This window comes from Pecten maximus, chromosome 7, assembly GCF_902652985.1.
Source record: "Pecten maximus chromosome 7, xPecMax1.1, whole genome shotgun sequence".
Taxonomy (NCBI): Eukaryota; Metazoa; Mollusca; class Bivalvia; order Pectinida; family Pectinidae; genus Pecten; species Pecten maximus.
The window spans coordinates 12,680,637-12,815,138 of record NC_047021.1 but is presented as its reverse complement, the minus strand read 5'-3'; the positions used below and the strand labels follow the sequence as shown (position 1 = coordinate 12,815,138).

Below are 134,502 nucleotides of genomic sequence, written 5' to 3'. Positions count from 1 at the left end.
GGTGTATATAATCCCCGGTGGTGGTCCATGGACATGGTGTATATAATCCCCGGTGGTGGTCCATGGACGTGGTGTATATAATCCCCTCATCCTATATGTCATTGAATGACTCTTCTCCCATCTGTGAAGCCAATTTTGTGCTACTCCTTGCACATCATTCATGAATCACAAGTTTGTACTTAGAAATCAGCTGATTGACCAAAACATTACCCATGACTACGTTAATATGAACACATACTTTATACCATGATTGTGAGGAAGTTAATGCATTTTTATTGTATATCAAAGAACTTTACTTACACTGACAGATTTTATGAAAAAAAGATTTAATAGCCAGGTCTAGATCTGGTGGGGACATGGAGACATGGAGACACATAACCTGTGATGAGTGTATTGTTTATTGTTTTGTTTGTTTGATAATAACAGACTGTTTCATACCAAAATCATTTATATATCTAAGGCTTTGCTTGATGGCCTGTCCTTTTGCATTTCTTTTTTTTCAGTAGAATTTGTTGAAATTAAAAAGCTAATTACATGTATATCCATTCAGTGCTGTGTGATTTCTTTTTGACCGACAGAAAAGATTCTAGGATCTTAATAAAACATTTTTCCCCATGTTATACATTGTATAATCAAAAAGTATTTGAATATTTTTGGCTCATCACATGACAGTTTTTGTATACATCTGAATAAAACAATCTCCTAGAACTGGAATTTTCCACGATTAATTTATTTTGCACATAGAAAGTGTTAATCAATAATATGGTTATTAGCCAATTATATACTGTACCTTACACAATCTGACTTATTTACCTGCAATTGTGAGCTTCTCAGCATTTGTACAATTGAATGTTTGCCTGTCTACCATCGAAATATCAGAAAAATGCACTGTTTTTATCATCACTCAAGTTTGACAGATCAGAATATATAGTGTTTTCTATTTATCGCATTGAAATCTGCTGATTTTTCAGTTCTATTAAGCATTGATGTTATTTTTTTTTAGTTTCATCGGGGTATGAAACAAATTTTGTTTGCAAACTGTATGAATCCGCGTAGCAAACAAAATTTGTTTCATACCCTGATGAAACTAAAAAATAATTGACATCAACGCTTCTAATTAATTTTTGAAAATGATTTTCTAATTTAAAACATGTTTTATGTACAATTTTACTGGTTTTAAATGGGATTCTTTTTCTCAAATCAATACGCAACGTCAATGTTCGTATTGTGACGTCGCATTTTTCGCGCCATTCTCGGAATTTCTTTCATAGAAGAATGAAAAGAATTTTTCGACCTATCGCATTTGAGTACTTACCATGAAAACAATGAAAAATTAATTATGTGCAAATAAATGGAAGGTAGATCTAAACCTATTGGCTATTTTGCTGCATCTCTTTAAAATTAATTTATAAGTGACTTTTGCATAGAAATGATAACAACATCAAATGACTTACAAAGTACGTGTACTCTTATTTTCAAAGACTCGTCACTTAATGTATCTTCCATATCAACAGACTTTTAATGATTGCATAGTACAAAGAGATGTACAAAACTCAAAATCAAATTAGCTTGCGTTGTGAAATTAAGTGAGAATATAAATTAAATTGGAAATTCTTTTCCAAAAAGATTTTTCGATTTGAAATCGGTAATGGAGGCAACTTCAAAGATTTAAATTGTTAATTGACATGTGTTAGGTGGATGGTGTTGGCTAATACTACACTTCATAGAATTATCAACAATTTATTAGCTTTCAAAAATATTTTCTTCAAAACATTTCATCTCCATCTGTAGATATGTATATCTGTCATTTAGGATACAATTGGAAGTGATGAGCAGTGTAATTGTCTGCGCATAACTTTATGGCTTGCAAGCAGATGTGGGCTGTAGATAATAATGGAATTGGATGTCAACCACAGCCCTGGTATCCCAATCTAAACCAGTGTAGACATGCATTCCAAGTAAAAACGTTATACAGTTAATTTCCTTATTTTGAAATTTTGCATGCGTATCGTATGATTTATTTTCTCTGTGACACATGTCTGGTCTATATGTTGGATATTGGACCAGCTTTGTCTGTTTGAGGGAGAGAAAGATGATGGAAAAATCTGTGAATCAAAATAGCCTAATGGAGATGAGGACAATACTTAAGATAAATCAGACTCATCATGAATCAATTTTGCACCTAACTGATACATCATAGATTAGAGCAGGCCCTGTGATGGCTAATTACAGGCAGCAGCATGGCCAATGTGATAGGGGTACCAGTAGCTCTGACTAGGACAGCAAATCAATGGCAAGTCACACCTCCCTTTTCCTCCATATCACGGATCTGTAACCTACCACACCTCTACGCAGATTCTCCAACTGTAAGACACATTTACAAAGAGCCTCTTATATACCAATCCTCTACACAGGATCTCCCACCTACCACACCTCTACATTGGATCTCCCACCTACAACACCTCTACACTGGATCTCCCACCTACCACACCTCTACACAAGATCTCCCACCTACCACCCCTCTACACTGGATCTCCCACCTACCACACCTCTACACTGGATCTCCCACCTACCGCACCTCTACACAGGATCTCCCACCTACCACACCTCTACACATGATCTCCCACCTACCACACCTCTACACTGGATCTCCCACCTACCACACCTCTACACAGGATCTCCCACCTACCACACCTCTACACAGGACCTAGCTCCCACCTACCACACCTCTACACAGGACCTAGCTCCCACCTACCACACCTCTACACAGGATCTCCCACCTACACCACACCTCTACACAGGATCTCCCACCTACCACACCTCTACACAGGATCTCCCTCCTACACCACACCTCTACACAGAATCTCCCACCTACCACACCTCAACACAGGATCTCCCACCTACCACACCTCTACACAGGATCTCCCACCTACCACACCTCTACACATGATCTCCCACCTACCACACCTCTACACTGGATCTCCCACCTACCACACCTCTACACAGGATCTCCCACCTACCACACCTCTACACTGGATCTCCCACCTACCACACCTCTACATTGGATCTCCCACCTACCACACCTCTACACAGGATCTCCCACCTACCACACCTCTACACAAGATCTCCCACCTACCACACCTCTACAATGGATCTCCCACCTACCACACCTCTACACTGGATCTCCCACCTACCACACCTCTACACTGGATCTCCCACCTACCACACTTCTACACAGGATCTCCCACCTACCACACCTCTACACAGAATCTCCAACCTACCACACCTCTACACAGATTCTCCCACCTACCAAACCTCTACACAGGATCTCCCACCTACATCACACCTCTACACAGGATCTCCCACCTACCACACCTCTACACAGGATCTCCCACCTACCACACCTCTACACAGGATCTCCCACCTACCACATCTCTACACAGGATCTCCCACCTACCACACCTCTACACAGGATCTCCCACCTACCACACCTCTACACAGGATCTCCCACCTACCATACCTCTACACAGGATCTCCCACCTACCACACCTCTACACAGGATCTCCCACCTACCACACCTCTACACAGGATCTCCCACCTACCACACCTCTACAAAGGATCTCCCACCTACCACACCTCTACACAGATTCTCCCACCTACCACACCTCTACACAAGATCTCCCACCTACACCAAACCTCTACACAGGATCTCCCACCTACACCAAACCTCTACACAGGATCTCCCACCTACACCAAACCTCTACACAGGATCTCCCACCTACACCAAACCTCTACACAGGATCTCCCACCTACCACACCTCTACATTAGATCTACCACCTACCACACCTCTACACAGGATCTCCCACCTACCACACCTCTACACAGGATCTCCCACCTACCACACCTCTACACAGGATCTCCCACCTACCACACCTCTACACTGGATCTCCCACCTACCACACCTCTACACAGGATCTCCCACCTACCACACCTCTACACAGGATCTCCCACCTACAACACCTCTACACAGGATCTCCCACCTACCACACCTCTACACTGGATCTCCCACCTACCATACCTCTACACAGGATCTCCCACCTACCACACCTCTACACAGGATCTCCCACCTACCAAACCTCTACACAAGATCTCCCACCTACCACACCTCTACATTAGATCTACCACCTACAACACCTCTACACAGGATCTCCCACCTACACAACACCTCTACACAGGATCTCCCACCTACCACACCTCTACATTGGATCTCCCACCTACAACACCTCTACACTGGATCTCCCACCTACCACACCTCTACACAGGATCTCCCACCTACCACACCTCTACATTGGATCTCCCACCTACCACACCTCTACACTGGATCTCCCACCTACCACACCTCTACATTGGATCTCCCACCTACCACACCTCTACACAGGATCTCCCACCTACAACACCTCTACACAGGATCTCTTACCTACCACACCTCTACACAGGATCTCCCACCTACCACACCTCTACACTGGATCTCCCACCTACCACACCTCTACACTGGATCTCCCACCTACCATACCTCCACACAGGATCTCCCACCTACACAACACCTCTACACTGGATCTCCCACCTACCATACCTCTACACTGGATCTCCCACCTACCACACCTCTACACAGGATCTTCCACCTACCACACCTCTACACAGGATCTCCCACCTACCATACCTCCACACAGGATCTCCCACCTACACAACACCTCTACACTGGATCTCCCACCTACCACACCTCTACACAGGATCTCCCACCCACCACACCTCTACATTAAATCTACCACCTACCACACCTCTACACAAGATCTCCCACCTACCACACCTCTACACAGAATCTCCCACCTACCACACCTCTACACATGATCTCCCACCTACCACACCTCTACACAGGATCTCCCACCTACCACACCTCTACACAGGATCTCCCACCTACCACACCTCTACACAGGATCTCCCACCTACACAACACCTCTACACAGGATCTCCCACCCACCACACCTCTACACAGGATCTCCCACCTACCACACCTCTACACAGAATCTCCCACCTACCACACCTCTACACTGGATCTCCCACCTACCACACCTCTACACAGGATCTCCCACCTACCACACCTCTACACAAGATCTCCCACCTACCGCACCTCTACATTGGATTTCCCACCTACCAATCCTCTACATAAAATTGATCATTTATAACACCTCTACACAGGATTGAATCATTTGTGTAAAAATATATCAATATCCCAGTGTTTTATATTGACAAGCATCTGAAATGGAAAGTAGTCAGATTTCGTGCTCTGCATTGCATCCCGAATTCAATCAACTTTGAAATTTGCATTAATTAATTAATCCAGCAAAGTCTTAATAAGAAGCAGAATAGCATGAGCAATACATGCCCATTGGGCCTGTTGTAAACTTTCACACAATGTTTGTCTTGGATATTTTTTTTTCAAATACATGTATTAATGTAAAGGAATGGCTTGTGAACACTACACCAAGCAGCTATTGACTGGTAGTAATGTAGTTTAAGATTCTGATTTTTTTCCCCAATGTTACCATATATTGAGTATACATGTATATGTAATATTGTTGGTATGGTATAGCCATCTTGAAAATATGTTTTCCTGGTATATATCCGGATTTCTGGATGAGTGGCTTCCTTTTTGTATATCCTGCTCATCTTTACATTAATTCTTATTATAAATCAATGAAACTTAAAGACCAGTAAATGGGTAACAGTCTGTCTTCTAGAGACAATGTTTTGGGACCCAAAGGGGACATCAAATATATAAAGTACAGTTAGTGCTTAGGCAGCACTGATTTGACCTGTGGATGTCTCATATAGTGCTCTTTATTTGTCCAGCATTTCTGGACATTAAAGTCCAGGGTCCTATGTGGGAATTATATGGAAGTACATTTTATGCCACTGCCATTCCACTGTCAAGTATTTGGCTACCCAGTTGGAAGTTTTGAGTGGCAGGATACTAGTGTTTGTTAACAGTGAAATTAGAATGTTGGATTAATTCATTTTTCAAATTATGATGTTTTTGACTAATGTAAATGTCAGAGCCACAATGTCAGAATTAAAGATTTTGGTTTGGTAATTTTGGGGAGGTGATTTATAGTCATATCTTGCCTTTTTCAAACCTTCCAAAACAAGATTATATGACTGATAACTGAATAATGATCTCATACTCCTTAACAGGTGTAACAGGTAGGAACACATCTCAAATAACCAAGGGGTCAAGATAGTAGAAGTATTTCAAATTTTTGTCGAGTTAAGATAACAAAGAAACAGGTGAGCTAATTGGCCTACAAATGAGGTAAATGGAAATTCACCTCATGTGATGCCCGATGACAAGTGTGATCTTTGTCTACAATTGCACCTGCAACATATCAACAACATATTCATATGTAAAATAACAGCAGTTAACATGTTCCTCAAGAAGGAATGAAGAAATATTTAACTACACTATGGTACATATAGTTACCAGTATTTAGTCATGACAATATTTTTACTCTGGTACCTACACTGTAGCTATATTGCTGTTCTTTTGGTTGTTTTTTTTATCTAAACTACTTGTACCTGTCAAGCTTTCTTTATTTTTCTGGATGCTTTATTTATATCACTTTTCTGTATATTTACTATATTTCTGACAGCTCTGACTTGTAGCTGGATTTTCTAAATCCATTGCTGTCTAATAATCTAATTGTACATGTAAAAGATGAACAACATGCCTGATTATGTTCCTGTGTCCCAGTATGGATGTGGCACTCTGATAATAATTTCATTCACACTGCTCTGTCAGTATGCTATAATTTCATTCTGCCAATACCAGCCATTTTCCCCATTGTTCTCTCAGATTGCCATCACATGGAACTCATTGTGCCACAACGAGGTCTATTAGTTATAATATATAATGATATAAAAATGCTAAACTAGTACTGTGTAGACTGCCTAACCCTTAACCCATACTGTGTAGACTACCTCACCCTTAACTAGTACTGTGTAGACTGCCTCACCCTTAACCAGAACTGTGTAGACTGCCTTGACCCTTAACTAGTACTGTGTAGACTACCTCACCCTTAACCCGTACTGTGTAGACTACCTCACCCTTAACCAGTACTGTGTAGACTGCCTCACCCTTAACCAGTACAGTGTAGACTGGCTCACCCTTAACCAGTACTGTGTAGACTGCCTCACCCTTAACCAGTACAGTGTAGACTGCCTCACCCTTAACTAGTACTGTGTAGACTGGCTCACCCTTAACCAGAACTGTGTAGACTGCCTTGACCCTTAACCAGAACAGTGTAGACTGCCTCACCCTTAACTAGTACTGTGTAGACTGCCTCACCCTTAACTAGTACTGTGTAGACTGCCTCACCCTTAACTAGTATTGTGTAGACTGCCTCACCCTTAACTAGTACTGTGTAGACTGCCTCACCCTTAACTAGTACTGTGTAGACTGCCTCACCCTTAACCAGTACAGTGTAGACTGCCTCACCCTTAACCCGTACTGTGTAGACTGGCTCACCCTTAACCAGAACTGTGTAGACTGCCTTGACCCTTAACCTGTACTGTGTAGACTACCTCACCCTTAACTAGTACTGTGTAGACTGCCTCACCCTTAACCAGTACTGTGTAGACTGCCTCACCCTTAGCTAGTACTGTGTAGACTGCATCACCCTTAACCAGTACAGTGTAGACTGCCTCACCCTTAACCCGTACTGTGTAGACTGGCTCACCCTTAACCAGTACTGTGTAGACTGCCTCACCCTTAACCCGTACTGTGTAGACTGCCTCACCCTTAACCAGTACAGTGTAGACTGCCTCACCCTTAACTAGTACTGTGTAGACTGCCTCACCCTTAACCAGTACAGTGTAGACTGCCTCACCCTTAACCCGTACTGTGTAGACTGCCTCACCCTTAACCAGTACTGTGTAGACTACCTCACCCTTAACTAGTACTGTGTAGACTACCTCACCCTTAACCCGTACTGTGTAGACTGCCTCACCCTTAACTAGTACTGTGTAGACTACCTCACCCTTAACCAGTACTGTGTAGACTGCCTCACCCTTAACCAGTACTGTGTAGACTACCTCACCCTTAACCCGTACTGTGTAGACTACCTCACCCTTAACCAGTACAGTGTAGACTGCCTCACCCTTAACCAGTACTGTGTAGACTGCCTCACCCTTAACTAGTACTGTGTAGACTGCCTCACCCTTAACCAGTACTGTGTAGACTGCCTCACCCTTAACCAGTACAGTGTAGACTGGCTCACCCTTAACCAGTACTGTGTAGACTGCCTCACCCTTAACCCGTACTGTGTAGACTACCTCACCCTTAACCAGTACTGTGTAGACTGCCTCACCCTTAACCAGTACAGTGTAGACTGGCTCACCCTTAACCCGTACTGTGTAGACTGCCTCACCCTTAACCCGTACTGTGTAGACTACCTCACCCTTAACTAGTACTGTGTAGACTGGCTCACCCTTAACTAGTACTGTGTAGACTGCCTCACCCTTAACCAGTACTGTGTAGACTGCCTCACCCTTAACTAGTACTGTGTAGACTGCCTCACCCTTAACCAGTACAGTGTAAACTGCCTCACCCTTAACCAGTACTGTGTAGACTGCCTCATGATGAGATTCTTTGCGATTGATTAAATTTGTCCTCCAGAAATTGTCCCACCCATGATATCCTCAGAGACCTGTCTTAATTCCAGACAATCCCATGCAGAGAAAGCCAGATATGGACCCCACCACTTAAAAACAAGTTTTATCATTTCCTTGTTTATCTGTTATGCTCATCAAGTGAATTTGTAAATATCAGATAGGTTAATGAATACATCACAGTAAAATATTGGGTAAGGAAAGCTTAAAAGGGAAAGGGAAATGTAACCATGAAAATAGTGTTGGCCCCTGGGTTTTAAGAGATTCATGTTGATGGAGATCACAAGAAAGTTTAATTATGGCTGACATTAAGACATTATTTTGGTTTTTCTATAAACAGCCAGGGTCATTTAAGAATGTGCAAGGTTTAATGGAGGAAAGCCAGAGTACCTGGAGAAAACCAATGACCTACGGTCAGTACAAGGCAACTGGTCCACATGGGCTTCGAATGCAAAGCAAGAGGTGGAGGGCTAGTGATATAACGACGGGACAACTTAAACACTTAATTAATTTGGCCACCGCGGCCCCTAGTAAACACCAACAGCAAGGTTCCTATGACAGGTGTTTAGAGGACACCAACAGCATGGTTCCTATGATCCTATGACAGGTGTCTAGAGGACACCAACAGCATGGTTCCTATGATCCTATGACAGGTGTCTAGAGGACACCAACAGCACAGTTCCTTTGATCCTATGACAGGTGTTTAGAGGACACCAACAGCATGGTTCCTATGATCCTATAACAGGTGTCTAGAGGACACCAACAGCATGGTTCCTTTGATCCTATAACAGGTGTCTAGAGGACACCCAACAGCATGGTTCCTATGATCCTATGACAGGTGTCTAGAGAACACCAACAGCATGGTTCCTTTGATCCTATGACAGGTGTCTAGAGGACACCAACAGCATGGTTCCTTTGATCCTGTGACAGGTGTCTAGAGGACACCAACAGCATGGTTCCTTTGATCCTGTGACAGGTGTCTAGAGGACACCAACAGCATGGTTCCTTTGATCCTATGACAGGTGTCTAGAGGACACTAACAGCATGGTTCCTATGATCCTAAGACAGGTGTCTAGAGGACACCAACAGCACGGTTCCTATGATCCCATGACAGGTGTCTAGAGGACACCAACAGCATGGTTCCTATGATCCCATGACAGGTGTCTAGAGGACACCAACAGCATGGTTCCTTTGATCCTGTGACAGGTGTCTAGAGGACACAAACAGCACGGTTCCTTTGATCCTATGACAGGTGTCTAGAGGTCACCAACAGCATGGTTCCTATGATCATATGACAGGTGTCTAGAGGACACTAACAGCATGGTTCCTATGATCCTATGACAGGTGTCTAGAGGACACCAACAGCATGGTTCCTTTGATCCTATGACAGGTGTCTAGAGGACACCAACAGCATGGTTCCTATGATCCTATGACAGGTGTCTAGAGGACACCAACAGCATGATTCCTTTGATCCTGTGACAGGTGTCTAGAGGACACCAACAACATGGTTCCTTTGATCCTGTGACAGGTTTCTAGAGGACACCCAACAGTATGGTTCCGCTGATCCTATGACAGGTGTTTAGAGGACACCAACAACATGGTTCCTATGATCCTATGACAGGTGTCTAGAGGACACCAACAGCATGGTTCCTATGATCCTATGACAGGTGTCTAGAGGACACCAACAGCACGGTTCCTTTGATCCTATGACAGGTGTCTAGAGGACACCAACAGCATGGTTCCTTTGATCCTGTGACAGGTGTCTAGAGGACACCAACAGCACGGTTCCTTTGATCCTATGACAGGTGTCTAGAGGACACCAACAGCACGGTTCCTTTGATCCTGTGACAGGTGTCTAGAGGACACCAACAGCACGGTTCCTTTGATCCTATGACAGGTGTCTAGAGGACACCAACAGCAGGGTTCCTTTGATCCTATGACAGGTGTCTAGAGGACACCAACAGCATGGTTCCTATGATCCTATGACAGGTGTCTAGAGGACACCAACAGCATGGTTCCTATGATCCTATGACAGGTGTCTAGAGGACACCAACAGCATGGTTCCTATGATCCTATGACAGGTGTCTAGAGAACACCAACAGCATGGTTCCTTTGATCCTATGACAGGTGTCTAGAGGACACCAACAGCATGGTTCCTTTGATCCTATGACAGGTGTCTAGAGGACACCAACAGCATGGTTCCTATGATCCTATGACAGGGGTTTAGAGGACACCAACAGCATAGTTCCTATGATCCTATGACAGGTGTCTAGAGGACACCAACAGCATGGTTCCTATGATCCTATGACAGGTGTCTAGAGGACACCAACAGCACGGTTCCTTTGATCCTATGACAGGTGTCTAGAGGACACCAACAGCACGGTTCCTTTGATCCTATGACAGGTGTCTAGAGGACACCAACAGCACGGTTCCTTTGATCCTATGACAGGTGTCTTGAGGACACTAACAGCATGGTTCCTATGATCCTATGACAGGTGTCTAGAGGACACCAACAGCACGGTTCCTTTGATCCTATGACAGGTGTCTTGAGGACACTAACAGCATGGTTCCTTTGATCCTATGACAGGTGTTTAGAGGACACCAACAGCACGGTTCCTTTGATCCTATGACAGGTGTCTAGAGGACACCAACAGCACGGTTCCTTTGATCCTATGACAGGTGTCTAGAGGACATCAACAGCACGGTTCCTTTGATCCTATGACAGGTGTCTTGAGGACACTAACAGCATGGTTCCTATGATCCTATGACAGGTGTCTAGAGGACACCAACAGCCAGGTTCCTATGACAGGTGTCTAGAGGACACCAACAGCACGGTTCCTTTGATCCTATGACAGGTGTCTAGATGACACCAACAGCACGGTTCCTTTGATCCTATGACAGGTGTCTAGAGAACACCAACAGCATGGTTCCTTTGATCCTATGACAGGTGTCTAGAGGACACCAACAGCATGGTTCCTATGATCCTATGACAGGTGTCTAGAGGACACCAACAACATGGTTCCTTTGATCCTATGACAGGTGTCTAGAGGACACCAACAGCATGGTTCCTATGATCCTATGACAGGTGTTCTAGAGGACACCAACAGCATGGTTCCTATGATCCTATGACAGGTGTCTAGAGGACACTAACAGCATGGTTCCTATGATCCTATGACAGGTGTCTAGAGGACACCAACAGCACGGTTCCTATGATCCTATGACAGGTGTCTAGAGGACACTAACAGCATGGTTCCTATGATCCTATGACAGGTGTCTAGAGGACACCAACAGCACGGTTCCTATGATCCTATGACAGGTGTCTAGAGGACACCAACAGCACGGTTCCTTTGATCCTATGACAGGTGTCTAGAGGACACCAACAGCATGGTTCCTTTGATCCTATGACAGGTGTCTAGAGGACACCAACAGCATGGTTCCTATGATCCTATGACAGGTGTGTAGAGGACACCAACAGCATGGTTCCTTTGATCCTATGACAGGTGTCTAGAGGACACCAACAGCATGGTTCCTTTGATCCTATGACAGGTGTCTAGAGGACACCAACAGCATGGTTCCTTTGATCCTATGACAGGTGTCTAGAGGACACCAACAGCATGGTTCCTTTGATCCTATGACAGGTGTCTAGAGGACACCAACAGCAGGGTTCCTTTGATCCTATGACAGGTGTCTAGAGGACACCAACAGCATGGTTCCTTTGATCATATGACAGGTGTCTGGGCTACAATAAAGTCAGTCCCTCTTCTTACATGCAGTGAACTACAGCAAGCATAAATTGTTTGTCTGTTCCTGCATGGTGAGATATTGGAATGCATGAACTTTCAAGATTACATAGATATGATATTTTATTTAGTTTAAATAACTTCCTCTGCAGGAATTTGCATGGAGGAACCTATAGTCTTGATATTATAAAACACTGGTAAAATCTACTCTTCTTATGAAAGTAATTATCTGACAATACACTCACAGTCTTGCCAGTATATTGTCAGATGTTTTTTTTTCAGAAAAGTTGAAGAAATAAAATCATACAAATACAATATTCTAGAATTGTATTGAAGAATAGACTGTCTACAAACTGACTTCTATCGGACTTAAACAGACACAATTTAGAAATTGTCACTGCTTGTTTTCATAAATTTAAACCTAGCCACAGTTATAACTTCTAAACCCAGAGAACTTAATCTTAATTGCTCAATTGGTTTAGTGTAAGACTAGTAAGCCTGCTGAGATCCTTGGTTTGATTCCTAGCACTGCCATTGAAATAATTAGAATCTATAATGACCTTTGTTACATTGGAGCCCATGTTGGGACAAGGAAATTGTCCGATGTCCAAGGTTCGGTCCCTAACAGAGGCATTGGGGTGATTATGATTTATAATGATGTGTGTCACAGTGACATGTTATATCCTGCTTGTGTGGAGAGATTTGCAAATAAAGGACATTTGCCCATCATCAGATGGCTTCTGTTGTAGATTGTCCCTCATTAATTATATCATTAGCTATAATAGGTTAAAGATTGAATGGGAAGATGTCCTATTCTGTTCACTTAAATCACCTTGAACTAAGCTCACGAAGGTCATATATAAACTAGGTATTATAAGCAGTTAAGGCTTATGAATTGTCTTTTGGTTATGTTTTTCTGCTAAAACCATGGTTAAAATTTTTTAAATGATTGGAGATGTCACAACATGATGATTGGGTAGGACCTTTTCCTCTCAGCTTCCCTTGGTGCCATACGTCATGTACATTCTGACATGTGGTCAATAGAGTTGTAAGTATAGAGACATAACAGTATTTAAATTGGCAATAACCATAATCTGACCATTGAAGGTTGTTGGACATTTGTCAGCTGGTTTCCTTATTTATCCAGCCTCTCTTCCTCATCAACTGATAATGCTGGATCTACAACAGTCAACCTGAAACATCTGCTGCTTGTCATGGAAATATCTTTTTTTTTTTTTCAAAATGTGTGACTTGTGACTGACACTAGACTACCCAGCCCACTGACTCTGCTATTGGCTATGTAGAGCAGCAGCTCTCAGACAAAAACAGCCGCTCACAGTCCCTGCCATAAAATCATCTCTGAAATAGTTGAGAATTTAAGTCTTTGATTGAATGTTACACTGAAAATTGGCTCTGATCTTTGAAATTCACGGCAGTGCTCACTCCCTCAGTAAGGTAAGTAATTTTTCTGTCTACTTGTGAGAGCTTTATTTGATTGACACTGCATTTAGGAGGCAACTAATTGTGGAGCGTAAACCATAAATATCTGTCATGCTGTAACATGAGTTATTGTTTCATAAGCAATCCAAATAGTTGTTTCAATCATACCCCCCTGGGGATAGCTTCGGTCAATCTTCATCTGCTGAGATAGCTGTGTTTCATCATAACATTATTGATGTAGATTTAAACTGTGTGCTTGATTTAAAAAAGGGTTTATGAAATCAATAATTTCTTATCATTCTCCCCAAAAAATTATTTCAACAGTCATGCCTGTATTTATATCATATTTATCTACCAGTAACTGTTGACTTATCAAGGCAACATATCCCACAGTGAGAAAACCCTAGGTTTATATACTAGTAATTGAAAGCATTCTATACACAACCAGCAGAAGAGAGTAAATAGGCCTGCTTTGAGCATAAACATGTTAAATTTTAAGCCATATTATTTCATATTAAAGATGAAATACATTAACACCTGTGCACTTGCCAGCTGCTAATGCCGTTGGTTAACAACTGCTTCACAATTTCAAAAAGTATATCTAAAGCCTGTTATGGAAAATTTTGAATGATGATAGAGCTATAGATTATCATTATATTTTATGCACATTTAATATGTATGACATTGCATTGTTCTTACAACAACAGTTATCTACAAGTTATTGTTATTAGTGTGATACTTTATCAAATACCCCATATTTTGAAATATCTGCAGAGATAATGTATTATCCATATTAATGTACAAGGAGTTTCAGTGCATTTCCAATCTAATAGATTGGGAAATTGAATTCTATTCTTTAAGATGAAATTTGAGTTCATGTATGAAGATCTTGTATATCCTATCACCGACCTTAACAGTTATATCTTATATACAATAATGTACCTATCACCGACCTTTACAGTAAGATCTTATATACCTATAACCTATCACTGACCTTTACAGTAAGGTTGTATATACCTATCTCCGACATTTACAGTAATATCTTATATACCTACCACTGACCTTTACAGTAATATCTTATATATTGAAATCGAAACTGAAAAGTTTACAAGATTGATGGTAAAACAAGATATAATTTACACTGTTTATGAGAGGCCCAATGTATTGTTACTAATTTCTATAGTGAGAAAGGCCTTTGCCTTGTAATCAATGTATATTTGTATTAGCATCAAAGACAAATGTCAGGGATCATATAGAATGTAAATACTAGGTCACAATGACATCTGACACTGCCCCTACCCTACACCTTGGCTATATCTGACAAGTGAACACATGTGCCATTTATTGTTACAAGCTCCCTATAGTAGTAGGCACATCAATCTGGATATATTTATACACGCTTCCTTTGCTTTATCACTGTTATGCACCAAACTTCTGTTGTTTGTCCGTCAGGAAATGTTTCTGATCAGAAACAAATCACTTGGGCTAAGAATGTACTGATCACAGATAGCATCAGTATTGAGTGTTTGATTAACTTTAGGAACATCTCCCTGCTCATGTTCACATCAAAGAGATCCCCTAATTACTGCTGTGTAAGTGATGACAGATAGTACATAGGATCACTTATCTACAACTACAGAGAAGTGTTGACCAACAGGTAATTTATTTCACTTTATCCAGCTCTTTTTATCTTCGATGATTTAATCTTAGTACAGAATTGGCCACTTGACTGTTGGTGAACATTTTTATTAACATTTTACCAGTAAAAGTGAACATTCTGATGTAACAAATCATACTTAGGGGAAATTACTTAGGTTCTTGACAAACAAGGTTTGCTGAATGTGTGTTAGCCTAAGAAGCTTACCCCTGGGGTTTAGATCCCTCTCTCTCTCACCTGAAGGTGGTGGCTAATTTTGTTTCTTACTTGCCCTAATTGGCTCTCATGTGTACTGACATTGAATCAATGTTAGACAATGTAAGACAATGTTGACATGAGTGTGATGTCGATGTAATGTCCTTAATGTATTGTTTCTTTGATCTCACATCACACAATATTGTTGCGAATGGGGAAGGCCCCTCCCTCCCTCCCACCTTTAAGTACACTACAGCTTACGTGGACTTTGCGGTTTCCACGCGCCCACGGTGGACTGCCCACGCAATGTCCACTAGTGGACATGCGTGGGCAAAGTGTCCACGTGATTCCGCGATTCGTGATGGATCGGCAGATACCGTGGGTGTCCACGCAACAGCGCGGCCCGTCGAGGAACACTGGATATCGTGGCCCGCCGGATGCCGTGTATGTCCACGGAACAGCGCGATCCGTCGTGGAACGCTAGATAGCATGGCTAGCTTATGTTTTGAAGTTATGCTTACTTTACCGCGTCTTCTAATCACGGCCGAAGGCAGGATGTCCTCCCGATATATAAGAGTTACTTCCCTTCGTTTCACTGGTAATGTAATATTTGAATAATGCTCTATTATAACGGGCCGTATACAACATGTAACATCTCATTAATTTTCTTTAGTAACGGGCCGTATATAACATGTAATATTTGAATAATGCTCTATTATAACGGGCCGTATACAACATGTAACATCTCATTAATTTTCTTTAGTAACGGGCCGTATAAAACATGTAATATTTGAATAATGCTCTATTATAACGGGCCGTATACAACATGTAACATCTCACTAATTTCCTTTAGTAACGGGCCGTATATAACATAATAATTTTAATTGTAAATAATCTAATAATCTCAGATTAACACTAGTAAATATCTTTTATGTAATTTGCGTGTACACCATTGTATTAATATATTTTATGTTACAGAAGTTAAAACGCAAAGTAAACGATGTGCTTATATCAGTTGATACTGTGTTATATGATAAATTCTTTTAATGCGTCATCTTTACGAGCCCATGTTTGTGTGAAGCACCTTCTATTTAAAAAATATATATATTTAAATTTCATTAAGTGTGAGCTATTTTACAGATATTCTTTCCGTTTATTACTTATGATCGATCAATAATAATCATATTTTGGTTACGTACATTATGTATGTTGGTTTATGGGTTCTCACGTACTAACTACGGAATAAAATTTGTTGATATCATAGTTATCATCTGCTTTAAGTTTGAAACAAAAGCAAGACCAGTCTATAATCATTAATTAATTCGCTGTATAGGAAAGCAAAATACCGTTACAAAAACTGAGTTGAACGGGTAAATGCCTGGGGCTAAGACCTCGCAGCGGTTGCTATGACGACTTGGTGTGACAAACGAGCTAGAGCTGTGAATCTGTCGACACGGGTGACTGACCCACAAGGTAAGAAAAATCGTCTGGATTACCGCGGCGGGGGGGGGGGGGGGGTCTCCTTTCTCCCACTTCTTACAAATAAGTTACGGGCAGGTATGTTGTGACAGTCATTATAGTCTTCACCTATACCTTACCTGGATTTTACCTGTGTTCTCCAAAGTTCTCCAAAATTACCTGTATCTTATCTGTATTCTCCGACATTACATGATCTTTACCTCTATTTTACACGAACTTTGAATTCATCTCATTTCATTCCTTATTAATAATTTTGCATACCATTTTCATAAACCAAATTTGCAGAAGACAGCTATAGTACAACAACGTAGATATTTTACTGTTTTAAATGATTGAAAATGCGAAACAAAATCACATCAGACCATTTACTACTATCCGATAACCCTTATCAACATGGCGAACTATCACTGATATTTTTCTTGATATTATTTAACTTAACTGATTACAAATCATATAGACATAAAAGTGTACTCGACTGTGAGTGGGTTAGTATACCATTTAACAATAATCAGGTGTGAAATTACGGTCGTCACGCCTGTCACAGCACCACAGGTATCTGTTCTGTCGGGTGTTCTAATCGGAACCCGCCTATAACTGCTGGTGAGTTGACACGTATGGTTTCCGTGCACGTCAAAAATGTTCCGAATATATGCTTTTACAGGTTGTACGTATATTTAGCTTGAGTTTTGTTAAAAATTTCTTTTTACTGTAGGAATTCATTTTTAAATTAAACACATTATTTACATTTAAAGTCCGTTGAGTTAAAACAATAAACATTCGTATCACAAATAAAATAATTAGCCTAAGTTTGAACATTCACATACCCACGATGTTGACACTTTACTTTAAGCATTTATTTCATGTACGAATTCCACTTTAAACTTATATTATTAGAAGTGTTGTAATCCAAATCGTTATTGGTATGCAACGAAACCCGTGTCCTCGTAATAAAGGCTATGAACAGGGTGATGTAAGTCGTTACACGTTATATATGTTGTATACGGCCCGTAATAAAAGAAAAGTAGTAAGTTACATGTTATATAGGCCCGTTGAAATAGAACATTATTCAAATGTTACATGTTGTATACGGCCCATTACACCAGTGAGATGTATCATGGTGTATACGGCCCGTTACAATAGCAAATTAGCATGTTATAAACGGTCCGTTCAAGCAGAAAAATAGAACATTATATAAATGTTACATGTTATATATGGCCCGTTATAATAGACATTCAGTGAGATGTTACATGTCGTATACGGCCCGTTATAAAAGAAAATTACAGTGACACCTCACTATTAAGAACACCTGGGGGTCCGGGTCAAAGTGCCGAGGTGGACCAATTTGAGCTAGACCATCAGGAACCGTAACTCTTAATTGACTGAACTCAGGTGCAAGTTGTATAGATATGGCTAAATACATGCCATAGTCTTAACTTTAAATAAAAACAAAGACAATTGTTTTTGTCTATCATTTCCTTTATTTTCTTCATCACCTTCTAAAATTTCTGTCTTTCTTTTCAAGATGCTCTGACCTGTGTTTTGCCGACCCCAAACTGTTCAGCAAGTTGTCGTTGGCTACGACCATTGCTACATTGAATCAGTTCAATTTTCTTTTTTAGTGTAACTCCTTACGTTTACGTGATGTGGCCATCATGAGCGAAAAAAGAAATGAAGTTAGAAAGAATAGCATAATTCTAGCGAAATATTTGAAACCAAACATGTTTTTTTCAAATTATAATAACACCTATCTACAGACCCTATTCGGCATTGATACAAAAACATCGAGATCGCTGAAAAAACTTGCGCTTGACCAGAAAAAAATCAAACGTTACTATGTTTATTTTACTCGCTTGTATGTAATCGGGTCTTAAAACGACCAACAGCCACAAATCAATTATTTGAATATCATAATTAATAAGCAAATGTACGGTTATTACAATTTTCAAGGCAAGATAGATAATCTGATAACTTGTGTATTTAATCCGTCACAGCGCCACCAAGGAAGGGCGATCACCCGTAACGGTAAACAAAGGACTACAAACTCAAACCCGGCACATGCTGGCTTGTTACGAACAATGAAAGACTGGATGTTTATTTTACCTTCCGGTCAGTGCGAAGATTTCAAAGAGATTAATAGCCATTCTACTCACCTGTCGATACACTGGTCAGTAAACAAAAGATCGATAATTACGTATACACCCGTCAATGGCCAGTTTGACACGCATTACCGTAAGCTGTTCACGGTTCGCTACACACCAGGTAATTTTTTAGACACGACCAACTGGTCGTGATTGTGGGGGTAATAAGCGTTAATTAGTATTCGTTGGGACTGCCCAAGGTGGTCGTAATACGGAATAGCAAAGTGGTCGTAATAGTGAAGCGACCAATACAAAGATATATAGAGAAAAAAATCGGGACTGAAAAAAAAGTGCCCGTAATAGCGGGGTGGTCGTAATTTTGAGGTGGTCGTAAGGTGAGGTTCGTAGTACATGTTACATGTTATAAACGGCCCGTTAAAATAGAATATCATATAATTGTGACATGTTATATACGGCCCGTTATAATAGAAAATTAGTGAAATGTTACAAGTTGTTTACGGCCCGTTATATTAGAAATTTAGTGAGATGTTACATATTGTATACGGCCCGTTATAATAGAATATTGCTCAAATTTTACATGTTATATACAGGCTGTTAAAACAGAACATAATATAATTGTGACATGTTGTATATGGCCCGTTATAATAGAAAATTAGTAAGAAGTTACTTGCTATATATGGCCCTTTAAAATAGAACATTATTCAAGTGTCATATGTCATATACGGCCCATTATGAAAGAAAATTAGTAAGAATATGTATGTTATATACGGCCCGTTAAAACAGAACATAATATAATTGTGACATGTTGTATACGGCCCGTATAATAGAAAATTAGTAAGAAGTTACATGTTATATACAGCCCGTTAACACAGAACATTATATAATTGTGACATGTTATATACGGTCCGTTATAACACTAAATAGAACGTTATATAAATGTTACATGTTATATATGGTCCGTTTTAATAGACATTTATTGAGATGTTACCTGTTTTATACGGCCCGTTATAATAGAATATTGCTCAAATGTTACATATGATTTACGGCCCGTTATAATACATATTTAGTGGGAAGTAACATGTTATATACGGTCCGTTAAAACAGAACATTATATAATTGTGACATGTTATATAGGGCCCGTTTTAATAGAAAATTAGTGAGATGTTACATGTTGTATACGGCCCGTTATGATAGAACATTATTCAAATGTTACATGCTGTATACTGCCCGATATATAGAAAATTAGTAAAAGGTTACATCAGCATCACATGTTATATACGGCCCGTTAAAACAGAATATTATATATTGTGACATGTTATATACGGCCCGTTATAATAGAAAATTAGTGAAATGTTACAAGTTGTTTACGGCCCGTTATATTAGAAATTTAGTGAGATGTTACATATTGTATACGGCCCGTTATAATAGAATATTGCTCAAATTTTACATGTTATATACAGGCTGTTAAAACAGAACATAATATAATTGTGACATGTTGTATATGGCCCGTTATAATAGAAAATTAGTAAGAAGTTACTTGCTATATATGGCCCGTTAAAATAGAACATTATTCAAGTGTCATATGTCATATACGGCCCATTATGAAAGAAAATTAGTAAGAATATGTATGTTATATACGGCCCGTTAAAACAGAACATAATATAATTGTGACATGTTATATACGGTCCGTTATAACACTAAATAGAACGTTATATAAATGTTACATGTTATATATGGTCCGTTTTAATAGACATTTATTGAGATGTTACCTGTTTTATACGGCCCGTTATAATAGAATATTGCTCAAATGTTACATATGATTTACGGCCCGTTATAATACATATTTAGTGGGAAGTAACATGTTATATACGGTCCGTTAAAACAGAACATTATATAATTGTGACATGTTATAAACGGCCCGTTAAAATAGAACATTATATAAATGTTCCATGTTATATAGGGCCCGTTTTAATAGAAAATTAGTGAGATGTTACATGTTGTATACGGCCCGTTATGATAGAACATTATTCAAATGTTACATGCTGTATACTGCCCGATATAATAGAAAATTAGTAAGAGGTTACATCAGCATCACATGCTATATACGGCCCGTTAAAACAGGATATTATATATTGTGACATGTTATATACGGCCCGTTATAATAGAAAATTAGTGAAATGTTACATGTTGTTTACGGCCCGTTATATTAGAAATTTAGTGAGATGTTACATATTGTATACGGCCCGTTATAATAGAATATTGCTCAAATTTTACATGTTATATACAGGCTGTTAAAACAGAACATAATATAATTGTGACATGTTGTATATGGCCCGTTATAATAGAAAATTAGTAAGAAGTTACTTGCTATATATGGCCCGTTAAAATAGAACATTATTCAAGTGTCATATGTCATATACGGCCCATTATGAAAGAAAATTAGTAAGAATATGTATGTTATATACGGCCCGTTAAAACAGAACATAATATAATTGTGACATGTTATATACGGTCCGTTATAACACTAAATAGAACGTTATATAAATGTTACATGTTATATATGGTCCGTTTTAATAGACATTTATTGAGATGTTACCTGTTTTATACGGCCCGTTATAATAGAATATTGCTCAAATGTTACATATGATTTACGGCCCGTTATAATACATATTTAGTGGGAAGTAACATGTTATATACGGTCCGTTAAAACAGAACATTATATAATTGTGACATGTTATAAACGGCCCGTTAAAATAGAACATTATATAAATGTTCCATGTTATATAGGGCCCGTTTTAATAGAAAATTAGTGAGATGTTACATGTTGTATACGGCCCGTTATGATAGAACATTATTCAAATGTTACATGCTGTATACTGCCCGATATAATAGAAAATTAGTAAGAGGTTACATCAGCATCACATGCTATATACGGCCCGTTAAAACAGGATATTATATATTGTGACATGTTATATACGGCCCGTTATAATAGAAAATTAGTGAAATGTTACATGTTGTTTACGGCCCGTTATATTAGAAATTTAGTGAGATGTTACATATTGTATACGGCCCGTTATAATAGAATATTGCTCAAATTTTACATGTTATATACAGGCTGTTAAAACAGAACATAATATAATTGTGACATGTTGTATACGGCCCGTTATAATAAAAAATTAGTAAGAAGTTACTTGCTATATATGGCCCGTTAAAATAGAACATTATTCAAGTGTCATATGTCATATACGGCCCATTATGAAAGAAAATTAGTAAGAATATGTATGTTATATACGGCCCGTTAAAACAGAACATAATATAATTGTGACATGTTGTATACGGCCCGTATAATAGAAAATTAATAAGAAGTTACATGTTATATACAGCCCGTTAACACAGAACATTATATAATTGTGACATGTTATATACGGTCCGTTATAACACTAAATAGAACGTTATATAAATGTTACATGTTATATATGGTCCGTTTTAATAGACATTTATTGAGATGTTACATGTTTTATACGGCCCGTTATAATAGAATATTGCTCAAATGTTACATATGATTTACGGCCCGTTATAATACATATTTAGTGGGAAGTTACATGTTATATCCGGTCCGTTAAAACAGAACATTATATAATTGTGACATGTTGTATACGGCCCGTTATAATAGAGCGTTATATAAATGTTCCATGTTATATATGGTCCGTTTCAATAGACATTTAGTGAGATGTTACATGTTTTATACGGCCCGTTATAATAGAATATTGCTCAAATGTTACATATGATTTACGGCCCGTTAATACACATTTAGTGGGAGGTTACATGTTATATACGGTCCGTTAAAACAGAACATTATATAATTGTGACATGTTGTATACGGCCCGTTATAATAGAACATTATACCAAATGTTACATTTGCATTATCGTTGTCTTATTCGCATTAATTGCAGGCACGTGTTTACATTTGTTTATATATATTTGCTAAATAGCGGTCTGATCCCGTTGAACCTGTGATATCACGATCTTGTATTGCTAATGTATATGTCTTTGTATATGTTGTAAAATTAGATTGGCTGAAACGCCAAAGGAATAAATGAATTAAATTTACCTACAGTTAAGGATCCACTTCTTGGCATTGGGAGTCCTTTTATATAATCATTATCAAAACAAACTGCCCTACAGGTAAATTCAACATGTTAGAGTTTAGAGATATACCTGTTAATTAAGATGTGGTATTTACCGGGCTATTATCTTAACACGCCTCTGTGACCGCGGCTTGCCGGTCCCTGGCCTTTGTGGTGTTGGCCACTCGTCGGTTATAAAACGGACTCGGATGTATCTCAGTTCGTGTTTCTACGTGTAGATATTCATATAACATTATCATGACCAGTCCTAGGACAGGACTTTTTTATTGTTTATTCCACAGATCAACCGATTCCCGTCTCTGATATCGAAGGTGCATTGAGACTTTCCTATCTCCAATAATTTAGCTCGAGCTCTCCAACAAATGAAATGTAACCCAAAACCGATGAGTGGATGAGTCGGAACAGAATATCACAAATCGTACAACATCGTTGCCTAAAATATTAGCATCTCTAGAATAAACTTTTAATAGACTATTAATGCAATGACTCAAATACGGTCTCTGGGCGAACCTCACACGTGAGGTCACTGTGCGGAACATATCCCTATATAGGCTATTAGAACCGGTAGATAATCAGTTTTGACGGTATGTATCGATACAGTTTTTGATAATGTTTCTCAATATTTATTTAACGGGTTTTACGTCTGCTATTACAGCTGACGACAAAACATGTGCACGTACGCTGACTTGTCGATCATTCTCACCAACCAATGGAATTAACGGACGCCTTTCTACAGTGTTTGATTGACAGAGTCAGAGATCACTGGAGTGTAACAAGCTTTAGTGTCTTGTCAATCATTCTCACTAACCAATGAAACTCACGGATGCCGTCAGATACCCCGTTTGATTGACAGACAGCTAAAATAGAATCATCTGCGTGTGACGAGCTGCCGAGAAAATCAGCGGTTATGGCTGCCATGTTTATGCAAAACACCGCATAAAAAGTGTTGCATTCAATGAGTAATTTATGACTTAAAATATGATTGAATACAAATCATTGAAATCACAGTGGTGATAGAAACAGAAACCATATTTGGACCTGAATGCAAAGCACTCAATATACATGATAAATATAAAGACATTAAATGGTTATCATAAATCGGTACATTTAGGGAATGTATATAAACATTGTACATGTAAATTATATTGCAGAAAGGGCCGTAGTAATGATTTAATTACATTCTGAATCCATTCTGCTTTTGATGCAATAATGTAATGTTTAATTCATTTTTGTGTTTTCCGTTTAGATACCACATTAACGATATTACATGTATACAAGATACCGAGATAGGCAGTTATTTACAGCTCTTTTGTGTGTACACTTTAGAATAGATATACGACTAGTTGTCACAACATTCGATATTCCGCATATTTTAATATGGTCGGAGTCTGATAACATGATAACACCGATGTTTAAAAGATAACGGAATAAGGATTCAAATGCCGAAGTTTAGATATTTTGATGAGATTTGGTAAAGCTGTTCTTATGTCGCAGTGGTATTTTCTATTTTCCCAATTCAATGTCGTGTAATGAATGCAATATTTCTAAAATAAATGAATATTTTTTAAAAACGTGAATACGTCAATGGAGAATGCTGGATGGATGAAACAGCTTATGTTAAGTTACATTAAATATTAACAGTGCTTAATATATTGCGATTGTTTTTTAATGTTTATAATATGGCCATAATAACGCTATTGATGGACCAAGGGTCTAAAGCTTTAAATAAACTTGAAATGTTCTTCAATTTCATCCGAATTATAAAGGCTTATCTACACCGCCAACATGGAACCATGCATAATTCTGATAAACGATACCGATACCACTACCGCTACCGAAAGACGAAGGGATATAACTCGTGTAGATCAGAAATGAACAGCAAACAACTTGTACCCACTGTATATCGCGGATCGACATGGACCACGGGCTTTAAAATGAAATGCATGTCCACCACGTATCGTGGATCGTCGTGCAACACGGTGTCTCGAGTTGAACTATGCCCACCACTAATCGCGGATCGTCACATACCGTGATGCCGAGTGGATACCGTATCAGTCAGCTGATGTCCACGATATATGACGGAACGTCGCGGAATGCCATATCCGGTGGGCGAGTGGGGTCCGCGCTGCCCACGTCCGTGACGGACGCGTGGAAACCGCAAAGTCCACGTAAGCTGTAGTGTACCTCATAAGGGAATTTCACACCTGTAAGGCTGTTGATATACCTGTCTAGGGTAAAAGAAGTCTTATCTCACCCTAGTTTTTGGCCTCCACCGTTTTAGCTCATTTGGTAGTCTGAATGTATTTGGATGAAATCTTTAGGTCACCTAAGTGACCTATTCTAATCGCCTTTTGTCCGTCATTGTGTGTCGTGCGTCCGTATACAATTTACATTTTCGACTTCTTCTCCAAAACTGCTGAACCAAATTCAATGAAATTTGACAGGAAGCTTCTATGGCTAAACGTCAACCAAAAATTTGAATTATATGGTCCCCACCCCCCAAAGGCCTGAGGGGCAGGGCCAAAAAATGGTCAAATTGACTAAAAAATTTTAAATCTTCTTCTCTTCTCTCAGATATGGTGGAATCAAACACTCTTAATTCATAGATGGAAGGGTCTTAAGGTGCTTTACCAAAATTGTGAATTTCATGACCCTAGGGTCTCACATTTGCCCCTGGGTAGGGGGAAAAACTTAACTATTGTTTATATAAGGAAATCACATTTTTGACTATTATTTGTTTGATTTCTATTGGAATTTATTCTAACTTTTTTAACATTATCAGCATTGGATGACAGTAAATGGTATAATGCACATGTTGGCCCTAACTAACCCCTTGGACTGATGAGTGAGGCCAAAAAGGTTTATTATATTAACTGAAATATTTTGAAACTCAGGTGACCCCTGAGGCCCATGGGCCTCTTGTTTCTCAGCATTCTTGGGCAGAAGAGATCCAATGTTGTATAAATGCACAAGAGAAGGAAAATGCAATGACCATACCAGGATTTGAACTCTTGAACTCAAGATTGACTCTATAACCATTTGAGCTACCTCAGGGCCCCCAACATTCAGCCCAGTCCAGTACGGCTACAGTACATTCCTCCACACGAGACCCTATTTAATTGGGCGCTAAATCTAATAGGAGAGGAAAAATGCAAAGAACAGACTGGGACTCCAACCCAAGAACCTCCAAACTCTAGATGAATGCTCTGACTGTTTGTGGTTCCTTGTGGCTAGAGGGTTGGGCGGCAATAGGGAAAATAGAAGTAAATCCTTTAGATTGTTACCATTTATAAACGCCCTGAATGGATTTTATGAAATTGGGTCTGGAGCATTTTTGCAGGGCAAAGAATATCCAATGTTATATTTTATATATAAACAGAGGGTGTTTCTCCCATGTTGAATAGAGCGGAATAGAGGAAATTGAGGTAATAGAGGTAAATCGTTCAAATTGTTACCATGCCCCAATGGATAGGGATGAAATCTGGCCTGATCATTATTTGGCAAAGAAGATCCAATGCTGTAAAAATGGAGGGTGTGGCTCCCCTGGGTCCAGAGGGACAGGGCCCAGTAGGGGAAGTAGAGGTTAATCCTTTCAATTGCTACTTATCCTGAATGACTAAATGGATTTTGATAAAATTTTGTTTGGAGCATTATTGGCCAAAGGCGATCCAATGTTGTAATATAAGGAGTATACAGTGTGGCTTCCCTGAAGCCTAGAGAGAATCGAGGCCAAATACCAGGAGAAATCTAGAAAATCCTTTAAAATGCTTCATCTTCTTTAAGAATGTCACGATTTGATCAACATTTGTTTTGAACTGTTGTTGGGAGAGGTACTCCTACTGACTCCTCCATTTTATTTAATTTTTAGAAGAATTTTCAGCAGGCTGGTTTATCATTAGCTTGCTACATTTAAAGTTTCAGTTGAAAAACTTCTGGAAATTCATGGTTAAAACACAATCAGCATGCATTTCAAGATATCATCCAATAGAGTCATTAAGTCAGTGACATTATGTAATGTACAGTCAAACTACAGCCCACATGGAAATCAGGATTTCAACCAACAAACAAGTCAATGACATTATACAATGTACAGTCACCCACACCTCACATGGATTTCAACCAACAATTATGACAGTTCCATCTGATTCTACACATTTTATTTCTTACTTGTTATTACTTAAAATCCCATGTGATGCTGTTTTACAAATCTGACAATGCTGGTTAAAACTTCATTCCGAACATTTCTAGTAATTTAATTCATGTGTGGTCATATCAAATACTCATAAAAGCATGACTAAATCAATATAGTGATATAACAACTGAATTCAGAAATGACATCCCCTGTGAAATGTAAAACAATCATTTCAATACAATACAAATGCAGTCAGTATCCCTAATTCGAGATATCGGAGCTTATCCTTCATTCTCTACATTTGGTATTAATTCGAGATATCGGAGCTTATCCTTCATTCTCTACATTTGGTATTAATTCGAGATATCGGAGCTTATCCTTCATCCTCTACATTTGGTATTAATTCGAGATATCGGAGCTTATCCTTCATCCTCTACATTTGGTATTAATTCGAGATATCGGAGCTTATCCTTCATCCTCTACATTTGGTATCTATAGACTGTTCATTTTTCTTTTAATTCATACATGTACATGCAACAATAGTAATTGTTTTATATTCCGAAAAAAATATGTAACACTCTCATCACATAATTATTTAGTATCTAACTTTCCTGCTTGTACTGGATATAACACAGATATTCTTTTAAACTGATGTTATATTATGAACTGCTGTTGGCATTCAGTTTTCCTCTAAACCAAAACGTTAAATCCAGCATGACCACAGCATGTATAATGTACTTGGGTGAATTGTAAGAAAGCCCTTCAGCTTAGAATCCGTAAGAGGTTAATGTCGCCCTTTATTGTCGGCCATTGTTTCTATTGTTACTGCTGAAGACATCAGTTGATTGTATATGCTATTGATTAAACATAACAATGGATGAAGCTTTAAAGCTGTCATCAAATCTATGAAATATCATTTATCAATATGATTTAAAATGTTTAGCATTGTTCAAATCTTATGTATTTGTTACAGGATTGATGGGTGTTTTTAGTGTGCATTTGTTCCAAATTTTATGTTCATTGAATGTACAGTGGGTGCTATTTACCTGGAAATTAGCCCAAGTTCAAATGGAGTTGTGTACATTGGAAGGTACATTATAATGTCAAGAATTATAGCTAGACTACATTAATTATGGAGGTTGTTAAGTTATCCTAAATTGATTGTAATTAACTATGGTACACAAATCATTATGAACTTCTGGCAATCTGATGTGATGGTTATCGTAACTGACCTATTGTAGGGACTCTGTGCAATTACCAAAAACATAGGAGGCCGGTCTGTATTATAATGAAAAACGTCACAAAGAATTATTCTGGAGACAGATATCAGTTGTAAAACTTGTTTCAAAAAAAAACTTAAACATTATTATTGCTGTATCTCGCAGAAATGAAATAAAGATTATATTAAAGAAATATTCCATGGGTGTTTAAAACGATTTGACAAAAAACAGTTCTCTTTTCCCCTATAGCTGTATTATTATCTGGTAAATTCTTGAAAATAATTGAAATATAATTAATTTTCTATTGTTTGTATGCAGAATGCGGCTTTCTGATTGGTTGAGATTTTTTTTCATACCACTATGAAAAAAATTCAGATAATGGCACGAAAAAATGTGACGTTACAATACGACAATTGACGTTGCGTATTGATTTGAGAAAAAGAATCCCATATAAAACCAGTAAAGTTGTACATAAAACATGTTTTAAATTAGAAAATTATTTTCAAAAATTAATTATAAGCGTTGAAAAAAAAATTGTTTGCAAACTTCTGTAAGAATCCGCTACACGGATTTATACTTTTTGCAAACTAATTTTTTTTCATACCCCGATGAAACTAAAAAAAAATGACATCAATGCTTAAATAAATGACAATGCTTGTATTGGCAGGAATCGGATCCCAACCAAGGCAAATAAAAAAAAAACTTACCATACAGAGATTTCACAGCTGTCTCTCAAATAAAAGAAATATTTTAAATGAGCTTAATCATGCCAAGACATGAAACTTCGGTAACATAATACACTCTTTTAATTTGAAATACATATCATAGCATGGTAAACTTCAACCATGACATAATTTGACTACATTATAGAGCTTACAATATTGGTATCATAGAAAAGTGGAGACTGAAGAATGATTTGAGGGTGAGCTCAGCAACATTTTTATGGCCTTTAAGCTATACCTGCTCTTTGCTAGAAACAAGAGGCCCAGAGAGCCTGCATCACTTGATCAACTTGATATTTCAGTAATCATGGCAAAATAATCTCATTTATGATATAAAACAAACGTTACAAATATTTTTACTTTTTGAGCTGAAAGTCAGCCTGAGAGATACAAATTTGTTGAAAAAAAATATGATAAAAAATCAGGAGGTCAGAAATGACACCAGTACTAACAGGAACCCTATGGATTTGAACCTGCGACGACTTTCACACTGGCTTGACCAATAACTGATCCATTGATTGAGCTTATGTTTATTAAACTGGCTTGCATATTAGTCAATTTGACTAATATGCCAAGTCACTCTTCTCTGGTTAAAATGTATGAAGCTACTACTATTAGTCAACCTTTTGTTTGAGCTACAGACATATTATCATTAATTCTGTTAAATCAGTTATAATATGTCCTAAAGTAATGTCTGCAAATAAGATTCATGAATATTTTTATTGAACAACATCCTGTAGTGTATCAGGTTCGAGTAAACATGGCTAAAGGTAATAAAATGTATCTCATTGTGATACATCAAACTCAAATACAGTTCTAAAAGGAGGAATTCTCTAAGATAGAAATCAGTGTTAGGTATCCTATGATGATATAAACACTTGATTCTGAGTTCATTCATCTGATGGATGTTGTCATGTATGTATTTTACCAGTCGGTAATTGTCGCTATTGTCCATACTGTAGATCACTTAGTATCACTACTAAACACCTGGCCATGAATCAACCCTCAAAAACCCATTAGTCTGTGCCGTTAATCCAACCCATTAAAACATGAAAAAATAAGGGGGTGTTTTAATGGGTAAAAGACCATTAAAAGACCATTAAAATCAGAGGTCTTGTTTAATGGGCATTACTTGATATTACTCAGTCGGGGGTAATGGGCATGAAAGGGATCTTGTAATGCCCATCAAAAACATTTGTAATGCCCATTAATGATGCAAAGGGTGTCATTTATGGCCATTATAAAACATGGAAAAATAATGGGGCCATTAGTTTTTTCCTAGTAGTAATGGGCAATTACCTGCCATTACTGCAGCTGCCATTTTGGAATAATGGGCATTAAACTTTTTAATAGACCTGTACAAGGTAGTCAATAATGGTCATTAAATGATTCAAAATCATGATCAACAGGAATAAATTAATGGCCATTACTGTAACTACTATGTTAGAAAATGGGCATTAAATTTCTGGTTTTTAATCCCCACATGTACAAATTCTATATATTGATGGCCATTAAGACACCAGAAGATGAAAACTTGTTTTTAATAATGTATATACATAATTCAATTCATTGTATTTTCTCTTACCCTAGACACATCCGATCTGTAATTTTACCAGTTATTGAGATTTTTAGCGACTGAGATACAATGTACCATGATAATTCAATAAATCAATGATTATAATGTTAAGTCAACTATTCTATGACCTGCATTGCATGAGCACTGTCTTAATTATATAACTTGTCAAACTAATAAATTATTACATATAATTACTGCATTGAAATATTCATGAACTTAAAACTATGATGAATTTTCATGAAAGAAATATTTCATGAACATTCATTAATCCTGAAATCAAGATTTTCATTCATAAAATCATCATAGTTCATGAATATTCATGAACTATTCTATTCATGATTAATTCATGAGTTATGATTTTATTTAGAAAATGAATTTGCATGCATTTTACCACTTAATTTCATCAAAGTTTGTCATGAACTGTATCACTTTGCATGTTTGACAATATCCTTGTAGTCCTTCCATTAAAAATTGCATTCAAATGGATCCATCACTTGTTTCAAAATTCATAACTGCTTGAAATGAGTATATGTACACAATCATTTGGACGCAAAATCCTTTTAATATTCTTCAGATAAGAGTGATTTATGTTCATTATTGCATTAATTCTCATTGTACATATGATGTGTGTTTGTACAATTTAGTTAAATGGGCAATGCAATTTAAGAAATGCCAAAGCTGTTTGAATATTATGTGCACTATGTAAATTTAGGTCACATGCATGGTGATTGATTTTAAGTTAATTCTTACCTATAAACAGGTTGACATATTTCCAGAGTTGAATATTTCATTTCCTGGTAGTCTTGTATTGATCATGAAGCAGGTATGAAAGATAGATACTTGCCTTCATTTGTAAAATAACATGTTATTTATCTCTGTGAGAAAAGCCTCATGGCTGCCATGTATTGGAACTCTCCTGCTAGAAGTTTTTGGGTGGGAAAAATTTGGTGGGAAAATTTGGCAGGAAATTTGAAGTTTTCTTATTGTAAAGGGGTTTAGTAAGCCTGTAGTTTCCTTATTCTTCTTTAAGCCAACAACAAAATTGTAATATATACATGGAATTAAATTTTAAAACTTTTTAGATATTAAGTTTTTTATTCAATTTAAAATGTAAGGTATTTTTTTATTCAAGAAAATGTTCAATTTTAAAGTCAAATTCTCATTCATTAAAATTCTTCAAAATTCATGACTATTTTATTCATTTTGATGAATTTTAATGAATATCATCAATGCATGAAAATTCATGAATAGTTCATAATCACATAAAATTCTCATTCATTAAAGTTCTTCAAAATTCATTATCAACTGTTCTTACTATTTCATTCATTTTGATGAAATTTGATGAATATCATCTATGCATGAAAGTTCATGAATAGTTCATAATCACATATGATGAACGATCATGAATCTTAATAAATTTGTAAAATTATTCATAAAAGTTCATGAAGAGTTCATGAGAGGTATTTGATAAATATTCATGAACATTTTTTCATGAATCAAAAACTTACAGTATTCTTGAAAGTTCATGAATGATTCATGAACATTCATGAACTCATGAATATCATCTCGCAGGGGTGTATTCATTATTAGCAAATACATTGTATTTGATGAAGAACAAACACTATTTGAGTGTTCTCCAGATGGCAATTAAATTTATTAACTAATTATATAAGGTTCAATGTTGTATATATATACCATTTAATGGCAATGAGAATTGTTTGTAAATAATATGGTAACAATTAAGGCTATATGAAAATATGAGACCATTAATTGTTTATAAACTAATGCCCATGACAAGTTTTGTGGGAATGTGATGCCCATTAAACCAAAGTGTGATTTATTTAATGGCCATGACATTTTTCATGGGCATTGAAACACATTGAATAATGCCCATTATTGACATTCAAACGAGAACTGATGGCCATTAGATATATATTTCTTAAGATTTAATTACCAAGCAAGTATTTTCATGGCTTTTTAATGGGATATCAAGCTACATTCTAAGAAAGTAATGGGCAGTTCTTAATGGTCATTACAAATTTCAAACGGGAATTAATGGTTCATTTTAATGTGTTTGATGTTTTTAATGGCTTTGTAATGGGTTTGTCATGGGTTTTTGATGGCTTGGTAGTTTAGTAGTGAGAAATCAAGATTTTACAGTTCCTAGATGATTGAGATATATATGCAAGGTGACATTTCATGATCAGGAAAACACTTCCATTTTATTGTTGTATTTTTATTGGAATTTCCTGTTTTCTTTTGTTATTTAACTGATGCAGGAAAAACAAACGTTTCTTCAAATGACTTTAGTTCCTGTGGGCTTACTATAATTATATTCCATCCATGCAGTCAAGATCTATCAACAGAAAGTGTTTGCTTTGAATATTTTATCAAATTTGATAAAAATGTGATAATGGACGTCTTGCGAGTCATAATGTTGAAATCTTTAAAACTCTTCTAATGAGCCTTTTTAAATGCCTTAATGAAACTGAACTTGTCAGGATTAAAGGGTATTTAAATAAAAGTTTGTTTAAAAATGACTGTATGGCTGTGACATTATCTCTTGATTTCCTGAGATTAGCTTGAAGTATATTTGTACACCTTCAATTTGTAATTAGATACAGCAATGGCTGTGGACATAGAGAATACAAATCTAAAGAACATGCCTCTTCATCTTATTTTATAAGCATTTACTGAATATCATTAACATGATTAGATTTATTTTTGCATTTGTTACAATTAATGAGGGGATGTGGAAATATAAAGCTATATAATGGATGCCCCACTAATTTACCCCAAACTAATACCTCATGAAATTAAAAAAGGACTTACACAAATCTCTCAAACATCCCTGTAGACCCATGCAGCTCACTAGACAAGCTTAAATGTTACATATATAACATGAAAAGTAGCATGATGAATTTAACAACGTAATTTGCTTTATGAGATAAATTGCAGTGGATATAATTATGCAATATGGCATAATTATGATGTGCATTAAATGTTTGTGAGAATTTACAAAACAAATAATTCAGATTGAAACTTCCAGACAAATAACGAGGAGTAAGATATCAGCTTACCTAAATGAACATGTAGCTTAGGTGAGATTACTATCTATCCTAACTACTATGTGTACCAAAGGATCCACAGAAAAACCACTGGGATATCGGGTGCAGAACTGAGCCTCTATACCTGTAAAGGATATCCATAGATATACCTGAATCTTTTATCTTTTTATTTAGAATTACAGGAGTCTGGACTTGACAAGTGTGGCCATTACTACTCAGTTAGTGGAGAAACACACTTTATATGTGGTTTGATGCCAACATGGGGCGCATGCATTTCTCAGATTATTTGTGTCCTGTGCTGTCATAGTTGTGGTCTTTGACAAAACCCTTTACCTCATTTCCTGTTCAAAGCGTGGCTTATGTCTCCAATTTGTTGTTTAATGAGGTAGCCACCAGCTACTTCAGTAATACTCTGCCGAAAAATCAACACTTGCTGTTACCAGAGTGATAAACCCAGCAATATAACAAGCAAAAATAAGACAATGATGTAGCTTGGATATATACATATATAAGTAATTTTTAATGTGAAAATGTCTCTTTGAATATAAAAAACTTATGTTTTACAATTAAATTATCAGATTTTCCAATTTATCATTGTTAACTGTGGTATGCGGTATTAAAAAAAAGTACATTATTTCCAGAAGAATCAATTGAATATTGATCACAATGCAGCTATGTAAATCCCCTAACATTTTGCACCTTCTATAGAATTTGCTTTTTTTTTGCAAGCTATATACAGCAGTATGTAATAGAATCTGTTAATCCTTATCTCAGAGCAGATGCTTTGATCATTGTTACTATTAAGTATAGGGAAACAAGAAGCATATAAACTCCCAAGGAGGTTGACCCTCTCAGCGAGGATGTTGAATCTGACATGTGTAATAGAGCGAGTAAGGTTATAATCCTCCGGTCCAATGAGCCTGCCACTATATAAAATAATTACTCCAATTCAAAGACACACTGACAGGGAATTCTCATCAGAGTCGACATCACATAGACATCCAATTTTGCTCTCTGTTCTGCTTTTTATGTTAATCAATTGTGTGCAAATTTTTAATGCAGCTCTTTTCAGGGCAAAACTATTGAACAGTTATGGATATCTTGATGGAACTTGAAACATATACACTTACATTTGTATATATATCTACAAACATGTGTTGTTCATTGTACTATTAATCGGGTCACTAAAACTTCATTCAGTATTAAATATCAATTTAGTACATTTTTTTCATTAGTCTTATTAAAGGCACATAACTTTAAAACAAGGACACACATATCTTGATGAGACTTCAAACATATCTTTATCATATCTGTGAGAAATAATTGTTTTTTTTTAAGAAAACAATATCTCCATACTTTATAGATACTATATGCTGCAGAACCAAGCTGAGTGACACAGGTCTACAGGGCCTCTTGTTATACATGTAGGTTTGTGACTAAATGTTGCTTTCTTTAGATTTAAGATTTTTTGGTTTCTTCTTTGAAAACATTGCTCTGATTTTAAAGCTTTCCTGGAAGCACTTTTTCATTTTGGTCACTTTTTTAAGAATTTGATAAACAGTCCATCAATCTGATTTTGTTACTAACTTGGGACTGAAGTATATAAAAACATCACAAGGTCTAAAGCTTTTTTGTTACTAACTTGGGACTGAAGTATATTAAAACATCAGGAGCTCTAAATTTTAAGCTATTTGTTTCCAGAAAACTGTATAACCTAGATGAACCGAAGATTTTGTATATTCAGTTCTTGAGAATTTTGTTATTCACTGAGGTATATTTCCTTAAAAAAGCATGCAATAATAAAGTATTTAAAGTGTACCATGACTGTCTGTGAACAGCTATAAGCAGCTTATAAGGTCCACGGAGACTTGGTTCTATGGCGAGTGTAACTGTCTGATGGATAGAGTTTGTAGGAGGGAGGTTCAGGGAAAATCTCCATCATTGTCACGCAATGCAGAATGTTGACTAAAGTAATTTTTAAATGCACTTTTCAGTTATTTTTTTGTTATGTTTATTGCTCCATTGGTGCGATACAATGTACTGTTGGATTTCGTTGTGTCATGCTACTATCTCCATATTTCTTTTGTACAACTTTGTCTCATTTAAATAATTGTTATTGATGTTTGTTCCAATGGGTGAAGCTAGCTAGGACATCCACTAGTTGGTCACATGGTCATTCTTATGTGGGGATTGTCATTCTGCCATAATTTGAGGCTATAATGAAAACCTCAATAGATTGTTCAGTCCGAATCTACCTTCACCAAGAAATAGAATTGATAAATGGCTTCCCTGCGTCCATATAATGTATGTATTACAGAAAGTTTGATAGTTTCTGACATACAGTATTAAGAATCAAACCCTTGATTGATGGAGATAAAGGAAATGAACTTTGCATTTGGTTAATTAAGAGAAAATGTATTGTTTAAACTGTATTCTCTTTAGAGACAATGGTAAGATTTGTACAGGTAAATACCTGTATTTTGGATTTTTTAAGCTGTCGGTTTCAGATCTGTATGTTGCATCACAAATTATTTAATTGGTGTGGCTTTCAGACAGAAAACACCCAATGTGTTCTTTATTTCCCGAGAGGTCTGAATCCTCACCCTTGTTGTTTTTCATTGCCATTGGTAATAAAGACATATACCACTCTGGACAGATATTGGGAATAGATGTCAGCTAGTTTAGAGATGTTGGCATTTAGGATGAGAAAAAGTGGCACAGAATAACGGCTGAGTGGCGTATCCTCATTGTTCCTAATGGCATGGTAGTAATTTCAGGTGTCAGGAAGGGCATCACAAACAAACACACCTAAATACAGCTCTATTATAGTCCCTCACCAACGATTTACTGTAAAAAAATAAAATATTATGATTGGCTCTGTAAAGGTCTGTAAATAGACTGTACACTAACAAGCCATGGAGTTCCCATCACACAACCCAGCTGGCAACTTGTTGGTCTACCAAGGCTGTTTGATGTTTTGGATTGTTAAAAACTCCATGTGGTTGCAAACATTGTAGAGGTCAAAGGTCAACTTAGACTCAACAATTGATTAGAGACTTTGAACAAGCATAGGGATACAGCTGGAAGGTCAGGTTATCAGTTTTTTGCTTTCTTAGTTGGGACCCCACAAACAGATGAACAAAATAAACTTTCAAAAATCAAGGAGGTTAGGAAGCTTATGCTCTATCCTGATCGAGTTATTACCGTACTGTATAGGCAATTGAACATTCTAAGTTGGAGAGAAATCTTTTAAGATATTTACTAAACCTGTATGCCTGTTTTTTCAAAATGTGCCTGATCAGTATATGTGATTTAATTTAATGAAAAAATTAAATTGATCAGCTATATTTAAAATAAATTGAGAAAAAAGAAATATTTCAAGGAAAGTACTTTCTAAATCAAATCATTAAAAATTTCAAATATGCTTCAGATGAGTTAAAGATCGAAGTATTGGGTAAGTATTTTTTTGTAGTAAGTTCATTAGAAATTTTTTTATTGTATAACTAGTGTAAGATGAAAATGTCTCATGTGAAGCAATTTGTGATTTTATTGAGCTTTATATTAAATGTGAAAAATGCCGTACACATGCATGTACCATGTACCATCCCCAAAGGAATTTATATGTTTAAAAAATAAATTTGAAAAACATCCTGAGCAGTTATTTGAAGTACTTAAGGATTGATATATTGGTGGAAAAGAGTATATTTTGAAAGTTTAATTGATCTTTTTAGCTGCAGAGACCTGGAGCACCTACATTGTATACCATGGAGGATTAAGATTTCAATACATGTACGTTCAAGATACATAATAATTTTTAAGTTCCTGTTGTGAAGGGTTCCAGATTCCAGGATTTCCAATAATGTTAATATATATGGATAGCGTCTTTCAGCTAATATCTGATATCTGCTTTTCCTACTTATCACATACTGTTTTGCATTGAATCACGATTCTGAAACTTAACTGTGGATGATAATAGAGAAAAATTATGAGTTTCCTGTGTAGAATGGTTGACCCCACACTTTCCTGGTATGTGAAATGGATATGTTACCAAAAAAATATCAGAGATTCATTTATGTCCGATACATGAGACATAGTTTTGGTATTATAATTACGTTAAGTCATAGCATGAAATTGTACCTCAGTAATATCATCTATTAACTCGACCTCCACTTAAACCAAATATGTGTACATGTCAGAAAGATCACAGATTCTTGGTTCTTCTGTTTTATATTATAATAGTGCTTTATACTTCCATCTTCACATCTAGTCCAGAATTAAAGATTATTTCTGTTTGAGGTTTCTTTACCTATAACACCTATCATCTTAATGTACAAACAGAAATCACACTTGGTGTAAAGATAGACTTTCTTTACATGGTTCAGTTTAGTAGAATGAAACTGGGTTTACTAAAATAAAAGAATATGGACCACTTGTGTGTTGGTCAATTCAGAATAGGAGCCTCATTAAGCCAGTCTGCTGGAGCCAAATCTGTGTGTTGGTATACTGACACAGGTATTAATGTTGTTATTTTTGTCATTTTTTAATTTTCATAAGCCCATAAACTTTCGTGAAAAAATTGTCCAGCTTATTTCAGCATGTAAAACTAGTTCAGAATAAAAACTTCTAGCTATAAAACTGTAATGTTAATTAAGCAGTCAACAAAAAGCTTTATTAGGAGTATGCAATTGATTTAAATTTCAGCTAGCATAAGCGACTACAATGTCTTTATTTAATGCTTAATGTCGATCTGTCAATACCGTAAATACTATTCTCAGATAACTATCAGACCTTAATTAGCAATAGCTTTCCATAGAAATGAATTATAATCATATTCACTAAAAACTAATCAACCGATACAAAGTTCATAGGTATTATCTATAATAAGAAACTGGCAAACTTTAAGATGTAAGGCAAAGAACATTTAGGATAAGATTTAAAACATTCCAAAGTCATCACTGTGCATCATCCTTGTAATGTTCCTATAAGGTACAAATATTGCCGGAGTTACTTCCCTTTAAGATGCACTTGTAGCAGTGTTTTCTGCAGAAATGTATCTAGTGTTGTATATATTGTTTGTTATCAGGTGCATTCAGATAAGATTCTAATTTAATCAGTATTATATCATAGGTGCAGCTTTACACCATACCAGCCAAATAAGTGGTTCAACATTCGATTCCCTAGCAGCATTAGTTATCAGGGCTGCCATACTATAGGGAACCACATCTGACAGGGCCTCGCCCACCCTTGATGTACAACAAATGTGCCTTCCACCCTTCCTGTCAGCTAGCCACCCACCCCCTCCCCCCTGTCTGACACAGACTCTGTCTGCTAGGGCTCATCTCTGTCTTCTCTTACACAAACAAAAACAGGAAGAATACTGTGCTTTATGACTTTAGATAAAGTAAGTGCAGATGTAAAGGGTTTGTAAAGCATCGCTAAAATCTAACAATTTCACATTTTTAAAGCAAACCATCAGTAGGTTGAGGGACATTATGCTTCTAAGCCATACAGTATTTTGTAAAGTACCCTAATAAATATGATATATTGTTGAACAGTAAAACTAATTACATATTACAAGAGGAGGTAGATTTATCTTTATATTAATTTACCAACATCTCTGTTTTCCATGTTGTTTTCCGTGTTGGAATCCATCATGGGAATCGCTGTGAAAAAACTGGATTCAGACATTATCGTAATAAAATGGATTAATTCCAATGTAGTTCATTGTTTAGAATTTTATTGTAGACTGGTCTGTATTACTAGAATATTGATTTGATGAAGTATAGATATTTCCTTAAATTTTGACTACTTTGATGTTCTTACATGGTAAAAGGAATATAATATCAATGCTTGGAAATTTACAAAGATCATGTGAGGAATGATACCCCGTCTGTTTTCATAGCAGCTGAAGTAATATTCTGTATCTATGATCATGAATGGATAACATGAGGTATTTGTATGGGTACTAAGAATGAGAAATGATTCTGGGTTGGTATAAACATAGACTTGGTGTGTTAATGAGAACGACAGTGCAGATTCTTTACACATTCCTTGTTTCTATAAATGATTTAGTTTTCAAAACCTTGCTAGCAAATGTGTTTAAAGGAAAAGTAGGGAAACATTGATGTGATTTTGTCATTTGCATTCTTTTGCTTGTGCTCCATTAACAGTGCCAACTACCACATAAATCCTAATTTTCTCCATACACACATTGGCCTGTCACCTCTGCTACATAATCACAATTTTTTATAAAGAGACTGGAGATCAACTAATGCCACTTTTCATATCTTTTGCTTGATTACTTCATTTGTGTTTGCAAAATTGTTTATTTCCTGACATTCCAAAAAAAAAAAGAAAAAAAAGGTCTCTAATTACAGAATTCATGATTACCTGAGGTATAAAGTTTTTCATCATTTTCATGGAATCATAAATGTATAAGAGAAGTATCTTGACTTTAAAAAAAGAACATTGCAAAAAACATGGTTTGATATAGAATCTGGAAAGTTCCATAAATTTTCTCTGGTCTGATATGTGAGTTTAATTGAACTGAAAAGTGCATTTTAATGTTTTATGTATGTTAATTCACCTAAGAACAATGCAATCCTGCTGAGTAAGTCAGTCATATGCATATTGTATTTGATAATGTATGGTAATCTGGCATGGACTTCATAGTATTTATAATTAACAATTTCATTAAGATAAGACGTCAAACTATATTGATTTTTGAACAGCCATGAATTATAATTGTATTGAAATAAATTTTCAGGGATCAGTTGATCCTGTAACAACCTAAGAAATATAGTTTTATTCAGTGTTAATATTAGTTGCCTGACTTTCAAGTGTGATATGCATTATTTATGTATAGTGAAGAAAACAAGGGTCCTCATATACAAAATGTACCTTACAAACTTGTACAAAGGGACATTATTTTAGTTGTCACAGGGACATTGTTTTAGTTGTCACAGGCAGGGACATTGTTTTAGTTGTCACAGGGGCATTGTTTTAGTTGTCACAGGGGCATTGTTTTAGTTGTCACAGGGGCATTGTTTTTAGTCTGTGATCACAGGGGCATTGTTTTTAGCCATTGATCACAGGGACATTGTATTTAGTCATTGATCACAGGGATATTGTTTTTCTAGTTATTGATCACAGGGACATTGCTTTTCTAGTTATTGATCACAGGGACATTGTTTTTCTAGTCATTGACCACAGGGACATTGTTTTTAGTCATTGATCACAGGGACATTGTTTTTAGTCATTGATGACAGGGATATTATTTTTAGTCATTGATCACAGGGATATTGTTTTTAGCCATTGTTCACAGGGACATTGTATTTAGTCATTGATCACAGGGATATTGTTTTTCTAGTCATTGATCACAGGGACATTGTTTTTAGTCGGTGATCACAGGGGCATTGTTTTAGACACGGTTTTTAGTCACTGATCACAGGGACATTGTTTTTAGCCATTGATCACAGGGACATTGTTATTCTAGTCATTGGTCACAGGGATATTGTTTTTAGCCATTGTTCACAGGGACATTGTATTTAGTCATTGATCACAGGGATATTGTTTTTCTAGTCATTAATCACAGGGATATTGTTTTTAGTCATTGATGACAGGGATATTGTTTTTAGTCGATGATCACAGGGACATTGTTTTTAGTCAATGATCACAGGGACATTGTTTTTCTAGTCATTGATCACAGGGATATTATTTTTAGTCATTGATCACAGGGACATTGTTTTTAGTCATTGATGACAGGGATATTATTTTTAAGAATTGATCACAGGGATATTGTTTTTAGGCATTGATCACAGGGATATTGTTTTTAGTCATTGATCACAGGGACATTATTTTTAAGAATTGATCACAGGGACATTGTTTTTAGTCAATGATCACAGGGACATTGTTTTTAGTCAATGACCACAGGGACATTGTTTTTCTAGTCATTGATCACAGGGATATTGTTTTTAGGCATTGATCACAGGGACATTATTTCTAGGCATTGATCACAGGGACATTGTTTTTAGTCATTGATCACAGAGACATTGTTTTAAGTCATTGATCACAGGGACATTGTTTTTAGTCATTGATCACAGGGACATTATTTCTAGTCATTGATCACAGGGACATTATTTTTAGTCATTGATCACAGGGATATTGTTTTTAGTCATTGATGACAGGGATATTGTTTTTAGTCACTGATCACAGGGACATTATTTTTAGTCATTGATCACAGGGACATTGTTTTTAAGTCATTGATCACAGGGACATTATTTTTAGTCATTGATCACAGGGACATTGTTTTTAGTCATTGATCACAGGGATATTGTTTTTAGTCCTTGATGACAGGGATATTGTTTTTAGTCATTGATCACAGGGACATTATTTTTAGTCATTGATCACAGGGACATTGTTTTTAGTCAATGATCACAGGGACATTGTTTTTCTAGTCATTGGTCACAGGGATATTGTTTTTAGTCATTGATCACAGGGACATCGTTTTTAGTCATTGATCACAGGGACATTGTTTTTAAGTCATTGATGACAGGGATATTGTTTTTCTAGTCATTTATGACAGGGATATTGTTTTTAGTCATTGATCACAGGGATATTGTTTTTAGTCATTGATCACAGGGACATTGTTTTTAGCCATTGATCACAGGGACATTGTTTTCAGTCATTGTTCACAGGGATATTGTTTTTAGGCATTGATCACAGGGATATTGTTTTTCTAGTCATTGATCACAGGGATATTGTTTTTCTAGTCATTGATCACAGGGATATTGTTTTTCTAGTCATTGATCACAGGGACATTGTTTTTCTAGTCATTGATCACAGGGACATTGTTTTAGGCATTGATCACAGGGATATTGTTTTAGGCATTGATCACAGGGACATTGTTTTTAGTCATTGATCACAGGGACATTGTTTTTAGCCATTGATCACAGGGACATTGTTTTTAGTCATTGATCAGAGGGACATTGTTTTTAGTCATTGATCACAGGGATATTGTTTTTAGTCCTTGATGACAGGGACATTGTTTTTAGCCATTGATCACAGGGACATTGTTTTTAGCCATTGATCACAGGGATATTGTTTTTAGTCAATGATCACAGGGACATTGTTTTTAGCCATTGATCACAGGGACATTGTTTTTAGCCATTGATCACAGGGATATTGTTTTTAGTCATTGATCACAGGGATATTGTTTTTAGCCATTGATCACAGGGACATTGTTTTTAGTCCTTGATTACAGGGACATTGTTTTTAGGCATTGATCATAGGGATATTGTTTTAGCCATGGTTTTCAGACATGTTGGTCATAGGGACATTAACTTTGAAAAAATTTGCTATGGTTTTTAATCATTGGTCACAGGGACATTGTTTTAAACTCACCTGGCCGGAAGTACTGGTGAGCTTAAATATGCATGGCATGTCCATTGTCCCTCATCATTTCCTTTAAATCACTACTTTTCATAAAGTACTGAATAGATTTTTTTCCAAATTTGGTCAGAAAACATTCATGGGGAAAGGGAAACTGATTTCACATAAATGATGACACTGACCCCTCCCCCTCAAATTTGACGTGAGTATTATGGTATGGCTCTATCCATCCATCCCGCATAATTTTTGTGTGTGTCCTGAGATCAACTTAACTACATTTAATGACCAATTTTTAAAACTTGGTAGGTATTATAATCATGATATATAGTTGTGTTTCCTTCAAAAGAGTTCTGATTCATCTATTTTTGCAAAAGTTATTGCCCTTTGTTAATTATTTCTGTATTATTGTTAATTATTTAGAGTTTTGTACAAAGATCTCCTACATTTTTCAACTGATTACTTTGAAACTGGGAATGCTTTACAACTATGATATAAAAATGTGTATGATTGAAAAGAATTTTGATTCAATTATTTTTAGTTATTGCCCTTTGTTTATTACAGTATTTGATATTTGTCCGACAATCTCCTCCTTCATTTTTTGACCTTCTGGTCTCTTTGAATCTTAAAAGATATTATGATCCTAATGTGAGGTTGTGTCTCCTTGAAAAGAATTTCAGTGATTTTGCAAAAGCTACAGGGCATCAATTAACCCGAGACCTGCTATTCCCCTTTTTTTTTTATTTCAGTTTCTTTGTTTAGTGCGGATCTCCGACATTTTCAACAAATTTCATAAAACTTTATGTAGGCTTTGCCTGAAAAGTATTATGATTCAATAATTTTTGCAAAAGTTGATACCCTTTCTTTATTTCAGTATTTGATTTTTATCTGGAGATTTCCTCCTATATTTTTTTACCAATAATTTCCTTAAAACTTAAGCATTAAGAGTCATATGGTATAAAGATATGGTTCCCCAAAGAAATTCTGATTCAACGTTTCCAAAAGTTATTGCTGTCAAATGTTGGAGACCTGCAGAGTCCTTGTTTTTCTTCAAACTGTCAGAAAGTTAAATACTGCCTCTCTTAAGGTTATGCAAATTATACTTTAATACAAGATAGCATATAAGAATAAGGCGTTTGCCCGGCTTATATTGTTCTGCCCTGCGTTACTCTTGTTACAAAAGTTACTGCCCTTTGTTTATTTTGGTATTTGATTTTTGTCTAGAGATCTTTCAACTGATTCCTTTGAAACTTGGCAGGCTTTATAACCATCATATATAGTTGTATTTAAGGAGTTGGAGACTACGTTAGTAAATCAAACTTAAATCTCAAATAGAAAAGTAAACATTGACTCTGTTGTGAAAGTAAAGATGAGGGTATTATACAGCCACCTATATAGCCACTCATAAAGTGATTCTAGTCTTATTTTAATGCCAGGTAGGATATATAGAGGATATCTAATTTTATCTTCAGTTACACCAAATATATTTCATGAATGTGGATGATATTTAAATATTATCCACACGAGTGAAATACATTTGGTACATTACTGAATTAAACTAACTAGTCCTAACTAGGCCTATTGCGAAGGTTTGCATAAGTTTACCTTTTTCATGCCTTGACAATCCTTACTGGCAATATATAGTCCAAGGTATAAAAAATATTCAAGTTTATGTTCTTTAGAAAAGTTGTCGTAAAATTCTCAAAATACAATTATTTGATAAAAGTTCCGTCAGTATAACCCAGATTATTAGGCGTTGAGCGCTCAATCCAAAATGGTGTGTCTAGTGGACCTTGTATAGGAAAGTCCTGACATGTACACGGCTTACTTTGTAGTTCTAATGATGGAATGTCATCCTGTACCAGTAAGTTCATTCTATTCACTGTCACTATCGGAGATTACTCTGATTCTTTCACACATATTTTCTTCCTTCTGACTTTTAACTTGGAGAACTGGACATGGCTGTGCTTGTTATTCAACAAAATGTGATATTTTTCACCAGTGATAAAAATATCAAAAATGGGTTATCTAATATAACTTTTATAGAATAATTTTTTATCTATATTTCACTGGTAAAAATGTATTAAAACACTTTCATTCAAGGGACATATATTAATCTGCCGCCCAGTATACTCCTTTAAGTAACAGATCACAGGGGCATGGCTTTTAGTCATGAATCAAAGGGACATTTAGTCATAGAAAACACTGCTATTGATTTTAGTCATAGATCACAGGGACATGGTTTTGAATTTCTTGACATGTATTAGCTAATGCATATCTTCATAATCATAATCAGACAAGGATCAAAAGGATAAATTGCTTTTAGTTATGGATAACAGGGATTTTGATTCAGTCCTAGATCACTGTAGGAACATTTCTTCAGTCTTGGATACAAAATGATACAAAGACATTGTTTTACACTCCGAAAGTAATTGTTCCAGGTGTGGATCATCATAGGGACATTGTTTCAGAGATGCTGGATCATGGGACATTGTTTAAGTCCTGGATGACAGGGAACATTGTTTCAGTCCTGGATCACAGGGACATTGTTTCAGTCCTGGATGACAGGGAACATTGTTTCAGTCCTGGATCACAGGGACATTGTTTAAGTCCTGGATGACAGGGAACATTGTTTCATTCCTGGATCATGGGAACATTGTTTCAGTCATGGATCACAGGGACATTGTTTCAGTCCTTGATCACAGGGACATTGTTTAAGTCCTGGATCATGGTGACATTGTTTCAGTCATGGATCATGGGGACATTGTTTCAGTCATGGATCACAGGGAACATTGTTTCAGTCATGGATCATGGTGACATTGTTTCAGTCATGGATCATGGTGACATTGTTTCAGTCATGGATCATGGGGACATTGTTTCAGTCATGGATCAAAGAAACATTGATTCAGTCCTGGATCATGGTGACATTGTTTCAGTCATGGATCACAGGGACATTGTTTCAGTCATGGATCAAAGAAACACTGTTTCAGTCCTGGATCATGGGGACATTGTTTCAGTCATGGATCAAAGAAACATTGTTTCAGTCCTGGATCATGGTGACATTGTTTCAGTCATGGATCAAATGACATTGTTTCAGTCATGGATCATGGTGACATTGTTTCAGTCCTGGATCATGGTGACATTGTTTCAGTCATGGATCAAATGACATTGTTTCAGTCATGGATCATGGTGACATTGTTTCAGTCCTGGATCATGGGACTTTGTTTCAGTCCTGGACCATGGGAACATCGTTTCAGTCATGGATCACCGTGAACATTGTTTCAGTCATGGATCATGGGAACATTATTTTAGTTATAACCTAGCTGATGTAAATTACAGGGAAGTCATTCATTCTTAAAGTAATCTTCCATGCTTACAATTATATCTTTTATTGTTTAAAATTTTAAGGAGAGAATTTAATTTGGCTAGAAGTGTTTTTACTATCACCACATATAAATATTTGTTGTCCGCTATATCACCTTATTTCTCTATCGTGTTTGATCTACTAATGATAAGGATAAAGGGATTTGGTATATTTCATTCATTATACACTACAGTGAAGGAAACAGACATGTATTTGTAGATATGTCCTGTATAATATGGCTATAATCCTGACATACACATTATATCAAGTATTTATGCTTAGATAACTGTATTTGAAACTGATAAGATGGCAATGTGCGAGACAGCATTATCAGCTGGGAACTGGCCCCACCCTTGAGTGCAGTAGGCCATGACTACAACAGGCTAAAAATGTAACCAAACATTTCAGTGCTACACAGCCCATCATTCTGCTGCCACCAGTAGCCCTGGGTTGGGCTGACCCTGCTGTCATTTATCATTACACCTGCTGGATCACTTACCTATCATAATGTATTCCAACCAAGGCCAAACATTCCTCACCATACCAAATATCATTTATGTTTACCAAAGCTTCAAAGACACAGTTAAAAATGTATACAAACAACTAAGATGGCTTAACTTGTGGTACACACAACCATTTATAAAAACTTATGTGTAAAAATATTTTACTTACTGTAGTAAAATCATCTTATTTAACAAATAATACTTTTTCTCTCAAACTAAGCTATGGATATCGCTCATATTCGCCTGGTAGCATCCCCTTGGGGTAGGGATTCAAAAATGTACAAATGATGGGGCTGAGGGGTGGGGCCAAAAGGGGCCAGTTTGGCTAAATTGATATAAACAACTTCTCCTCTGAAACTAAGCAATGGGTATCTCTCATATTTGACTGGTAGCATCCCCTTGGGGTAGGGATTCAAAATTGTACAAATGACCGGCTGACCCCCCTGGGGGCTGAGGAGCAGGGCCAGAAGAGGTCAATTTGGATTAATTGACATTAACAACTTCTTCTCTGAAACAAAGCAATGTATATATATATCACTCATATTCACCTGGTAACATCCCCTTGGGGTAGGGATTCAAAATTGTACAAATGGTGGGGCTGTTCTTGTTTCATATATCATGAAACAAAGTGAGCGATACAGGCCCTCTGGGCCTCTTGTTCATGTACCAGTAATTGTTTACATGCAGCATCAGTAATTGTTCATGTACAACGTCAGTAGTTGTTCATGTACAACATCAGTAATTGTTCATGTACAACATCAGTAATTGTTCATGTACAGCATCAGTAATTGTTCATGTACAACATCAGTAATTGTTCATGTACAACATCAGTAATTGTTCATGTACAACATCAGTAATTGTTCATGTACAACATCAGTAATTGTTCATGTACAGCATCAGTAATTGTTCATGTACAACATCAGTAATTGTTCATGTACAGCATCAGTAATTGTTCATGTACAGCATCAGTAATTGTTCATGTACAGCATCAGTAATTGTTCATGTACAACATCAGTAATTGTTCGTGTACAACATCAGTAATTGTTCATGTACAACATCAGTAATTGTTCGTGTACAACATCAGTAATTGTTCATGTACAACATCAGTAATTGTTCATGTACAACATCAGTAATTGTTCGTGTACAGCATGTTAATCCTCCATTACTCCTACATTAAAAATATGTTCTTCATATACTTTGATCTGTGTTTTACATAATGGGTTGGTACTCACCTACAATGATCAATTTAAGGCTCTTTCTACATGACCTTAATAAGAAAGTGTCTTGGTGGCTGTTTCTGCATGACCTTAATAAGAAAGTGTCTTGGTGGTTGAAATGTTGTTTGTTGACTTTATACAGGTTAACTAAGGTAAAAAACCACACCTAATCACTGTCTTATTGGTATTGATCAGTTCCACTATTCCCTGTGAAACTGATTGTTTTTACATTCTTTGTCAAATGGAACCATATCTCTATTACTCTCTTAAATGAATGAATGCAAAAATCCAAAAATTGATTTTCTTAATTCAGCATTTGTTACTCTGTTCATGCATAAAGGGGATTTAGTGAATAGGAAAATACATTATTCCTTCAATACAAGTCTTCCATCGTTTTTAAGAATCACATGGTTTTGAGATTATAACAAGGAGTAAGTAAATTAGGAGAGAACAGTAAAATCAAGACAGAGGTCAAGGTTATACAGAGAGAACAGTAAAATAAAGACAGAGGTCAAGGTTATACACAGAAAACAGTAAAATGAAGACAGGTCAAGGTTATACACAGAAAACAGTAAAATGAAGACAGGTCAAGGTTATACAGAGAGAACAGTGAATTAAAGGCAAGAGTTCAGGGTTATACAGAGAGAACAGTAAAATAAAGACAGAGGTCAAGGTTATACACAGAACACAGTAAAATGAAGACAGGTCAAGGTTATACAGAGAGAACAGTGAAATAAAGACAAGAGTTCAGGGTTATACAGAGAGAACAGTAAAATAAAGACAGAGGTCAAGGTTATACACAGAACACAGTAAAATGAAGACAGGTCAAGGTTATACAGAGAGAACAGTGAAATAAAGACAAGAGGTCAGGGTTATACAGAGAGAACAGTAAAATGAAGACAGAGGTCAAGGTTATACAGAGGGAACAGTAAAATGAAGACAGAGGTCAAGGTTATACAGAGAGAACAGTAAAATAAAGACAAGAGGTCAGGGTTATACAGAGAGAACAGTAAAATAAAGACAAGAGGTCAAGGTTATACAGAGAGAACAGTAAAATAAAGACAAGAGGTCAAGGTTATACAGAGAGACCAGTGAAATAAAGACAAGATGTCAGGGTTATACAGAGAGAACAGTAAAATAAAGACAGAGGTCAAGGTTATACAGAGAGAACAGTAAAATGAAGACAGAGGTCAAGGTTATACAGAGGGAACAGTAAAATAAAGACAGAGGTCAAGGTTATACACAGAACACAGTAAAATGAAGACAGAGGTCAAGGTTATACAGAGAGAACAGTAAAATGAAGACAGAGGTCAAGGTTATACAGAGAGAACAGTAAAATGAAGACAGAGGTCAAGGTTATACAGAGAACACAGTAAAATGAAGACAGAGGTCAAGGTTATAGAGAGAACAGTGAAATAAGACAAGAGGTCAGGGTTATATAGAGAGAACAGTAGAGGTCAAGGTTATACAGATAACACAGTAAAATAAAGACAGGTCAGGGTTATACAGAGAGAACAGTAAATTGAAGACAGGTCAAGGTTATACAAAGAACACAGTAAAATGAAGACAGAGGTCAGGGTTATACAGATAACACAGTAAAATGAAGACAGGTCAAGGTTATACAAAGAACACAGTAAAATGAAGACAAGAGGTCAAGGTTATACAGAGGGAACAGTAAAATAAAGACAGAGGTCAAGGTTATACACAGAACACAGTAAAATGAAGACAGAAGTCAAGGTTATACAGAGAGAACAGTCAAATGAAAACAGGGGTCAAGGTTATACAGATCATAGTCCATAACTGAAACAGGGATCAAGGTATTACAGAATGTAGTCCATAAATGGGTTGAGGTCAAGGATATAAAGAGGGTAGTCCATAATTGATCCCAAAGCAACACATCCATTGACAGCCTTTTACTGGTATTGAGTAAGTTACATAGAGGATAGACATAACAAAGATGCAGGTCAAGGGGTATATGCTTAAAGTTACAAGACCAATACATTGTTGTAGCTATATATATATATACTACAACTATCAGACTACTACATTGGTACTGTTATATACTCACGTCTGGGTTAGTATTTATCTTTTGGGATACACTATGATTGTCAACATGCCTGGTTGTGGAGACCTTAGTTTTGTGTGTAATGGTTTGGCCTACATGCAATGATCCTATCAGTGTAAGCAGCTAATTCCACTCTCAAGTCATGCTGTTTTCAGTTAACAAATGTGGTAATTATCTTCTAATAGATTGAGCGGCTTTTCATCTGAACCCATTTCACATTATTTACCCTGAGAGGGCACAGCATTCACCAGACAAAAAGTCATATGAGGAATTTCTGGGTGTTACATTATCAATTTTTACTAAGTTTTTTTAGGTGTAAATTGATTTATCAGAAGCAAATTATCTAATTTTAACTTAGGATGAATAGGTCATCCCAAAATAGCTATCACAAGCTAATTGTGATGATATGGAAGTTTATCGTAAAAGAAACTATTGCCAGCAGGAAAAGAAAAAAAAAAAAAAAAGAGCAGCACTGTTATCAGTTGATTCATAAGTTAAATAGACACAGACATTTTTTTAGGTTAAATCAGGTTGATATTCATTTTCTAGTATTTTCATTGTACTGCCCCAGCTTTGTTTCACTCTATCACCTGTCCTTTTCAAGGGGTGATGATCTGAAGGGCTTGACCAGAGGTCTTCAGGTTTCAAAACTTTCCTTACTGTAATGTTTACTTAAAATTTTCAATAAGAAAGCATTATGTTTAATAGAAATATCTTAGTTAAGGAACCATTCTTCAGTTCTGTAATGCTTTCCTATGGGAAATATTTAAGTTAAGAAATTACTTAGTTAAGGAATATTGAGAAAACTGGGACCTGGAACTATGATGTGGGAGGCCTGGTGTGGGAGGCCCATATCAGACATATGTTAGATGTATATCACAGGACAGCAGGCTCCCACAGACACTGCAGCTGTCATCAAACACAACTTGTAGGTATAAATAGTTTCTTTGTTTCCAGGAGAAATCTATCACATTACACTGGACGAGGAAGTAGGGCCTAATCTACATCAGACTTTCCTCCAGTTGTCAATGTGAGATTTATGATAAATGTCACTTGAATGTCTGACACACAAGTCTTACTATTTATTGTCAGTATGCCTTATGCTTAAATAGTTCAAAATGATATAGAACTACGAAATAGCCAACAGAAATGTATGTCAATGTCTGGATATAATTTGACTTCATCTATATTTAGAATGACCCTGAGAGTGATCAATGACCTTGACCTTGGTTGTTGACATTGTTGAACCTGCTCAAGGCCACCTGTTCATATAAGCTGTTCCTTTATTGACAGGTTTGATAATGTTGAACATATTTCACAAAGAAAATTTTAACGGAAAGAAATTATGTTCGAAATTGACAATATCTGCTTAAAAAGGAGGGAATTAGATAGCTTTCTTATATGTTAAGGCGATGGTACATTGAAATACATGATTAAAATGTTTTGGAAGTGATATATATACTGACAAAGGGCTGACAAAGATCAGCAGAACCACAAAAGAAACTGTTTCCCAGCCTATTATCTGCCCAATGCATCATTATTTTCTACTTATAATATTATTTCTAGTTTGATTTAGTACATCCAATGCTTGGATGCATTACCTAGAATAAAACTTTCAATTTGTTTCTATGAACAAGGAATGGTAATCATGGAGTTTGTTCAGTCAACATATGGAGGCATTTTGTTTTAATTCATTAATTAAGATAAGAAACACAACTACATTTTTAACTGGCTGATTATGAAATATTATCATTATTTGATTGTTTGGATTCCTACCCTCAGTAGAGTTGTTCAATTTTTTTTTTATAATTTTATAATTTTTTCTATTAATTTTTATTTTTAAGGCAATAGTTTGAAGATTTTATTTTATTTTAACAGTGAAAATAGAACCTTTTGAATAGTCTTACTGCCAACACACTGTTGGCCATTTGATGTCTGCATATTACAACAGAGAACATTTTATCTTATCTGCAGTGAACGTCCAAATTTACAATATACACAAGATAAAAGTACCCTTCTAAAACATGTGTAAATTCCCACACAAATAAAACTGGCCATTTTTATTGGGTAATACTGTAACGAAGCATCCTCCACACCCACCCCTGTGATAACGTAATTAGAGGGCGTACAGCACCCTACCAACAGACCAACTATTTTTAAACCATACAAAAAAAAGAGTTGAACGTAAAACCAGAGGAGATATGTGTGCAGGGTAACAGCAGTGTACATGTATCATTACCACAAACAGTCCTGACATCTCACCAGATTAAAGTTCTTCACTAATCCTTTTCCTCCTCAATGTTTTTCATTGAAAACTCGCCAAACTACTATTGCTCCTCTGATCTGTATGCAAACTTAAATGTTTACAACTGCCATATGTAGATAACAATGTTCCCTTTGGCGGACAACTTGCCATACCAGTGTAGCTGTTTTCCTCATCCATGGCAGCCTCCTCCTCCCTGGGGTGTATCCCTCCCTGGCATATCTCCCCCTCCCTGGGGTATCTCCATCTCCCTGGCATATCTCCCCCTCCCTGGGGTGTCTCCCTCCCTGGCATATCTCCCCCTCCCTGGGGTGTCTCCCTCCCTGGCATATCTCCCCCTCCCTGGGGGTCTCCATCCCTGGCATATCTCCCCCTCCCTGTTGTGTCTCACTCCTTGGAGTATTTCCATCTCCCTGGGACATCTCCAACTCGGGTGTGTGTGTGTGTGTGTGTGTGTCTCCCTCCCTGGCATATCCCCCCCCCCCCCCCCCCCCCCCTCCCTATTATGTCTCCCTCCCTGGGGTGTCTCTCTCCTTGGGACATCTCCAACTCGGGGGTGTATCCCCTCTTTAGGAAATATGTCTTCCTCCCTGTGTAAATGTCATCCAGGACATTCTCCCACAGTTTCCCTATGGCCTCCCTAAGCTGCTCCTCCTAAGAATGGTTTTTAACATATTCATCTCTCCTTGATTCCTGGTTCCTTCATTATAACTCCTGGCACAGGTTATTTTCTTTCTGATAAAGTTTTGTTTGTTTTTTTCTCCAGCAACCATAAGGTTTATTGTTCATAGGACATTATTTCAGCTACAAAAAAATGTGATTTTTTTAGGATAAAAACTTCTGTCTCTTTGTTATTATAACTGTATGGACAATGGATAATACATTGAAGTATTTTATGAACAATTTACAGGAATGAAAATGTTTTATAGAGAATGTATACATTTTGACCTACCATTAGTAAGATATATTGAAGCCCTAACCTTTTGCCTGTCAGATAACCATCATCAGCAGTCTGACCTGGGGAGATATGCCCACTCTTTAGTTGGCTTGATGGGAGTTAAGTTATAGGTTCCTGTACAATTTTATCTGCCTCTTTATCAGGTACAGGGATTTGTGAAGGAAGTTGCAAGAAACTTATCCATAGTCTGAAAGTTTTATATATGTGTAGATACATGGGGCTGGATTTATTACATCAGCCAGCTTGGGCAGTGTATTTTGGCTAAGAAAACTCATCTATAACACTGAATCCTTCACGTTGGAGGGATCCATGAGTTTGGGTTTCTTTGGGATCTGGTTGTTTTCTGAACACATTAAGACAACAGTGAATAAGATAGAGAATGTATACAGTTACAACTATGTCTAAACATTATCCTTAGTAATCAGCTGTTGTCTCAACCAAACACCAGACCCCTAGTGCTGGATTGTAGGGAGATTTAAACATGAAGTGAAGATCAGGGAGAGATTCCTTACCATATCTGCCAGAAAACAGTCTATGGTGCTGTCTGGACTGAACGCCTTGGCCCACAGGCAGGTGGAGAGGGCAAACTTACTTCTTGTCAAACCTTAGAAATGTCTTAAAATTAAGACATCTTATTGTGAATACTGTGGAAAGTAGACTCCAATTAATGTTTGTGTATATATGGACATAAAACTATACTATAAATGACGTGGTAGCCACTATTAGTGTGTGTATTGGTATACCTTATCTTTTGCACTCATAAATACTGACATCTATTCATGTATGTGGAAAGTCCTTTGGTGTTTGAAACCTAAGTATATGGATAATTTACGAATTAATCCTTACAGTATTAGGAGAGGAGGTAATGTTTTAAGTTATGCTGGGACACCTGGGGAGTACAAGCCTGTAAGATATATCAGCTGTAGAGAAGATCTCTTCCATTCATGTGTTGGTCGGGCTGTATGTAACAGGTCCCCCTGCCAAAAGGTGGTATAGACTTACTGCTGATGTATATATTATACACAGGTGACAGACATGGAAGCTGAAGGGAATACTATAGGATCAATGTTTACACTATGATTGGTACTTAATTGAAGGTATTTAATCTCCACCCCATCACTTGGTGCTCACTGTTAGTCTATGTACCTCTCACATCAGACATGTGAATCAACAGTTTCCTGGTGGATGTACTTACAAACCATGGAATATTTACTCCACAGGTCTCTGATGTGTCCAGCTAACTGACCAACACATTGGACTACATCAGCTATATCTACAGGTAAGTGTTTTTCTCAATGTTTGTCCTGTTTTTCTGAGTTTCTTGTAGAAGGTTTGGTAAGTAAGGTAGCTTGGAGATGACTGTGTTATGATGTGTTATTACTGTATTAAATGATATGATCATCAGGTCATGGTATCATGTGTGGGTACGAATGGGATGGTACATCAGAGGTTTAATTAATGTAGTGTACAGGTATGAATGGGATGGTACATCAGAGGTTTAATTAATGTAGTGTACAAGTATGAATGGGATGGTACGTCAGAGGTTTAATAAATGTAGTGTACAGGTATGAATGTGATGGTACATCAGAGGTTTACTAAATGTAGTGTACAGGTATGATGGTACATCAGAGGTTTAATTAATGTAGTGTACTGGTACGAATGGGATGGTACATCAGAGGTTTAATTAATGTAGTGTACAGGTATGATGGTACATCAGAGGTTTAATTAATGTAGTGTACAGGTATGAATGTGATGGTACATCAGAGGTTTAATTAATGTAGTGTACAGGTATGATGGTACATCAGAGGTTTACTAAATGTAGTGTACAGGTATGATGGTACATCAGAGGTTTAATTAATGTAGTGTACAGGTATGAATGTGATGGTACATCAGAGGTTTAATTAATGTAGTGTACAGGTATGAATGTGATGGTACATCAGAGGTTTAATTAATGTAGTGTACAGGTATAAATGGGACGGTACATCAGAGGTTTAATTAATCAAGGGTACAGGTATGAATGGGATGGTACATCAGAGGTTTAATTAATGTAGTGTACAGGTATAAATGGGACGGTACATCAGAGGTTTAATTAATCAAGGGTACAGGTATGAATGTGATGGTACATCAGAGGTTTAATTAATGTAGTGTACAGGTATGAATGTGATGGTACATCAGAGGTTTAATTAATCAAGGGTACAGGTATGAATGGGGGATCATGCATAACAAAAGTAAGAATGGGGTTAAACAAGATGTTTGTAACCATTACAACTGATATGTTCCCCTGTGGTCAGATCATGACTGATGAGGTTGTACTGATAGATTTTATACTTATTAAAACAGAAATGAAAAAGATATTGGTGTAGTACATTGTAAAGCTTCACTACTTATTAATGGTCATTGTGTTAGTGTATAAATCTTGAAAAATGAAATAAATCTAATTTTAACAATATTCAAAACTGATTTCTCACCCGTATTCTAGTGTTATATATACATTGATACAGATAAAAACTAAGATCTATCGATGCCAGCAGTTGGTGACTAATTGAAAAATGTTCATGTCAAACCAATCATTGAGCTCCACTCTATATATCATCCTGTAATGTATTGAAGAAACTGTGTGATTAATTAATAACTTAATCAAAGATTTAGTTCAAGGATATATTGAACTGTTTCCTTATCATCAATTAGCATTCACTTGTTAGTAGGACAGTGACGTTAGCTTATTAATATTGTTACTTATGTAAGCTGTGCTAGTACATATATATATATATAGCATGCTATTGAAATGTTAAGTATTAATCGACCTTTGCTGTAGTTTATTGAGATTTGATTCTATTTGGTGTTTTATGTGGCTTTGGTTGTCTGAATATCGCTGACAAATCTGACTGTCATTCAGTGACAAATCTCTCGCCAATCTGTATCAATCATTTATTTGTTGTAATAGTTAACATTGACGATCACATTGTTCACATGAAGTGTCACAGTATCACTCAGGATACGTAATCTTTATTTGTAGCATATATTATGTGGATGATTTTGTTAATTTTAACATAAAAAAAATTGAAATTTTCAGAATATCTAAAGGTGAAGTGACAGTGATTATACTAGGGCATGTAATGAAATCGAAGTAGGAATTAGAATGATTTTTTATGCTAAGACTTGGCGGCTTGTGTTGGCACATCTGACAGTAAATTATATCGATTATATAATTATATAATATAGATTGAATTATGTATCCTTAGCAATACTGTGACACTCCATGTGAACAATGTGATCGTCAATGTTAGCTATTACAACAAATTAATTTACACATCTGACATTAAATTATATCACTTAATGAGACAATGAGATATTGAGAGGCTGTTTAATTGAGTGTTAGATGTATAGTTGTGTATAATGTGAGACTGGATTGAAGTTCCTGCTCCACTCGCAGTCAACAACACCCTTTCCGCCTTTGTACATGTAAGGAAGCTTTTTGTATGTAAGTTAGCATCCACATTAACTTTTATATAAATATTTACATACTTTTTTTTGGTCAAGAATATGTATACCATATATGTGAAAGAGAAAATGTAAATGTGCTTTTAAAATACATGAAATTATTACTGGTACAGAGATTTATGTAACATTCTCAAATGAATTACAAAGTATTGTGATTCATGGCATTTATTATGCAAAGGATTTTTATAACTATAACTGTCAGAGTGTTCAAAAATTTAAACATATCTATACATGAATTAATATTATTCATATATAATTAAGTGACTACTTAGGTGTTACATAAGATGAATGAATATAGGTGTTTTTGAATTTAAAAAAGGAAATCTGCCAAACGGATCATTTTGGGTGTATCTGTTTTTATTGTTGTCTAGGTAATTAGTAATTAAGTGCTGTTAATTGTACATGCTGAAGGTGTCATAGGCAGGTTATAATAACCAGGACTTTTCCCCAATTAATGTCGACCTAACTCAGAACTCTGGTTATTTCTCCACCTACGTATACTTTACAATAGACTTAAAAGTAAGTGACAGGAATGGTTAGATACATTTCTTTGTTATATATGTGTATTCTTATGCACCTATGCATATATTACAATGGATTTAAAAGTCGGACAGGAATAGTTAAATACATTTCTTTGTTATACATGTATATATGTATATACTTACTAAACATTTTGTTGTAGTGGTAATTCAGCAGTTTCTGAAAGTCCATAATCTTCAGGTTCACCAGGAAATAATACAGAAAAGACTATATTTAACATAATAAAGATAAAAGCGTATTTAACAAAATAAAGATAAAAGTATATTTAACATAATAAAAGATAAAAGCATGTTTATAATGGCCATACATTCTGGTCATTCTGACCCTATAGATTCATCAGTATTCCTTAAATTAAGGATATTGCTTAACTTCAGATTTTCCATAGGTAAGCATTATAGAATTTAATGCAAGTTACATAATTAGGATTTTCTTGAATCCATTGATGCTTTTAAGTTCAAAGATTTCGTTAAGTTATTATAGGAACGTTAATTGTCACTGTTGCAAATTTCAAAATCCAGTAGTAAGCTTAAAACATGATGATTTTAAGCGATCTCTGTCACTGAATTGTGACATCCGTAACAATGACCTTTTAGGGTCAAGCTATATTGCTCATGATATCATTATTATGACGAGCTGGAATCAGGTTAAGATCATCAACATCATTGACAATCGACATCCCAGAGGATTCTGATGCAGATAAATAATTTTGGAAAGTATATCATGGTTATACTGTCATGGATTACTCTCCTCGGCATATGAAATGCTGAATTAAAATAAAACATTATAACTGTTATTATTGCCCGTGACCTCTCCTCTCTTGATCTATGCTCTTTTTGAATCCTGATGTTGGTATAAACAGAAGATTCTTAATATCAAAGAAGTTAGATGATTGTGTAGCGACCTTGATATGTTACATTTAACCCCCATACTCTGTGATGGTGCGTAGGTGAGGTCATTGATTTCTCTGTAATAAACATTCTATAACCAACATTAATCCTAAATTTTCATTTCCTATTTTAATAGCCTCCATGCTGCTCTTTAATTCATTTCTCTATCACCAGTTATACAATTCCTATCCTTTTAACTGACACTCAATATTTGTCTCTCTTTCACTCTTATCAGTAACATTAAGTACTCATTATACTAACTCTATCATGAAGTGTGATTGGTGTACTTCATGTATTTGACCCAATTAGCACACACAGTGCCTTAATTACTTAAGTGCTACATACTACCAAGTTTTATGTCAATATACATAACCCAGTCATGGCTACAGAGAATTTCTCTTATTTATTAGAGCACTTTAATGCAGTTGTCTTGAGCTTGATCCAAGTACTGTAATCATTGAAAAATTAATGTTCTTTGTTACATTTACCTGAAAAATGGTCTGTAATGGCCTTTTGTATAACTTTCTATAGGTATAGTAATTCATGGTTCTCCTAGGTTGACTACGGTAAATGATAAGAAATGACAATATCAACAAGCAGTACGTAGTCCATCAATCTAGTGCCAAAATCAACACTATATAAAGCATGATTGAATCTTTTGAACTTTGTGAATAAGTGCAAGATGTATTTCAATTTTATTTAGCTATTTTAAGTTGTATCCATACCCAGAAAAATTCATAGAGAATTTTAATTGGTGGAAAGGAATTAATAATCAAACTGGACAAGCATCACAGTTACCATCTGTCTCTTGGTTTCGAAGGTCTACCAAAATTAGACTGATGTAATGTGGAGGAGCAGAATAGTCTGACTTAAATGACATGCATATGTTGCTTTGACCTTTTAGTAGAATATGCAAAGTATTCTGTTGGTAGGTATAGGAGTTGTATAGGCCTATCATAAGGTGGAGTTGTCTTCATCACAGATAGATCTACAGGTATAGCTAGAGTTGTATAGGCCTATCATAAGGTGGAGTTGTCTTCATCACAGATAGATCTACAGGTATAGGAGTTGTATAGGCCTATCATAAGGTGGAGTTGTCTTGATCATCACAGATAGATCTACATGCAGGTATAGGAGTTGTATAGGCCTATCATAAGGTGGAGTTGTCTTCATCACAGATAGATCTAAAGGTATAGGAGTTGTATAGGCCTATCATAAGGTGGAGTTGTCTTCATCACAGATAGATCTACAGGTATAGGTAGCACACCACAGTAAGACAGCCTGGCCATGGGCAATTTTTTTGTTAAGCAAATAACTCCTGTATTATGATATGTATAAAAAATGAAAAAATAAATGTACACTATAATTGGTATATCCAGTATGAAGTAGTACATACAGGCTTCACATTTATTAAAACAAAAATCAATAAATTGGTTCCGGATTTTAAATATCCGGATTTTCCGAACGTGTGTTTACACAGGAAATTTAGTTTCGCCTACAGCGCAAAATGGAAGCCCACAGAAAAGGTAAGATAGCGGAAAAACTTAATTTACAACATATGTCCAAACAAGATTAATTCTGTCTTTGGGATAGAGATATTTAATTTTAAATAGGTTTCAGAAAAAAGATTGTGTAGAGAATTGTGCCATTTTGGGTCAAATATCATAATATTTTGCAATTTTTGAGAATTTTTTAAGCTGTTACCATGGTATTCACAGCTCTAAAAATCACAGAAAATATCAGTTTACTTATCCTTCAGAGCTCTATTAAAATTGCAAATGTTGTACAGATTTCAAATATATATACTTTATTAGAGGTTATATGTAAGGTTAACTGGCAATGTTTACATATCTAAAGCATGTGCCATATTTTTCAGAATTTGGCATTTTTACTGTACACTGCTACCTTATAAGGGCTGAAAAATGTTATTTTTTTGGAAATTGTGCTTAATTATGCTTGATTAAGCTTCATTTTAGTTCATTATTGCTCAAAAATGCATAAAAACAATTAAATACTTGTTTATTATCAGGCTTGTCATATTAGAGGAATCAAGGGAGGTAACTCGCATATTTACCCATTTTAAGGGTGGGTTAATTAAGCATAATGTTAATGAGTCAGTGTAAATTGAAAAGATATTCTATGTTTTATAACAAACCCAAAATAACTTATTGGGTATCTAACAAACCATATAGACTGAATTCTGGTTTGTTTTACCTGATTTATTACCCCGTATCCATGGAAACTATTACAGTAAGTGTTATTTTTTGAAATATTTGGTGTAACCATTATTTTCAATTTATTTATACATTGGTAAGCATGTAATTTCAATTGATGGAGTGTACGGTTGATACAATATTGTCAATTATTGTCACTTCCTTCGGACAAGCAGAAAAAATAGCATTTTCCGCATAAAATGGGATCAGCGGGCACTTTCATATGATCATTGGTACATATCTGAATTACCGGGGTGGAAACAGATGACTGTGATGTCATAGGCATGACATTTTGAAATCTTGGATGTCATGTCATGATTTATCAGTTAGAATATTGCATGTGTTGCTAAGCTGAGGTTTGGAAAGGAATTTGGTTATTTATTATGACACCATTGAGTATTTATGACGTCATAGATACCATCTGATGACGTCATAGTTACTGATGACGTCATGGTAACTATGACGTCATATTACAAGGCTAAATTTGATAGTTGTATAGTATTTTTTGCTTGATTACATGCACAGAGACTCAAAGTACCACATTCAACTCAAAACACAACTTTATTCAAGAGATATACAGAATTATGGGAGTTTTCATCTTTAAAATTACCTCCCCTTATTACTGGATTGAGAGAAAAAGTTGTCAAAATACACCTCTCAGGGAAATCAGCAATACTCGGTGACTATTAAAGATACACAGTAACCCGATATGTCATTTTGTTCGTCGGAACATATTCTAGACATTCATGGGGTTTTTAGTAAAATTAGAATTAACAAAAGTGATGTATAAGGTAGCACACCACAGTAAGACAGCCTGGCCATGGGCAATTTTTTTGTTAAGCAAATAACTCCTGTATTATGATATGTATAAAAAATGAAAAAATAAATGTACACTATAATTGGTATATCCAGTATGAAGTAGTACATACAGGCTTCACATTTATTAAAACAAAAATCAATAAATTGGTTCCGGATTTTAAATATCCGGATTTTCCGAACGTGTGTTTACACAGGAAATTTAGTTTCGCCTACAGCGCAAAATGGAAGCCCACAGAAAAGGTAAGATAGCGGAAAAACTTAATTTACAACATATGTCCAAACAAGATTAATTCTGTCTTTGGGATAGAGATATTTAATTTTAAATAGGTTTCAGAAAAAAGATTGTGTAGAGAATTGTGCCATTTTGGGTCAAATATCATAATATTTTGCAATTTTTGAGAATTTTTTAAGCTGTTACCATGGTATTCACAGCTCTAAAAATCACAGAAAATATCAGTTTACTTATCCTTCAGAGCTCTATTAAAATTGCAAATGTTGTACAGATTTCAAATATATATACTTTATTAGAGGTTATATGTAAGGTTAACTGGCAATGTTTACATATCTAAAGCATGTGCCATATTTTTCAGAATTTGGCATTTTTACTGTACACTGCTACCATAGGAGTTGTATAGGCCTATCATAAGGTGGAGTTGTCTTCATCACAGATAGATCTAAAGGTATAGGAGTTGTATAGGCCTGTCATAAGGTGGAGTTGTCTTCATCACAGATAGATCTACAGATATAGGAGTTGTATAGGCCTATCATAAGGTGGAGTTGTCTTCATCACAGATAGATGTAGATATAGGAGTTGTATAGGCCTGTCATAAGGTGGAGTTGTCTTCATCACAGATAGATCTACAGGTATAGGAGTTGTATAGGCCTATCATAAGGTGGAGTTGTCTTGATCATCACAGATAGATCTACAGAAGTTGTATAGGCCTATCATAAGGTGGAGTTATCTTCATCACAGATAGATCTACATGAATAGGAGTTGTATAGCCCTATCATAAGGTGGAGTTGTCTTCATCACAGATAGATCTACAGGAATAGGAGTTGTATAGGCCTATCATAAGGTGGAGATGTCTTCATCACAGATAGATCTACAGGTATAGGAGTTGTATAGGCCTATCATAAGGTGGAGTTGTCTTGATCATCACAGATAGATCTAAAGGTATAGGCGTTGTATAGGCCTATCATAAGGTGGAGTTATCTTCATCACAGATAGATCTACATGAATAGGAGTTGTATAGGCCTATCATAAGGTGGAGTTGTCTTCATCACAGATAGATCTACAGGAATAGGAGTTGTATAGGCCTATCATAAGGTGGAGTTGTCTTCATCACAGATAGATCTACAGGTATAGGAGTTGTATAGGCCTATCATAATGTGGAGTTGTCTTCACCACAGATAGATCTAAAGGTATAGGAGTTGTATAGGCCTGTCATAAGGTGGAGTTGTCTTCATCACAGATCTATCTACAGGTATAGGAGTTGTATAGGCCTATCATAAGGTGGAGTTGTCTTCATCACAGATAGATCTAAAGGTATAGGAGTTGTATAGGCCTATCATAAGGTGGAGTTGTCTTCATCACAGATAGATCTACAGGTATAGGAGTTGTATAGGCCTATCATAAGGTGGAGTTGTCTTGATCACAGATAGATCTACAGGTATAGGAGTTGTATAGGCCTATCATAAGGTGGAGTTGTCTTCATCACAGATCTATCTACAGGTATAGGAGTTGTATAGGCCTATCATAAGGTGGAGTTGTCTTGATCATCACAGATAGATCTGCAGGTATAGGAGTTGTATAGGCCTATCATAAGGTGGAGATGTCTTGATCATCACAGATAGATCTAAAGGAGTTGTATAGGCCTATCATAAGGTGGAGATGTCTTCATCACAGATAGATCTACAGGTATAGGAGTTGTATAGGCCTATCATAAGGTGGAGTTGTCTTCATCACAGATAGATCTACAGGTATAGGAGTTGTATAGGCCTATCATAAGGTGGAGTTGTCTTGATCATCACAGATAGATCTACAGGTATAGGAGTTGTATAGGCCTATCATAAGGTGGAGTTGTCTTCATTAAAAGATAGATATTAAGTGGTATAGGCTTGTCAGAGAAGAGTTTCTGTTTTGTGTGAAATAACAAGGAAAAATCTATTTCTGTTAATTTCTCTGACGAGAATTTAACCCAGTCTGAGGCGTGATAATCTCTGGCTCCAGTAAGTTAGCAAAAGAAGCATGCTCCAATAGCTTAGTGACAGATAACTATTTACACTATTAGTGCCACAACAACCCTGCTCTTTTTACATTAGGTAGCCAGTGTAGGAGTGGTCAATATAATTTTGCTGACCCTTCCACACAAGTGTATATAACAGAAGGATGACTGACCAAAATGACCAGTGTTGGGGATTAGTATGGTCCTCCACAGTAGAGAGAACAATATGTTAGGTGTTAACAAATTCCTAAAGATTACTGATGGGAAAAGCGTAAATAAAGGACCTAATAGTGTTTGATTGAAAACACTGTGCCTGGAGGTATTTATGGTAACCGCCTCATCATAGAAAAGGATAGTTTCAAGTTATGAGTGGGATGAGTACATTGTTTGGAAAAACAGAAATGTGAATTGGACAGTGCCTTTATCACAAAGATGTTTAAAAATACTCAATTCTGGAATGTACTATACATCCTGTGAAATAGTTAACTCCAATTTTAATTCAAGCCAAATATCACCATCTGGTCTGTACCAGAATCCAAGGCATGCAGGGATACAAGGTGGAAATGAAACATGAATTTGTATCCTCATTAAAATAGGTGTTATTTAAAAATGTTTGTTGATGTCTTATATTCTGCAAAAAAAATTGTTTAGGTACATGTGAACATTTTCACCTATCTAAATAAGTGTAGTAGAATAATAAGAGAATGTTAACCTTCCATACCAGTCACGAAGTACTACTGTATTGATCAGCTGTAAGCCTTGGTATGCCTAGTAATATGATGATTATAAACCCTGTCATATCTATGTTCCATTTTCCTATATTAGCATATATATGTCCCCCTGATTTGGAATCAATTCAATGTATATAGTGGGTGGTTGGGTGGCCTAGAGGTAATTAATGCACATGGATTTTCCAGGTACTCTGATTTCCCCCAACAGCAACCCCCTCATGCGCTTCCATCAGGACCAACAAAAACAGAGTGATAAATTCAAGCTGATATAAGTTGTTTTACATATGTTGTAAAATGAATAGATTTCACCATTTTTAGCTCACCTGCCCAAATGGCAAGTGAGCTTATGCTGTGGTGCGGCATCTGTCGTCCATCTGCCGATTGTCCAGCGTCAACTTTTTCCTTTAAAAAACGTCTTCTCAATAACCTTGAGGCACAGAGACCTGATATTAGACACGTAACATGCTGGGGAAAGGGCTTCCATGCTTGATTAAATGAATGACCTTGACCTACATTCACGATTACAGGGGTCAAATAGGCTAAAATCTTTATAACAACTTCTCAATAACCAAGAGGCTCAGGGAGTTGATATTCGGCTTTAAGTATGCTGGGATGAAGGGGTACCAAGTGTCTTCAAATAAATGACCTTGAGCTACATTTATGGTCACAGGGGTCAACTAGGCTTAAACATTTATAACGACTCTCCTCAATAACCAATAGGCTCAGGGAGTTGATATTGGGCCTGTTGCATGCTGAGATGAAGGGGTACCGAGTTTGTTGAAATAAATGACCTTGACCTATACTTTCAATGTCACAGGGTTCAAATAAGCAAAAATCTTAAAGGACTTCTTCTCAGAAGCAAAAAGGCTTAACCTTTGAAGAATGATTTCTGGATATCCATGAGACTCTGCGACCTGATATTAGGTCAATAGTATGCTGGAATAAAGGATTAGAAAATTTATTGACTTGAATAAATCTATCCTACTCTGATATTTGAATAAAATGTTTAACCAGCCTAGTATCTGAATGAAATGACCTAAATGAACTTCAAAGTTGCTGTAGAACCAGATGAGCGATGCCGGCCCATTGGGCCTCTTGTTTAAAATTCATTATATACTATGCAGCTTTAAATTCAATGACAAAATACTGGTTAGCTCATAGTCAGTAGAGCATGACTGGGTTGATGAACATTTCAGCATAAGCATTTGTCAGTGGCCTCATCATTCTTGGGCATCATCCTTATCATATCTTAATATCCTCATCATCCTTAGCTGATATGGGGATATAAAACAAACAATTACTGTCAAAACTTTTTGGGTACAAACTGGTCTGATCATTGAACTTTCTGTACTTCTTTTTTTTCCCTATTTTTTCATATTACTGAATTACATATAGTAAAGTATGCATGCTGTTGCAGCCAAAAAATGAAATAGCTAGATTAGTAAGAAATGTTAGATATTATCAATTATGTTTCCTCATGAGAAATATCATATGTTTAGCATTTGAATTATTAGTTCTGTGTTAAATTAGGACAACAGTCTTAATGATATAACTTGTTGTGTGTATTGGAGATAAAGTGATTAATCCTGGTGCAGTCCTCTGAGATAGAGCAGTAATTCTAGTGTCCTAAACAGGGGAGGTCACTCATGTCATATCAGACAGCTGCCTATAAATAACACAGGTTGGTTTATCACTTTAGACTCCTTTTGAAAATTTATCAGTAAAACTTCACGCAGGAAAGCATTTTATTGTAATGTCTGTGATGTATCTGTTGGCATGTTATTTGACTTGTGTGTAGAATAAAAATTCACTGACAATAAATATTGGTTGAATGTGAGTATTAACATCTATCATGAAAATTCATGAGTTTTCAATTAAAAGTTGTGGTTTTTGGTTGTGGTGATGAAGTATATATATAGTAGTTCAGGCAGTGCTTTTAGAGAGTGTAAACATTTTGTATGTAACAGTTATCATACTAAAAAGCCAATACCCTTGTAATCTACATATTTATCTTTTTATAAAAAATTATATCTTACTAAAAACAAAAATATGAGAAAAAACTGAAATCCAGAAAACAAATATACTATAAATGATAATAACAGGTGTCATTATCACTAAAAGGAAATAACCTATCATAAATCATTACAGTTTTTATCCTGGCAAAACCACACTTTGTCCAATCAAAATATAAATATTGATGGCCAGAAAAAAAAATCCCATATACAGTCTAACACAGTTAATGTATTTATACTTCTTAGTTGAGGTAAAGTTAATGACCGGCTGATGTCAGGTAAATTAGTGCAGGCAGAGCAGTGACACATTGCCAAGGGTGGAGGTCAATGGTTGACCCCTGTACTGTCTGACATGTATGTGGAGAAGACATAGCGGGCCAGACCTTTTTGTCCTTCACACAGTAGTAGTAGCAGCCAAATTAGCAGTCATATATGCAAAACCTCCATGAATAAGGATGTCGGTGTAAATAGCTGATGACAAATATACCATACCAAGGGACTTGAACTAGAAATCAGCCACCTATATGTGTCCCGTCCTTCACAGGTTCCCCTAACATTGAACTATGGAAATCAGCCACCTATGTGTGTCTTATCCTTCACAGGTTCCCCTAACATTGAACTTAGAAATCAGCCACCTATGTGTGTCCCGTCCTTCACAGGTTCCCCTAACATTGAACTAGAAATAAGCCACCTATGTATGTCTCATCCTTCACAGGTTCCCCTAACATTGAACTAGAAATCAGCCACCTATGTGTGTCCCGTCCTTCACAGGTTCCCCTAACATTGAACTAGAAATCAGTCACCTATGTGTGTCTTATCCTTCACAGGTTCCCCTAACATTGAACTAGAAATCAGCCACCTATGTATGTCTTATCCTTCACAGGTTCCCCTAACATTGAACTAGAAATCAGCCACCTGTGTATGTCCCGTCCTTCACAGGTTCCCCTAATATTGAACTAGAAATCAGTCACCTATGTGTGTCTCATCCTTCACAGGTTCCCCTAACATTGAACTAGAAATCAGCCACCTATGTGTGTCCCGTCCTTCACAGGTTCCTCTAATATTGAACTAGAAATCAGCCACCTATGTGTGTCCCATCCTTCTCAGGTTCCCCTAACATAGAACTTAGAAATCAGTCACCTATGTATGTCTCATCCTTCACAGGTTCCCCTAATATTGAACTAGAAATCAGTCACTATGTACGTCTTATCCTTCACAGGTTCCCCTAACATTGAACTAGAAATCAGTCACCTATGTGTGTCCCGTCCTTCACAGGTTCCCATTGTGAGGATTTATTAGCAGTTGGGTGTTTGAAAGCTACGGTCACTTGAGACATCATGATATAACAAGTTCATTGTAGGATGTTCATAACCAGAGGATATGGAACCATAGCTTATAAAGTGAAAGGAAATTTGGTCCACCTTGAATTTGAGCTTGTAAGGGTTTGAGAAGTTGATTTCATGGTAGAACCAACTGTTAGGGAAAAGATTCTAAAGATTCTGATTGATCTGTGTCACACAATTTGAAGAAGTATGTTTGATTTCCTGGTCAGATATGTATGTTGTAAATGGTCAATACATATGGTTTTGTTGTTACAACCAGTGTTCTCACTTTGAGAATATGACCAGTATTTTTAGGTCATCTAGTCCTGTCTCAAGGGTCACTGCATCTTCTATTCATATTTTGCCATTGTTTCATAAATTTTTTAGGTCACATGGGACATAGTTTCTAGTGGCAATTCCAATTTGTCCGTCCATAGACAATTTACATTTTTTACTTCTTCTTAATAACCAAGAGGCCAAGGGGTATGAAATTTGGCCAATAGCATGCAGGAATGAAGGCCAATAAGTTTGATCAAATGAATGAACTTTACCTACTTTCAAGGTCAAAGCGTTGAAAGGGGTTGAAGTGTGTTTAAACCTTTAAACAATGTTAATAACCAAGAAGCTCAGTATCATGTATCAAGTAACATGTTGGAATGATGGGGTATAAATTACTTTTAAATACATTAACATCACCTAACATCGAGGTCACTGGGGTCAAATGTGTTAAAATTTTGAAACATCTTCTCAATAATCAAGAGGCCCAGTGTCAGGATATATGGCCATGGAGTAGCATACTGGGATAAAGGGTTACCTAGCTTGTTCAAATTAATGACCTTGACCTACTTTCAAAGTCACAGGGGTTGAATGTGTTAAAATCTTTAAATGACTTACTCTCTATAATCAAGATTCTCAGGGTCATGATATGTTCAATTCACAAAAATACATGCTGAAATCAATGTCAAAGGTCAAGATTATAAGGCCCAAAAGGTCAAGGCCAAATTTTGTACATTTTATTGCTGAACATTTTGTTATTAATTCAAGAAGCAAAGTTGGTCAGAATTTAACAAGTAGTAACTGACCAACTCTTAATAGGTCAAAGGTCAAGGCCATTTGGGTTCAAAGTTCAATGACAAATTTGATCTCTGACTATAAACCTGGCTGTAATTGGGGTGTTTTTTTTTTAAGTTCAGATAAAACGAATTGAAATTAATGATTCAGTATTATACTAGTATTAAGAAACAAGAGTCACATCATATGATCATAGCACATGTAGAATATATACTTTTCTTGTGTAACAATATTGGCAGATGGCTTCCTGATGAGTATAGGGGGTATATAAGCAGACGATGGGGCCCTTGGTGACCTGTCAGTGTTCCAGTTCAAAATGTATAGGTATTATGATCACCTGACTGGTAACATGGGTTTCCTCCCGACTCATCTTGTACTTAATTCCATCAGGGCAACAAGAGTGATTCATGTAAGTTAATGTAATTTGCTCCTCAATTGTTGTTAGATAAATAAAGTTCACATTTAGATTCTAGGCCTGTTCAATTTGTTTTAAGTGGTGACACAATCTTGATTTTGACTTAGCAGGCAACGTTTCTCAATTGGATAAACCTTACCCCATTGAGAAATGTGCCTAGTCGAATGTTGAGTGTTTGTGAGAGCCTGGTGAGGTCTCTGCTATAAACCAAGGCAAAAAAAATATGTAACTTTATATGCCTGAATACTGAGAAATGCACATATTGCACAGATGATACATATATGATAGATCACACCAGATATATGTACATCCGGATGATTTCAAACCTGCCATGGAACTATTGGTAGTCCAAATGTCCTAACAAAAGTACATGTGTACATCCAGGATGACCTCTTTAAGGTGAGAAACACCTGAGTTCCCTGTACATGATGGATGGGTATTACAGGTGATAAAAACACATGGATAGGTTGCTGATAAAGTCAAGGATATAAACATGAGCTATTGTGCCATTATGTAATTTACAATTTCTATGATATAATGAAAGTAATATGTAAAGTTTTTACAAAATGTCTTCTCAAGTGAATCCTATTTGAATTTTTAACTCGATAGTTTATTGTTTTTTAGTGTAATTGATGGTGGTAAGCTTTTTCTGTTGTATTTTTATGATATATTATGACTAATGATTGTATGCATTAAACAGAAACATCACCTGTAGGCACTGCTGAATATAATGTCAAACATGGTAGGTTTCTGTCCTTCTGAGAGCCTCCCCCACCTGTGTTGTGGTGACTGACTGAGCTGTAATAGGAAGAGTGCTATGAAGTAGCAGAATACTCCCATCAATTGTTATAAGCTATTTATATATAATTAGGTTCCAGTGGATGTGAAATCACTTTTTAACGATGGCTTCAGACATCTAAAGCTGGGGGCACCTGTTAAAGGGGTGGTGTATTTATCAGACAGCTACCAATTTATTTGATGGAAATCCTTAGTGCAGCGTAATCTCTCTAAAATCATTTCTATTCAATAAGATAAGTATAGCTAAGATAAGTGCTGCTACAATGTGTTTCTATAATGGGGGGAGGGCATTGTCAACATTTTACAATGCACTTGTAAATTGATCATACTGTAATAGAAATGACTGCCCTGTACATTGATACAATATATTTCTGTGCAGTATAACAAATTTTTCGAAGAAGCTAATAATATATAGGTGAAGGTGAGATCATGAAGGGTTACCGGGGTATTTGTTTTTAAGTTGATTAGCTGTTAATAGGATGAAGAGATTTATGTTTTACTGTAGGAATACATTATAGCCCATAATGGTGGTGTAGGACATGTGTTCAGAAGACCTTGTTGAAGGAGGGATGAATGTAGCTGAACTAGACCACAGGCGCTTGCATAGAAAATGAGAATTAAAAAAAATTGTATCAGTGGTATGTGTACTGTGTAATACGGAAGGCCGGAAACTCCGTCACGAGTGGTATGTGTACTGTGTAATACGGAAGGCCGGAAACTCCGTCACGAGCGAAACGGCACCCCATCTCACTTCAATCGACTAAAAAACACATTTATTCAAAATGACACGGTGCACGCTATGTGCGACCGTCATCAAGAAACATTCAACTTTAACCTACCGTGTCACTCAATACGAATTGTTACATCCAAAACACAATAATCCGTGAAAACATCGCCGAATTCCTCGCTCAGAACGCCATTTTTCAAACTGCTCCCTCAGCCTGTCCAGATTCTTCATTTACATACGGGGTTGAAAGGTCATGCGATTATATAATCGTCTGTCTTCAGGTGCACTTTTTGGGGTCATCTCCGCGTGCATTTTGGCCGGAAAACGCTTCGGCTCGTTGAAGAGTTTCGTCTAATTTACGATTATTTGAAGAGTTTTGTCGATGAACGATGATTTATAATCATAAAGTATTTATTATTTTGAACGTGAGAGTACCATGTACCGTATATGACAGTACACAGGAAAAGCAAACGAGGCCGAGAATGTCTATTCTGCAATCACATTCACGTAGTAGGCCTAGACATTTTACACTTGAAAATTTAAAAAAAAATAAAAGGGAAATGGATTCGCATACTTTTGTCACAAAGGTAGAACAAAATGCTTATTTATTGATTAACTTTTGTCAGTTTACTAAAATCTGGACGAACAAAAAGAAAAGTGAATCACGAATAAGACTGTCATCAGGTTACTGGAACGTATGTATACATGTGCACCAACATTACTTACTTCAGACCTGTTCATTTATTTCTTCACATTTTACAAATAAAAACATGTCGTCGTCAAATACGAAGATCATACTTCAGACCTGCCAATTTATTTTCATTTCCCACAATGTTAGATTTAATGTTTGCCAGAAATTCTTCGAGTTCAATCAAAATTGTATGAGTACATACAAGACTCGGGACTTGCCTATAGATCTATCACTGTATGAATATCGAAATATTGAGGAGGAGTTTCATTTTATTTTAAACCCCTTTTTATTCAAATTTTCGAAACAGTTTTACTTGCTTACTTGATTTCGATTTTGATTAACTTGATATCGTTTTGCCGCTTAGTGTCAACAATCAGGGGCGGACACAGGATTTTCAATTAGGGGGTCGTGCGAAATTATAGGGGGGGGGGGGGGGGGGGGGGGGGTCTGGGGGTACTCTCCCTGGAAATTTTTAGCAGGTAAATGCAAAATTATGCATTCTAGTGTATTTCACGATAGATTCATACCTGGTGTGTTTTATAAAAACAAGTATATTTTTCAATGATTTTATACTATTATTACGCTGATTGATCATGATACGGGAATTCGTTCTTTAAGATACCCTTACTTTGAGAATTTTAGGGGGGGGGGGGCGTTAAATCCGCCAGTGACAATGTCAAAGAGTTTAACGCATTGTAAAGTATTCTTCTTAATACTGATTATCTATGTAATTCCACTTTACATCGCATATATAATATTTAAGTTATTGATGAATTACCTGATTAATTGAGTGTGTAAGCATCCAATGCTACTCTAATAATAATCAAGCTGGCTGAAGGGCTAAGTAAAGAATAAAGAAACTGAATTGAAATGAGAAAGAAAAGAGAATACTTGAGGGGTAGTAGTAGTTATTTTGTGTCAACGCCAGAATTTTATAGTATTTAGGGCTAACGCCAGAACACCCAGAACAACCTCTTATTCTTACCATATTGTGTGTGGTCTATATATTTTTAACTTGTCATGTAGTGGTCCATTTTTTTAAATTGAAGATAGGCATAACTCTAAATAGATGGCAAGTTCAATTTTAAACAAAATATCAAACAACTATCAGCTATTACCCCATCCAAATTTTACGAAAAATTTCAACTGATACTGGTAGTTCATGGTATATGTATAATGCCCCGGTCCTGTCTTGAACAAGTTATTGAACACCGTTACATGCAATCTTTCGATTTCAAAATGAAGTTCAACAACTACCGAAATGATGCAGTTGAAAAAAGGAAAGGATAATCTCATTACTGGCATTAAAACATGCTATCTTATTAGTCCGTGATCTCGCAAACGACGTCCTGTTCATGCACCTGTAAAATAAAGTATGCCGAGATGACCCCAAAAAGTGCACCTGGTGACAGTCGATTATATAATCGAATGACCTTTCAACCTCAAATGTAAATGAAGAATCTGGACAGGCTGAGGGAGCAGTTTGAAAAATGGTGTTTTGTTGGAGGAATTCGGCGATGTTTTCACGGATTATTGTGTTTTGGATGCAACAATTCGTATTGAGTGACACGGTAGGTTAAAGATGAATGTTTCTAGATGACGGTAGTATATAGTATGTGCTGTGTCAGTTTGAATAAATGTGTTTTTTAGTCAATTGAAGTGAGATGGGGTGCCGTTTCGCTCGTGGCGGAGTTGCCAACCTTGTACTTTACACGGAGTACACATATACCACTGTCATATAAAGAAAAAGATTTTTTTTTCTATGCAAGCGCCTGTGAACTAGACTGGGCTGAATGCCAGTGACCAGGTAGCTCAAATGGTTTGAATGTCCATCTAGTCTCAGTTCTGAAGTCCTGGAATGGAATTCTGGTCTGCATGCATTTTTATTCTCCTATTTCACATGTATGTACAAGTAAGGCAAATCAGGCCTTGAATACTACTTCTCTATTACCAAAATTTTGTTGTTCCTAATTCTTAATGAACAATTAAGTTGGTTGTATATAGGTTTACATCTGCAGTTGTCTGGTTCAAATTGAATTTTTTTGTTTTCATATAGACTGGTTAACAGCCCTTAAGATTACATGCCCAGCTGAATTCTAATACATAGACATCTCCCCCTGGTCTGAATAGGGGATAGGGGATATTGAATGGTTTCCCATTGAATATAACATATATTTCACGAGTATGACAGAATATCGATATTTTCACAAGTGCGAACCATTCAGTTTTCTTTTTATTGCAATTTATATGCTTAAAAACAAAATTAAAAACATAGAAAAATAACATGTGTCAAAAAGTTTGGGAATCGGTAAACATGATGTCATCTCTTTGTGACGTTTCTCCACGTCAACTTGTTGGCGGCATTTTGAAAGGATTGATCAATGTAATTTAAGCATGTTCTGCTGATATCGGAGAATCTGTGCTTGAAAAGCTAACGTCAAGTGAGTATTTCGTCAAAAACTAGTCGAGTATTTCAGAAATACAGCAAAATAACCCATTTATATATCTTCACTTCAATTGGAAAAATCTGCAAGTTTCAATGATGTGAATAAAATGGTTCGCTCTTATTGGACAAAAATGAAAAAAAACTTATATTTTCACTCCAAAATCTTATATTTTCACTCCAAAATCTTATATATTCACTTCAGTGAAAACATAAATTTTATTAGTTTGATAAATTTCTATATTTCACTAGCAAAAATGCAATAATTCAATTTATTGCAAAATCACATTTTTCACACTCTCTGATTGGCCAAAATGGTATCACACGATTCTAGATAAAAGTCATATTGACGGGCTGTGCAAAAAAGCTGGTAAAAGGGCTGGTTGACTGGGTGTTTCTAAAAATAAATTGATTATGAATTACCTCCATTTAGTAATGTCCATCAGTGTGAAATATCTTGGCCGATTTTGAAATATGACTAACAATATCTGATTGTTAGAATATCAAATAATCGTCAAAAATTGTGTATTTAATTATGTATTTTAATGTATTTGTTTACTTTTGATTGTGTAGCATTTAAAAAATACATGAAATATTTACAATTGCATCACAAAGCAGTTTTTATCATTTCATGTAGAAGTGTTTCTTGCATTTCATTGTGTAATTATTAAACATCAAAGCAGTCATTTTATAATAAAACTATATAAACATATAAACCTAGCTATGTGAGTTGTGTAATGTATCAATATGTATAAAACAACAAAAACTAGGTGGGTTGTGTAATGTATCAATATGTATATAAACATCAAAAACTAGGTGGGTTGTGTAATGTATCAATATGTATATAAACATCAAAAACTAGGTGGGTTGTGTAATGTATCAATATGTATATAAACATCAAAACCTAGGTGGGTTGTGTAATGTATCAATATGTATATAAACATCAAAACCTAGGTGGGTTGTGTAATGTATCAATATGTATATAAACATCAAAAACTAGGTGGGTTGTGAAATGTATCAATATGTATATAAACATCAAAACCTAGGTGGGTTGTGAAATGTATCAAAATGTATATCAACAACAAAAACTAGGTGGGTTGCGCGCTATATTGAATTGCAGATGTCTTCCTGTTAACTATAAAATCCTATTCAATATTTTTTGGTTTAATACCCAACCTTTACCATATCTTGATCATTTAAGATAAGAATGCACCTAAAAATAAGTATTTTTAATTTTTTTTAGTATAATGTTGATGTTTGTAGTAAACATCAAACATTTTTAATGGCCAAGTATTATCTTTTCTGTTATCAAAATGCACGTGGCTTCAACAGACCACTGATTATAACCGCAGAGGCTGAGAGGACCAGGAGGATCTAGGAAGGAAAGGGATGTTCACTTACTTATCACAAAGGAGGGGGTAAGGGAAGGACCTGTGGTAAGGTTAGACAAAATCTCTATCACAGGAGGTTATACTTAGGTAGGGGTAAAAGGGGCTGATAGATGATGTATCACAAAAAAATGGCTAGGGAAGGGATGAGGCATGATGTATCACTTGGGAAGGGGTAAAGGGGACTGGGGAATGATGAATCAGAGAGGGACGAATTAAGATGGAGGGGTATCACTTGGGAGGGGGTTAGAATGGAGGGGTATCACTGGGGAGGGGTTAGGATGGAGGGGTATCACTTGGGAGGGGTTAGGATGGAGGGGTATCACTGGGGATGGGATTAGAATGGAGGGGTATCACTTGGGAGGGGTAAGGATGGAGGGGTATCACTGGGGATGGGATTAGGATGGAGGGAGGGGTATCACTGGGGAGGGGGTTAGAATGGAGGGGTATCACTGGGGATGGGATTAGAATGGAGGGGTATCACTTGGGAGGGGTTAGGATGGAGGGGTATCACTGGGGATGGGATTAGGATGGAGGGAGGGGTATCACTGGGGAGGGGGTTAGGATGGAGGGGTATCACTTGGGAGGGGTTAGGATGGAGGGGTATCACTGGGGATGGGATTAGAATGGAGGGGTATCACTGGGGAGGGGTTAGGATGGAGGGGTATCACTTGGGAGGGGGTTAGGGGTATACAATGGGAGGGGTTAGGATGGGGGTATCATGGGAGGGTTAGGATGGAGGGAGGGGTATCACTGGGGAGGGGTTAGGATGGAGGGGTATCACTTGGGAGGGGTTAGGATGGAGGGGTATCACTGGGGAGGGTTAGATGGAGGGGTATCACGGGAGATGGGGTTATTGGAGGGTAAGGGGTATCACTTGGGAGGGGTTAGATGGAGGGGTATTACACTGGGGAGGGGTTAGGATGGAGGGTTATCACTGGGGGGGTTAGATGGAGGGGTATCACTGGGGTTAGAGGGGGTTATGGAGGGGTTAAGGGGTATCACTGGGGAGGGGTTAGGATGGAGGGGTATCACTGGGGAGGGGGTTTAAGATGGAGGGGTATCACTGGGGAGGGGTTAGGATGGAGGGGTATCACTGGGGAGGGGGTTAGGATGGAGGGGTATCACTGGGGAGGGGTTAAGATGGAGGGGTATCACTGGGGAGGGGTTAAGATGGAGGGGTATCACTGGGGAGGGGTTAAGGGAGGGCTATCACTGGGGAGGGGGTTAAGATGGAGGGGTATCACTGGGGAGGGGGTTAAGATGGAGGGGTATCACTGGGGAGGGGTTAGGATGGATGGAGGGGTATCTATGGGGAGGGGTTAGGATGGAGGGGTATCACTGGGGAGGGGTTAAGGTGGAGGGGTATCACTGGGGAGGGGATAAGGATGGAGGAGTATCACTGGGGAGGGGTTAAGGTGGAGGAGTGTCATTTGGGAGGGGTTAAGATGGAGGGGTATCTATGGGGAGGGAGTTAAGATGGAGGAGTATCACTGGGGAGGGGGTAAGGATGGATGGGTATCACTGGGAAGGGGTTAAGGTGGAGGGGTGTCTTTGGGGAGGGGGTTAGGATGGATGGAAGGGTATCTATGGGGAGGGGTTAAGATGGAGGGAGGGGTATCACTGGGTAGGGGGTTAGGATGGAGGAGTATCACTGGGAGGGGTTAAGATGGAGGGAGGTGTATCACTGGGGAGGGGATAAGATGGAGGGAGGGGTATGACTGGGGAGGGGATAAGATGGAGGGAGGGGTATAACTGGAGGGGGTTAGGATGGAAGGGTATCAATGGGGAGGGTTAAGATGGAGGGGTATCAAAAGGGAGGGGGTTAGGATGGATGGAGAGGTATCTATGGGGAGGGGTTAAGATGAAGGGGTATCACTGGGGAGGGGTTAGGATGGAGGGTATCACTGGGGAGGGGTTAGGATGGAGGGGTATCACTGGGGAGGGGGTTAGGATGGAGGGGTATCACTGGGGAGGGGTTAAGATGGAGGGGTAACATTGGGAAGGCGATAAGATGGAGGGAGGGGTATTACAAGGGAGAGCTGTGATGGCAAACTGTGCTCATGTGTATATTACTGAGGAGGGGATACATATGATCTTGCAATGCCTTAAAATGTACATACACACTAAAGTCAATTGTTTACATAGCTCTAATTAGGAAACAAAATTGAAGTGTTCCTGTGCAGTTCATGGTATGATAAGAGTAAACTGGAGTAGGCATGCAGTCCATGAACCCGGACAGTAAGATGATAACAAATTGATTAAACATTATGCAACGCAAGTCCAGCTAAGCTATGATGTGAAGTTATGACTGGGTGGTGTTATACTGCCATGCTGCTGGTTTGCCACAATGCTGATTGCCACACTGCTGGTTGTCATAATGTTAGTTGTCATAATGCTAGTTGTCATAATGGTAGTTGTCATAATGCTAGTTGCCACACTGCTGATTGCCATAATGCTGGTTTCCACACTGCTGGTTGCTGTAATGCTGGTTGCTTCACTGCTGGTTGCCATAATGCTGGTTGCCATAATGCTTGTATGCCACAATGCTGGTTGCCACAGGGCTGGGTTGTACTGATAATTAGCTCAACTGCCCAAAGGGTAATTGAGCTTATATATTGGTGTCGGCCGTCCGGCGTCAACTTTTTCCTTCAAACAACTTCTCAAAATCCAAGAGACCTAGAGACCTGATATTGGTCATGTGTCATACTGGGATGAAGGGCTACCAAGTTTGTTCTAATAAATGACCTTGACCTTCATTCAAGGTCACAGGGGTCAAATATGCTGAAATCTTTAAACAACTTCTTCTTAACAACCAAGAGGCCCAGAGACTTGATATTGGCTCTGTAGCATGCTGGGGTGAAGGACTACCAAATCTGTTTAAATGAATGACCTTGACCTTCATTCAAGGTCATATAGGTCAAATAGGCTTAAATCTTCAAACAACTTCTGCTCAATAACCAAGAGTCATAGGGACTTGATATTGGGTCTGTAGCATGCTGGGATGAAGGGCTACCAAGTTTGTTCAAATGAATGACCTTGACCTTTATTCAAGTTTACATTGTTCAAAGTGGCTTAAATATTCAAACAACTTCTGCTCAATAACCAAGAGTCATAGGGACTTGATATTGGGTCTGTAGCATGCTGGGATGAAGGGCTACCAAGTTTGTTCAAATGAATGACCTTGACCTTTATTCAAGTTTACATTGGTCAAAGTGGCTAAAATCTTTAAACAACTTCTTCTCAATAACCAAGAGTCCCAGGGACTTAATATTAGGCCTGTATCATGCTGGGGTGAAAGGCTACCAAGTTTGTTCAAATGCATGACCTTGACCTTTATTCAAGTTCACATTGGTTAAAATGGGTAAAATCTTTTAACAACTTCTTTTCAATAACCAAGAGGCCAAGGGACTTGATATTAGGCCTGTAGCATGCTGGGGTGAAAGGACTACCAAGTTTGTTCAAATGAATGACCTTGACATACAGGTCAAATAGGCTGAATTCTTCAAACAATGATTTCTTGATAGCATAGAGACCTGATATTAGGCCAGTTGTGTACTGGAATGAAGAACTAGAAAATGTATTGACATGAAGAAACCTAGCCTCACTGATATTTGAATAAAGTTGTTATCAGCATAGTATCTGCAGAAATAACCTTAATAAACTTCAAAGTTGCTATAGTGCCAGGTGAGCGATACAGGCCCATTGGGCCTCTTGTTGTAATTCCCATGTTATCTTCTTCCTCTAAATTGTCACCTCACTGTATACCGTGGACTCTGTCTAAATAATTCCTTATTTTAATAAATCTAGTCTGTCTAAATAATTCCTTATTTTAATAAATCTAGAGTTTAAGTCTGTTTTGTATTCGGGCTCTATTTCAAAGTCCCGTTCCTTCTTTGCACCAGTAGATCTACCCTGTGTAAACCAGCATCAGCTTCATTCTTGTCCCATGTGTAGCAGCGGCTTTTTGGGCTCCTGGCAGTTGATCAGACCATCTAAATACATGAAGCTCCAAAGGAAAATTATCAATTGACCATGCAAGGTGGACATAGTTTGCCAAACACCTTAAATTGACCCCTAATAGATAATGCTGTCTTGCTGATTAAAATGCTTTACATAATTATGTCAGTTACAATTACAAACTGCTTTTTGCGAGCGAGATTTCCTCTCGAGGGCCTCATAATTGCGGAGTAAACTGATGAGGAAATGGGAAGACAATGATAACAAACGTTTCTGCCACTAGGCCTACCGATATCAACTAGATATCAAGAAATTCTTCTGAGTGTGACAATGTCTGACCAGGCTATTCTGGCAGGAAACAGATAAGGAGTTGGATATCAAAGCAAAAAATGAAAATGAGATGAACTTGGCTATGCAGAAGTGTTGAAGCACGATGTTCATCAATAACATCTAAAAAATGATGTCCACTATCTACTTCATCTGGATGAATAGAAAAAGGATAACAGAGGATTTGATCATTAAGATGAAGGCGAGTTTTACTCAGTCAAAGACATCAAGCAAATATCGTAAATGTTATCCAAATTGCCAGTATAATGATGTGATATGGAAGGAATGTCATAACAACATTAGATTAAACATTTTACAAATTTTGTATATATACATGTAGTTTGCGTTATGAAATAAACACTATTTGTATACAAATAAAATAAAATGCAGTTTCAAGGTTTGATCGGTACATTATTTTATACAATTACACAACTTTTGTCAATAAATTGTACCCTAATGATACAATATATCAGACTCACTACAACGGGAGCTGTCGATCTGCAAACTGGCCAAATTATGTAGTCCTGGAGGAGTACATGTTAGACTCCACTGTCCTAAAAATAGACATTTCTAACATAGCCTCAGACGCGAACTCCGAGACCAACTCCAACTATTTGAGGGGTCTTCTCAAAATGCTCAAACAGCGAATACTATAGGATTTTGTCATATTTCCTTCGTCATGAAAAAATAAATAATAACTAAATTAGACTTCTAGTGCTAGTGCCAGTGTGGATACAAGCCGCTAGCGGAAAGCCGGTGATAAACGCGAACAAATGATGGAATTGTTTTCATCAGATGAGGACAAAACGCCAAAAAAGAAGAAAGAAGAAAAAAAGTAATCACTGGTTTCATTGATGATGAAAAAATCAAAAAGCCTATAGTAAATATTACTGTACTAAAAAAGTCCCAAAATTACTTCAAGTCTTTGGCATCGAGGACTCCTCTGAAAGCGATTAAATATGCATGTATGCCAAAACATATTTTGTGTGTTGGAGTTTATTAATTTATTGTTCATGACCCAATAGTGATAAAATGTGTTAAACGGACAAAAATACGATAATTTCAATTGACGATAAAACATATTCGCTGTTTGAGCATTTTGAGATGACCCCTCAAACAGTCGGAGTCGGTCTCGGAGTTCGCGTCTGAGGCTATGTTAGAAATGTCTAATGTGTCACTTTCCCATAGGACTTATAAACATTAAGTTTATATCATAGATAATTTAAGTCTTTATAGTATATACGTACATTTATATGAATCACTTGCAAATTGTTTCAAGTACATGTAATTCATCAGTCTGAATCCATCGGTTAATATACATATTCAAGTATGAGAATTCTATAAGCAAGTCAGGAATTTCCATATCCCAGTATACACAATGTACATAGATTATTTACATTAGAAATTTAATAATCTTTCTTCCTCTTCATCACACAAAGAAAGTAAGGATATATTTATTTGGAAATGGTAGAAATAAGAAATATCTGAAAGAAAATTGTTCATACTGTTAATACTCTGTGAGTATAAATTGACTGGGAAATTTCTTACTGTTAACAATATGTTGGTATGAATTGACTGGCAGAGTCCATACTGTTAACAATATGTTGGTATGAATTGATTGGAAGAGTTCATACTGTTAACAATACTTGGGTATGAATTGATTGGGAGAGCTCCTATGAGAGATATTACAGATATTATCCACTTTAACAATCTTTTTTCCCCACTTTTTCATGACCGATTATCATCTACACAAGATTCACCTATCTTAAAGGTTATACATTTTTTTGATACTAGAAAATTGGTAATTTAGTTAAAAATTGATCAAATATTTGTAATAAACTATTTAAATGTTTATATGTGTTAGAAAGTCTTTAGCTTAATCAGCCGTTATATTACCCTGATAGTAATATGAGCAATTTACACTCAAGAAAGTTGGAAAAAGTTACAAACTCATAACTTTTACATAACTTATATCAATGTATAAAATTATACAGCCCTTAAATTGTGTAACCCCCATATAACTTATATCATTGGGTAAAAGTATCCGGCCCGTTAATTGGGTAGCCCCCATATAACTTATATCAATGGATAAAAGTATACAGCCCTTAAATTGTGTAACCCCCATATAACTTATATCATTGGGTAAAAGTATCTGGCCCGTTAATTGGGTAGCCCCCATATAACTTATATCATTGGGTAAAAGTATCTGGCCCGTTAATTGGGTAGCCCCCATATAACTTATATCATTGGGTAAAAGTATCTGGCCCGTTAATTGGGTAGCCCCCAAATAACTTATATCATTCAAACTCACAAGCTTACATAAGTAGGGTTGGGTTGGAGATTTTGCATATAGAGCTAAGTAACACTTCAAATTAAAACATACTGGAACCTGCCACAAAGGCTTCTGATTGGTCATAATTTTGTCTTTGTCGGATATATTTGATTGTTAGGTGGGGGTTTGATTGGTGGTGGATCCCTCTTCAGTAACCTACATTGAAAAGTTGGAGGCCTCCTATTGTTTGAAAAGTAGACTGTTATCACGTGAGAGTGGGTTTGTATCCTCAGGATGACATTTCTAGTTTGTTTGGTCATCTGACCTAAAGGTCATACTACTTGTAATATTATCTTTGTTGTATTAACAATAAAAAAGGTTAGAACATCACTGTAACTAGAACTGGTTTTTCTTAGCTTGGCAACATCATAAAGTTGTATTAATGTTGATTCTAAATTACGACAATTATGACAACAAACAGGTGACTGGTTAACCATCAGTAAGAAATAATGGTGTACAACATATTTGTACGGATTTGCAATACTTAAAAAAGTTGAAAATTTAAATATTATGCTCTATGTCTACGATAATCAAGGAGTTTCATGTACACATATGGTGTATTTAAATGTGCATTTGTGTGCATATAGTGCAAATTAGCAATGCAACCTGGAAAATTCAATTATTACAATTAACCTGGAGTTTGAATCAGATCAAGGTTTTGGTATATAGTTTTGACATGCTAATCCTTTGTGGTGAAGTTAAAGTCATGATCTCTTGTTCAAGAGCAAGGAAATGCATGCTTCAATTGTCATTTTGGGTAGAATCATGATTTTATGACATCATTGTATGTAAGAAAGGTTGTACAGACTTTGCCAATAACTTGTTTGCTACACAGACTATCGCACTTTTGAATTTGGTTCCATTATCTTATCTGTTACTTGTTTAGGTGATACCAGTAGTTTGACCAGAAACCAATTACATGTGTAAAAGTTGATTTGTACACGTTAACCGAGACAAATATTGATTCATGGTGTTAAGAATGGGTGAAAGGTTTCCAAGATCAGACAGGGTCTCCTGTTGATTTCGTGGTCATTGTGTTTGGTAAATGAAGTTATCAACATGGGGTGTGATAAACAGATTTTGTGCTGATGACATCAGGGATGACCACAACACACTAAGGGTTAGGTGGGCTGTGAACTCCACACATCAAGTCTGGTGTAATGTATTTCTTTGGGAACATTATATCCTTAACCTTGTCTATTTTTTCAATGCTAATAAATGGAGCGGTTGCCTTAATGTGATGGAGATAAATTTCTTTCTGGGTAATTGAGTAATATAAAATTTCATTCAAATATGCTAATGTCTTCAAGCAAAAACTTGAAAAACCAAGAGGCCCAAGGAGTTGATATTGGGCCTGTAGCATGCTAGGGTAAAGAGCAACCAAGTTCGTTCAATAGTATGACATTGACCTACATACAATGTGTCAGGGGTCAAATAGGCTAAAATGTTAAAACTTCTTCTCAATAACAAAGAGACCCAGGGAATTTGGCCTGTAGCATGCTTGTTGATATTATTGGGGTGGGGGAAAGGGTGAAAATCTCTGGTGATAATGATACCTTAATGAAGAAGGATACTGGTGATAATGATTACTGAAGAAGGACACTGGTGATAATGATTACTGAAGGAGGACACTGGTGATAATGATTACTGAAGGAGGATACTGGTGATAATGATTACTGAAGAAGGACACTGGTGATAATGATTACTGAAGGACACTGATGATAATGATTACTGAAGGAGGACACTGATGATAATGATTACTGAAGGAGGACACTGATGATAATGATTACTGAAGATGGACACTGGTGATAATGATTACTGAAGGAGGATACTGGTGATAATGATTACTGAAGGAGGATACTGGTGATAATGATTACTGAAGGAGGATACTGGTGATAATGATTACTGAAGAAGGACACTGGTGATAATGATTACTGAAGGAGGACACTGATGATAATGATTACCGAAGGACACTGGTGATAATGATTACTGAAGGAGGACACTTGTGATAATGATAACTGAAGGACACTGATGATAATGGTTACTGAAGGAGGATACTGGTGATAATGATTACTGAAGAAGGACACTGGTGATAATGATAACTGAAGGAGGACACTGGTGATAATGATTACTGAAGAAGGACACTGGTGATAATGATTACTGAAGGACACTGGTGATAATGATTACTAATGATTACTGAAGGACACTGGTGATAATGATTACTGAAGAAGGACACTGGTGATAATGATAACTGAAGGATACTGGTGATAATGATTACTGAAGGAGGACACTGGTGATAATGATTACTGAAGAAGGACACTGGTGATAATGATAACTGAAGGATACTGGTGATAATGATTACTGAAGAAGGATACTTGTGATAATGATAACTGAAGGAGGACACTGGTGATAATGATTACTGAAGAAGGACACTGGTGATAATGATAACTGAAGGACACTGGTGATAATGATTACTGAAGGAGGACACTGGTGATAATGATTACTGAAGGAGGACACAGGTGATAATGATTACTGAAGAAGGACACTGGTTATAATGATTACTGAAGGAGGACACTGGTGATAATGATTACTGAAGAAGGACACTGGTGATAATGATTACTGAAGATGGACACTGGTGATAATGATAACTGAAGGAGGACACTGATGATAATGATTACTGAAGAAGGACACTGGTGATAATGATTACTGAAGGACACTGGTGATAATGATTACTGAAGGACACTGGTTATAATGATTACTGAAGGAGGACACTGGTTATAATGATTACTGAAGGAGGACACTGGTGATAATGATTACTGAAGGAGGACACTGGTGATAATGATTACTGAAGAAGGATACTGGCGATAATGATTACTGAAGAAGGACACTGGTGATAATGATTACTGAAGATGGACACTGGTGATAATGATTACTGAAGGAGGACACTGGTGATAATGATTACTGAAGAAGGACACTGGTGATAATGATTACTGAAGGAGGACACTGGTGATAATGATTACTGAAGAAGGACACTGGTGATAATGATTACTGAAGGACACTGGTGATAATGATTACTGAAGGACACTGGTTATAATGATTACTGAAGGAGGACACTGGTTATAATGATTACTGAAGGAGGACACTGGTGATAATGATTACTGAAGGAGGACACTGGTGATAATGATTACTGAAGAAGGATATTGCTGATAATGATTACTGAAGAAGGACACTGGTGATAATGATTACTGAAGGAGGATACTGGTGATAATGATTACTGAAGGAGGACACTGGTGATAATGATAACTGAAGGATACTGGTGATAATGATTACTGAAGAAGGACACTGGTGATAATGATTACTGAAGGAGGACACTGGTGATAATGATACCTGATGAGGAAGGATACTGGTGATAATGATACCTGATGAGGAAGGATACTGGTGATAATGATATCTGATGAGGAAGGATACTGGTACAAGGCTGGTACAAAATACACACAGGTGGATAGCACCTGTTATTTTGTCCTGCTAGACATATTGGAAAGTGTGAGAAAAGCATTGGTGAAGGTGACATATTATTGATAAGGAGTAAGGTTAGCAGTTAAATTACGGTGAAGAATGAGGTGAAGTAGTGGCGATGGAATGAATGAGGGGCAACCCCTGCTGATGTGAGTAAGGAAAGAAAGAAGGTACTGTTGATGATGTTGCTCATAGGATACAAGACGTTTGTATAGTACAGAAAAGGACAAGGTCAAATAATTGTGAGTGAGTGTGCAGCTGGATTATACCGCCCTCACATGGTGTCAAGGGAAGGTGAAGTGTCTTTAGTAGACAGTAGATGTGAAATATTGGTAAGGGTAAATATTGGCGTGGAAGAAAAGAAATCGGTAGTGATGATTAAGAGTCATCTTAGGAGAGCACCTACTTCCATGGCACCAACTTAGGGACCACTTTATAATGATAGGCTACTAAAATGTCATATTGTAACAGATGTAAGTGATCACTGTTGATAGCAGGAATGTTGAAAAAAGTGGTCTTTGCCTGGGATAGGGCAAAACAGTTGCTGTTAGTTGCATGAGAATGATCGCTCGAACAGAAAATCAGTCATAGAAATGGAAGAAGAGGCAACACTCTGTATTAGATTTCGGTGCTGGTTCAGTGGTGGTATAATAATGATGCCGGGGGATGGAAGGCATGGCTTAGGGAAGCAGAGGACAACGAATACTGATAATGTGTTAATTTGTTAGATATGTGAGACAGACCTGTCCAATGACGACACGATCGATTTTGGGTAGAATGAGAGAATGGCTGCTCAATGCCTAGTAGAGTATTGGATTTATGATTGATATGCATTTACCAAGAATATGTTGCTTAGAGATTTATTACGAGAGTATATTTAACAGTGCTGATTGCTGCTTGTGGAATAAGGGGGGTAACCCTGTCTTTATTAATTGAAGTTTGAAACCAATATCCATCATGCTTTCAGTTGCTTTTAATCGAATGTGTGGTGGTGCCACATTTACTTTTAGATCTTCTTTTGTGTGACCTGAATTAGTTGATATTATCTTCCCATGCAAATACACAAATTAGTAGAGTCTTGATGACGTAAAAAATGACACTCCGTGTATTGGTTAAGACCTGTCCTGGAAAACACTTTAAAGACACTACACAAGAGTTTTATTTTTCAAAACTACCGTCACTGCACGATTTCCTTCTAGGACCACACCCAGCCTAGTCGGCTCTATAATCGATTTGGTGCTATGCTATCTTAACGTACTTTTGGTATCTGGATTTCGCATAGGTTTTTCACTGATGTACCGATATATTTGTACATTAAAGTGTAAGTTGTCTGCACGTAGAAGAGCTGGTATACATCAGGCTATAAACCTATCTATTTATTTCAGCGGTAGTTAGGTTTATCTCACCCAGTTGTAATCATAATTTTGTTTGGATTACGTATCAATGGCGGCATGTGTGAGTTGTTAGCCCGATATATGAAAGTGCATGTCGCATCAGTTACACTTGATAGTCAGTGGCAGACTGGGGTTCCTCCCCATACTTATCACGCTCCCGTTAATGGCTAGTCATAAAATATCATTTAGTTAATTTTTGAGAAATGTAGCTGTACCCACATTGGTCCTGCTGTGTTGTGTCAGAGTCAAAGCATTCGTGTTATGTTCTAACTTAGATATCAGGACTTAGATATATCTTCCACAGCACATGTATTGCAATGTCAAAAGCATGAGCTACATTGGCATTTGCTTAACCAATAACGTCACTGCAATATGTCACTTGATGCTCCTAAATTAACTTATCAACACACACAAAATTGATGTACCGATCCTTTCTACTCATTTACTCATAGATCTGTACTGCACTTACCCAGCGAAGAAAACATAGCGTTAGACACTGACCCGTCGTAACCAACGTAGATCGCCAGTATCAAGTTTTCTAGTAAAAACTTTGCTTGTATCTAATTGTTGAACATTCAAAATGCTCATTTGAACTAGAATGATAATCAGATTTCTTTGTGATTTTAGGTTTGTCGTGAAGATGAAGGCAGGACATGGTACTCCGCAGTAGACCAGAAAGAGTCTCAAATCGACAAAGCCGTTAATCTGAAATACCCTAATTATCACCACCCAGCCATGGAGCTCGACCCATTTAGTTTGAACGCCCTGATTAATGGCACTTTCAACTTGACACTGAACAACTCGTACTACTACAATGAGTACTGGGAGTATGACTACGATGAGCTACCGTGTATGTATTCTTCTGACTATAAAAACGGCTCTTCATCTTCTATGTTAGGGAACCGACCCAGCTACAACCTTCTGTTCAAGATACTTTTACCGATCATCTGTGTGAGCGGTATCGTCGGCATCATCCTCACGGTCATGGTTCTCAGTCGTAAGAACATGTGTACATCCACAAACTGTTACCTAATCTCCCTGTCTATCGCAGACCTTGGCTTCCTTGTCATACTATCGACAAAGTTCCTGGAGTATCGTATTACCGGATACCAGTTCCACGTGTTTGATATATATTTCACATACGCTCAGATATTTCTGCACACATTCCTGCTGGCCTCTGTTTGGTTGACAGTCATGCTTGCCATTGAGCGTTACATAGCTATATGCCATCCACTGAGAGCTATATCAATATGTACAGTGCGTCGGGCTCGCATCATCATCATTGTCATTTTTGTCTTCTCTTTCTATTGCCGTGTTCCAAACTTTTTTGAACAGGAAATAAAAACGGTGACTCCATGTCCAGGTGCTCCAGAGTTTCGACACATGGTTCTGACAACACTTGGGCAGAATATAGCTTACAAGATATCATACGCGTGGGTAGTGGACTGTATTATCTGTGCTATTCTCCCGTTTATAGCCTTACTGTTCCTCAATATCAGACTGATAATAGAAATCCGCAAGTCTACGAGATATCTAAGATATCATTTAGGCACAGACAGTAGCATGCAGAACGCAGTAAGTAGCGAACAGCTCAAGATCACGATGATGTTGATCAGTATTATCTTTGTGTTCTTTGTCTGCCAGGCTCCCTATGTGATAACGATGGCGTACAGAAACATTCATCAATATACCTCGCGGACAATCCTTCGCTCTCTCACCATGGAAATCGTGGCGGATGCCACCATCTTGATGCTGGCGCTCAAGTCTGCAATCAACTTCATTCTGTACTGTTGGTTCAGCGAAAAGTTTTGGAATACGTTTAAACGTGCGTTCTGTATTCGGTACTGTTTAAGGTGGTATAAATCTAGACGGCATAATGGCCACACTGTCCACTCTGCAGACCAAATTGGCAGTAACAGTGCCCGGAAGACATCGTGTATGACCAAAGACACAATATGTTAGGCAGCTCCTGCATCACCGAAACTATTCTGCGTCAAATGAGCTGTTGCAGGTTTTAAAAGTTTTCTTGTTGAAAATGATAAATTTAAATCCGTTTATATCACACTATTGGATAATGGTTTGTTATCAATCTCGTAACAAAGTGTTGTGCTTTTGAATAGTACAAAATATGTTTTACTTGGAAAGTGAAAGTAATAGACTATATTGTTCCTGTCTTTTTGAAACCTGTAACACAGCTGACTCTCATTGTTTGGTGTCTGCCAGGATAACGTATTGATAAGTACATGTCTGGCATACTGAAGTGGTGAATGAACATGCTCCAATACTATTGAAAGCAAAGTACTTTAACGTTTTTAAATTGTTGTGAGAGAATTGAAATCCGACGATAGCTATAATGTATTGTTGTTGGACTATAGTAAAATGTTTCTCGAAGAAAAGGCCGTTGCTGGACCATGTTTAATATATCAGGTTAAGATATTATGTCGTTATATTTGTTTACAGATGTATGAATACCAAACAAATCAATTATATGATTTTGCATGAATTCTTTAATGTTCCGATGGCCTTGATATTATTTAGTGATGTGGACTCGTTTCTTCCAAATCAAATTTCTAATGTAAACTTACTTAAACGTTATAAATAACAAATACAAACAATTAGGCATTGGGTGTCGGTGTACTTTGAGGTTTATTGTAGAGAATTCAGAGTAAAGTGAGACCTCAAACATTTTCTTGCCTGATTTGGTAATCGAAATCTATCTTGGCGAAAGTCTACAGTAGAAACCACTACATCGTCCGACACTCTGCTTTATAACAGACATATGACACCATGGCACTGATGTAGTTCTTAATTACCTGTAAAGATGTATATAACTTCGATACAAATTAAAGTTATATTTCTTTAGGTATGATAAAGTTGTAACATTCCATGTTTGAAACAGTCACGTATTAGTATAGCTATCAGCGAAAGGTACTTGTTAAAACTATCTGCAAACTGCCTTGACTGATGTTCTACCATGCATTATATTGTTCTGTGTCTGTCGGATTAGATATCAAAGTTGTTTCAAGCGATAAAGTTTTAGAATGTTACACTATTCCCAAAGGCAGCAAGAGGAAACAATCAACCTCCACACACAGATAATTTCCCGCTCTATTATAACGCAGGAAAGCAATATTTCACTTTCAATACCCACGCAGGAATAAATCATTTCATTCTCCATAATAACGCAGGAAAAAGAGTTCCAAACTATAAATTAACACATTATAAAACACCTTACATGGAATCAATTAAATCAGGCCATATACAGGCTTGTGTTTTGCGGAGCCAAACACTGGGGAGGCTGGGGAATGATATATGCGATATACTTCTATGTACAAAATGTAGGTTGAATGTATATGTTTACACAATGACGTACAATGTAGTAAGTATCTTGTGCTGATGTTTAATGTGTAGACAATGAAACCCATATTCTATCCAAAAAAAGATTTATTTATGTAGATGTAAAGTTATTGTGATAATTTGTTGTAATGATATTATGCCATATTAAATTTATCGTAAGTTTTCATTGCTTAACAGTATGTTATTTAGTGATATTGGCAAAATTTCATTATTAATGAATAATAAAGAGTAATTATATAATTTACCTGCCTGTGTTGTTGATATGGTACGAATATTGCATCAACCGGATTTTATGTAATAAAGCAACCAGGTGTTAAAATAAAATGCTCAGTCGTTAACACACCGCACATTAGTCCGAGAGATTACAAAAGGAAAAGCATGATACAAAATTATTAATTTCTATGATGTAAGTGAATAACCACCCGGAAGAAATCACCGACATAAAAACGAAACCATGATCAAACTCTAAATCGATTTAACGATGGCTGAAAAACTACAAAGGGAATAAGACCAGGTGTTCCGGAATAGTAAACGTCCTCTGCTTTATCAACGACACCCGTCATACAAACCTAGGTCAAATCCGGGTTACGTCACAATCTCAAATGAGGTTTAGAGTGGTGACAACGGAACCATCTGGCATGTCAACAGGCACCAAACATGTCTGACTTCAAATCGCATAAGGAAATAGAAAATTTCAAGTTGAGATCATAATGTCGACAAGCACCTCTCGACATCTTGTCAGTAGCACTCGACATCACGGAAAAAGAGATAATGTGAACTTGCTCTCGATTTCTGGATTGGCTGTATCGTATATGGCATGCATCAGTTTCCTTTTGAATGATATTCATACTTGTACTGGTTGCTAGTTAATTTCACTACATAATCAAAGTTAGAAATATATAAAACGAGGTTAAGTATTGTACAAACTCAGTGTATAAAGCTAAGGTGGGGTCTCCAGCAATGCTAATTTCCCAAAGATGTCGGCCTAAAGACTTGTTTACGCTTAGAGACCACTCGCCGATAAATTGCTTTGTGCCATCAAAGTTGGTGCCCTTGGCTATACATTTATCCCAAATTAATAGATGATGCACTTGCCTAATTAACTAATTACGTAACTTAATTACTAAACTAAGAACGGAGATTTTCACAAAACAAATATAAAATGAATATTTTATTTGAACGAAAAACGAAAGTTTGAACCAAAAACTAAATACCAAAATACTAAAATCGTAAGTATACTGCCGAGAATATCTATTTTTCAAGCATTTTATGGAAACAAACTTTGTGAACAAATGACAATTTAAATGTCTTCAATACTCATTGATGTCATCGAGGAACTCGTTAGAATAGTAACAGCCTTTCTGAATGGATTTCGAGGACCCATATATGTTAGAACACCAGAACGAGACGCAAATGATAGGGCACTGGATGACCGAATGAAAGAGCGCCTTAGTGTTCACAACACCTTAGCTCAGCGTGTGCAAAATGAGTCGGATCTTACCAGAAGGGCAAAGTCACTATTTGTCAAGCTTTGGATAATTGTGACTTTCCAAAGTTAGACATGGAATACCTCCGGACAATCTCCTGTGGCACATATCAACTGTTACTGGCAACTGGCTACTTCACTGAGCACCTCAGTCATGATGGTGACTATGAGATCCGGATCTATCGGCACTCACAAGACATTGTACGATGTCAGATCCACTCGAGGCATAGGAGGAGTGTAAAGTACAATGTTTGGATCGAGTATTACAGCGACACCATTTATCCAATAAAGGATTATTATTGTCAGTGTCCAACCAGACAGAGAGCCATGGGGGTATGTGCCCACGTAGCCCGTATCATATGGAAACCAGCAAGCCAAGTTGCATCCAAAAGTCAAAAAGGTTTAACACAACCGTCACCTTCCTGGTATTAGGTATGGTCGACTTTAACAGAACTACTATGTAGATTACCACTGACATGGCCAATCAGATTTTAGTAGGAGGAAGCCAAATTGGATTCTAGATTAGGTGGTTTAATAAACTAACATCAATCTATCATGGAGCGTTCTTGTCAGAATTTGATTCAGCAGTTGTAAAAACATTTAATATTTGTGGTTATCAGGGAAAATGAAGGCCATTTTGAAAGTGGAAATTTTACTTAGTTGGTTATTAGTGTAGGTGTCAGTACCTGTGTACTAATGGAACCAAGTATTTACAATTTATGTCAGTTCACTTTACAATATTTCAATGTAAAACGGATTTTCGACATGCTCGTTTTTCTTTTTAAAATAGCAATATTATCAATCAATCTTAATTACTTTGTACAAAACTCTTTATTACTATTTTGGGGCGATTTACTTTAGACAGTTCAGATATGTTATTTAGCACAAAATTACGAATGGACTGCAATAGGAAGTTGAATTTATGACCTTAAGAAAATTTCGCTTAATATAAAAAGTGCATGTTCTTACTCAAAAACCCTCCAATTTCCACCCCCTATATCTAAAGCATTCAAAATTGTAACTTCCTCCTTTGTTTATATTATATCTTCCGTTTTCATTTACATGTTCATGTTTATTTTTCTCAAAGAAATGATATTGTAGTTTCCCCAAAAAGCATTTATTTTTTCATTTTTGGCGCAAAAAGGGCGCTATATTATTTCGTACGTACATGTTTGGACATGTTTATGCCTATTTTAAACGTAGGACTACGGAAGCTACAAATATCACATACATACTATCATATTTCCTTCTTCGGCCATTTCTCAACCCCACCTTTACATGGAGACCTATAAAAGTCTGCTTCATCAACGACACCGCCATGCAAATCTAAGTACATACCAGACTTACACCAACGTACACGTGCATGTTTGTGTGAACCAAATGAAGATGATACATAGGTCACAATACAATTGTATTAACAAAAATGTAACTTTAATTGTAATATTTACTAGAAAAGAGGGTGTGTCGTAAGTATCGCTCCATCAGATATTTCATACTATTATCAATATATCTTCCGGTAAATTTCCCAATTGTCTTTAAATAATATTTGAATATAATTTTTTTATTTACTGTAAAATTTGTTGATATTACTGTATTCATTACAACGTTCCTGCCAATAGCAATAAAGCTCATAACCTATATGTATCATGTTAATAGAAACATTAAATAGTTTACAACCACAATATGCGTAACAAGCCGAGAGCAATTAAAGTAAAATGCGTAATGTTATGATATAATAGAAGCACATGAATGTGTTAACGCATTGGTGTCGGTAAAACAAGCAAATTGAAATAAGGTATTTTCCGAACTAAATTCGGAACTGCTCTGTATAGGACACAAGCCTACTGGCCACATATACCTGGGGTTTCTTACTGTTCATATTACACGAATGTTGTTGCAATGTCCCGATGTGGAAATACCGCTGTTAGACATTAGCAGGCCAAAGAGGACGTGTAATTTTAACTGGGTGCTTAGCTTTTCCCTTCTAACGTATAACAATTGATTGTATGACTAAACTGCACAATATCGCGGTGCTTGTCTGACGATATGACTTGATATGTTTGATGTGTTCGTTTTTCTTTTGGTGAGGTAATGCAGGGCACCACGGTGCATAGTAATCATTTCATCTTGTTTTGAAATAAATATTAGCAGGGATCATTAACTGGATAATTGAAATATAGCACATACAGTGTGTCTTTAAAGACAATGACCGAAGCAATACCGTAACGAACGGAAGACGTTGTAAGCTTGCGTGGGATATACCTTCCGCACTTGTACATTACTCTAGATATGAAATTTTTAACAGTAGCTAGATATATAGATGTCTCGAAATTCAAGTTTTGGTTTTTTATCCGCATGTTACGTGTACCAGTTCTAACGCCGAAATGTTCGCTGCTGTAACTTTGGCATAATTCTGTTCTATAGTATCTATCGGATACATTTTCATGAATTGTATTCTGTGTGTTAAAACTCAAAATTCACATTTCCGGTTTGTGTACGTTATATAACCTTACTAACGAAAAAATCGTTCACACGTGTGTAAACATCAAATTGCATGTACTGTGGAACTATATTTTGTGTATTTCTGTAGTTGACAACCTTACCTTTCCCCGCCAAATTTGAATGAGCTGTTTCGTGATTCCATTAATTTTACATCATCTACTCGTATAACGTCGGAAAAAAGAATGCCGATTTAATTTCTAGATATCTGACATGCGTCATTTAAGATATCAGTAAAAAAAAATGCAGTTTACACACCAGTAAACGATAAAAAAAAAAACCAAGAATTATTCCTTAATTCAACAATGACGAAGGTTAACTCTCTGCCCTTGGCGATTTGAAGCAAAATCCTGCCTAGGAATTATATGTATTAACGACATATCTCAATAAAACAATATTGCTATTCAGATTAAGTTCTGACTCTGAAAGTCAACGTTGGCATATATGTTGTACACAATGCGGAGTTTATATCTTGTTAAGGAGAAAACGATGGAAGTTCATGATCAGTGACCACGAAGAAAGTCTTGAGCAAGGACAATACCACGCGAACTGAAATGAGGGTCAAGGACAAGTGCAATAGCTGTGTTCAACCTTGGGAATGTATGTGAGTAATATGTATGCTACGAAATTAAACATGCACATGCATAGTTGCAGAGCGAAGGTGCGAGTATTCGTTTTCTCACGCAAGAACTTCATATCATGCAAAACATTGGGATTACTGCCAATTTTTACCAAAACACGAGCTCTAGGATAAGGGTAAACATATCCTGAAGCAGAAACTTTTCATAATTATGTAGAAAACTAACATATCGTAAGTGTGCTATTTTCGTTGCCGATGTAAGCAAATAGCATTGATATGTTTAATGTAAACAGTACCCCTCTCTAACTGAACTTGCCAAATCAGATAACATAACTTGAATACTATAGTCGATAACCACGTTGCTTATTTAAGTAAACAAATGTATATAAGACCGGATATTTGTTTCAAATGTCTTTAAATCGCACTGACACGGTATGATTTGTCAATATCAAAAAGCGAAAGTTGGTATGTAAACCAAAATCTTGATTCTTACTTAAAGCCGGTAAAACGAATGCAAAATATTGCCAAAAGATAAATTTACTTGGAGAACATGGAGAATAAAACAATATATTCCGGAAAGAAAATCCTATTCTGCTTCATAAACGCCACCCGCCATACAATATATATCAAATCCAGGTTAGACAACGTGCTCAAAACCTCTAGGCAAATATATTTCCAAATTAGATCACGGCCGTACAAGACTTCACATTGGTCTGCATCAAAGAACATTTTCTGAAGCTTTTTATGACTATATCCAAACTTCACGCTGTGATCATGCAGATAGTGAATGTTTTAATACAATAGAATACATAGATTAGCGGAAAAAAGAAACTCGAAATCTGGACTGTATTATGGCCAATCAAGAACTGGAACATTGGTTGGAGCCGGAAAGTCACGACAAACCCTAAAAACATGGGGCCTCACGTTGTCCTGCTGTAACGTAAGGTTACGTTTATGGATAAGAGGAAGAACGTGTGGTCTCAAGGCCTGATCCTGTTATCTTACTGCTGTAAGATTACCATAGATACCCGAGAGAGGTGACTTCACGCCTTGAGATATCCCTGCCCACTATAAAAGACCCTCCCCCGAATCTGTCGCTTTCCGTTACGCAGACGTCAGAATCTCGCTTAGCACAACGTTGATAGACATGGTGTCGTACTTCTGATCTGTAAAGCGTAAAACGAGGATTGTCAATGAACAACAGGTGTCTGCAATTGGCCAAACGAAACCGATTTGGTGCATGTGCAAGCAGCCACTGTATTCGACTTGGCGTCGCCTCGGGACGTCGTGGCCTAAATGAAATTCCCGCAACCGATGCCTACCCTTTTCTGGACACACTGGTCGACCATGAGTGTCGACAACTTGACGTGCTGTCTCCGTTGCCGTCTGAAATCGGTTACAGAAGTGCGAGAGACGTATGCGTCTATTTTGACGTCACCACGTGTCTAAAAGTTATATTAGAAAAACCGAACTTTTATTTCTTTTTTCCGCTGGTATATAATAGGAAATCCGAGTCTTATTCTTACAAACAAGCCGTCAAAATGCATGCTTACAGGAATTCTTGTAGTTCCTACATCGAGACATTCCCTGGTAAAGAGGAGGACGGTCTTATTTTTACACCGAAAAAATCCCGGTTAAGAGAAAGTCAGTTTTATTACTCTGAGATGTTCTTACCCTCATACCCTCGTATAGAGAAAGTCGGTCATGCTCCTATATAGAGACATACCCTCGTAAAGGGAAGGTATCTCTTTTCCCTTCGGGAAATTGCCAGGTAAAGAGAAAGTCAGTTTTATATTTTACAAGAAAACCTATCCTGATTGGCAAAATGTTTACTATTCGAGTCTAAAACCACTTTAGTCTATTAGTTTTACTCGTTCACACATATTATTTGCAGACATTAACACACTAATAGTGGAAGTTGTTTACTTGGAAATAATAACACAATTTTCCTGGAAAAGATTTCGTTGTCCAAGTCAGTGTGAATAATACTTCATGCATTACCACATGTCAAAACATTTTATAAACAGTTATCGATATTGATAGTATTCAGTTGGCATCGTGAACATGAAATGCGCCTTTTGCACTATTCCATGCCAGGAAAATATTTGTTTGCGTTGTCAAACGAGTTACAAGATCATAATTATTATTTGTATTAACGTCCAGAAAGCAAAGGTGTATAAACACTTCGAACCTAACTGGACGGATGACAACTGCCTCAGTTTTATTTGACAGAATATGTCAAGGATAAAAAAAAACTTCATTGTGTCAAATACTTCATAGTTTTCTTATATTGTGATGATGATGTATAAATATTAGCTAATAAATATCATCAAGCATACCTTCATTAATTAGTTATAATTATAACGCATTACCCTTACCGTTACCGCTGTTATCTTTCTTCAGAACATGAATACGTCAGGACCGGATGTGCTAATGGTCATAAACATCGAAACCAGTTGAAGGTGTCAGATTTATAGAAGTGTCTTGATACTTGTTTCTGATTCATTTTTGTATACTATGATTTAATGTTGTATATACATGTACATCGTTAAATGTAAATTGTCATATAAAATACAGTTTAAACTAACCAGTATGGTAACGAATGGATCTGGTATAGTTTTGTTACATGTATATTAAAAACACGTCTAGCCATCCCTATTGTTATCATGAGGTGAATGCAGACAATAGCACGTATATTTATTACTGTCAGAACCTTACTGCAAAGTTCTTATACTTAATATATGTAATTCATTTTTATTATAACGATGATAATAACAACACATTAACCCCGTGTAAACCAGAACCTAATACAGATACCTAAGAGTTTTGTTTTCTGTGCCAATTGTAGCACCTGTCGATCTATTGTTTCAAGATATGATTTTAATATAGAGAGATAATGCTTTCATGATTCGCCCATTTAAGCTTTCATCCTTAGACGTAACCATAGCCATTGATCCCATTCTATTCCAATTTTAACATAAAAATAGTTTAAATATGTGATCACACATGATTAGGTCACGCCCGTATGGGCGTCCATCATGGAATTTTCTCTGTTCTTAAAATATATTTTTGTGCTATTTCTAACACACATGCGAGGCAGATTATTCATAAGACGCGCTACTAATCCACTTAAACGTTGATCGTGTTGTTTATGCCAAAAATGGATAATTCAGCATTCTTTGAAACAGGCTTTTCAGAAGAACAGTCACTCTTTGCAGCAAGTATTACAGGTCACACAATGTTGGCAAACACTTTGGATCCTGAGGAACTCGCCTGGGATGTATTAAATGTTATATTTGCAAGACTATGAAAATATTCCTGACTACGGCTATTAAGATTTATAGATTAAAAAAGAAAAGAAAAAGACAGAAACAAATCTTTACAGTTGAAGTCTCGTTGGAGGCACACATTTGGTAACACTAATTTACGAATGAGTTGACAATGTAAGCAGTTACCTACACCTGTCTTTGTGATATTATTATTGTCCTATTGCTGCTATTTTTGGTTATCAATAAACTGACATTATACAGGCTCATTACCATCGCACATATCGCCGTTCATCTTTAAAGTTTGAGAATGAAATTTTCTAGATATAATTTGATAAAGAACATGTTCACAGCAAATTCATTCAGACTTGAACCTTGTCAAATCATTGTGTGTATTAGCAAATGACATTACCAGTGATAAGGCTGCTTAAATTTTAAAATACATAACCAATGATTTCTGACATAAATTACAAATCCTGGGGTAGTTAGAATGATAATACATTTGAACAAAACCAGTGCTAGCTTATTGATAGGAACCATTTTGAGTGTGGAAAACATGCTAGAGTTAAGACCAATGTTAAAACCGAAGAGCGAGTTAAGAGTTAGGTCAAAAACAGCCTCTAGAGGTGATAAATTAAAATGCTTTTCCTGTTTGATTATCAACTGAGTTACGTTCTTGTTTACATCGCTGACGACGTAGTAAGGTGATACAGATACCTCAGACACGTAATCTGTACTAATTATACAAGTTCCCGTACCAGTATTACAACTATTAGCTAAGGTAAGGTTCATCGGTAAGGACCATACGCTATGGCATTACTTGCTGGTTAGATTGAGGACAAGCTTTGTTTCTGGGTGCTGGGGTATAAATGCAGACACTTTGCTAGGACCGGACATTAGAGTACAGATATACAGATTAGATATATTAAGGTTACACATTAAAGTTCAAATTGACCTATTGTAAAGGAGTAAAATGATAGATTTGGCCGTTTTGTTTCATAAGAGCTTTACTTCAAGTTGAAATGATATTTATCTGTAACGCATGTTTATATTCTCAATCACACGTCATATCACCAAAATTAAAAGGTGGTGTATAAGCGACAAAAGTGTATCTTGTATCTATAACACAAGATGGGATCGCTTTAATTCGCTAATGAACATATAATTTCATAGGCACACGAACCATATGATAGATCCAGTTTCCAGATGATAAGGTCTTCAATGGTCAAAGAATATGACACCCTTGTATCCTAATAGAAGTTGTTTGAACAGAGAATCGAGCAAGTAACCACGCTAAGAAAGTGACAACAAATTCCAATGCATAGCTTTGTATATACGCTATTCCATAATATATGTACCTTACTTGAAAAAAAAATTCAATTGAGTCTGAACTTGAAGTAGAGTTTGGTAAATCAAAACTGTCAATCTTATCATTTCATTCGGGTTGTCAGATGTTCGGGTGGCACTGTGGCAATGTGCCACTGCGGTTGCGGTTCAATTCCGCTATCAGGCGTGAAAGGAATGAGGTCACCTTCCCGACCACGTGGGTTTCAGGTACTCCGGATTCCTCCTACGGTAAGACCCCCCGCGAGCTTCCACCCGGACCAACAAGTGTGATTATTATAGGCCTATGTATGTTGTTATGACTTATTTGGCAATGGTTGTAAAATAGATGAATTTTACACTTTTACCGTCCTTGTTCATGTGTTTTCGCAATGATTTGTGACATATGACAGACGTGAATTAATATTATTGTTTAAATATTGTTATTTTAGCATATTTTTTCTTACTGCAGAACAGTTGATGCACATTGGTGATCATTAGTTCTGTGAATTTACACCTGCTTGTGTTTACATCAGAATAAACCTATCCCTACGTGTCATCAGTGATGGATATGAATGAGAAGTTAAGCACTGCCGCTTTTGAGCAAATCAATTGTAACAACCGACAAAATCTTCTAAACAAAATATAGCAGCATAATTCATTATTTGTCATTTTGGAAGGCTAGGGACCTAACTGTAACCATATCGAGTGGAATGGAGATGAATTATCGCCTTCCATTAACAGTGGTAACCGGCTGGTCCCTGCAGAGCACTCTATCTTAATTCTGGTAACCTGTTCTTCCTCCTGGTACCATAAAGAGCGACGCACGCTAAGTGTGTAACACGGTCATTGACGTGAACTCTAGGACTGTCACATCAGAGGAAGACCATTAAATACTGGTCATCATACGTGACACGAACCCTGATGGCAGTTTGACGGAGAGGTTTGTTTTGTATTTGTTGTAAATTGAGGTTTGCCCGCAATGCAGTGTAAAGGATGAGCGCTGAAAATCATTGTCTTTTTAACTGTCTTAAACAGGACAAATAAAGATCAATGGTCTCTTCTCATAGTGTTAATCCTGCATTCACTAGAGTTTCAAACTCTGCACAGACTTTCATTTCTTACAGTGTTTCGATATCGAACAGTTTCAATATGTAGAGTATGTTCTCAGAGACGTATTCTACTAAAGTTATATAATTAATGTAGTGATATATCATCTACTAGATATCTATACAGATGATATTTTGTGGAATTTTCCAATAATTCAAACATATCTTGTCGTGCATTTTCAAAACTTTTTTGCTTAAAACATTGCAAGTGTACAGAAAAATATGATTTGTTTTGATTTGTCAAAAAAAAAATTATCCTTTACAAATATTAACCAGTTAAATAAAAAAAATGGCTTTGGCAGATACATTAATTCATCATATGCAGCTCTAAGGATACAATTCTTAGAACTTAATCGCTTGAACCAGTCCTAATTTCATTGCATTTATGGGTATAAACAATTTGAAATCTTCCCAATTAAAAATAAATCATTACATTTCAAGATAATTCCAAGGTAAGTTAACTGTTCTACAACTTCTAGAGTCTTTCCGTCAAAAAACATATCACCTTATTTCTTAACCGGCCTCCATTTCTAAAAACCACAGTTTTAGTTTTTTTCAGTATGTACTGACAATTTCCATGAGTTACCATAAACAAATTACTTATTCAACATATTTTGCACCAGATCATCGGCGTACATTAATAAAAAGAGACTAGCTCACAGAATTCATACGGCTTGAAATCACTGATAATAAAATAATTTTCAAAATCATTTCCGTAAATTGGAAATATAATAAGATCAATAACAATTTCCCTCTAATTCCTAATTTAGACATGCAATTTATGACACAATTTACAACAATCGATTGATCATGAGTCACACGCCTTCTATATTAGACAAAGCAATAATATACATGTACATATAAAAGTTTATTCCAATTCAAAGATTGTGTAATGATGGCATGGAGCGTAAAAATATAATCAACTGTGCTAGATCTAGGTCGAAAACCAAACTGGGCATCGGTTAAAATATCATTTGACTCTGACCACTCTCTAAGTCTTTTATTCAAAATAGATGTGAAGAGCTTCGCCATACAACCCATGAGGCTTATTCCACGATAATTATTAGACTGGCCTCCAGACCTAAGTTGTTTTATTAAGAATTGCCAAGCTAAATTCTAATACTAGATTATCTGCCCCTAGTTGGAAACTTAGGATCAGACATATCCTAGGGATCAAAATCATAAAGCTCAATTTTATTTATAATTTTAATACTCTAGAGAAAGGGGGCCAGTCTAGATAATTGAAATGTCACCAGCTTCGATGAAATATTCATTTGAAAGGCCGTCAATTACGTGTGCTTTTCGCATATCAGACGCTTTATAGCGGTCATGCAAACTCCAAAATCACATGGTCCATGTATGTAAATGAGTATGCTGCTGGTCATTAGCAGACGGGCCGGGGTTAGTTGATAAGCCATTGAAGTAATTATGAAAATCTTTCAAAGGTAACTTGACGAATGGTATTTTACACGTTACTCAGTTAAAAATACGTATTAGCATTAGTGTTTTATCAGAGAAGCGTGTTTCAGGAGAAATGGTGAAGAATGTGAAGGCCGAAAGTCCACTGGGTACAACTTACCACTGACGAAAGACACGGGAAGTTGTGTTAATTAGTTCTCATTCATTTTGATTAATCACAATGTAATTGCAATTAATTTAATGGTGTTGTAGACCTTAACCGTAAATTGTATACGTCATTTATAATCTTATTTATAAGTCTTCTACTTTAACTAATCATCAAAATTAACGTGGGTTTATTTATATTAAATATATGTATATATTAAGAATATGTGTATATCAAGTGTATATGTATTTATTTATATCTCTCACTTCTTCAGCTTTGTATACTCTGAATGTGAAGAAATTATCATATACGCAGTGAAAGAAGGCTCAGCGGATTAATTAGCGCGGGAATCGGTAAAACAATTATGACATTGTCTATTTGTGAGGTTACCGGGACGTCAAATAGACAGCGCCATTTTGAAAGGACTGATCAACGCAATTTTAGCATTTTCTCCTGTTACCAGATGATCTCTGCACAAAAAGCTAACGTCAAGTGAGTATTGTCAAAAACTAAACTGAATATTTCGAAAATGGGTGAATATGTAACTTCTCCACGAGGTAAGCTAAGAACAAATGCATGAAGCGTACAGTTCTTAGAGATCATTTGACCACGTCACAACTAAATATGTGTCAATACACGCTGTGCTTGACAACCATAGTTAATCTGAGGAGGAAATTGTTGATTGTGAATATATATATAAATTAATTGAAAACGCAAAAGGTATTAAACAAAAATGTTCAGTTGTTTCTTTTAATTTTCTAACAATACTGGTGTCTTTACGTAGATTCACTGGAATTATATCATCTTAGCAACCATGGCTGCCGTAGTTACCAATGTTGCAACGCACCTTGAATTGTTTCATACTGTATTAAAATGATTTGTTTAATGTCAATATAAGGATGTACCCCATTTCGACTGCGTATACGATAGTATGCCCGCAGTTGGCAACGGACATATCCAATGGAGCGCTAACGCGCTAACCATAGGAAACTGTAAATCGAGGCTCATAAATGCAGTTTTATTGCAGGACTGGATTGGTACAGCATTTTGATTAACGCCAAGGAAATGAAGCGCATATATTTAGGGATTGTACCTTTTTTTGACTGCGTATGCGCTCCATAGGATATGTTCGTTGCCCACTGCGGGCATACTACCGTATACACAGTCGAAATGAGGTATAATCCTTAAATCAACTATCGCAAAGACGCGACGAAAGTACTAAAGACGTGTTTTTCTTTGTGTTTATAAAGTATATAGAGTTGTCTTCCTTCGTCATTTGCATTTCTCTGATATATATCTATTTATTAGCACAATGTATTATATACACTATGTGTTGGTGATCTGAAGATATAGATTTGAATTTCCTGTCGTAGTTGTACCGAGAGAAATATTTATAATGTATGTACAATTCGTATCCATGTATGTAAATACATTGCGATCCAGGTATTCATATCATCTAATAGACGACTTCCACAATGATCATGTCAGGGTATCGGGCCGACCATCACTGCGCCATTGAAACGTTCTTTTTAAAGCTGCGAGTATTTCTGGCTAGGCGATTGGGTGCCGTAGATCGTGAGTTCGAGGCCCGATCAGGGCACGAGTCAAAACGTTGTCTTCCTTCGTCATTTGTGTTACTATGTTATATAGAAATGAATATTAGGTATTTATGTATATTTTTAAGTTGGCTGTTTGGTTTGATGGAGGTAGAGTTTATTAAAGTAGACGGGAATAACAACACACATTCGTCAGCCATTCAACATGATAACTGGCGTTACCATTGTTTCTTTTTATAATTATCAGCAAAAATGTGTCATATGAAGGTATTTAATACTGCTCCGTGACACTCACGGACGGACCGGTGACGTATATGTCGTATTCCCTATCACAGCCCAGACACAACAAACACCACATATGATTTCAAGATTGATTTTGAGAGAGGCAACGTTTGTTTCTTCCATGAATTTTCCTTATTTTCCTTTATTGTCCAAATATAAATTCAGAATTCTTGATGATGTGTTTTCATAAAGAAACCATACTGTACATTTTGTTTTTAATTGTGGTCAGTGTTTTCTATTGTAGATCAATGCATAGAGAGAGGAATGTGTTCGGTCACCGAGATCTGGATTGTTACAGGTGTGTAAAAGGGGTAGAAATCCTATCAAGTGGAAGAGAATAGTCACTATCCCCTAACACCTTCAACTCTAATAATATTTTTTTTTTATATTGCAGTTTCTTGTTTGTGGCAAAAAAAAAAAGAAAAAAAAAGAAATACAATTAGTGTGTTTGTACGAGATTTGGCCATTTCTTCCTGGACCATGGTCGCACCGATCCTTGCTTGTCGGCTAACAAGCTTCATTATCTGAGTATCTGAAATGTTCTTGTATATTAGGAAGACTATTAAGGAGACACAAAAACATCCCTACTGACAGAGATATTAGGTATGCCGTACTATAGGGAGCCCAATCACGCTATTCACGTCCAGTATCTCGAATATGACATGGAAAAAACTCTCACTCTATAAATAACATGACACGGGTTTTATTTGGAAATCTACTTCTATCATTGACAGTTAAGGTTCTTTGTAACTAAATGAGGGAGCTTGATTTCAAATCCGCTTGAATTCGACGTTCCATTAACTCCCAAAAAGACGCAAGGCAATCTGTAATCTCCTTAAAGTCGACTAAAATATTGGAGGAAGCCAGTATGTTGTCGTGTTTTCAGTCATGATAAATATTGTCTTAGTTATTTATTGTATCCATCGGTTTACTATCATCTGCCCTTCGATAAATTAAATGGATATAAAATAATCGATTTTATTTATTTTGTTCTACTGTAGTACATTTGAAATATATTAATTCATTTGCATGGCGGCCGGAGTCTTTTAATTTTCTTCGTTCGGCACTCATTAAAACTGCAATGATTTTCGTTCTGAGTTATATTGAAATCATTTAAGATGTCTATACGCGTTTTTTTCTCTCCTGAATTGACACAAAATATCTTGAGTTCAATTTGACAGTTATATATAGAACTAGGAACAGTACATACTAGCACGCATACGAACAATTTATAATATCTTGTATTGAGCTCTCCCTGTTAGCATACTGAAGTTATATGTGAAATACGCCGATAAACACCAGTCTATTATGAAATATACTAATAACAACCAGTCTATACCATAATATACTTATAACAACCAATCTATACTGAAATATACTAATAACCACCAGTCTATACTTAGATATACCGATACCATCCAGTCTATACTGAAATACTGATAACCAGTCTATTCTGAAATACTTATAACCACCAGTCTATACTGAAATATACTAATAACGACCAGTCTATACTGAAATGTACAGATAAAGATAAGTATATACTGAAATATGATAACAACCAGTCTATACTGAAATATAATAATAACCACCAGTATATACTGAAATATACCGATAACAACCAATCTATACTGAAATATACCGATAACAACCAGTCAATACTGAAATGTACTAATAACCACCAGTCTATACTGAAATACTTATAACCACCAGTCTATAATGAAATATACTAATAGCCACCAGTCTATACTGAAATATACTAATAACCACCAGTCTATACTGAAATATACCGATAAAAACCACCAGTCTATACTGAAATATACCGATAGCCACCAGTCTATACTAAAATATACCGATAACAACCAGTCAATACTGAAATATACTAATAACCACCAGTCTATACTGAAATATACTAATAACGACCAGTGTATACTAAAATATTCCAATATAATCACCCTGGACTGTGCAGACCGATGACTACTAGTCTATACTTACATACAACGATAACAACCGGTGAAAGGATCGGATAACAAACAAAAAATAAGATACTACAGTCTGAAGATATTGATTAACCATTTTATTTCAAAAGCCGTGAAACTGTTGGTGTCGAGACTGAGGATAGTATTACGGGGGTGTCTCACCTAAAACAATTATCTCCCAGGTTGAATGTCGGTGATCGGTCATTCAGTCTTATTCACCTCTCCAAATCAAAATGTCTGTAGACAGGAACTGTGGGAGAAATTCCAACATGAAGGGCGTGATAATCATATTACAAATTAGCGCCCGACACGCAGTCATCACCCAAACAATTACATATTGTTTTCTTTTAAATATTGCCTCCAAAACTCTGTATATTACACAGTAGAAAATACAACCTTGTTGATGACAACCGCACGTGTTAACGGATAATTTTGTCATTATAATTATGACGTGTTCACACTTTCCATGCTACTGGTTGAGAGATCATAGGAGAAGGATATCGCCTGTATTATGTATAAGTATTTACATCTGATTTAGTTAACAACATCGGCACTACTATCAAACATGTGTCCCACAGGCAGGGCGTAAGAATCATACCGGCTGTCCACCATTGTATGATTGTAAGAGGCGACTAATCCTTTGGAATCTTATCTTTTCTCTTCTTTCTTAACAACTTTGTCCTTCCTTGTGTCTCCATTGGCAATGCCTGACCTTTGGCCTTAACTGATCGTTCGCCCGTGTGAGGCTTTGGGTCTGTCCCCTGGCCGAGACAAACCAGAGTTTATAAGCCTCCTCTACGGCAGACGACGAACATCTGTCAGAAATTGTCCGTCCGTCGTCCAGGGCTAAGTTATCGCATTTTCGTGACAATGTGTGTGTTTTGGGAGGCTACGGTGTGTTTGTCTCTTTTTGATAGCCGACACCCAACAGAACACCCTACCGTTCACATTATGCTGACAACTGGCGAACACGTCGCCCCACTACAAGCTGTAGGCAGGGTTTGAATATTCGTTCTAATGATCACGTACAATGTGTTATATTGTGAGTTATATTTTCTCTACATAATGTGACCATCTTATCATTGAAGGTGCATGATTAATTAATCAATTTGATCCCTCAATCATTCTAGTGAATTTGTTTATTTACTATGTGATGTGTAATCAATGCGATGTCCTATTACAAAACGATGATTGGCTTGAAAAGAGGTCAAACAAATTAGTTTCAAAATACAATCTTACTATAAATAAGAGCGGAATAAGACAAAGCATACCACCGTCATAAATTGATAATAAAATAACTTAACCACCCACGAAAAGTTCAGAAACTGATGTCCATATGTAAAGAATTATAGTTATGATTATGTTATGGAAGGGAATGAGGGGCAATGTATTCACCTTTGGAGGACATGATTTTATTCCACTTCACGTTGTTTGACAGATACTAAAGTGTGGTATTGCGTGGCACTGTATCTATTATTACACACTTGACAATGGGCAGTATCAGAGGATGAATCGTCTGATTGTAATTAAATACGGCATATCATATGAGTAGCATAGTTGTTGATGTTGTCTTCAAAGGTACATATTAAATAAAAATCTGATACGTAAATAAAGTCAAATTGATTTTATTCACATATCACCATATTGGTATTACATATTGTTGTATGTTAGGGTAGTCAGATGAGGAACATCACGAACTTCCTCGGCGATAGTATTCTTAGATACCGGTTTTACATGGAGATGTAACCGCTCAGTGTTAGGTCTGCTGTCTAAAATGTAACGTATGCTTATTTTTATTGAGTGATCACATGATTTGTGTACTGTCTAAAATGTAACGCATGCTTATTTCTTTTGAGTGGTCACATGGTTTGTCTACTGCCAAAATACAACGCATGTTTGTTTATATTGAGTAGTCACATGGTTTGTCTACTATAAACGCATGTTTGTTTATATTGAGTAGTCACATGGTTTGTCTACTATAAACGCATGTTTGTTTATATTGAGTAGTCACATGGTTTGTCTACTATAAACGCATGTTTGTTTATATTGAGTAGTCACGTGGTTTGTCTACTGCCAAAATACAACGCATGCTTATTTATATTGAATGATCACATGATTTGTGTACTGTCTACAGTGTCATCCAATAAACGTACATCACGTTCAAATATTTTCAATCTTCGAAAAAGATTGGTTACAAATATTCAATAAATGTTGCACTTTAAGTTAAACTTAACTATGATTTCCTGAATTAGTTATCGGGATGCATCACTGTTAGGGTATACAATGGCGTTTCGTTATTGTAACAGGATCGGTGTCTTCATTTCACAACAGCTTTATTATCATCAAGTAGTGCTTTGTTACTGTCATCATCTCATTAGCCTACATATGATTGGTGTATTGTCTTTAGAGCAAACGCAGCGATAAGGCCACGTGAGGTTTTTGTTGTGTTCTAGGACAACGATAATCTGTGTCACTTACATTAACCAATATATTGAAACTATCACCATACTTAGGACCATTACCGGTAATGTGTTATGTGGCGATTGTCAAGGGTTGACACTTCCACAACGCCCAATTCTTATTGGCTATATAAGGTTTTCTAAAAGAATAATTGTTGATTCAAATGGGATGTTTATGATGAGTATTGATCCTGGTGGCTACTCTGTATACCCTACAGGAAGTGCTCAGTGATAAGGTATCATCACTTCCGTCACAGAATATTACGGCCACCGATAACGTAAGTGACCAGCCATATGACACTAATTAAACGACACCAGTGTGGTATTGTTCTGTTCCGGAACAAGTTAAACCTCGGCGTAGGAGTTGCGCAATAGTCTTTTATAAGGTCAAAAGTATAATTGTCATTAATATTAAGCGACTACAACTGTTAACATAACTGGTTGAAAAACAATCAAGCGTTATATTTTGTTTTACGTTATCACAAAATAAGAATTTCCCGAATAACGAAAAGAACCATGAACCCAAGTAAGCAATGATTTAAAACCCGTAAACATATAAATATCAATACAACATGTTTACAGTATAGGGTTGTATATCACCATATAGATATCAATACAACATGTTTACAGTATAGGGTTGTGTATCACTATATAAATATCAATACAACATGTTTACAGTATAGGGTTGTGTATAACTGTATAGATATTGAAACAACATGTTTACAGTATAGGGTTGTGTATAGCTGTATAGATATCAATACAACATGTTTACAGTATAGGGTTGTGTATCACCATATAAATATCAATACAACATGTTTACAGTATAGGGTTGTGTATCGCTATATAAATATCAATACAACATGTTTACAGTATAGGGTTGTGTATCGCTATATAAATATCAATACAACATGTTTACAGTATAGGGTTGTGTATCACCATATAAATATCAATACAACATGTTTACAGTATAGGGTTGTGTATCACCATATAAATATCAATACAACATGTTTACAGTATAGGGTTGTGTATCACTGTATATATATCAATACAACATGTTTACAGTATAGGGTTGTGTATCACTGTATAGATATCAATACAACATGTTTACAGTATAGGGTTGTGTATCACTGTATAGATATCAATACAACATGTTTACAGTATAGGGTTGTGAATCACCATATAGATATCAATACAACATGTTTACAGTATAGGGTTGTGTATCACTATATAGATATCAATACAACATGTTTACAGTATAGGGTTGTGTATCACCGTATAGATATCAATACAACATGTTTACAGTATAGGGTTGTGTATCGCTGTATAGATATCAATACAACATGTTTACAGTATAGGGTTGTGTATCACCGTATAGATATCAATACAACATGTTTACAGTATAGGGTTGTGTATCACCGTATAGATATCAATACAACATGTTTACAGTATAGGGTTGTGTATCACTATATAGATATCAATACAACATGTTTACAGTATAGGGTTGTGTATCACCGTATAAATATCAATACAACATGTTTACAGTATAGGGTTGTGTATCGCTGTATCCTGAACCAATTTCGCCAATTTACAAAGTGTATCGAGAGCATTAACACAATGTCACCACCAGTCTTCTTTATCTGCCAAAGTTTATTTATTTTCTAGTTTAAATATCATCTATTATTGTCAAACTACTTGATGGGTGTAAAATGACGTTGTCAGTGTTATCTACCGGACAGACATCCGTCCATGTAACTAAAATATGCCGTCAGTTTGATCTTTTACGTATAACTGACCTTATCATACAGACAATGACTTGTATTTGTTTTTTGAGGTATATGCCGTAAGATGTAAATGAAACAGTTTGTAGCTACAATCATTAACACATTTTATTATTATTATTATTATGAGTGACTTCCACCAGATAAAACATATCTATATTATCCATATAAAACACAAGTTATAGATTTTCAAAAGTAACATTTATATGAAGCCCTTCTTTTTAACGCCACTTCCGTGCATGACTCGTATATGTCTACCGAATTAAGAGCCGTCTATCCGTGAGTCCCTTCAGTTCGTCCTTCCGTCCGTTTGTCAGTCAACCATTGGTAATGACGATATTACAGTGTTGTTTTTACCTTTTATGTTAATTTGTTATCTTACTGTGATGTTATGAATTCAAAGTGGGAAGACAATTTGAAATTTCTAAAAATGTTTCAGCTCTCGGGTTTAAGGGGTTTCTTTTTCTTTGTGTTTTTCTGCTGGAGTTATTTCTAACAGATACAAACAAGGGTATATGCTCTTATCACAGTTTATGCGAAGGCAATGCCCATGTGGCCTTTTATGGGCGGGCTTATCATGTATCCATTAGCGGCATTCTTGTTATACACGTACTGTATTTGACTATTTTTTGTTTCCCAAGGCTTAAAATATTGCTGTTTTACATGTAAACTAATTTATTTCTAAACAGCCGTAAACTACCGTAATTCCATTGCTTAAGTTGGTTTTGGCAATGCACGACATCATTACTTGACTATCATCAGCTATGCACCATTTCCTGAAGCATTAGGTTTGGGAGTATTGTTCCGTGCATTAAATGTTGATTTAATTCCGTGGCTATTAGTTGGTAATTATGTGTATACGGTTAATACAGCGTCTTGTCACCGTAACGTATTACGTATTCCATAGACACACTTAGCTCTCAATATTTACTGGCTTTAATTCAATCTAGGATATATATACATATAACACGACAACATAATTAAAAAGCATATAAAATCTTATTTATTTTTGTATTCTGCTGAATCTGAGCATGTAAAAAGAGAGGTTGGGAAGGAAAATATGACATTTCTTTGAAAGTTAATATCTATATACATGAAATACTTCAAACACTGTTTTTCTTTATTTGAAATAGACATGATCACGTGTGTTTTCTGTTAAGCAGAATACGAGTACATCCATTTGTTGAACTAGTGATTCGTGGCTTTGTGTTGATATGTATGTAGCTATTGACAATGTTGTTTATAGGACGTGTATCATATGTACACCAATACTTATCTACTGCATCCAGACACATTCCCTGGTGTTACCACGTGTTCGGATCTGATAGTAAGTATATATGATAGGAGTTATTTAACACAACCAATATGATATTTAAGAGTGAGACGTTTTGATGACTCCATCACCTTCATCAGAGTCTCACACAATGTAAGAAAAAGTGTTAAACAAAGCGTCGCCGATTCGACTATTTTTTTTTATTCTGTTTCATTTTACCAACTCGTAATACTGTTTGGAAACATGTGGTGTCATTAGGATCATGATAAAGGAAACATCCTTACGGTCGATCGAGTCTATTATCATGTCGAACACTACATATGTCAGTGCTAGCACGCTTCACACTAGTTATTAGTCTGATAAAGGTGACAGTGTTGTCATCGAAACGTCTCGCCTCATAAATATCATATTGGTTGTGTTATATAACTTATATCATATTTACATTAAATGTTTCAGGGTAACAAAGTATGGCTACGCCAATTCGGCAAGGGACAAATGCTATTTTCCGTCACCGATTTGTCATTTTTCGTAACATGAGAGTTAATTTAAGTTGTTGTCCAAGTTTCTACAGTCGAGATAATACATCATGTTTCTTATACATTGTATATATATTTATTGATGATATAGACATATTACATGTACCACTTCTAAAATAAATATTGAACGCGACGTATTTACATATATTTACATTCTGTGTTGCATTTGCATATATGTCGTTAGTAAACCAAATTGTATTCAAGAGACTGTATACTACAATTTACAGTGATTCGGTCAGTGTAGGAATACAGCTCCAGGTGTTGTAGGTTAAAACAATGGCCGCCAGTTACTTTCGACCTAGAGAGCTTTCGAATGCTAGCATTTATCTACATAAACCATCACAAAAAATAAAGCAATACAGGTTATGAGAGTAAAATTTAATAATAAAAAAATGAAGTCAACACAAAATTGTTATAAGCGCTATTCTTGATCTATACGAAGTAATAAAATTGTCAATGTCGTCACACACACAGGGGCTCGTTGCCGAATTTTCAGAAATGCTAAAGTAAAATACAACATTAAAAGTCCAGCATTTATATAAAAAAAAAACTTGTGAAAAATCGTCGGTATCGACACGGTTTCCGGTTGTGTATGCATACTGAATTATATTTATGTGGTTATTCTCTGATGTCGAAGGCCTACCTTACTTCAAAATCGAGCCCCTGTGAAGTTGAACATCGTCTGCTAAGTTAGCGACACTGATGTGACGGGTTTAGACTGGAATCGGTTACGAAAGAAATATCCTTGGAATCGTTTTCACCTACTCTCAAGACGACTTTCATTTAGAATTTAAGAGCCGATATTCCTCTGAAAATAACGTAAATCCAGCCGATAGAAACATAAGTGTTTCCGAGGAATCGAGTCTGTCTTGTATGAAAGGCCGTTCATGTCAAAAACGAGATACATTTAACGCGTTAGCATTTAACGCGTTAAACACATTTAACGCGTTAAACACATTTAACGCGTTAAACATAACATTTAACGCGTTACTAGTTTTAACACGCGTTACCATTTAACGCATTACATTTTTACATTTAACGCGTTAAATGCAGTTATCATTTAACGCGTTAAATAATTTTATCACGTTAATAATTATTTTAACGCGTTAAACGTTATCAGATTAACCAATCAGTTGCACTCTTGCATATCAGCATTCGGGTGAAAGTTCTTCAGGGAAGCGGGAAACAATATGGAAGCTTCAAGGGAAGAGGTTCGGGCGGTGGTGCCAGAATGCCTTTTGGCTGTGCCAAGACAATCTCTTCCCGTCGGCGATATTGTCAGTGGGCATGTACAAACTATTTGACAATGGTTATTTGTCCAAAAAATTAAGAGTCAACGTGTGAATCCCGATGTCGGCGTTGGGTTTGTTTTGGTCTGCAGATGTTTTTTTTTATTATTATTAATTCAAACAGTTTAATGACAGAACATTACAGTACGCGTTGACAGAATATCAACACATTAAAGAGAACGTTGATGTTTCTGAAAACCGATTTAAACAGAGACCGTATCAAAATATCCAATTTGTGCAATGAACCAACAATTTTTCCCTCTTTCACTGTGCTTCATGAATTCCTTTGGTCATTTGTGTAGGTCTGTAAGATACATTGATGTATACTACTGTAACTGGTACATTCTGATGACGTCATATTGTTTACAGACGTTCCGAGTTGTGTCTGCACTCACCGACACGAAGGTGGCATTTTGTCCAGTGATTTGGTAGTTTTATCACTTTGAAATTTGATGAGATAATACAGAACATCACACATCATACCGTGTTATAAATGTAGTTTACAGAAAACGAGATGTAGAGACTGTGTATTTATCACTCTAACATAGAGTACTCTACATTAGCCTACCTGTCGATAGCTCGTCTATCGTGGTCGGCTGCCATATGATCCATCATGTATGAAAATAATCATGGAATATGGGGCTGAGAACTGGGACCAATACACAAAACTAGATGGCACCCTCGTATATTGAAAAATCGTATAAAGTTAGTAAAATTTATCAAATATTAAAAATAAGTGTCACCTTTGTACAAGGGTGTCTCTTGTGTCAGCATTACACCCCATGCCAACACGATAGCAATAACTGACGGTAGTTAATTCTCTCCAGAAAGCTGGCTCTGGCAGCCATATTGTTTGTCCTTCAAATACAACAACAACAACAAGGAATTCGATTGGTCTGCTATTTTTATTCATTTTAACGGGTTAAAACAAAAGCTACGACTTTTCACGCGTTAAACGAACGAAGATGTTTATCATGTTAAATGCTAGCTAAGTAACAAATTTAACGCGTTAAAATTCCAAGAAAACAATTAACGCGTTAAGATTTAACGCGTTAAGCTTTAACGCGTTAAACTGTAACGCGTTAAATGATAACGCGTTAAAAATTTTCGCGTTAAATCTTGACACGTTAAATCTTAACGCGTTAAATGCTAACGCGTTAAATGTATCTCGTTTTTGACATGAACGGCCTTTCATAGTCGTGTGCAATACCCGTTCAACGCCGCATCACTTCTAAATGTTAACCGTTTATTATTGCGCCGAAAAACGGCTTTATTTTTAAACAATCAGAAATTATGCAATTGTGAACAATTTGACAATATCTACAAACGTATATGAAATACGATATAAAGCCAAATTTGTGCAAAAAACAATCTATGGGATTGCTTTTATAACGACATGAGGGACTATATTATTCCTTCTGGAAATTTCGGCTATTCCGGTATTTGAACTTGATGACGTCAGTGATACGGGAAGCGGCAAATTTAAAGGTGTCTTAAGCTACAGTAAATTCTGGGGGGCGAGAATGGGGCTGTGTTGGTGTGTATGTGTGTGTGTAAGCTTGTGCGTAGTAAATTATAATAGAAATACACATCAGTGCTGAAAGGTGTGAATGACCATAAAATGTAGATGTCTTGTGTTTGTTGATAATATATGTTTAACTGAATAAAATATAAATTACAAAAAAAAAAAAAGCTACAGTAAATAAAAAAAATATGAATGTAAATATAAGCAATGAACGGGCGACATGAAATAATTATCTGTCACCCAAATTGTATTCATACCGACTGTATACTACCATTTGGTAACAGTTCAATGCTTAAGTATACTGTACGAAGTATTGTTATTTTAATGTATTGGTGACTTAGTTTCATTAATACAGTCGCGCCTCATCATCTCGAAGTCAGATGAGATCACGAAAACTCTTCCAGATAGCACGAGTATTCGGGGTTATGGAGTATGAAACCGAATTTCACTTGGAGTTAATCAGAGTCTGCGAGCTATCGGAATTCGAGATACATGTACATGTAACCAAGTTTGACTGTATTGAGGTCTATTTTTAACAAAATTGTGCTTATGAATTGATTTGCATATTATATAGAGCGGGCACAATCTAATTGGACAAGTCAGTTCTAGCAACAGTGTATCGTACATCAAGAAAGTACGGGAAGGAATAGATATACTAGATCACTCTGTCTGGAAGACAAGTAGAAACATACGCTCATGTTTACATACATTTGATATAACCCTGAGAATGACATCGACACGTGGTGGTAATGCTGGCCAGAGTATGTGGTCAAATGGCACTGTCATATTCTTACGGTATTAACGTACACGCCCATCTGGGGAAATGTGTTTCAGTGACCCAGAAGCATTTCATATCGAGAGGTTTCATAAGTTATATACAAAAAAGAAATTTCCAACCATCCCGTCAGAGACCATGAATGATCAACGTATTTGCATACCACGTCTTTACTACTATTTTATCACAAACAAGCAATGCGATGTAACGGGATATCACGGAAACCTTTGCCATTTTGCACTCTGACATTTTTTTCTGAGAGAAAACATAAGGTGGGAGGAATGGAAACAGCTGGGAAAACAAACCCACTTTACTCTACACACAGAAAAACAAATCTGTTATCTATAAAACTAGCAGTGATCAGATCGACATTCCGGAGCCAATACCAACACCAGTGTGTCTGTCACTGCTGGTACACGCACAAAACTAGACTGTACCGAGATATATACTGGTATTTTATATACCCGTACCTTGGCCTGTTGTCTAGTCCCGATTTTAGAGTGTTCGACAGTCTGAGGTCCAGCCTCCTAAGTAACGGTGATTTATAACGCATCCGCCATCCATTACTATAGGTGTAAACATAGATGATGCCCCACAAACGGAGCTCTCGGGCGGCGTGAGATGTCAGAAAGTCTACAACAGAACGCACACAATGATGTAGCTAGACATTGGTTACTGCACAAAGTGAACTGATCAATGTAAGGGTGTAAAATTCATTTAAAGTGAAGCATCGGTGACTGATTAATTTGAATTCGTGGGTCTGAGAGTTAAATGTATTGATGATATATGCATTTCTGAAAATGTCTCCATTTCGAAACCCCATTCAGACTGATTTGAATAAAAGACAACAACATTTTCGGTTTGTGGTTAATAGTTGTTTTAATTCTATACTGTAATTTAATGTCACTGACACAATATCACCGTAAACATTTGCACTTTAAACAAAAATAATTAAATTCGTTTTTTGGTGCTAAGTTATCGATTTAAATCGCCTACTATAATAGAACGATGTGCTGTTACCGTATACAATTACTAGAACCGTTTTGATAAAATAAATTTGATGTCGGAATAAATCGGTATTTGGTTTCAGTAACTTTTCCAATGGTAACGATTTATTTATGGCTTAGTCGTTGTTATGCGGTGTTCATTCTACTAAATGTTTAACAGGTGTTTATATTCAAAATAACGAATTATCTTGAAAGAAAAATACAACAACAGCCTATCATCTGACAAGATGTGATTTTAAGTGCCACTCTGTCAGAAAAAATAAATATAAAAAGGATTATGATGAAATGCGCCGTTTTAGTTGTCAACAGATTGGAAACAAAAATACCTTTCCAGTGTGCCTTAGTATATTTCTGTTTTGTTCAATGATGAGTTTAAACAACTTAGGCCGGTAAATAATATTCTCTCAATTCAGTAATATTGATATTGTCTTAAGTAAATGCACTCTGACACGCTATTATGGCTGTCTTACTACTAAAGCCAGTTACACAAATGTTTGTTGATGATAGTTTTCCTTTTCTCTGCAGCAAAATAAAAGCCTTTCCTGCATGTGAAGTTAACATGCCGCTGTCTGATCTAAGAATAGATGTCCTTTCAAATGTCCTATTGGGAAATATGCCTTTTTATTGAAAACAATTTAATTTCAGCAAAATTCACTGAAATCGTCGGTGACTGATTTTGTTTCGGTGTCAACACATTTCTTTCCTATTTTTCTCCTTACTGGAATAATAAGAATCTACTCAATTGGGGAGATTTTACCATTGTGCCTTTGACTTTCCTGACTGAGATACTTCTGTTTAGTGCTATGGCAGGTGTCACATACGCCGGGAAACCATATATTTTAGAAATTCGTCCTTACTTTCATTTTGAATCATATATTCACCAATCCCCATGGGTGTCTTCCCTGTTGACAACAAGTAAGAATGTTTCATTTATGTAATGGTTCAAATCACATATTCTTTAGGTCGGACAATGGTTATAATAACATATTCTATATGATGGACAGTGGTTATAATCACATATTCTATAGGACGGACAATGGTTACAATCACAGATTTTATAGGACGGACAATGGTTATAATCACAGCTTCTATAGGACGGACAGTGGTTATAATCACTGATTCTAAAGGACGGACAGCGGTTATAATCACTGATTTTATAGAACGGACAACGGTTATAATCACAGATTCTATGGGGCGGACAGTGGTAATTATCACAGATTTTATAGGACGGACAGTAGTTATGATCACAGATACTATAGGACGGACAGTGGCTATAATCACAGATTCTATTGGGCGGACACTGGTTATAATCACAGATTCTATAGGACGGACAGCGGTTATAAACACAGATTTTATAGGACGGACAGTGGTTATAATCACAAATTTAATAGGACGGACAATGGTTATAATCACAGATTTTATATATAGGACGAACATTGGTTACAATCACAGATTTTATAGGACGGACAATGGTTATAATCACAAATTCTATAGGACGGACAGTGGTTATAATCACAAATTATATAGGACGGACAGTGGTTATAATCACAAATTTAATAGGACGGACAATGGTTATAATCACAGATTCTTTAGGACGGGCAATAGTTATAATCACTAATTCTATAAGACGGACAAGAGTTATAATCACAGATTTTATATATAGGACGAACATTGGTTACAATCAAAGATTCTATAGGACGGACAATGGTTATAATCACAAATTGTATAGGACGGACAGTGGTTATAATCACAGATTCTATAGGACGGACAAATGCAATACCTCGTTACAACATTAAGATGTTAGCTTCTTTCTAGATACATCGTTATGGTTCTGATAAGTTTGAAACATATCTTCTGTGACGATTTTGTATATGACATAGGCATATCCGACCCTTATTTAGAGTTCAGAAGAGTGTTTAAAATGCTTGAAATGCAAATGGTGGTTGTGAATAATATCACACAAATATGACATATAGGGAAACACTTCAATCAATAAAAATGTTCCCATTGGACACTATTTGCCTCGAAAGTATTCTTCTAACTATGCTCAAATGGCTTTACAGTATCTAATAGGGTCATTTTTATCAATTGAAATGCCTCATTATATGCCATATTTGTGCAATATAGTTTATAGCCGCCATCTGCATCTGTCAAAACGGGAAAAATGTGTATGCTTTGATAAAGTAAAATCCGGTCAAACAAATACCTGCTATACACACGCTTGTGAGCATAACGAGATGGTTATTTTGTACAATATTCCTGATCCACATGAGCTTTCTGTGTTCTCCTGAAACTTGCATGTTACGCATGTTTTGCTGAAATTAACAAACAGCTTAACAAATTACATGTCAGCAGCAAGACCCGTGGTTAGCCATGATACATATTAACAATAGATCAAGTTACTTACCCGTGGTTAGCCATGATACATATTAACAGTTGGTCAAGTGACTTACCCGTGGTTAGCCATGATACATATTAACAGTTGGTCAAGTTACTTCTGTTCCATTACACCAGAGTAGTAATTTGTAGTTAAAATATCACTGGGTGTGCTATTAAGGAGATAAATCAAAATATATTATGTCGGGATAAATAACTGTTATTTAAATACCAATAGTCTTTTTTTTTAAATACAGAGAGTAAAAACTATATGTGATAATTCACATTCAAATATGAAGTTCCTTTGCCTTACTGTTCCGCATCAATAACGTTACGTCAAGGCCATAGACAGGTTCAAAGGAATGTTTACCATGTCCCTAAATGCTTATTTAATAGAATAACATATTTAAAATAATTGCATTTCTTTTGATTGTACAAAACTTTGCCGTTACGAAGATCAACATAGCGCCAAAATGACGTCATAATAACGCAATTCTCAATTCTCATTTACATCTCTCTCTTTTTTTAGCTTAGTAAACTCTGATTGCGAATAAATTAGCGTATACGCAATGAAAAAAGGCTCAGCGGATAAATAAGCGCAGGAATCGGTATTATTATTATGATGTCGTCTATATGTGATGTTACCGAAATGTCAACTAGACGGCGCCATTTTAAAAGGACTGATCAACGCAATTTTAGCGTTTTCTCCTCTAACCCGATGAACTGATTATCTCTGCACAAACAGCTAATGTCAAGTGAGTATTTTTATCAAAAAAATAACTGACTATTGTGGAAATGAGTGCATATTTAAATTCTCTACGAGGTAAGCTAACATCAAATGGCTGAAGCGTACAGTTCTTAGAGATCATTTGACCACGTCACTATTCTATTGAATCTGCCTCAATACACACTGTGCTTGACAACCAAAGTTAATCTGGGACGGTTTGGTTTGTTTGGTTTGTTTTTGTTTAACGTCCTATTAACAGCCAGGGTCATTTAAGGACGTGCCAGGTTTTGGAGGTGGAGGAAAGCCGGAGTATCCGGAGAAAAACCACCGGCCTACAGTCAGTACCTTGCAACTGCCCCACGTAGGTTTCGAACTCGCAACCCAGAGGTGGAGGGCTAGTGTTAAAGTGTCGGGACACCTTAACCACTCGGCCACCGCGGCCCCATCTGGGACGGAAATTGTGGATTGTGATGTATCAGTTAATTAAAAACGTAATTTATTTTTGTCTTTACGTAGATTCTCTGGAATTATGTCATCTTAGCAACTGCGGCTTCCGTAGTTACCAACGTCACAACACACCTTGAATTTTATTTTTTTCGTACTGTAATTAACCGATTTGTTTGATGTGAATACGTGCATAAGGATTGTCCACTCATTTTGAGCATATCGAACATATCCTATGAAGCGCTAACGCGCTAACCATAGGAAATGTTTGTTGCCAACTACGGACATACCACCGTGTACGCAGTCAAAATGAGGCACAACCTTAAATATATGCGCTTGAGTCATCCGCAGCTCAATGCTAATTAAGCAATTCCTTGGCGTCAATTTAAATGGTGTACTAATCCAGTCATGTGATAAAGACTGCATTTATGGCTCCCGATTTACATTGAGGAAATGGCAGATGGTGACACCAAAGGAAAATGTTATACAATGAACGGTCACAGTATGTAGAATGCATGCTCCAAACCTGCTGTAGTATTGCTTTATTTTCAGAAATTGATGTTGCATAATATTACTGATTACAAAATAGATTTTATGAATGTCATAACGTGAGGTAAACTGTTGGATGAAGCTTGTAATCCACGCTGAGTTCCTAGCGTGGGAAATTACGTTGTTCTTTAACATGTACGTACATATGTTATTGTTAATCAGTGTTTATCTTGTCATGGATCTTCCATATCTTTAGCGCAGATTATGTATTTAAATAAGTTTAGAAAAACGATCTTAATTTACAGCTGTGTGAAACAAGAATTTGTACTTTAACACGGCGCTGATTTATTTGGAAGAAAGAAGGGCCACAACATTCCATCAGGTAACGAGGTAGGCAGTGATGAACTGCCTGCCTGTCTGCCACAGGTGGCCGGGTACTTTGTTACGTATTCACTCTCCATTGTAAACAAATCTCCTTCATTACAACATAACACAAACGGTGTCTACAGATACTTACAGATAAAAGGTCAGAGCCGAAGATGGGCATGCTTATCAGCTCCCTCGAATATTCTCGCCACATTTGGTGCTAGGATGAGATAGTGGGACATGACTAGGCTACCTTCTGACAACTAGCCAACCTTCTGGTGTACAGCAGCGACATGCCCACGAAAATGTTATGGGAAACTGCATGGGACAACGTATTTTTATTGGAATAGATAATATTTTATATCTGCCTAAACCCTTTATTTCTGTTTCTTATGAATCACTCCATACAATAATTGTATGTACAACAGCAACAGGTGTGATTTGGGAAGGAGTCGTATTCTACATAGTTACCCTGTACAGGTTACATAGATATAACTGCCAGGTGTCGTCTTTATACCTACATCATAGTAATATACAACAGGGCTGATCACACGAACCCGTGTAAATCAACCTCACGACCACACAGGATCATCCCGATAATAGATATTCGTGGTAGAAACATGTAAATCTGCTCCCAAGTGTCCTACCTTATGAAAACAGTACCCATCTTACTTTTAGCTTTCTTTTGTTCGTTAACATTGAAAAAAGGGAGACTCGACTTGTTTTATGAAGTAATTCCACATCACTTTCTATGATATCTTATGGTCTTTAAATAGTAAATGTGTCGTTCTCAATTATTTCTAATTCAAATCACACCAGAGCAAGACAAATTTAAGGTACATATATATAAACAGTTATTGTCAGGTCCCAAACTTTCTAACCGCTGTACATGTTTGATCGTACGTCAGGTATTGGCTATACGTAAATATTTTGTTAGATCACACAATATACGATTATTCTGAAAAAGATGTCTCAGTAAGTAACAATTTTATCTGTAAAACATCAAACCATTATAAACCACATTGATATCAATTAATACCACGATAATTTGGACTTGACAAAGTGATGGCTTTAGTTGATTTGTATAATGTATATTGCTAGCAACAGTATTTAAAAAAGAATAAGAAACGATTGAACCCAACCCAAAATAAAACTGGCAGATCACGGTTTGTGTTTCCGAATTTCAATTTCAACAAATTTATATTGACTTTCAATATACAAATGAATTTGACATCATGCTTATTACAAAGTTACATTTTACAAGTAAAGGGAAAGAACTCCTATTTATTTTAGAAGAAACAGGTCATATTCCCTGTGCATAACCATATCGACTATTTACCCAACAGAGATGCATGACAATTCATCAGTAACTCTGTATTATAATCAGGAGATTTTCAGGATATATTTTACACAATGTTCAGAGTTTATTCACTCATATAATATAAGTATAGTAAAATTATAAATCAACTATACTGTACAAAACACTATTGTTGTCACAAAACAATATCCATCCAGTCCAGTCAGTCAAACATTAATATTATTGTTATTTAAGTATAATTTACATCATGGTATAGTTAAGCTCTAATGTTTCACTCAACCAATAGTTGAGGCCATTTGTAATGTTTAAGTTGTGAGGGATATCACATATCAAGTCTTTTAGTTTGGCATATACATTGAGTAATACTTTGAAGAATAAATTTATTAATATTAGTGGTACATTGTACACATTATACATCCATTCAGAAGAGTATGTAGATTATAGTGATCATGATTCAATACTGTACCTATTTGTGGTATACTTTGATGCATTTCTCTCCTTGAGTCAATTAAAAGTGGGCATTCGATAGTGCTCTACATTTTCATTTTCATGATAACACCTACGAGGGCTCATTGATATATTTTGAGACTCATATTGAAGAATTTATAATTTGCCGGACGTATTGTATTTGTTTTTCAACATAATTCCTTTTAGTATCTATACACTTTTCTTGACTGTTCAAGAAAGTCATCCACCGCATGTATAACGTCATCATCGGACTGAAAGTGGGTGCCTGTTCAGTTTTGGAAATAGATGAAAGTCTGATAAAGCGAGATCAGGTGAATAAGGCGGATGCTCAATCAATGTTAAGCCACAATCGTGAATGGCAGCCATGTGAATGACAGACTTGTGATCAGGAGCATTGTCCTGATGGAATAACACACATTTAGCGAGCTTTCCGCGGCGCTTAAGTTTAATATTTTCCTGTAACTGCCCCAGAAGTAAAGCATGATATGTGCCATTGATTGTTTGTCCCTTTTGGAGATAATCTATCAGCAGAATACCATCTGCATCCCAGAAAACCGAGGCCATAACCTTCCCAGCTGATGGAACAGTCATTGCCTTCTTTGTGTGCTTCCATTGTTTCGATGGTTGTTTGGTCACTGGGGTAAAATGATGGACCCATGTTTCATCCATAGTGACAAATCTCTAGTTGGCAGGATCTTCCTCAAAAAGGTTAAGATAAGCACGCAATAATATGTGCCTGGTTTGCTTCTGATCAACTGTCAGACGTCTTGGTATCCATCCGGCCGAAAACTTTATCAGTGCAAGATCCTCTGTCATACTGCAGATTCACTCAAATGGTCATTGTATAGATTAGAGATTATGATACTGGCATTATTTCTGAGTTCATAATGTAGCATATTTTATTTTCTTAGACTACAATATTGAAATAAACTGGAAGCTTGTACTAAGTTATCTAGTCTTTATTGATTTAAAAAATGCCCTTAAGAGTTGATTTTTTGTGATGTCAGATGTGAGTAGATTAAATTCTCTGATCGTTGATGGAAAACAAAAGTTAGCGTAATTTTCAGTTCTACATAGTGCGGGATCAAATAATCTGTTTCTCATTGGATGTCTGGCATTTTCATTCTCATTAGGGCAAGATTCAGCAAAAATATCTTTAAAATATTTGGACATTTATTATTTAAAATTGTATACATTACTATTAACTTATGCTGTTTTCGTCTACAACTAAGATATTCTTGTGTGATGTCCCTCTTTCCTATCCTGTAATTATTCTTAGTACCTCTAAATAAACACATTTCCAAAAAACAGTGAAGAAATGCGTTTAAAATCGTATGAAAACGGATTTTAATCATCAACCACAATACAGATAAAAAGAAATGAAAGTCACATAAGTCAGAACTTTTCGGACTTCCTGAACTTGAAGTGTTTAATTCGTGTATCAGTTGTGTTTACTAATAACAATATCGCCCATCAGCACTGAAAAGTCACAATACCCTGGGAATGTGGACCTCTATCATAAGTTGAAAGTCACAATACCTTCGGAATGAGGATGCAGTAGTTTTTGGATATATTGCTATACTTATGTAGAGTAGATTAACCTACAATGTACTTATAGAGTAGATTGGCCTACTTATAGAGTAAGAGTAGATTGACCTACTTATAGAGTAGATTGACCTGTAGCTACTTATAAAGTAGATTGACCTACTTATAGAGTAGATTGACCTACTTATATAGTAGATTGACATACTTATAGAGTAGATTGACCTACTTATATAGTATATTGACCTACTTATAAAGTAAATTAACTTACTTATAGAGTAGATTACCTGACGTGTCTTTTGAACATATGAATATGTCAACAAACTTATATCAGATTTTTAACCAGTGATGAGTTTGGCGGAATTATGATGAAAAGTAAGAAATACTCTACTGGAATGGTTTCTAATATCTCAATGGCCGTTTAGTATGTGATCATTTGAGTGAATCCTTCCATTTCCTTATTGATGACATTATGCTTCTTAAAGCCGATTCGGGATAGCATGTGGGTAACACGGGGAGCAACTCTAGCATATATGTGTACATTTGTCTAGAATAGCCTCCCTTACACTAAACTAAAGTTTCCCGATAAAGCGTGCTTGCGTTAGGTGCATTTAACCTAAACTGGAAAGTCAGTTGTTTGTCGGTATTTTCTGTTGTTTCTTCATTGCGTAATTTACTAGAAACAATGGTTCAGGAAAATATAGATTATTAATGATGAACCACACTATAGCGTAAACAGTCATTAACTCCTGCCGCGATAATTTATTGTCAACTCCTACCAGCATCCGTATCGGTGTGGAATTAGTTGATAGTATAAGGTCTATATACCCTATTTATGTGCGTGTGTACAGATAATAGCATTTAAAAACAAACAAAAATGAATGACACACTTAAAAATTAAATTAGAAAACGAAAGTGTAGTTTACTTCTGAGATTTGTCAATGATGCATGGGCTACCCTGGGACCTACCTCTCACCATCTTCATTTACCAAGGATAACGATCCAGTACCTTCTCTTCACTGAAAAGGAGAGTATCGTATTGAACTAATTTGTCAAGAAGATGACCGTTCACCTGCAGAGCTTCAGGCTTATCAGCGTCATATGGACAAAGGACTTGTTAATCCAAAGGTTGTACATTTCTTCGTTGGACACTTCTATAAGGAAACCATGTACACGTTTCATTAATGATTTATCTTTTTAAGCATCCACCGGATCTGTACTTACATTTATGCTACGCGATTTTGCTATGAAATGTTTTATCTTAAAGCTTTAACCACAAACTAACAAAATATAGCCTTCTACACTCTTACAAAGGAATGGCGTCGGATAGTGATTTGAACATTCGTTATCCGATAGTTTTAAGACAATACATATTTGTAGTAAGTTATTTACTTCCGTTTTCTTTTCATCGCCAATTCAATGGAATCACATATTTTCTTTAATATTTTGTTTCACTCTTCATACAGTAACTGGATAAAATCATGAATGGCTAAGAAAAATAGCAGATCATATTGATACTGGATCATACCTACATCATACTGGACGAGTCGGTGCCCAGTATAGAGAGGTCTCCCTTAGTGGATCATATTGGTACTGGATCATACCTACATCATACTGGACGAGTCGGCGTCCAGTATAGACAGGTCTCCTAGGTGGAGCAGATGGGTACTGGATCATACCTACATCATACTGGACGAGTCGGCGCCCAGTATAGACAGGTCTCCTTAGTGGATCATATAGTAACTGGATCATACCTACATCATACTGGACGAGTCGGCGCCCAGTATAGACAGGTCCCCTTAGTGGATCAGATGGGTACTGGATCATACCTACATCATACTGGACGAGTCAGCGTCTAGTATAGACAGGTCTCCTTAGTGGGTCATATGGGTACTGGATCATACCTACATCATACTGGACGAGTCGGCGTCCAGTATAGACAGGTCCCCTTAGTGGATCATACGGGTACTGGATCATACCTACATCATACTGGACGAGTCGGCGCCCAGTATAGAGAGGTCCCCCTTAGTGGATCATATGGATACTGGATCATACCTACATCATATTGGACGAGTCGGCGCCAAGTATAGAGAGGTCCCCCTTAGTGGATCAGATGGGTACTGGATCATACCTACATCATACTGGACGAATCTGCGCCCAGTATAGAGAGGTCTCCCTTAGTGGATCATACGGGTACTGGATCATACCTACATCATAGTGGGCGAGTCGGCGCCCAGTATAGAGAGGTCCCCCTTAGTGGATCATATGGGTACTGGATCATACCTACATCATATTGGACGAGTCGGCGCCAAGTATAGAGAGGTCCCCCTTAGTGGATCAGATGGGTACTGGATCATACCTACATCATACTGGACGAATCTGCGCCCAGTATAGAGAGGTCTCCCTTAGTGGATCATACGGGTACTGGATCATACCTACATCATACTGGGCGAGTCGGCGCCCAGTATAGACAGGTCCCCTTAGTGGATCAGATGGGTACTGGATCATACCTACATCATACTGGACGAGTCGGCGCCCAGTATAGAGAGGTCTCTATGGGTACTGGATCATACCTACATCATACTGGACGAGTCGGCGCCCAGTATAGACAAGTCTCTCTTAGTGGAGCATATGGGTACTGGATCATACCTACATCATACTGGACGAGTCGGCGCCCAGTATAGACAGGTCTCTCTTAGTGGAGCATATGGGTACTGGATCATACCTACATCATACTGGACGAGTTGGTGTTCAGTATAGAGAGGTATCTCTTAGTGGATCATATGGGTACTGGATCATACCTACATCATACTGGACGAGTCGGCGCTCAGTATAGTCAGGTCTCCCTTTATGGATCATATGGGTACTGGATCATACCTACATCATACTGGACGAGTCGGCGCCCAGTATAGACAGGTCCCCTTAGTGGATCATATGGGTACTGGGTCATACCTACATCATACTGGACGAGTCGTCGCCCAGTATAGACAGGTCCCCTTAGTGGATCATTTGGGTACTGGATGATAGCTACATCATACTGGACGAGTCAGCGTCTAGTATAGACAGGTCTACTTAGTGGATCATATGGCTACTGGATCATACCTACATCATACTGGACGATTTGGCGCCCAGTATAGAGAGGTCTCCCTTAGTGGATCATATGGGTACTGGATCATACCTACATCATACTGGACGAGTCGGCGCCCAGTATAGACAGATCCCCTTAGTGGATCATACGGGTACTGGATCATACCTACATCATACTGGACGAGTCGGCGTCCAGTATAGACAGGTCCCCTTAGTGGATCATATGGGTACTGGATCATACCTACATCATACTGGACGAGTCGGCGCCCAGTATAGACAGGTCTTCCTTAGTGGATCATATGGGTACTGGATCATACCTACATCATACTGGACGAGTCGGCGCCCAGTATAGAGAGGTCCCCCTTAGTGGATCATATGGATACTGGATCATACCTACATCATACTGGACGAGTCAGCGTCTAGTATAGAGAGGTCTCCCTTAGTGGATCATATGGGTACTGGATCATACCTACATCATACTGGACGAGTCGGCGTCTAGTATAGACAGGTCCCCTTAGTGGGTCATATGGGTACTGGATTATACTTCGTAGAACAATCAAGAACACTATACAAACTCTTCAAATATTAGCCTCTTATGCTCCATGTACTTCATTTTTGTTGATATATAGCTCTCGTTTCCTTGACTTTGAGGATGCGTTTCCTTATAATTCCGGTATACATTGGTGTTGTTTTTATGGAAGCATCAACAACATCTTTGCCAATGCTTCCAGGAACTATAATGGTGATGGTAATTGAATGATTAGAGGAATAGAAGACGATAGTGTCCGACTAAATTTAGGAGTGTTATTTTATATGTGTTAAGATGTTATTTCTCCAATAATTGTAAGGACTATCTATCACTTTTATATAACCAAAACTAGTTGCTGTATCAAATAATAATCAGGATCATTTTAAATTAACCATTGGTTGAGATATCGGCGAGAGAATGCTTTGTTTGTTTTATTGGTGGCCGGATATTTCCTTTTCCGCGTTTTTTGTTACATTATTTATTAGTTTGTAGTCCAATGCATCGTTAACGTATTTGCGGTACTTGATACCACGTACATGTTACCCCCAGCTTGTACAACACATCCCGGAAAAGGTGTGGTCGATACATGAACCTGCAGCATTAATGATGAAAAGATACACTTAACTACTGTCATCAATATTTATTTAACAAATGACGCAATTCATAGTTTACTGTTACTGGAGTCATGCGACTTCCGCAATTACAATGAAACCTGATACCAGATATGTAAACTGGTACACGGTGTGACGGAAATCTGTCGCTGGTGTTGAGATTCAGCTTCATAACATGTCTGGTTCAGTCAGATGAGATTTCACTGTATTTCATTCAATCCTACCGACATAGCGTTTTAAAAATACCCACTGTTTAGACTGCCTTATTCCTGATCATAACGGTTTTATCTACGTATCGCAGGTGGTTATCCAATAACAAAGATACTTTTAGGATTAAAACGATCAAGATAATTGTTACAATTTACCATGGCCAGAATAATTATGACAATTTACCATGACCAGAATAATTATGACAATTTACCATGGCCAGAATAATTATTACAATTTACCATGGCCAGAATAATTATGACAATTTACCATGACCAGAATAATTATGACAATTTACCATGGCCAGAATAATTATTACAATTTACCATGGCCAGAATAATTATTACAATTTACCATGACCAGGATAATTATAACAATTTACCATGGCCAGAATAATTATTACAATTTACCATGACCAGGATAATTATCACAATTTACCATGGCCAGGATAATTATGAAAGTTTACCATGGCCAGGATAATTATAACAGTTTACCATGGCCAGGATAATTATAACAGTTTACCATGGCCAGGATAATTATCACAGTTTACCATGGCCAGGATAATTATAACAGTTTACCATGGCCAGGATAATTATAACAGTTTACCATGGCCAGGATAATTATAACAGTTTACCATGGCCAGGATAATTATAACAGTTTACCATGGCCAGGATAATTCTGACAGTTTACCATGGCCAGGGTAATTATCACAGTTTACCATGGCCAGGATAATTATAACAGTTTACCATGGCCAGGATAATTATAACAGTTTACCATGGCCAGGATAATTATAACAGTTTACCATGGCCAGGATAATTATCACAGTTTACCATGGCCAGGATAATTATAACAGTTTACCATGGCCAGGATAATTATAACAGTTTACCATGGCCAGGATAATTATAACAGTTTACCATGGCCAGGATAATTATGACAGTTTACCATGGCCAGGATAATTATGACAGTTTACCATGGCCAGGATAATTATGACAGTTTACCATGGCCAGGGTAATTATCACAGTTTACCATGGCCAGGATAATTATAACAGTTTAGCATGGCCAGGATAATTATCACAGTTTAGCATGGCCAGGATAATTATAACAGTTTAGCATGGCCAGGATAATTATCACAGTTTACCATGGCCAGGATAATTCTGACAGTTTACCATGGCCAGGGTAATTATCACAGTTTACCATGGCCAGGATAATTATCACAGTTTACCATGGCCAGGATAATTATAACAGTTTAGCATGGCCAGGATAATTATCACAGTTTACCATGGCCGGGATAATTCTGACAGTTTACCATGGCCAGGATAATTATCACAGTTTACCATGGCCAGGATAAGTATGACAGTTTACCATGGCCAGGATAATTATGACAGTTTACCATGGCCAGGATAATTATGACAGTGTACCATGGCCAGGATAATTATGACAGTTTACCATGGCCAGGATAATTATCACAGTTTACCATGGCCAGGATAATTATGACAGTTTACCATGGCCAGGATAATTATCACAGTTTACCAGGGCCAGGATAATTATCACAGTTTACCATGGCCAGGATAATTATCACAGTTTACCATGGCCAGGATAATTCTGACAGTTTACCATGGCCAGGATAATTATGACAGTTTACCATGGCCAGGGTAATTATGACAGTTTACCATGGCCAGGGTAATTATGACAGTTTACCGTGGCCAAGATAATTATCACAGTTTACCATGGCCAGGATAATTCTGACAGTTTACCATGGCCAGGATAATTCTGACAGTTTACCATGGCAAGGATAATTATGACAGTTTACCATGGCCAGGGTAATTATGACAGTTTACCATGGCCAGGGTAATTCTGACAGTTTACCATGGCCAGGGTAATTCTGACAGTTTACCATGGCAAGGATAATTATGACAGTTTACCATGGCCAGGATAATTATGACAGTTTACCATGGCCAGGATAATTATAACAGTTTACCATGGCCAGGATAATTATGACAATTTACCATGGCCAGGATAATTATGACAGTTTACCATGGCCAGGATAATTATGACAATTTACCATGGCCAGGATAATTATGACAGTGTACCATGGCCAGGATAATTATGACAGTTTACCATGGCCAGGATAATTATGACAGTTTACCATTGCCAGGATAATTATCACAGTTTACCATGGCCAGGATAATTATGACAGTTTACCATGGCCAGGATAATTATAACAGTTTACCATGGCCAGGATAATTATGACAATTTACCATTGCCAGGATAATTATGACAGTTTACCATGGCCAGGATAATTATGACAGTTTACCATGGCCAGGATAATTATGACAATTTACCATGGCCAGGATAATTATGACAGTTTACCATGGCCAGGATAATTATGACAGTTTACCATGGCCAGGATAATTATGACAGTTTACCATGGCCATGATAATTATAACAGTGTACCATGGCCAGGATAAGTATGACAGTTTACCATGGCCAGGATAATTATCACTGTTTACCATGGCCAGGGTAATTATGACAGTTTACCACGGCCAGGATAATTATGACAGTTTACCATGGCCAGGATAATTATGACAGTTTACCAGGGCCAGGATAATTATGACAGTTTACCACGGCCAGGATAATTATGACAGTTTACCATGGCCAGGATAATTATGACAGTTTACCAGGGCCAGGATAATTATGACAGTTTACCACGGCCAGGATAATTATGACAGTTTACCATGGCCAGGATAAGTATAACAGTTTACCATGGCCAGGATAATTATGACAGTTTACCATGGCCAGGATAATTATGACAGTTTACCACGGCCAGGATAAGTATGACAGTTTACCATGGCCAGGATAATTATGACAGTTTACCATGGCCAGGGTAATTATGACAGTTTACCATGGCCAGGATAATTATGACAGTTTACCATGGCAAGGATAATTATGACAGTTTACCATGGCCAGGATAATTATGACAGTTTACCATGGCCAGGGTAATTATGACAGTTTACCATGGCCAGGATAATTATGACAGTTTACCATGGCAAGGATAATTATGACAGTTTACCATGGCCATGATAATTATGACAGTTTACCATGGCCAGGATAATTATGACAGTTTACCATGGCCTGGGTAATTATGACAGTTTACCATGGTCAAGATAATTATGACAGTTTACCATGGCCAGGATAATTATGACAGTTTACCATGGCCAGGATAATTATGACAGTTTACCATGGCCAGGATAATTATGACAGTTTACCATGGCCAGGATAATTATGACAGTTTACCATGGCCAGGATAATTATGACAGTTTACCATGGCCAGGGTAATTATGACAGTTTACCATGGCCAGGATAATTATGACAGTTTACCATGGCCAGGATAATTATGACAGTTTACCAGGGCCAGGGTAATTATGACAGTTTACCATGGCCAGGATAATTATGACAGTTTACTAGGGCCAGGATAATTATGACAGTTTACCATGGCCAGGATAATTATGACAGTTTACCATGGCCAGTGATAATTATGACAGTTTAACCATGGCCAGGATAATTATGACAGTTTACCATGGCCAGGATAATTATGACAGTTTAACCATGGCCAGGATAATTATGACAGTTTACCATGGCCAGGATTAATTATGACAGTTTACCATGGCCAGGATAAGTATGACAGTTTACCATGGCCAGGATAATTATGACAGTTTACCATGGCCAGGATAATTATGACAGTTTACCATGGCCAGGATAATTATGACAGTTTACCATGGCCAGGATAAATTATGACAGTTACCACTGGCCAGGATGATTATGACAGTTTACCATGGCCAGGGATAATTATGACAGTTTACCAATGGCCAGGATAATTATGACAGTTTACCATGGCCAGGGATAATTATGACAGTTTGAACACTGGCCAGTGAAATTATGACAGTTTACCATGGCCAGGATAAGTATGACAGTTTACCATGGCCAGGATAATTATGACAGTTTACCATGGCCAGGGTAATTATGACAGTTTACCACGGCCAGGATAATTATGACAGTTTACCATGGCCAGGATAATTATGACAGTTTACCAGGGCCAGGATAATTATGACAGTTTACCATGGCCAGGATAATTATGACAGTTTACCATGGCCAGGATAAGTATGACAGTTTACCATGGCCAGGATAATTATGACAGTTTACCATGGCCAGGATAAGTATAACAGTTTACCATGGCCAGGATAATTATGACAGTTTACCATGGCCAGGGTAATTATGACAGTTTACCATGGCCAGGATAATTATGACAGTTTACCATGGCAAGGATAATTATGACAGTTTACCATGGCCATGATAATTATGACAGTTTACCATGGCCAGGATAATTATGACAGTTTACCATGGCCTGGGTAATTATGACAGTTTACCATGGTCAAGATAATTATGACAGTTTACCATGGCCAGGATAATTATGACAGTTTACCATGGCCAGGATAATTATGACAGTTTACCATGGCCAGGATAATTATAACAGTTTACCATGGCCAGGATAATTATGACAGTTTACCATGGCCAGGGTAATTATGACAGTTTACCATGGCCAGGATAATTATGACAGTTTACTAGGGCCAGGATAATTATGACAGTTTACCAGGGCCAGGGTAATTATGACAGTTTACCATGGCCAGGATAATTATGACAGTTTACTAGGGCCAGGATAATTATGACAATTTACCATGGCCAGGATAATTATGACAAGTTTACCATGGCCAGGATAATTATAACAGTTTACCATGGCCAAGATAATTATAACAGTTTACCATGGCCAGGATAATTATGACAGTTTACCATGGCCAGGATAATTATAACAGTTTACCATGGCCAGGATAATTATGACAGTTTACCATGGCCAGGATAAGTATGACAGTTTACCATGGCCAGGATAATTATGACAGTTTACCATGGCCAGGATAATTATAACAGTTTACCATGGCCAGGATAATTATGACAGTTTACCATGGCCAGGATAATTATGACAGTTTACCACGGCCAGGATAATTATGACAGTTTACCATGGCCAGGATAAGTATGACAGTTTACCATGGCCAGGATAATTATGACAGTTTACCATGGCCAGGGTAATTAAGACAGTTTACCACGGCCAGGATAATTATGACAGTTTACCATGGCCAGGATAATTATGACAGTTTACCAGGGCCAGGGTAATTATGACAGTTTACCACGGCCAGGATAATTATGACAGTTTACCATGGCCAGGATAAGTATGACAGTTTACCATGGCCAGGATAATTATGACAGTTTACCATGGCCAGGATAAGTATAACAGTTTACCATGGCCAGGATAATTATGACAGTTTACCATGGCCAGGATAATTATGACAGTTTACCATGGCCAGGATAATTATAACAG

General features: G+C 36.7%; 1 protein-coding gene across 2 annotated transcripts; it reads left to right on the top strand.

Moving 5' to 3' along the window:
• The first annotated feature begins 13,762 nt into the window (after positions 1-13,762).
• LOC117331646 (FMRFamide receptor-like) lies at positions 13,763-90,871 on the top strand. 2 transcript variants are annotated; one of them, XM_033890474.1, is made up of 3 exons: positions 13,763-13,920; positions 55,179-55,237; positions 87,898-90,871. In XM_033890474.1, the coding sequence occupies exon 3, from the start codon at positions 88,006-88,008 to the stop codon at positions 89,230-89,232; it is 1,227 nt and encodes a 408-aa protein (XP_033746365.1). In that variant the 5' UTR covers positions 13,763-13,920; positions 55,179-55,237; positions 87,898-88,005; the 3' UTR covers positions 89,233-90,871. The 2 variants fall into 2 exon arrangements, with proteins under 2 accessions (XP_033746365.1, XP_033746366.1); XM_033890475.1 differs by lacking the exons at positions 13,763-13,920; positions 55,179-55,237 and adding an exon at positions 57,373-57,439.
• Positions 90,872-134,502: the final 43,631 nt, after the last annotated feature.

Coding starts and splice junctions, on each gene's coding strand:
- LOC117331646 (XM_033890474.1), top strand. CDS start 88,006: ATGGAGCTCGACCCATTTAGTTTGAACGCCCTGATTAATGGCACTTTC.